The 143,536-nt window shown below is 43.8% G+C and overlaps 4 protein-coding genes across 11 annotated transcripts; all 4 read left to right on the top strand.

Moving 5' to 3' along the window:
- Nucleotides 1-32,212: 32,212 nt before the first annotated feature.
- mapk13 (mitogen-activated protein kinase 13) lies at nucleotides 32,213-42,498 on the top strand. Its single transcript, XM_021615842.3, has 12 exons — nucleotides 32,213-33,629; nucleotides 34,106-34,235; nucleotides 34,509-34,567; nucleotides 35,224-35,329; nucleotides 35,505-35,534; nucleotides 36,991-37,038; nucleotides 37,124-37,238; nucleotides 39,039-39,110; nucleotides 39,478-39,557; nucleotides 39,747-39,825; nucleotides 40,498-40,671; nucleotides 40,877-42,498. The coding sequence occupies exons 1-12, from the start codon at nucleotides 33,517-33,519 to the stop codon at nucleotides 40,960-40,962; spliced, it is 1,092 nt and encodes a 363-aa protein (XP_021471517.1). The 5' UTR covers nucleotides 32,213-33,516; the 3' UTR covers nucleotides 40,963-42,498.
- A 3,041-nt stretch (nucleotides 42,499-45,539) lies between these two features.
- brpf3b (bromodomain and PHD finger containing, 3b) lies at nucleotides 45,540-58,868 on the top strand. Of its 3 annotated transcripts, none has more exons than XR_016483291.1 (13): nucleotides 45,540-46,108; nucleotides 47,184-48,770; nucleotides 49,066-49,222; nucleotides 49,675-49,806; nucleotides 50,051-50,179; nucleotides 50,966-51,278; nucleotides 51,963-52,229; nucleotides 52,367-53,364; nucleotides 53,619-53,700; nucleotides 53,849-53,943; nucleotides 56,056-56,153; nucleotides 56,543-56,697; nucleotides 57,415-58,868. XR_016483291.1 is itself a non-coding variant. In XM_036988101.2 (13 exons), exons 2-13 carry the CDS (start codon nucleotides 47,218-47,220, stop codon nucleotides 57,596-57,598), a joined length of 3,714 nt encoding a protein of 1,237 aa, XP_036843996.2. In that variant the 5' UTR covers nucleotides 45,540-46,108; nucleotides 47,184-47,217; the 3' UTR covers nucleotides 57,599-58,868. The 3 variants fall into 3 exon arrangements, 2 of the variants coding, with proteins under 2 accessions (XP_036843996.2, XP_036843997.2); XM_036988101.2 differs by having other exon boundaries at nucleotides 52,816-53,364; XM_036988102.2 differs by having other exon boundaries at nucleotides 45,817-46,108; nucleotides 47,187-48,770; nucleotides 52,816-53,364.
- Nucleotides 58,869-70,199: 11,331 nt separating this feature from the next.
- On the top strand, nucleotides 70,200-86,167 carry plod1a (procollagen-lysine, 2-oxoglutarate 5-dioxygenase 1a). 3 transcript variants are annotated; one of them, XM_036988099.2, is made up of 20 exons: nucleotides 70,265-70,548; nucleotides 71,382-71,473; nucleotides 71,657-71,787; nucleotides 72,362-72,525; nucleotides 73,337-73,449; nucleotides 73,649-73,712; nucleotides 75,535-75,632; nucleotides 75,820-75,921; nucleotides 76,829-76,960; nucleotides 78,040-78,161; nucleotides 78,417-78,521; nucleotides 78,709-78,834; nucleotides 79,107-79,248; nucleotides 80,169-80,282; nucleotides 82,161-82,226; nucleotides 82,637-82,741; nucleotides 82,859-83,005; nucleotides 83,673-83,798; nucleotides 84,094-84,219; nucleotides 85,172-86,167. In XM_036988099.2, the coding sequence occupies exons 1-20, from the start codon at nucleotides 70,455-70,457 to the stop codon at nucleotides 85,325-85,327; spliced, it is 2,325 nt and encodes a 774-aa protein (XP_036843994.2). In that variant the 5' UTR covers nucleotides 70,265-70,454; the 3' UTR covers nucleotides 85,328-86,167. The 3 variants fall into 3 exon arrangements, with proteins under 3 accessions (XP_021471514.2, XP_021471515.2, XP_036843994.2); XM_021615839.3 differs by lacking the exon at nucleotides 84,094-84,219 and having other exon boundaries at nucleotides 70,200-70,548; XM_021615840.3 differs by lacking the exon at nucleotides 83,673-83,798 and having other exon boundaries at nucleotides 70,232-70,548.
- A 690-nt stretch (nucleotides 86,168-86,857) lies between these two features.
- Nucleotides 86,858-116,310, top strand: mfn2 (mitofusin 2). 4 transcript variants are annotated; one of them, XM_021615837.3, is made up of 18 exons: nucleotides 86,858-87,120; nucleotides 91,096-91,274; nucleotides 94,808-94,943; nucleotides 95,145-95,307; nucleotides 97,821-97,945; nucleotides 99,209-99,317; nucleotides 99,442-99,549; nucleotides 105,116-105,269; nucleotides 107,517-107,584; nucleotides 107,836-107,957; nucleotides 108,113-108,239; nucleotides 108,337-108,441; nucleotides 109,042-109,144; nucleotides 109,311-109,534; nucleotides 111,170-111,325; nucleotides 111,548-111,744; nucleotides 112,763-112,897; nucleotides 114,578-116,310. In XM_021615837.3, exons 2-18 carry the CDS (start codon nucleotides 91,100-91,102, stop codon nucleotides 114,645-114,647), a joined length of 2,277 nt encoding a protein of 758 aa, XP_021471512.1. In that variant the 5' UTR covers nucleotides 86,858-87,120; nucleotides 91,096-91,099; the 3' UTR covers nucleotides 114,648-116,310. The 4 variants fall into 4 exon arrangements, with proteins under 4 accessions (XP_021471512.1, XP_021471513.1, XP_090040529.1 ...); XM_021615838.3 differs by lacking the exon at nucleotides 86,858-87,120 and adding an exon at nucleotides 87,479-87,922; XM_090184403.1 differs by lacking the exon at nucleotides 86,858-87,120 and adding an exon at nucleotides 87,735-87,917.
- The last annotated feature ends 27,226 nt before the right edge of the window (nucleotides 116,311-143,536 follow it).

The following is a 143,536-nucleotide window of genomic DNA, read 5'->3' as shown; positions in this document are numbered from 1 at the left end:
CCTCATCTCCCCATAGACTCTCTCTGGCCCTGGGGGGAGAAGCCTCTCATCATAACTCTTGATGAGGAAGCTGGTAATAGGGTGTCTGGAGTCAAGGATAATTGGGTGGATAGCATCAGGATCCAAGACTTCTGCTTGGCGCAGCCTCCCTCCGACTCTGATCACTCTGAGAATTTGGTCATATTCTGGGGCAAGAGAGAGAAGACGGCTGTCCTTAGCCACTTCCTTACCAGCTTTCAGAGCTTTTATCTCCTCTGGGAAGCTAACTGCTTGTGCATGCTGGAGGAGTAGTGTCTCTGCCGCGAGGGAGGTGGGTATGGAAGCCACCACATCTGAGGTCTGGTTTGTGGCGGCGATCAGATTCGGCAGTGTTTGGGATTGTGCTAGGTCAGGGAGAGCTGTTGTTGGTTCCGTTGAGATGCTGTAGCATTGGGCAGACTTCCTTCCTCATGAGTCTGATGACTCATGAGCATCAGTTGGTTGCGGAGGGGCCGCACGCCCGGGGGCTGTCGGCCACTCATTCTCTGGTTGGGACAAGAATGGTGGTCCCAAGCCTCAGCGGTGGGGTTGAGCCAGTTCCTTAAGGGTTTTCCCACGAGTAATGTCATCAGCAGGATTGTTTACGCTGTCAACATACCTCCAGTCCTGGACTTCTGTTAGGTCTTGGATTTCCGCAATGCGAGTTCCGACGAACACCATATACCTGCAGGACTCCGACTTGAGCCAGGTCAATACAGTGGTCGAATAACTCCAGTAGATGACCCTTTGAATTGACAAGGTGAGCTCGGCTCGCAAGGTAGAGGCCAACTGGGCTCCGGAAAGGGCATCACTGAGTTCCAGCCTAGGCATTGACAACTGCTTCTTGGGTGCGACCCTGGACCTGGCCATGACAAAGGAGACACGGGTGTGGCCTGCCTTATCCTACACTCTTAGATAGGAAACCGCCCTATAAGCTCGCTCCGAAGCGTCACAGAACACATGCAGTTCCAGGTATGATACCAGTTGATCAGCACAGGGTGGTACATAATATATTGGCATTTGGACTTCAGAGAGCTCCGATAACTCTGTTTCCCAACAGATCCATCGTTTCACTAGGTCAGCCGGTTGGATCAGTTCATCCCAGTTCCTCTTGGTCTGCCACAGGCCCTGGACTAAGACTTTGGCCTGGGTTGTGTATGGCAGGATATACCCAAGGGGATCGTATTGACTGGCCAGGGTCCGATAGATGGTGCGCAGAGTGGGGGTTTCGGTACTCAGGGCTGAGCAGTGCTTGTACCCCAGGGTATCCGTTATGCAGCTCCATCTCAGTCCTAGAGTGGGCTCTTGTCTTTTTCTGTCCCTCCTGGCATTCAAACTCCTTCCTTCCCCCGGAAGCTATGGCTGAGATTGTGGCCTGGTGAACGATGCTCTTCGCCCTCGCCTTCACCTGCAACCATGCGTCCAGGTCTCTGAGAGCATAGGTGCTTCTCGAGCCCTCTTTCAGGATGCTCTTGTTCAAACAATGTTCAATGAAACTGTCTCTGAGGTACGCTGGAAGCTTGCTAAGAAGCCTGTCCACGTGGGAGCCACATTTCAGCTCTTTCCCGTCTTCTCCTTCAACGGATTGGAGCATCAAGGTTATGGATTGGACAGGCAGGGAGAACTCTTGGAAGGCAGCGTGATCTCCCATTTTAATTGGAGACGTGTTCAGGATGTTGTTTAGTTCATTCTGGACTAGCTGGCGTGGCTCACCATATCTCGCTTTCAGGGCCTGGAGAGTTGCAGTGTATGGTGTTGCGGAGTGCATAAAGGATTGAGCTAGCTTTTATACACTGGGAAACCGCAAGTACATCAGTACTTGGTACTTGGTACTTGTAGCGTTCTGACAGATGACTGTGAATACCCAGTAGGCTCTCCAATGCCATTTCCAAAAGAACAAATTCACTCTCCTTCCCGCTCTCAAAGTATGGCAGTTTGGGTCTGGGAATACCATAGGCTGAGGCTACTAGCAGTTTCATAATGTTGTCTCCCTCTTCTGGTTGTGCAAAGGATAACCCCGGGACTGCTGATGAGCGCACTGTGGCCTCATTGGGCCTGTCCCCTACTGTCCCAGACCCTCCATTGGTGGCAGCCGGAATTGGGTGAGAGCCCTCCCACCTGATGTTTGATGACTGGTCTGGCCCAGGCCCTGGACGAGAAGAATGATTTGCCGTGGTTGGTAATTGGCGGAAAGGCAAAGGAGTGATGCTTTGTCTTGATGAAGGAGGAATGCTAACTTGTGTCACTAGAATAGAGAGTGTTGGCGGAGCGGCCTATCACCCGTGCTCCATGTTGGCTGTTGACCTCGGAGCCTCTGGGGACTGTGTGCCATGCTGTACCAGAGGGGCAGATTGGGAAAGAAAGGCAGACAGGTCAGGTCCATGTGGAGGGGTGGTCAGGTCAACTCCCTGTTCGTTCCTCTACAGGAAGGATGAGACCATCTGTGCCTCCTCCAATTCCCTTCTTGCTTGACGGTGCCGTCGCTGCTCTGCCATGTCCTTGGCAATGAATTCCCGTTCCTGTAGAGCTCTACGGGTCTGCACATCCAATAAGTGACATCGTTCGTCACCTTGACGTTCTTCTTCAATCTGATGCTCAATTTCCTCCAATGCTAGTAGTTTCATCCTCTCTCGTAGGACAGCGGTCTGGGAATCGCTGAGGGCTAGTGAATGGTGGCTGCCATAGCCACTTCCAAAGGGGTATCCACTGGTCGAACTCTCACTCTGTCTAGAGTGCCTCGAAGATTACCCATTTGTTAAGGGGTGAGCGGAGCCTGCCTCAGGAAGCTCCTCCATGGGTTCTTCCTGTCAACTTCTTTCCCGTCCCAAAGCAGTTTCCGGTCCTTGGCTCAGAGGGGATGGTTGATGGCTGAAACGTACAGTTGATCCATCACCACTTTGAGATCTGGTGGGCTTGCACTTTGATGTGAGAATCTTGACCACATAATCCTTAAGATAACCAGGTGCTTGCCTGGTTCTTCTGGTGCTGCTGGTGGTTGAGGATGAAGCCTTCTTTGTTGCTTTAGGCTTAGCTCCTGGATCTTTTCTTTGTTCCAAAACCTTTCCCTCAGCTGCTCTCTCCTCCTCCCTTCTTCCTTCCAGTGTAGACAATTCTTCCTTCTCCTCCATTTCCTTTTCACCTGTCTTTGGTTCAGTCATCATCCGTCTCGAAGGACCATTGAAAAATTAGTGGAATCTGTGTGGGTAGCTGGACAGGTAGGATGACTGACAGTGAAGGTGAATAGGTGGTCACAGGTCAGGTGACAGAGGAATGCATGAGACTGAGTCAGGAATTCCTTTAACCATAAAGTGGTATATTTACTGAGTAGTCTGTGGTGGATTCATGGAAACACAGAACTTCTGGAATAGACGGAGTTAAGGAAGAGAAAGCAGCGAGATAGGACAATGGCGATTTCCTCCTTTTATGGAGTTGAGATCTGTCTGACATTTCCACCTGACCTAATTAAAGCCTCCCTGGCCCAGCTGAGCAAGTGGCCATGAATTAAAGGATTATTCCACCAACTCCATGGACCTTTTCTACAATGACAGTGAAGCCTGTTTAGCTGTTTATTACTGTGTTTGTGTGAAAAGTAGGAAATTAGCTAGGGAAATTGACAGATCAATAACGCTACATTGCTATACTGACTAATAAAAGCTCACATTGCACTAAAAAAAACATCAGATTGTTGTTATTCAATCCTTTTGCCGCTGGATTCATCATTTGATTCAGGTCTAGTGTGATTGAGGCAAAAATAAAAGCTAACGTTAGCCAACTTTTGGCCAGCTCTCTCTCTAACTATAAGGACAGATGCTGGGAAACAAGAAACAAGTACAGGGAGTGAACATTTAATAAATAACCTACATGAAACAAACAAGGACAGCATCTGGATAGGGGAAACATAACGACAATAATGCTGACACAGGGATCAAACTGAGGAACAGACAGATATAGAGTGGGCAATCAACAAAGAGAAGGAGTCCAGGTGAGTCCAATGATGCGCTAATGCGCGTAATGACGGTGACAGGTGTGAGTAATGATGGGCAGCCTGGCGCCCTCGAACGCCCTCGAACGTCAGTTGCTATTGCTCAGCACTGGGAATAAACAGTACAGTAGTTTCGTTTTTTTTTCTTAAGTTAAACAGCAGTTACCTTGCCATTTATATCAGTCAACTGAAGAGTAGCCAGTTTCTGCTTGCTTTCATAACTCAAAGAAATAGCGCAACACGCTGACAGCAGCTGCCTCTGTTCAACAAGCAGCCTGGTGACCTAGAGGACGGAGAGGGAGCACACATGAGTCCGGCCGCAGGACATCGGCCAAAATGACGATCCCGGGGATCAGGAGCGGAGCGGTCACCTCTACTGAGAAGCGGGAAACCTGTCGATCCAGCTGAGGCGTGGGAGCATGGTGACCTAGAGCACTGGAGAGAGAGCATACGTGACAGTACCCCCTCCCCAGCGCGTCCGGGTCCAGCTGTAGGACGCCAACCACAGGGAAGATCCCGGGGATCCGGAGCAGACCGGTCGCCTACGCTGAGGCGCAGAAACATGACGGACCGGCTGAGGCGTGAGAGCCTGATGAGCCGGCTGAGACCTCCCCAGATGCCTCGGTCAAGGCACAGGAACCTGTTCACCCTGCTGAGGCATGGGAGCCTATCGAGCCAGCTGAGGCATGGGAGCCTATCAAACCCACTGAGGCAAGGGAGCCTATCAAACCCACTGGGGCATGGGAGCCTATCAAACCCACTGAGGCATGGCAGCCTGTTGAGCCAGCTGAGGCATGGGAGCCTATCGATCCCGCTGAGGTATGGAAACCCATCAAGCCAGCTGAGGCAGGGGAACCCATCGAACACACCGAGGCATGGGAATCCGACAAACCGGCTGAGGCCTCCCAGGTAGCTCGGTTTTGACACCCGGACCTGACAACACCTCCAAAACAAAAACAACAAAAAACACTCCATGATGCTTCCCTTTGGTGAGGCGTCATTCTGTAATGTGTGCGCTGGGAGTCGGGAAGCAAGTTCAGGGAGATTGAATAATTTAATAAATAAATGAAAACATCATACAAAATGAGAAACACGAACAACGCACAGACATGAAACAGAAACAGTGACTACTGGGGAAGAAACCGAAGGGAGTGACATATAAAGGGCAGGTAATCAAGAGGGTGATGTAGTCCAGGTGAGTGTCATAATGCGCTGTTGCGTGTAACGATGGTGACAGGTGTGCGCCATAACGAGCAGCCTGGTGACCTAAAGGCCAGAGAGGGAGCACACGTGACAATGACCCCCCTCATCCCCAGTGAAAGTTGCACGCTTGCGAGGTACATAAGTCTTTCGTGTAATACCACAAAGTTTGAAAGCGGCCTGATTTTCAAAGAGACCCGGCTAATAGACCTATGCTAAAGAAAAGGACACATGTTAAAAAGAAAGATAATATATAAGAAATGAAATGTATTATAAGCGAAACAATAACAATGACCTAGAAGACGTTACATTTAATGCACACATTCTGTAGTACTCTCCAATGCCACCTATTCAAAGGGGTGCTAGAACGCATGCTCAATGGAAAATCTGTCAAGGACTAGACATTCCTATACTGGCACTGTGGCCCATAGGACCGCAGTGACATTTGGCCTGGTTATGGAGTATGGAAGTGATGATGTCTAAATCACTGTGTGACTATTGACTTTTGTATTGGATTTTAAAGGTTGAGTGGCACCATTTAACTCTTGGGTCAATTAATGATGGTTGTTCCCCTGTGTGTCTATCCATCTAAAATCTGTCAATCTCGCTCTCACAGATCGACTGAACTATTGTGATAGGCTGCTGCTTAAAACCAGGTGACAGGAAGTACCCTCTAACTGTGTTGACACTTAGGTTCAGAGAGTAAATTGCAAAGAATATGAATGTAATTGAGGTTGATCTCTTGTTCTTTTTGGCTAAACATAGTCTGCAATGTTCACTTGTCCATATGAGCTCATTTCTGGTGTAAGTTTATGTGATAGCTGTAAGTCGTATGCAACACAAATACCAGGAGAGCCAAAACACTGTCTCTCCTTTCCATCTCCCTTTATCTCTTTCTGTTCACTAACATCATATGGGTGATTGAACACATCACATGCTTCCCTGTGGGACAAACTTTCTTTCAGTGCTTCAAAACCAAACAAAATAGATATTCTCCACTGTAAAATGTCTGAAAAGTAAACAAAGTCGGCATTCCAGGAGATTTGTCATGCCAATCTCGATTAGCTCAACTCTCAGCTCCGTGCATTGTCCAAGCCGTCCCATTTTGATGCGCAGGTCCCTTGGTTTTCAACTGTGACAGATTGAGGGTGTCAGGAGTGCCTAAAGTGTGTGGAGGGGAGGGGGGGGGGGGGGGGGGGGGGGGTTGAGGCTCACTGAATACTGAGGCGGGAGCCTGTCTGCGAATCACAAGTCTCCCACTGCTCATATCAATACCCTAAGGGTCCCAACAGCCCCACAACTGACCGGGAGGGAGAGAGAGTGACAGAGAGATGGAGAGTGATAGAGAGAGATAGACATGGGGGATGTAACATCAAACAGATACTGTCAACGACTTGTTGCCAGTGAGTGGGAGATGCTTCCCAGTTAGGCTTTTTCTGTCTCGCATGGTAAGTGTTATGTGATGCAGCCTACCAGAGAGAGGGACAGAGAAAGGGAGCAAGAGAGGGACAGAGAAAGAGAGAGAGAGCGAGAGAGAAGTGGGGGGACGGACGGACGGACGAGAGAGACAAAGAAGTAGAAGGAGATATCCAAAATGCGTTGCCCTCTGTCCCCAGGGTGGGCTCTGTCCAGATGGCTCACTGGAAAGCTGTTCTTGTCTCATCCAACAGAACACTGCTCCCTATGCACCATTGAGGACTTTGACAGAGCTGTCTGCTAATTGGTCTGGAGATGTATGACACAGTCGTTGGTCTCTAAGTGGTTCTAATGGTGGTTGTGTGTTAGATGGCCAGGACAATATGGTTTGGAATGGGGTTTTCCCCTACTTGTAGTAGAATGATTATATTGGCATGACAAAAACACGATTTTTCTTCTCAACTTTGATTTCTTTTTTATAATGCAACAAAGGGCTGTGCTATTGAATGAATGTGGATGTTATGTCTCCAATAATATATTTGTATCACCTTATAGAGAGAAAACTATTCAGATCAATACATTATCAAGAAACAAAAAGAGCAGGTGCAAAATGACTAGTTGAAGGAATCAGAGTTAGACTTTTTAGTTCAGGATTATACACTGCAAACACTAAAATAACACATCCTAGATCTGAATGAAATATTCTTATTAAATACTTTTTTCTTTACATAGTTGAATGTGCTGACAACAAAATCACACAAAAATTATCAATGGAAATCAAATTTATCAACCCATGGAGGTCTGGATTTGGAGTCACACTCAAAATTAAAGTGGAAAACCACACTACAGGCTGATCCAACTTTGATGTAATGTCCTTAAAAAAAGTCAAAATGAGGCTCAGTAGTGTGTGTGGCCTCCACGTGCCTGTATGACCTCCCTACAACGTCTGGGCATGCTCCTGATGAGGTGGCGGATGGTCTCCTGAGGGATCTCCTCCCAGACCTGGACTAAAGCATCTGCCAACTCCTCGACAGTCTGTGGTGCAACGTGGCGTTGTTGGTGGATGGAGAGAGACATGATGTCCCAGATGTGCTCAATTGGATTCAGGTCTGGGGAACGGGCGGGCCAGTCCATAGCATCAATGCCTTCCTGTTGCAGGACCTGCTGACACACTCCAGTCATATGAGGTCTAGCATTGTCTTGCATTAGGAGGAACCCAGGGCCAACCACACCAGCATATGGTCTCACAAGGGGTCTGAGGATCTCATCTCGGTACCTAATGGCAGTCAGGCTACCTCTGGCGAGCACATGGGGGGCTGTGCGGCCCCCAAAGAAATGCCACCCCACACCATGACTGACCCACCGCCAAACTGGTCATGCTGGAGGATGTTGCAGGCAGCAGAACGTTCTCCACGGCGTCTCCAGACTCTGTCACGTCTGTCACGTACTCAGTGTGAACTTGCTTTCATCTGTGAAGAGCACAGGGCACCAGTGGCGAATTTGCAAATCTTGGTGTTCTCTGGCAAATGCCAAACGTCCTGCACGGTGTTGGGCTGTAAGCAAAACCCCCACCTGTGGACATCGGGCCCTCATACCACCCTCATGGAGTCTGTTTTTGACCGTTTGAGCAGACACATGCATATTTGTGGCCTGCTGGAGGTCATTTTGCAGGGCTCTGGCAGTGCTCCTCCTTGCACAAAGGCGGAGGTAGCGGTCCTGCTGCTGGGTTGTTGCCCTCCTACGGCCTCCTCCACGTCTCCTGATGTACTGGCCTGTCTCCTGGTAGCGCCTCCATGCTCTGGACACTACGCTGACAGACACAGAAAACCTTCTTGCCACAGCTCGCATTGATGTGCCATCCTGGATGAGCTGCACTACCTGAGCCACTTGTGTAGGTTGCAGACTGCGTCTCATGCTACCACTAGAGTGAAAGCACCGCCAGCATTCAAAAGTGACCAAAACATCAGCCAGGAAGCATAGGAACTGAGAAGTGGTCTGTGGTCCCCACCTGCAGAACCACTCCTTTATTGGGGGTGTCTTGCTAATTGCCTATAATTTCCACTTGTTGTCTATTCCATTTGCACAACAGCATGTGAAATTTATTGTCAATCAGTGTTGCTTCCTAAGTGGACAGTTTGATTTCACAGAAGTGTGATTGACTTGGAGTTACATTGTGTTGTTTAAGTGTTCCCTTTATTTTTTGGAGCAGTGTATTTTTCCTTGGAATATTTCCTCCCTGAGGAAGGCCTAAGGGTCAGAGAGAGATACACAGTTGAAGTCGGAAGTTTACATACACCTTAGCCAAATACATTTCAACTCAGTTTTTCACAATTTCTGACATTTAATCCTAGTAAAAAGTCCCTGTCTTAGGTCAGTTAGGATCACCACTTTATTTTAAGAATGTGTAATGTCAGAATAATAGCAGAGATAATTATTTAGTTCAGCTTTTATTTCTTTCATCACATTCCCAATGGGTCAGAAGTTTACATACACTCAATTAGTATTTGGTAGCATTGCCTTTAAACTGTTTAACTTGTGTCAAACGTTTTGGGTAGCCTTCCACAAGCTTCCCACAATAAGTTGTGTGAATTTTGGCCCATTCCTCCTGACAGAGCTGGTGTAACTGAGTCAGGTTTGTAGGCCTCCTCGCTCGCACACGCTTTTTCAGTTCTGCCCACACATTTTCTATAGGATTGAGGTCAGGGCTTTGTGATGGCCACTCCAATACCTTGACTTTGTTGTCCTTAAGCCATTTTGCCACAATTTTAGAAGTATGCTTGGGGTCATTGTCCATTTGGAAGACCCATTTGCGACCAAGCTTTAACTTCCTGACTGATGTCTTGAGATGTTGCTTCAATATGTCCACATCATGATGCCATCTATTTTGTGAAGTGCACCAGTCCCTCCTGCAGCAAAGCACCCCTACAACATGATGCTGCCACCCCCGCGCTTCACGGTTGGGATGGTGTTTTTCGGCTTGCAAGCCTCCCCCTTTCTCCTCCAAACATAACGATGGTCATTATGGCCAAACAGTTCAATTTTTGCTTCATCAGACCAGAGGACATTTCTCCATAAGGTATGATCTTTGTCCCCATGTGCAGTTGCAAACCATAGTCTGGCTTTTTTATGGTGGTTTTTGAGCAGTGGCTTCTTCCTTGCTGAGCGGCCTTTCAGGTTATGTCGATATAGGACTCGTTTTACTGTGGATATAGATAGTTTTGTATCTGTTTCCTCCAGCATCTTCACAAGGTCCTTTGCTGTTGTTCTGGGATTGATTTGCACTTTTTGCACCAATGTACGTTCTTCTCTAGGAGACACGTCTTCTTCCTGAGCGGTATGACGGCTGCGCGGTCCCGTGGTGTTTATACTTGCGTACTATTGTTTGTACAGATGAACATGGTACCTTCAGGCGTTTGGAAATTGCTCCCAAGAATGAACCCGACTTGTGGAGGTCTACAATTATTTTTCTGAGGTCTTGGCTGATTTCTTTTGATTTTCCCATGATGTCAAGCAAAGAGGCACTGAGTTTGAAGGTAGGCCTTGAAATACATCCACAGGTATACCTCCAATTGACTCAAATGATGTCAATTAGCCTATCAGAAGCTTCTAAAGCCATGACATAGTTTTCTGGAATTTTCCAAGCTGTTTAAAGGCACAGTCAACTTAGTGTATGTACACTTCTGACCCACTGGAATTGTGATACAGTGAATTACCAGGTACAACCCTAACTCTGTAAACAAGGGCACCCTCATTGACGTCATCCTGACCAACTGGCCCTCCAAATACACCTCCGCTGTCTACAACCAGGATCTCAGCGATCACTGCCTCATTGCCTGTATCCGCTACGGAGCCGCAGTCAAACGACCACCCCTCATCACTGTCAAACGCTCCCTAAAACACTTCTGTGAGCAGGCCTTTCTAATCGACCTGGCCCGGGTATCCTGGAAGGACATTGACCTCATCCCGTCAGTTGAGGATGCCTGGTCTTTCTTTAAAAGTAACTTCCTCACCATTTTAGATAAGCATGCTCCGTTCAAAAAATGCAGAACTAAGAACAGATATAGCCCCTGGTTCACTCCAGACCTGACTGCCCTCGACCAGCACAAAAACATCCTGTGGCGGACTGCGCTAACATCGAATAGTCCCCGCGATATGCAACTGTTCAGGGAAGTCAGGAACCAATACACACAGTCAGTCAGGAAAGCTAAAGCCAACTTCTTCAGGCAGAAGTTTGCATCCTGTAGCTCCAACTCCAAAAAGTTCTGGGACACTGTGAAGTCCATGGAGAACAAGAGCACCTCCTCCCAGCTGCCCACTGCACTGAGACTAGGTAACATGGTCACCACCGATAAATCCATGATTATCGAAAACTTCAACAAGCATTTCTCAACGGCTGGCCATGCCTTCCGCCTGGCTACTCCAACCTCGGACAACAGCTCCCCCCCCCCCGCAGCTACTCGCCCAAGCCTCTCCAGGTTCTCCTTTACCCAAATCCAGATAGCAGATGTCCTGAAAGAGCTGCAAAACCTGGACCCGTACAAATCAGCTGGGCTGGACAATCTGGACCCTCTATTCCTGAAACTATCCGCCGCCATTGTCGCAACCCCTATTACCAGCCTGTTCAACCTCTCTTTCATATCGTCTGAGATCCCCAAGGATTGGAAAGCTGCCGCAGTCATCCCCCTCTTCAAAGGGGGCGACACCCTGGACCCAAACTGTTACAGACCTATATCCATCCTGCCCTGCCTATCTAAGGTCTTCGAAAGCCAAGTCAACAAACAGGTCACTGACCATCTTGAATCCCACCGTACCTTCTCCGCTGTGCAATCTGGTTTCCGAGCCGGTCACGGGTGTACCTCAGCCACGCTCAAGGTACTAAACGATATCATAACCGCCATCGATAAAAGACAGTACTGTGCAGCCGTCTTCATAGACCTTGCCAAGGCTTTCGACTCTGTCAATCACCGTATTCTTATCGGCAGACTCAGTAGCCTCGGTTTTTCGGATGACTGCCTTGCCTGGTTCACCAATTACTTTGCAGACAGAGTTCAGTGTGTCAAATCGGAGGGCATGCTGTCCGGTCCTCTGGCAGTCTCTATGGGGGTGCCACAGGGTTCAATTCTCGGGCCGACTCTTTTCTCTGTATATATCAATGATGTTTCTCATGCTGCGGGCGATTCCCTGATCCACCTCTACGCAGACGACACCATTCTATATACTTCCGGCCCGTCCTTGGACACTGTGCTATCTAACCTCCAAACGAGCTTCAATGCCATACAGCACTCCTTCCGTGGCCTCCAACTGCTCTTAAACGCTAGTAAAACCAAATGCATGCTTTTCAACCGTTCGCTGCCTGCACCCGCACGCCTGACCAGCATCACCACCCTGGATGGTTCCGACCTTGAATATGTGGACATCTATAAGTACCTAGGTGTCTGGCTAGACTCTAAACTCTCCTTCCAGACCCATATCAAACATCTCCAATCGAAAATCAAATCAAGAGTCGGCTTTCTATTCCGCAACAAAGCCTCCTTCACTCACGCCGCCAAACTTACCCTAGTAAAACTGACTATACTACCGATCCTCGACTTCGGCGACGTCATCTACAAAATTGCTTCCAACACTCTACTCAGCAAACTGGATGCAGTTTATCACAGTGCCATCCGTTTTGTCACTAAAGCACCTTATACCACCCACCACTGCGACTTGTATGCTCTAGTCGGCTGGCCCTCGCTACATATTCGTCGCCAGACCCACTGGCTCCAGGTCATCTACAAGTCCATGCTAGGTAAAGCTCCGCCTTATCTCAGCTCACTGGTTACGATGGCAACACCCATCCGTAGCACGCGCTCCAGCAGGTGTATCTCACTGATCATCCCTAAAGCCAACACCTCATTTGGCCGCCTTTCGTTCCAGTTCTCTGCTGCCTGTGACTGGAACGAATTGCAAAAATCGCTGAAGTTGGAGACTTTTATCTCCCTCACCAACTTCAAACATCTGCTATCCGAGCAGCTAACCGATCGCTGCAGCTGTACATAGTCTATTGGTAAATAGCCCACCCATTTTCACCTACCTCATCCCCATACTGTTTTTATTTATTTATTTTTATTTTTCTGCTCTTTTGCACACCAATCTCTACCTGTACATCACCATCTGATCATTTATCACTCCAGTGTTAATCTGCATAATTGTAATTATTTGCCTACCTTCTCATGCCTTTTGCACACAATGTATATATAGACTCCCCTTTTTTTCTACTGTGTTATTGACTTGTTAATAGTTTACTCCATGTGTAACTCTGTGTTGTCTGTTCACACTGCTATGCCTTATCTTGGCCAGGTCGCAGTTGCAAATGAGAACTTGTTCTCAACTAGCCTACCTGGTTAAATAAAGGTGAAATAAAATAAATAAAAAATAAGTGAAATAATCTGTCTGTAAACAATTGTTGTAAAAATTACTTGTGTCATGCACAAAGTAGATGTCCTAACAGACTTGCCAAAACTATAGTTAGTTAACAAGAAATTTGTGGAGTGGTTGTTAAACGAGTTTTAATGACTCCAACCTAAGTGTATGTAAACTTCCGACTTGTAGAGTGTCCATACTTGTTACAGCATCATTTCATATTCTTTTCACTGAGAAAGTTAATTCAACATTACAGCCTTCTCGGAGTTCTCATGGGGCAGTTATTCAACATCCAAATTAATGCTACAAAAAAAATATGGTTCGCAATTTCTCATGTGTGAATATTTGATCAGAAATGCACAAAGATCCATGCCACAAGTCGATCAGGCTAATTCACTATGAAATATCCCCTTTACGCCTCAGTGGTCGCATCTGGCCCAGTGATTCATTTTGTTTAGCCACTCCAATGTAGCAATCAAAATGAATTAGCATGACAATTTTATCTCTGAAAAGCCTCACAGACCAAACTTGTATAAATTATTTTCAATAAGGACTAGACGGTGGTCTTTTTAAAATGGCTTCCCCACACTCTCACTTGACCTTCAAGTGTTCTCCGTGTAAGTACTCCTTTGAAAGTCCATATCTGCAATTATTTTATATCACATGGAGTTGGAGTAGAAAATAACCACTAAGCAGCAAAAAGAGATCATGAGAAATTTAAGTGTAGCAGATAACGTGTCATGGCTTGTAAGTTAGCTGTGTGTGCAGTCCAATAGGAGACATCACCAGCTCTGAGACTAAGAAGTAGTTGTTTCCCTTGCTCCGCGAAGGCCAAGTCTTTTGCTGTATGACAAGTAACGTTGATTAGAGTGCCGAGTTATTGTTAGGAACAGGAGATTTCTGGTTCGAGCCCAGTGAGGAATGGACAGAATCTACCCTGTTACACAAGTCGGTTGAGTTATCTAAACCCCAGTGTTGTCCAAAGCTATTAAAAACCCTGATATGTTTTGGTTGTTGGTCGTGTATGTTCTGTCAAAAAAACATCAAAACATTACTTTGATGGTATCTTCCTTCCAGGTTCTGGATAATTGTGATCAGTTGTTGCTTCTGATGCACCTCGGGTCAGTCGAAGTTATCTGGGCTGAGCAGTGAGACGATGATGAGCAGCATTATTAGTCATCACCAATTCCTTCAGGAGATCCACTATCATGAAATACTGAGTGTGTTTGATCTCTGTGGTATAGAGGCGGAGTCAATGAGTGAGCCTGAGCAGTCCTGGTGTTGCTGTAGCACGGTGGAGAGGAGAGTCAGCCATAATATCAATGGGTTGCTGGGTAATTGAGACCGCAGGGAGTCCATTTTGTGTCCGAGGAGATCCCACCATCCTCCCACACTATGGGATCAAAGCGTGTGCAGTACCTGACACTCTCTTTTGTCAGCTCACCCTCTCCCCGTTGAATCTAGACACCGACAGGGTCAGATCATTGCCATAGAGCTAGAAGAGATAGCAGATTTGGAATTTTGACGTGGCGGTGACAACTCATAAAACGGTATAGCTTCCGCTTCAATTGAACATCCGCTCTCACCCATGCGGACAAACTTTTCTGCCGACTTTCACGCATGTTGATTGTTTCATCAAAGGGTTCTGAAAGGGTTCTGCGTTGGGTGAAAAGGTTCTAGCTGGAACCAAAAAAAGGTTTTCCAAAAGTGCTACCTTTTCAGTTCGTCATCATCCATCTGTCCATCACTCTTGACTCAATTTCCAGTGAGTCATGATCATTGCAAGGTGGTGCACATAAAGGCCCCTGATCTTCATCTGTTCCATTGTCTTAGCTTTGTGTTTCATCACTTACAGCAGCCTGCCTCAAGTTGTTGACAGAAATATGCCGTTTAATCCCAACTACATTAGAATACTCTGTCAAAATCTAGCTGAAGCCCTTGGCATTTCCCTCTCTTCCTCTCTCTTGCTTTCTCTCTCTCTGATGATATCACAATGTGCAGAGGAAAGAGGGAAAGGATAGCACCATGTGGTTTTCCTGGTCTACAGCAGTCACCGATTAAGAGGTGCGTGCATGTGTCTGTGCATGCATGTGTCTGTGTGTGCGTGCACGTGTGTGTATGCGTGTCCGTGTGTGGGAACAAGCGAGCGAGAGACAGAGTATGTGATTGATTGACTGAGTTATACTGAAAGTGAGTTTAAAAGAGAGAGTGCCCACTTACAGATCCTAATAAAGTATTACGGGGACAAGCAATTTGCGACTTAGCCAAGCTCTCTGGCTTGAAATGGAGGACTTCTACATTAATGAGTGAATAAGAGAGTCCTTGTAGTAATGAACTCTTATCGCCAGTAAAACAGGAAGAGAGAGAGATTTAAATGGCTACATTCATCAGCTCAGGCGGCTTCAGATGGCTTCAAACAGAAATTGTATTATTGATCAAAAAATTACTCCGCCTGTATGGCACATATCTAATTAATTTTTTAAAGATAAAGATTTGGTGACAGATGGATAACAAACACACACGCCACACACATACACACACACACGTTATGGTCACTCACTATTCCACTAAGAGCAAACACAATCAACACACCCATTACCACCCACTCTTCATTACACTAGTCTTTCGGCCAGATTCTGTGACTACTCATCACTCACCTATATTTAGCATGAGATGGCTATATAGTATAACTTCTCTTTTAACAACCCGTTCCCAACTATACAGATAGCATTAACACTATATAGAGACAAAACATAATGCACTTCAAGTCTCAAAGGTATTTTGTTGGATGCTTATGTTGCGAAATGGCAGGCCCACACAACTAAAACTTTACTGTTCCATCCCATCTCTCTCTTCTTCTCTCCCCCTTTCTTTCTCACCCCTTCTCTCCACCACTCACTCTCGTCCTCATTCCTTCCCTCATCCCCCTCTCTTCTCTCTCCCTTTCTCTCCATCTTTTTTTCTGTCCTTCTCTCACTGCCCCTTTCCCTCCTCCCTCCCTCTCGTTCTCTCTCTCCCCCGTGTCTCGGTGTGAAGCATGTAGCTCATTAGTGTGCTCGCCGCGCTCCCGTCTCCTGTCAGTCCGTCCTTCACATCTCGCTGCACTCCTAAGAAGTCATTTACGCCGCCCAGTCTCCATATGGTTTCATCACGATTCCACAACAGCAGCCCTGGTGCTCATAAAATGAATTGTAAAACAAAAACAAAAGAGTCTGTCAGCTTTGTAAAAATGGCATTATCCCGCTTAATGATGCAACACTTTGATAGCAGGAGAAGAAGAGAAAGTGTGTAATAAAGCAAGGCACATCTGGAATGTAAATGTGAGATAATAAAACTACTATTTGTCATTCATGGGAGTGAATGGCATATCAGTGGATTATCTTGACTGGGTGCTGCCTGCTGTTCACATGTTATTGCAGGGATCTGTTTTTCTTTTCTTTTCTTGAGGCACACATCTTGATGGATATGTGGTGTTGTAACCTTTGATTTGGAGCAAGATGTGCTACATGTGTTTAATGTGCTGACGCACTATTGTTGCATATCATATGTATTATGTTGGATAAAGATTATTCATCATTAGCAAATCTAATGTTAACTATGATAAATGATGACAGTTGGCTCCCTCTCTATGCCATTCAAAACGTGTGTGTTTTGGGCCATTGGACAGGACCAGAGAGGGGGATGGAGAGGGGAAGGAGGGTGGAGTGGGACAGAAGGGAGAGCAACGGGATAGATGGGGAGAGAAAGATAGATGGGGAAGGGAGAGAGAGGGGGGGGGCAATAGTGAAAAAGCAAGGGAGGGTGAGAGAGAGAGAGGAAGGGAGAACAAGAGTCGAGTCTAATGTGAGTAGTAGAACTACCAGTGGTGGCTGGCTGTCCAGGGTGGTTAATGCCACTTCCTTCAGGTGACAGGGCTTCTGGGACAGGGAGCGGGACGCATTGCATCACTGTCTCCTCACGCCTGACAGCGGACGAGGGAGGATGACAAGCGGAAGTAACACGTTTTCTCCCTTGGATGCTAACACACTGTGACACATGCTCGCCAACACACACACACGATCACACACGAAACAAACAAACAGGAGACCATACACAGGAACACATTTCGGACCACACAACCAATTAGAATGTATTGATTTACTAGTGGGCATATAGCCCCCCCCCCCCCAAAAAAAAACAGTGGTATGCTAAAATCTCTCATGCACTACTCCACGACCAACATGAATGAGCAAATAAGACAAACGCTGGACCAGCTAAGTTAAGTACATGGCTGCAAGGCTGAGTAAAGCAGCACAGTAGGGCCTCCTCAAGAGTGAGCCATGATATTGGCTGGCCAGGTAGGCAATAGACTAGTGTAACGAAGAGTGGGTGATAACTCGTGTGTTGATAGTGTTGGTGTCGCCTGGTAACGAATAGCTTCCTTTTTCCATATGAATGGGAATGAATGGGAATTCATATGGGGAAACTGTGCTACCTATCTGACTCGGATACTTACAGTGGGTTTAGACCACCAGAGGCGAGGCCTCTTGACAACGCTTCGCATAAAATAGAGCAGAACTCAACTTTTTCTACTGCTCCGCTAGAATGTTTCTAGCCACAATCCCCAACACATTTCTCTGCGTGCCCTCATTGAAAACTAATGGGGTGGAACTTCTCCTGCTGAATTCTTTGTTGGTGAAAACCCAACGTTACACTGCCTTCTTCCAGAGTATGAATGAGTTGAGAAAAAGATTCAAAGGAGAAAGGGCCTCACCAAAAGTGGCGGAACAGTCGACAGAGGCGACATGTGGATGAGTATTGACTGTTGGAAATTGAATATTTATTTTGGGATTTTACGCAGTAGTTCATTTTTGGGGGGAGGAAATGCTCATTTTGATTTAAAAAAATATATATTTCAAAGAGACATTGCGCATTTTTGTACCACCATTTTTAAGAGCTGCTTCCTACATTTTACAAATAAAGTATTGTTAAACTTTCCTGTGTCGTTCATCCTTCCTGAAATTGCACTGGGCCACATAAGAACCAGCGTTTTCTTATCTCTGACACCGGTTCTTAGTGGAATTGTGAGTGACCTTAAAGTTTGTCTTCGTACAACGTGTGTTTTGTTATCCCTCTATAACCAAATATTTATCGATTAAAATTAAATATGTGCAAGACGGGGGAGTCATTTTTTCTAGATGGTACTCAACCATTCATGCCCAGTGCATATTATACCGATATGAGACGTGGAAATGGTCAAATTGTTCTACAGGGCCCTGTTGAATGCATGTTAAGTACTGTTTAACTAAAGTCTTCTTAGAAGCCCTACAAATAGCCTTTATATGTATCAACTTTAATCATCATCCCTTCGTAGACCGAGAAGTCATTTGAGTTGGTATAAGTGTCATTATAGCTTGTCTCGTATTATGTCCGTAGCTAGGTTTCCATTCCAATTGGCGAGCAGCTTTACATGCAAATATTCTAAAATCCGTATAAAACAATACGCACATTTTCCATCAAATTGACTTACTGCAGATAGGACTGTTCATTTGACGTAGTGCACATCCAAATAACTTTTGCGGTTAAATTCCTAAGTACCGAATAGAAAATACGACTTAAATGGGTTTCCATCACATGCTCAACTACACTGATGATTTTGTCTCAATGGTGTTATATAGTGAATGTGCCCACTCTGCAGGTAGGTTAGCATACATAATTACAGACAACAGACTGACTATTGGTAAAACGTCAGCCAAGCATATGTCACCAGAATATGAGCATCAAGCTCATCACCTTGCACTTTCACCACCCTGTGAAGTTTCATTTATTTAATCTGTAACCTAATAAACTGCATTCTTTCCCGAGTCGTAGTGGGAGGACCACACAACATATCACCTCGATTCCAAATTGACTTTGATAGGATGGTTATTTAATAAATATTTAGGCATCAAGTAATTTCCACTGCCATTTCTCGCATAATTCATTTTAGACGATCCCATCTTGTCTAGCGTGTTTTGTTGACATTTGGAAACTTGAATGACGTTAGCTGTTTCCATCAGGCATGTCAGATAAAAAAAAAAATCCAACGTACTTTACACACAAAATAAAACCTGATTAAAGAAAACAAGTACAAATAATTTGCTTCTGCAGCAAGACAACAATCATAGCTACCCGCTATGGAGGCGAATGTTTCGTGCATTTGGATGCTGAGTGCATAAACTGTTCCCTCGAACCCCGAGGTCACTTTGAAATGGGATAGATTTTCGGTGACACAGCGGAGGCTGTAGGGAAGTTCACTTCATTAATCAGATCTAAATGCCACTGTCTCCCTGTTTGTGTCCCAAATGACACTCTGTTATCTATACATAGTGCACTCCTCTGTTGGGCCTCGTTAAAAGTGGTGCACTAAGTAAATAGCCTGCCATTTGGGATTAACGCCTGTCTGCACCGCCTTAACCAAGAGGCACTGAGCGATAGAATCATTGATTTGATACCAATAATTAATTATCTTTAAGTAGCGAACGAGAGGAGCGCCTTTCAGAGGACACCTTTAATTTATTTGGGAAGCCTCATTAGGGGCCGTGGCCCCTTGGCATGTACTGTAGAGAATGAATGTCTTTCTATCATTGTGACCTTTCTTGAAAAGGTGGGCTACCTTCTCAATCAACCTCTATCTCTGTATCTCTCTCTCTCTTTCCATTTTGCTCTCAGCTTTTTAACAAAACCGTAGCAGGTGACCGCTTTGTAAAAGGGGCAACTGCAGATTGCCCCTTTAAGCTTCATATAGCAAAAGGATATTGGGATAGGGACTAATTAGTCTGGTGTGTGAACCAGAACCTCATACAACATGAGTGAAGCTGAGTAGTGAGAGTGAAAATGACAAGCGCAATCGAAAAGGATTATACTGTCATCAGAATATATAGAACGTAAGTCTAGCTGTATGTAAGTTATATTCTACTTTTCAGAATCTCTCACTGATTCTTTTACAGCAGCCAGTGCAGTCCAAATGAGGTGCCCAAGTGACCTGTAGTCATATGACCTGTAGTGCCAGAGAGACCATAATGTCAATGTTTCTGATTCTAAATACACAATTGCACACAAAAATAGCCTAAGCCTAATGTAGACTAAACATGTAATTAATTGATACACTTCAATTAATGTCTCCGGCCGGCTCTTACATTTCAAATGTGACCAGCAACCAATGTATCAGCAGGCCTCCTCTTTCAGAATCTCGGTTCGGCATGATTCATTGATCCTTGTTGGTCAGGTCATTAAGTTGTAAAAGATATGTTCTCTACAACTTACCTGGTTAAATAAAGGCAAACTCAAACTGCTTAAATGCTGTACTCTAAAGGCAAACTTAACAATATCCATGAATTCTCCACTTTCGGGTTATAGTTACATTCCAGCATTCCTCAGCCAGAAACAAAAGGGGAAGCTATATATGTATAAATACTGACAGTGTCACCAGCAAAGCACCATCACACCTTCTCCTCCATGCTTCATGGTGGGAACCACACATGCAGAGATCATCCGTTAACCTACTCTGCGTCTCACAAATACAAGGCGGGTGGAACCAAAAATCTAAAATTTGCACTCATCAGACCAAAGGACAGATTTCCACCGGTCTTGCTCATGTTTCTTGGCCCAAGCAAGTCTCTTCTTCTTATTGGTGTCCTTTAGTAGTGTTTTTTTGCAGCAATTTGACCATGAAGACCTGATTCACACCGTCTCCTCTGAACAGTTGATGTTGAGATGTGTCTGTTACTTGAACCCTGTGAAGCATTTATTTGGGCTGCAATCTGAGGTGCATTTAACTCTAATGAACTTGTCCTCTGCAGCAGGTAAATCTGGGTCTTCCTTTCCTGTGGCGGTCCTCATGAGAGCCAGTTTTTGCGTCTGCATTTGAAGAAACTTTCAAAGTTCTTGAAATGTTCCGTATTGACTGACCTTCATGTCTGAAAGTAATGATGGACTATCATTTCTCTTTGCTTATTTGAGCGGTTCTTGCCATAATATGGACTTGGGTCTTTTACCAAACAGGGCTATCTTCTGTATACCACCCATACCTTGTCACAATACAACTGAAGGGCTCAAACGCATTAATAAGGAAACAAATTCCCCAAAAATAATTTTGAACAAGGCACACCTGTTAATTGAAATGCATTCCAGGTGGCTACTGTGAAGATTCTTTAATATAAAATATATTTAGATTTGTTTAACACTTTTTTGGTTACTACATGATTCCATATGTGTTATTTCATAGTTTTTATGTCTTCACTATTATTCTATAATGTAGAAAATAGTAAAAATAAAGAAAAACCCTTGAATGAGTAGGTGTATTCAAACTTTTGACTGGTACTGTATATATTTCCTCTGTTTACATTACTGAATTATTGCTGAAACATCGCAGTTAAAGGCTAACTGAATTATTTAAACTGCTACAGGCTTACATGTATCTAGTTATAAAAGCAAGATAACTTAACTGGCTGTAAATGGGTATACCGTAAGTGTATATACAATTCTACATCAGAAAAATAATGTCTAAGTTTAACCTTCTAAATGGGTCATCCGATAATGATCTCTCTCCCTCACTGTCCCCCCCTTCTCTCTCACACACACACACACACACACACACACACACAGATAGAGAGATAGATAGATAGATATTTATTCAGAGTAAGAGACCACCCATAATGTTATTTAATGCTTTGTCTCCATCTTGTGTTCAATATCTGAACTATTTTAAGAGTAGACTGAATCCTCTTGGCAAACGCTCAGAATTGCTGCCTGTACACAGTGTTATTCATAACATGTCATAAAGTACCGCAGACTATATTGATGTATCTGTGTCATGGCGCAGGGGAGGATGGCTGACGTTTTACGTGCTCCTAACCAACTGTCTTATTTTGTTAATAGATTTTTTTAGTTGTTTGTAACTTATTTTTAACTTATTTTATACATAATGTTGGTGCTACCATCTATTATGACCGAAAATAACTTCTGGACATCAGAAGAGCGATTTCTCACCACGAACTGGTAGAAGCTTTTTGCTTTAACGAGTCCGACGTGAAGGATATACTGCTTTCCTGGGAACAGGCCCAAATCCCTGTCATTTGCGTGAAGAGAAGATGGAGAAAAAGGGGGCGGAGGTCGGGCTGCCTTCTGAAAATACGAAGGCGAGTGAGTAAACCCCCACTGCATCCGTTCTATTGGCAAACATGCAATCATATGAAAATAAAATCGATGACCTACGAGCAAGATTAAACTACCAACAGGAAATTAAAAACTATAATATTTTATGTTTCACCAAGTTGTAGCTGAACGACGACATGAACAGCATACATACAGCTTTTGGGTTTTACACTATCGGCAGGATAGAACAGCAGCCTCTGGTAAGACAAGGGGTGTCTGTCTATGTATATTTGTAAATAACAGCTGGTGCACACTATCTAAGGAAGTCTTGAGGTTTTGCTCGACTGAGGTAGAGTATCTCATGATAAGCTGTAGACCACACTATCTACCTAGAGAGTTTTCATCTGTATTTTTTTGGAGCTAAGACCGCACTCAATGTGTTGTATACCGCCATAAGCAAACAGGCAAATGCTCATCCAGAGGCGGCTCTCCTAGTGGCCGGTGATTTTAATGCAGGGAAACTTAAATCCGTTTTACCAAATTTCCAAATGTTGGAAATGTTACATTTACCAAATGTTAATTGTACAACCAGAGGGAAAAAAAACTCTAGACCACTTCACACCCAGAGACGCGTTCTCCCTGACCCAGAGACGCGTTCTCCCTGACCCTCCATTTGGCAAATCTGACCATAACTCTATCCTCCTGATTCCTGCTTACAAGCAAAAATTAAAATCTGGAAGCACCAGTGACTCAGTCAATAAAAAAGTGGTCAGAGGAAGCAGATACTAAGCTACAGGACTGTTTTTCTAGCACAGACTGGAATATGTTACAAGATTCTTCCAATGGCATTGAGGAGTACACCATATCAGTCACTGGCTTCATCAATAAGTGCATTGATGACGTCATCCCCACAGTGACCGTATGAACATACCCCAACCAGAAGCAATGGATTACAGGCAACATCTGCACTGAGCTTAAGGTTAGAGCTACCGCTTATAAGAAATACAGCTATGCCCCCTGACAAACCATCAAACAGGCAAAGCATCAATACAAGACTAAGATCGAATCGTACTACAACGGATCCGAAGCTCATCGGATGTGGCAGGGCTTGTAAACTATTAGGGACTACAAAGAAAAACCAAGACGTGAGCTGCTCAGTGACGCGAGCCTACAAGATGGGCTAAATGCCTTTTATGCTCACCTCGAGGCAAGCTACACTGAAGCATGCATGAGAGCACCAGCTGTTCTGGACGACTGTGTGATCACGCTATCCATACCCGATGTGAGCAAGATCTTAAAACAGGTCATAGGGCCAGACGGATTACCAGGATGTGTACTCCAAGAATGTGAGGACCTTCTGGCAAGTGTCTTCACCAACATTTTCAACCTCTCCCTGTCGGAGTCTGTAATACCAACATGTTTCAAGCAGACCACCATAGTCCCTGTGCCCAAGAACACCAAGGTAACCTGCCTAAATGACTACCGACCAGTAGCACTCACGTCTGTAGCCATGAAGTGCTTTGAAAGGCTGGTCATGGCTTATATCAACACCATTATCCCAGAAACCCTAGACCCACTCAAATGTGCATACCGCCCCAACAGATCCACAGATGATGCAATTTCTATTGCACTCCACACTGCCCTTTCCCACCTGGACAAAAGGAACACCTATGTGAGAATGCTATTCATTGACTACAGCTCAGCGTTCAACACCATAGTGCCCTCAAAGCTCAACACTAAGCTAAGGACCCTGGAACACCTCCCTCTGCAACTGGATTCTGTTCTTCCTGTCGGGCCGCCTCCAGGTGGTAAGGGTTGGTAACAACACATCCGCCACGCTGATGCTCAGTCCCCTCCTGTACTCCCTATTCACTCATGACTGCATGACTTCAACACCATCATTAAGTTTGCCGATGACACAACAGTGGTATGCCTGATCACCGACAACAACGAGGCAGCCTATAGGGAAGAGGTCAGAGACCTGGCTGTATGGTGCCAAGACAACAACCTCTCCCTCAACGTGATCAAGACAAAGGAGATGATCATGGACTACAGGAAAAGGAGGACCGAGCATGCCCCCATTCTCATCGACGGGGCTGTAGTGGAGCAGATTGAGAGCTTCAAGTTCCTTGGTGTCCACATCACCAACAAACTAACATGGTCCAAGCACACCAAGACAGCTGTGAAGAGGGTACGACAAAACCTATTACTCCTCAGAAGACTGAAAAGATTTGGCATGGGTCCTCAGATCCTCAAAAGGTTCTACAGCTGCACCATCAAGAGCATCCTGACTGGTATGGTAACTGCTCAGTTTCCGACCACAAGGTATTACAGAGGGTAGTGCGTAGGGCCCGGTACATCACTGGGGCCAAGCTTCCTGCCATCCAGGACCTCTATACCAGGTTGTGTCAGAGGAAGGCCCTAAAATTGTCAGACTCCAGCCACTCTAGTCAAAGACTGTTCTCTCTGCTACCACATAGCAAGCAGTACCAGAGCGCCAAGTCTAGGCCCAAGAGGCTTCAAAACAGCTTCTACCCCAAGCCATGAACATCTAATCAAATGGCTACCCAGACTATTTGCATTGCCCCCACCCCTCATTTACACTGCTGCTACTCTCTGTTATTATCTATGCATAGGCACATTAATAACTCTACCTGCATGTACACTACTGGTGAAAAGTTTTAGAACACCTACTCATTCAATGGTTTTTCTTAATTTTTTAAACTATTTTCTACATTGTAAAATATTAGTGAAGACATCAAAAATATGAAATAACACATGGAATCATTTGGTCACCAAAAAAGTGTTAAAACAAATCAAAATATATTTTATATTTGAGATTCTTCAAATAGCCACCATTTGCCTTGATTACATCTTTGCACACTCTTGGCATTCTCTCAACCAGCATCATGAGGTAGTCACCTGGAATGCATTTCAACAGGTGTGCCTTCTTAAAAGTTCATTTGTGGAATTTCTTTCCTTCTTAATGCGTTTCAGCCAATCAGTTGTGTTGTGACAAGGTAGGGGTAGAAAACAGAAGATAGCCCTATTTGGTAAAAGACCAAGTCCATATTATGGCAAGAACAGCTCAAATAAGTAAAGAGAAACAACAGACCATCATACTTTATGACGTGAAGATCACACAGATCACAGGAAAGGAAGACCCAGAGTTACCTCTGCTGCAGAGGATAAGTTCATTAGAGTTACCAGCCTCAGAAATTGCAGCCCAAATAAATGCTTCACAGAGTTCAAGTAACAGACACATCTCAACATCAACTGTTCAGAGGAGACTGTGTGAATCAGGCCTTCATGGTCAAACTTCTGCAAAGAAACCACTACTAAAGGACACCAATAATAAGAAGAGACTTGCCTGGGCCAAGAAACACGAGCAATGGACATTAGACCAGTGGAAATTTGCTTTGCTGGTGTCAATGTCTGTGATTTAATTAGAATTCAAGTCACACTTAACCAGCATGGCTACCACAGCAATACACCATCCCATCTGGTTTGGACTTGGGACAATCATTTGTTTTTCAACAGGACAATAACCCAACACAACTCCAGGCTGTGTAAGGGCTATTTGACCAAGAAGTAGAGTGATGGAGTGCTGCATCAGATGACCTCAACGCAACTGAGATGGTTTGGGATGAATTTGTCACGACTTCCGTCGAAGTCTGCTCCTCTCCTACTTCGGGTGGCGTTCGGTGGTCGACGTCAGCGGCTTTCTAGCCACCGCCGATCCACTTTTCATTTTCCATTTGTTCTGTCTTTGTCTTACACACCTGGCTTCACTCAACCAATGCTGCCTCGACTCCTCAGGGACTATCGTGTCAACCCAGGTGAGTCGGCACCAGGCTTACCCAGAGCCCACTGTTGCTCACATGTATGTGTTTATTTCATTTCCTGAGTTTTCCCCGCATTCCCAGCATAAGGTGCTAGTAGATTCAGGCGCATAGTTTAGGGATCCCCCTTGTTCCTGTGGATATGCCCTTCCCTGTGCATGCCCTAGATAGTCGACCATTAGGGTCAGGGCTGATTAGGGAGGCCCCCGCTCCACTAGACATGGTTACGCAGGAGGGTCATAAGGAGAGAATCAGTCTCTTCCTTATTGATTCTCCTGTGTTTCCCGTGGTGCTGGGTTTACCCTGGTTGACCTGTCATGACCCCACTATTTCGTGGCAACAGAGGGCTCTCAAGGGGTGGTCACGAGAGTGCTCAGGGAGGTGTGCGGGGTTTCCATCGGTGCGACTATGGTGGAAAGTCCAGACCAGGTCTCCACGTGTGCATCCCCTCAGAATATGCCAATTTGGCTCTTGCCTTCTGTAGGAAGAGGGCGACTAAATTACCACCTCATAGACGGGGGGATTGTGTGATAAATCTCCTGGTAGACACAGCACTTCCCAGGAGTCACGTGTATCCTCTGTCACAGGAGGAGACGGTGGCTATGGAAACATATGTCTCCGAATCCTTGGGGCAGGGATACATTCGGCCCTCCACTTCACCTGCCTCCTCAAGTTTATTTTTTTGTGAAGAAGGATGGGGGTCTGCGTCCGTGTATTGACTATCGAGGTATCAATCAGATCACTGTGAGGTACAGATTCCCGCTGCCTCTCATCGCCAGTGCGATCGAGTCAATGCACGGAGCGCGCTTCTTCACAAAATTGGATCTCAGGAGCGCTTACAACCTGGTGCGTATCCGAGAGGGGAACGAGTGGAAGACGGCATTTAGTACCACCTCAGGGCACTATGAGTACCTCGTCATGCCGAACGGGTTGATGAATGCTCCATCAGTCTTCCAGGCCTTTGTTGACAAGATTTTACAGGACCTGCATGGGCAGGGTGTAGTGGTGTATATCGACGACATTCTGATATACTCCACTACACGCGCCGAGCATGTGTCCCTGGTGCGCAGGGTTCTTGGTTGACTGTTGGAGCATGAACTGTACCTCAAGGCTGAGAAATGTCTGTTCTTCCAACAGTCCGTCTCTTTCCTAGGGTACCGCATTTCCACGTCAGGTGTGGTGATGGAGAGTGACCGCATTTCAGCCTTGTGTAATTGGCCGACTCCCACCACGGTAAAGGAAGTGCAGCAGTTTCTAGGGTTTGCCAACTACTACCGGAGGTTTATCCAGGGTTTTGGTCAGGTAGCAGCTCCCATTACCACACTGCTGAAGGGGGGACCGGTGCGGCTGCAGTGGTCGGCTGAGGCGGACAGGGCTTTTGGTCACCTGAAGGCTCGGTTTACCTCGGCTCCTGTGCTGGCTCATCCGGATCCGAAACTATGATGTGGAGGACCGGAAGCTGCTGGCTGTTGTCAAGGCTCTGAAGGCGTGGAGACATTGGCTTGAGGGTGCTAAACACCCTTTTCTCATCTGGACTGACCACCGCAATCTGGAGGTCATCCGGGCGGCGAGGAGACTCGCCAGGCAAGGTGGGCTATGTTCTTTAACAGTTTTGTTTTCACTCTATCCTACAGACCAGGTTCCCAGAACGCTAAGGCAGACGCACTGTCCCGGATGTATGACACAAAGGAGCGGTCAATGGATCACACTCCCATACTTCCGGCCTCTTGCCTGGTGGCGCCGGTGGTGTGGGAGCTGGACGCGGACATCGAGCGGGCGTTATGCACAGAGCCCACTTCCCCCCAGTGTCCGGCTGGGCACCTGTACGTTCTGTCTGCTGTCCGCGACCGTTTGATCTATTGGGCCCATACGTCACCCTCCTCTGGTCATCCTGGCATCGGTCGGACAGTGTGTTGCCTTAGTGGGAAGTACTGGTGGCCCACCTTGGCCAAGGATGTGAGGGTTTATGTTTCCTCCTGCTCGGTGTGCGCCCAGTGCAAGGCTCCCAGGCACCTGCCCAGAGGAAAATTACAACCCCTACCTGTTCCACAACGGCCGTGGTCGCACCTATCGGTGGACTTCCTGACGGATCTTCCTCCCTCACAGGGCAACACCACGATCCTGGTCGTTGTGGATCGGTTTTCTAAGTCCTGCCGTCTCCTCCCCTTGCCCGGTCTCCCTACGGCCCTACAGACTGCGGAGGCCCTGTTCACACATGTCTTCCTACGGGGTGCCTGAGGACATAGTTTCTGATCAGGGTCCCCAGTTCACGTCCAGGGTCTGGAAAGCGTTCATGGAACGTCTGGGGGTCTCGGTCAGCCTCACCTCAGGTTTTCACCCCGAGAGTAACGGGCAGGTGGAGAGAGTGAACCAGGATGTGGGTAGGTTTCTGTGGTCATATTGCCAGGACAGGCCGGGGGAGTGGGCGGCGTTCATCCCCTGGGCAGAGATGGCTCAAAACTCACTCCTCCACTAACCTCTCTCCTTTCCAGTATGTACTGGGGTATCAGCCGGTTCTGGCACCATGGCATCAGAGCCAGATTGAAGCTCCTGCGGTGGACAAATGGTTTAAGCTCTCGGAGGAGACCTGGGACACCGCCCATGTGCACCTACAACGGGCCGTGAGGCAGCAAAAAGCGACCTCCACTCATCACTGTCAAACGCTTCCTGAAACATTTCAGCGAGCAGGCTTTTCTAATCGACCTGGCCCGGGTATCCTGGAAGGATATTGATCTCATCCCGTCAGTAGAGGATGCCTGTTTTTTTTTAATTTAAATGCCTTCATCAACATCTTAAATAAGCATGTCCCATTCAAGACATTTAGAACCAGGAACAGATATAGCCCTTGGTTCTCTCCAGACCTGACTTCCCTTAACCAACACAAAAACATCCTATGGCGTTCTGCATTAGCATCGAACAGCCCCCGTGATATGTAACTTTTCAGGGAAGTTAGAAACCAATATACACAGGCAGTTAATAAAGCCAAGGCTAGCTTTTTCAAGCAGAAATGTGCTTCCTGCAACACTAACTCAAAAAAGTTCTGGGACACTGTTAAGTCCATGGAGAATAAGAACACCTCCTCCCAGCTGCCCACTGCACTGAGGATAGGAAACACTGTCACCACCGATAAATCCACTATAATCAAGAATTTCAATAAGCATTTTTCTACGGCTGGCCATGCTTTCCACCTGGCTATCCCTACTCCGGTCAACTGCACTGTACCCCCCACAACAACTCGCCCAAGCCTTCCCCATTTCTCCTTCTCCCAAATCCAGTCAGCTGATGTTCTGAAAGAGCTGCAAAATCTGCACCCCTACAAATCAGCAGGGCTAGACAAGCCGGACCCTTTCTTTTTAAAATTATCTGCAGAAATGGTTGCCACCCCTATTACTAGCCTGTTCAACCTCTCTTTCCTCTCGTCTGAGATTCCCAAAGATTGGAAAGCAGCTGCGGTCATCCCCCTCTTCAAAGGGGGAGACACTCTAGACCCAAACTGCTACCTATATCTATCCTACCCTGCCTTTCTAAGGTCTTCGAAAGCCAAGTCAACAAACAGATTACTGACCATTTCGAATCCCATCGCACCTTCTCCGCTATGCAATCTGGTTTCAGAGCTGGTCATGGGTGCACCTCAGCCATGCTCAAGGTCCTAAACGATATCTTAACTGCCATCATTAAGAAACAATACTGTGCAGCCGTATTCATTGACCTGGCCAAGGCTTTCGACTCTGTCAATCACCACATCCTCATCGGCAGACTCGATAGCCTTGGTTTCTCAAATGATTGCCTCGCCTGGTTCACCAACTACTTCTCTGATAGAGTTCTGTGTGTCAAATCGGAGGGCCTGTTGTCTGGGCCTCTGGCAGTCTCTATGGGGTGCCACAGGGTTCAATTCTTGGGCCGACTCTCTTCTCTGTATACATCATTTATGTTGCTCTTGCTGCTGGTGAGTCTCTGATCCACCTCTACGCAGGCGACACCATTGTGTGTACTTCTGGCACTTTTTTGTCACCAAAGCCCCATATACTACCCACCGTTGCGACCTGTACGCTCTCGTTGGCTGGCCCTCACTTCATACTCGTCGCCAAACCCACTGGCTCCAGGTCAACTACAAGACCCTGCTAGGTAAAGTCCCCCCTTATCTCACCATAGCAGCACCCACCTGTAGCACGCACTCCAGAAGGTATATCTCTCTGGTCACCCCCAAAACCAATACTTCCTTTGGCCGCCTCTCCTTCCAGGTCTCTGCTGCCAATGACTGCCAATGAATATTGTATTTACTTCGCCACCATGGCCTTTTTTTTGCCTTTACCTCCCTTATCTCACCTCATTTGCTCACATTGTATATAGACTTATTTTTCTACTGTATTATTGACTGTATGTTTGTTTTACTCCATGTGTAACTCTGTGTTGTTGTATGTGTCGAACTGCTTTGCTTTATCTTGGCCAGATCGCAATTGTAAATGAGAACTTGTTCTCAACTTGCCTACCTGGTTAAATAAAGGTGAAATAAAAAAATACAAAAATTCTACAATGTAGAAAATAGTCAAAATAAAGAAAAACCCTGGAATGAGTAGGTGTGTAGTTCTACAGTAGCAGAGAGTACAAAATGGTTGTTATAATTTAATATATCCACAATAACAGCCACACTGGTATTTCTTACAGTATGAAAGGCCATGGCCCTAAGACTGATTGGACTGTACCAGAGTAAGTGTCCCCCTTAGACTTCAGGCAAAACAGAATTATGTTTTACCTCCAGGTTTTCTTCAATTTTCTGCAATGTTGCAAACTAGTATACGTAACAACTCTGCAAAATGTGTCCTACCCAGTCAGAAAACAGTGACGAACATAAGACACAGCACCCCTTCTACAGCCATGTGGGGGAGGGTTCTTGAAAAGTAACAACCAATAAAAAAATATAGCTGCTGGAAGCCAGTGGATCATTGTAGAGATTTTGGCTAATAGCCTAGAAAATTCTCCAGACCGCCAAAGGTGTGACAACAATTTGATTTCTAGGTATGGCTACCCGAGATTAAGAGGCAATGTAACGTCAAGGCCTCCTCAGGTTGGGAGGCGTGGTTTCGTGGATGCGTGGCTTCAGTTGGTTATTTTTGGCCACTCATGATTGGAAGTGTTGAGACACTTCCGGATTTTGGCCCTTTATCTACTTCCCCATAGTTCAATGAACTTGTGGATGCCATTTTCATGTCTCGGGGTGCAATTGCTAACTAGCAATAGTGCAATGACTGGAAGTCTATGGTAACTGCAAGCAGATACCTTAAACTTCCAGTCATTGTACTAGATAAAGGGCTTCAATGCCAAAATCCAGGAATATCCCATTAAGTGCTCTAGTGTTGTTAATAAACGTTTGAGCATGTCCACTGCCAGTTCTGCAGTTTTAATAAGACTGACATATGAGCATGTGACAATAAAGAGCAAATATCCGCTGTTGTTTGAGTCGCCATTTTCACTACAGTATTATTAGCCTTTAATAAAAATGACTAAATTAAATCAAGCAAATAGGCCTAATTGATTCATCATTAATTAGACTTAATTTTCATAGGATGTTATTCATTTTTACTAGGCTACTATTGCAATAGCAATGTAATAATATGGAGGTTAATCATTCATAACAAGTAGGCCTACAGTAACACCCACCTACTGCCTATAGAGAGAAATAGTCATGGCATCTTTTTGTAGGCGATAACTCTGCCGTGGTTCGTTGGACAAAATCTATGGGGAAAACGAATGGCATTTTTGTAGGGTTTTTGGATGAACGCCGAAAAAAGGTCTGTGGCAAACACAGGCTTAGGAGATCTTATTAATTTTGTTCTATTCAGTGGTGGAAAAAGTCCCAATTGTCATACTTGAGTAAAAGTAAAGAAAACTTTGTAGAACATGACTGAAGTAAAAGTCACCCAGTAAAAGTCTAAAAGTATTTGGTTTAAAATATACTTAAGTATCAAAAGTAAATGTGATTGCTAAAATATACTTAAGTATCAAAAGTATAATTCCTTATATTAAGCAAACCATACAGCACCATTTTCTTGTTTTTTATTTATTTAAGGACAGCCAGGGGCACACTCCAACATTTAGACATAATTTACAAACTAAGCATGTTTGTTTAGTGAGTCCAGCAGATCAGAGGCAGTAGGGATGACTAGCGATGTTCTTTTGATAAGTGTGTGAATTAGACCATTTTGCTGTTCTGCTAGGCATTCAAAATAGTACTTTGGGTGTCAGGGAAAATGTATGGAGTAAAACATACATTTTCTTTAGCAATGTAGTAAAGTAAAAGTTATCCAAAATATAAATAGTAAAGTACAAATACAAATACCCCAAAAACAACTTAAGTACTTGAAAGTATTTTTACTTAAGTACTTTACACCAGTGGTTCTATAAGATCATCTTCATCAGCTAAAGTAACTTTGTGAATTTTGAAGAATTTATGTAATAAAAAAAGCACATAAAGGCTTCATAGTTCATAATGGTTATATTAACTGACTGCTATTAGGCTATTTTATAGAACAAATTTGATCAAATCTGTGTTAACCTCATACCTTATTTTCGGCGTTTATTCCAAAACCCTATTCTTTCCATAGGGATGACTGAACGAGAGAGGAAGCGGAAGAGGCCCCAATTTGGCGGAAAATCTGTCTCCCTCCAGCAGGTGGCGATTTTCGTTGTTTCGCCCACCAAGCAAGGAGTTTTTGTAAGGAGTTCAATGAGTGTCGAATTTGGCAAAACACCAAATTGAATGGCTTATTTGCTACGTGAGGTTTATTTGATTGAGTAGAAGTTTCGTAATGCTTAAATTGTTACGAGTGTACTGATACAAGTAGGACACGTGACATCTCGGCATCTTTGAGAAAATATCGGAGTTGTAGATATGGCTATGCATATTCATGACATGAGGCTAGTAGCATACCATTAAATACAGGTGGTTGATGTCAACAACCATCTTCGGATATTCAAATATTGATTAAAATAATGAGATATCCACCACTCCATAGAAAGGATATTCGGGAGCTAGACAGCCCGCCATGCCGCTTTGTAGACAACAACTCCCATTGTTAGGGCGGAGAGTAGCTTGCCAGTATATCCATAATCTTTGGCTGAACGAACCAGAGGTAACGCATATCCGGGTTTTATGACTACAAACTGGCGAGCTCAATGTGTATGGGTGTGAGCGGAAACCGGAGTCATAGCAGCTGACATGTTTTAGCAAGATCTCCTAGCAGGCAAACAGCACGATGATGATTACTATTACTGGGTCGTCATATGTGTTTTTGAGGATGGGATAGGCTGCTGCAAGGCTATAGTAAATAGTAGGATACGGTCACTCAATCCACAACTCTTGTAACACAAAGTATCATGGCAAACAGCACTGTTAAGTGAGCAACTGACAGAGTAGACAATTAGATCGACTGGTATATCGTGACCTTTTTAACAAGTGGTTGTAGAAAGAGCGCGTAGGAGGTGGGGAAAGGAGTCGTGCGCAAATTTCCTTTGCGGATCATATTTTCACCATATTGCAACAACATGGAGTCGCAGACACAGTACACCCGAGAGGAGATCAACAGCACGATATGGGAAGTGCCGGAGAAGTACACGCGATTGAAGCAAATTGGGACAGGGGCGTACGGTTCCGTATGGTAAGTTGTTGACGATGGGCGCTATCCAAAGCTGGGGTGTGTTGTCAAGTACTTGACAGGGCAATCATACAGAGGGGAAAAAGCGAGTTTATTGTGATCTGGAAATGTTGTATAACTTGCATCAATTCCTACAATGTTACAAAATCTGTCAACCTCGCTCACTACACTTATATGAATCACCAATTGGCACCAATACCAATAAATCAAATGCACTGTGTGTAGGCGGATATAGTGTAGTAGCAAATGCCTGGCTTTTCCTGCCAATACTTGTTTCAGTGAACATGTTGAGGCACAATGTTGAGCATAGTCTTTGTCTGAACAAATGAAAGCATGTGCTGTTAATGTGAATTTATTATTTGGATTCAGCAGGCTCGGCCTTATAATTGATCAGTATTTTTAAACTATCATTCTCCTAAGGGATGATGCCACATTTCCTGAGTATATTTTATGCAATAACAATATTTTCTCTGCCTCAGCTCGGTAATAAATGTGAAGACCACTGAGAAAGTGGCCATTAAGAAGCTTCACCGGCCCTTCCAGTCTGAGATTTTTGCAAAGAGGGCTTATCGGGAGCTTCGACTGCTCAAACACATGAAACATGAAAATGTGAGTATGGACTGTACACGTCCTGGCAATATCGTTGTCTTCTATCCCTCCAGTCTCCTTGACTCACATATCCCCACCCACGATGTGTTGCTCTTCACAGATTTTACATAACCTAATCAGCAAACTGATCCAAGACACTGGCACACAAAGCTGACATACAATATCAGTCTAATAGCGATAGCTGGCATAAGATGGCAGTAGCCATTTCCCTCTATCCCTCTCGTGGGATTTACAACTTGTTTTTCTTCTCTCATGTGCAAACTTCCTTCATAGGTGATAGGGCTTCTGGATGTGTTTACTCCTGCTGCTGGGCTTGATGAATTCACAGATTTGTGAGTATTTACCACAGTGATATCAGACACAGAGTAATGCCTATTGCAGTCAGAGGCAGAGAATGGCTTTGGTGATTTGGCGGGGCTCATATACAGTACCAGTCAAAAGTTTGGACACACCTACTTATTCAAATCACATTTATTTATAAAGCCCTTCTTACATCAGCTGATATCTCAATGTGCTATACAGAAACCCAGCCATTCAAGGTTTTTTTTTAAAAAAAATAAAATTTAAAAAAAACTTTTTTTACATTGTGGAATAGTGAAGACATCAAAACTATGAAATAGATTATTCAAAGTAGCCACCATTTGCCTTGATGACAGCTTTGCACACTCTTGGCATTCTCTCAACCAGCATGAGGCAGTCACCTGGAATGCATTTCTGTTAACAGGTGTGCCTTGTTAAAAGTTAATTCAACTCCCTATGACCTAGGCTCAACGTAGAGAAGGGAGCAGCATTCTGAATGTTGCAGATGCATATTGTGCTGAGCTGACGTGATTCCCTCTCTTATATGACAAAAGCATGTCTGTTCTAGTACTATTTATGTCGGGTGATTCTATAAAATTGTACACCACTGAATGCAACTCGGGTGTCATTTTTAAGTCCATATAGGTGTTGAGGAGTTCGATAGATGGAGTGATTTGTCTGTCCACAGCTACCTGGTGATGCCTTACATGTTCACCGACCTCTCCAAAGTCAAAGGACTTCTCACTGAAGACAGAGTGCAGTTCCTTGTCTATCAGATGCTGTGTGGACTAAGGGTGAGCTTGTTTGTGCACAAAAAAAGTAGTCTTAAAAGAAATGTGGATTCTGGTGCTGCAAATCTTTTGCAACACGATTCTGTTTATATTCAATTCAGTGTTACGCTTAGTTAATTACCATTGCAGTGCTTAATCATAGCGCTTAATAATGATGTCTTCTCTGTTTTCATGGCAGTACATTCACAAAGCTGGCATCATCCACAGGGTAAGTTGGCTGCGCCGTTGGTAACACCTCGCCACAGCATCTTATAACAGCTCTATTTCGTTTGTGGCTCATGATAATGTTATTTTAAAGGCTGTGGCAGTAGATCTTCGGTCCCGAAGATCCGGCGAATGTGTTTATTATCTACTTCATGCACAGTCTCTGCTCTACTCGTAGAGAACAAGCTAATCTGGCAAATGGTGCTCGTTTCATGAAGTTAGCACAAAGCTGAATCAATGTCTGCAAGATCGCATAATAATAGTATTCTAAATAACAGAACCAGCTGTAATTGCATAGTATATCTCCCATGTGACCATTATTTTTGTACTTTATACTCCTTTATCCAATTGGTAGTTACGATCTTGTCCCATCGCTGCAACACCCGTACGGACTCGGGAGAGGCGAAGGTTGAGAGCCAAGCGTCCTCCGAAACGCGTCCTCAGAAATGCGACCCCCGTCAAGCCGCACTGCTTCTTGACACACTGCTCACTTAACCCGGAATCCAGCCGCACCGATGTGTCGGAGTAAACACTGTTCAGCTGGCGAATGAAGTTGGCATGCGTGCTCCTGGCCGCCACCAGGAGTCGCTCGAGCGAAATGGCTGCGACACAGCCCAAAGATTGAACCCGGATATGTAGTGACGCCTCTAGCACTGCGATGCAGTGCCTTAGACCGCTGTGCCACTCGGGAGGCCATGTTTAATGTTTTTAAATGTATGGAAAAAAGTATTTTGTCTGTTATGTGTTTTTTGTTTTGTCTGACCCCAGTAAGACTAGCTGTCGGCTAATGGGGATCTTAAAAAATCAAATCCCTGTAAGACAAAAACACCACCGCATTTTTCTCTCATATAGCCAAAACTCAGTGTGCGCCACTAGGCAAAATACACAGGTAGGTTATGGTATAGTTTAACACCATCTGCTCTACGATTCGGCCACTGTACATCATTCAAAACAACACTGAAGGCTACTTTGAAACAACACTGTATAACTCAAGAAGATCTACATGCATATCCCCATGAAACTGATTGAGATCAAATGGAACGTTATCCGTACATGTGCAGAAGATACGGGAGGTTTAGTACAGGGGGAAAAAAGGTCTGGGAAAAGTCGGATCCGCAGCCACTCTGTATTTTAAAGAATCATAGACATTGAGTCATTATGGCTAACCCTGTCCTAACATGTAGGATGAGAAGGCCTTCTTTCTGATATGCCTCTGTCTCCATGCATGTCTAGAATTGTAAAGACACACCCATGTATGTACTAATGTGCGTATTCATTTGGAATTAATGGTGAATGGAAGCATTTGTTTGGGTATAAACGATAAGAGAAATAGGGCAGGCCCACAGTGGATATGGATATGCAATCAACATCTATGTATTGTGTCTGCCCTTAATGTCTTAATCTCAGGCACGCAAGGGCCACCCTCAATGTTTTTCGTTTGTCAAATTTTTATTTTGCAGGACCTGAAGCCTGGTAACTTGGCTGTCAATCAAGACTGTGAATTAAAGGTTTGTGACATGAATACAAGTTCATTAGAGAAATAATTCTATTGGGGAAGATTCCTAAGATAATGTGTAAAATTATGCTTTGCAGATCCTGGACTTTGGTCTTGCTCGCCATGCCGAGGCGGAGATGACGGGCTATGTTGTGACCCGCTGGTACCGGGCACCAGAGGTCATTCTAAACTGGATGCACTACACCCAGACTGGCAAGACAATCATATCTATTAAAAACTTTCACTCTCGGCCACATCCATCCCGAAGGCCTATGCTCAGCTTCGTAATAACCTGAAACGCTACAGAGCTGACAGACTTATGTAGAGCGTGAAACATTACAGAGCCGCCAGAATGTTTTACATGCAGCCTGATACACTATATGCAAAGGTATGTTGACACCCCTTCAAATTAGTGGATTCAGCTATTTCAGCCACACCCATTGCTGACAGGTGTGTAAAATCTAGCACACAGCCATGCAATCTCCATAGACAAACATTGGCAGTAGAATGGCCTTACTGAAGACCTCAGTGACTTTCAACGTGGCACCGTCATAGGATGCCTCTTTTCCAACAAGTCAGTTCGTCAAATTTCTGCCCTGCTAAAGCTGCCCCAGTCAACTGTAAGTGCTGTTATTGTGAAATGGAAACGTCTAGGAGCAACAACAGCTCAGCCGCAAAGTGGTAGGCTACACAAGCTCACAGAACGGGACTGCCTAGTGCTGAAGCGTGTAAAAATTGTCTGTCCTTGGTTGCAACACTCACTACTGAGATCCAAACTGCCTCTGGAAGCAACGGCAGCGTAATAACTGTTTGTCGGGAGATTCATGAAATTGGTTTCCATGGCCGAGCATCCGCACACAAGCCTAAGATCACCATGCGCAATGCCAAGCGTTGGCTGGAGTGCTTAAAAGCAGTGGAAACGCGTTCTCTGGAGAGATTAATCTTCACCATCTGGCAGTTTGACGGACAAATCTGCTTTTGGCGGATGCCAGGAGAATGCTGCCTGCCACTATACATAGAGCCAACTGTAAGGTTTGGAGGAGTAGGAATAATGGTTTTGGCTGTTTTTCACAGTTCGGGCTTGGTCCCTTAGTTCCAGTGAAGGGAAATCTTAATGCCACAGCATACAATGACATTCTGGACAATTCTGTGCTTCCGACTTTGTGGCAACAGTTTGGGGAAGGCCCTTTCCTGTTTCAGCATGACAATGCCCCCGTGCAAGTGAGGTTCATATAGAAATGGTTTGTCGAGATCAGTGTGGAAGGACTTGACTGGCCTGCACTGACCTCAACCCCATCGAACACCTTTGGGATGAATTGGAACACCGACTGCGAGCCAGGTCTAATCGCCCGACCTCACTAATGCTCTTGTGGCTGAATAGAAGCAAGTCCTCGCAGCAATGTTCCTTCCCAGAAGAGTGGAGGCTATTTTAGCAGCAAAGGGGGGACCAACTCCATATTAATGCCCATGATTTCTGAATGAGATGTTCGACAAGTTGGTGCCCACATACTTTTGGTTATGTTACGGCGCTGACATTGTGCTACGTACAGCCTCAAACATTACAGAGCTGACCGTCTACTTTCATTTCATTTGTGCAATATGTTTTGATTTGGGTAACACTTGACATTTACAATGGATTTTCTTGCCTTAGTGTGTTTATACACAACAGTGTACTTTGTTACTTAGTAGAGTGTAATTACAGTAGTCTTAACACAGTAACTATTGAGGTAAAAAGCCTCTGTGTAATATAAGGTTCTGTATGCACCCTTTTACAATATTTGCCACATTGTGCATGATAGTTGTTGACAATCAGTGCTGTGTTATCATTGTTATTGGTTAGTCCAAGCTGCCTGGCCCTGGAGTCAAGTTGTCTCATAATACTACCACACTCAATCCTTTACACAGGGTTGCTTTGAGATTGCAGTCCCTTGAGCAAACAGCAAGGTGTGGCTTTGTTGTGAATTTGTTTTCGATGCCACTATTTAATTGATTATGTCTGTTCCTCCATTTTAGTGGACATCTGGTCTGTGGGCTGTATCATGGGAGAGATGATCAATGGGAAGACGCTTTTCAAAGGGAAAGACTGTATCCTGTTACTATTCTACTTGTTTTTTTTTTTCAAATCCGTATCGTGTCTGTACCACAGTCTGTTACCTGACCCAAGCCAGCTATTTATCAAGGACGGCGAATGAAAGGATGACAAACCCATCTATGATTAGTGTCGTCCCATACTGTGTGCGCTGTAGCATAGCCGACACTTCTATCGCCCAGTAGAGTACAGTACAGGCATGAAAACAAATAATAAGAAGAGTTTGCTATGGCATGTGCAGTACAGTTATGGGAAAAGGGTCATCTATGACATGGCTTTTGTTGAAATTGTTTGGAGACACTACCGATATGAACATGAATGTGTTGGGCTTGAGTGACCTTGACTTTAACCCTTGACTCCCAGACATGGATCAGCTGACTCAGATCATGAAAGTAACTGGTGTACCCGGTCCTGACTTCATTCAGAAACTGGACAGTCAGGAGGTAGAGTTGGCACCTGGATATCACTGATCGTACACTTGATATTTTGAACTGTATATTTTGACAATTGTGCATAATTCCCTTCTTTTGAATTGGAAAGTGCCTGTCTTTTGAATTGGAGTATGAACAATAAACTCCTCAGTCAGGGTCCTTGAACTAATTATTTTCTTATCTCTTCCTGTCTTCTGATAGGCAAAAAGCTATGTGCGGTCCCTCCCTCACTTTCCCAGAAAAGACTTCTCTAAGTTGTTCCCCAGAGCAAGTGCACAGGGTGAGTTAAAATGCTATTGATTTGATGATGCTAGGCACATACGTTAGTTATTGTTACACATTAGAAATGCTGTGATTCAGACTTAAATGTACAATTTGTACAGTACCAGTTTAAATTTGACACACTTACTCATTTAAGGGTTTTTCTTTATTGTTACCATTTTCTACATTGTAGAATAATAGTGAAGACATCAAAACTATTAAATAACACATATGGAATCATGTAGTAACCAAAAAAGTGTTAAATAAATATGTATTTGATTCTTCAAAGTAGCCACCCTGTAGAAAATAGAAGAAAAAAATTAAGAAAGACCCTTTATTGAATAGGTGTGTCCAAACTTTTTACTGGTACTCTAAATGTGTAATACATTTAGTGGCCTTATACATTAGTTTGATTGCTATATATAGGCCCACACAGAGATATTGTGGGAAAATTGCAGCTTGAGAATGGTTTTCCGATGGGAGTCATCTGTTGAAAGATGATGGCAAACTGATATGATTGCGCAATATGTCCAGCTCTGTAAGGATTCAACTTGTATGGAAAAGTTGACATTTGTTTAACTGACAATTGATGAATGCGTATGCATTTTTATTTACATCTCTGTGTGGCCAATAAGTTCGCCAACTTGTGGCATATTTCTGGTTTTCATTCTCTATTTAACTGCTCTCCCAGCGATTGACCTTCTTGAGAAGATGCTGGTTTTAGATGGTGAGACTCGGCTTACTGCTGAGAGTGCTCTGACACACCCGTATTTTGATGGCTTGAGAGATCCAGAGGACTGCCCTGAGCCACAGCCATATGATGACAGTCACGACAATGCCACACTGCCTCTGGAGGATTGGAGGCGTAAGTGCAAAGTATTTTAATGTTTAATTTGAAGTAAAAAACATTTTTTTAATCACTTTCCGTTTTTTGTGTCTGTGATCTGTCAGTGTCACAATTATAAAGCTACTTTAGGTGTTTACCCACATAATTCTGTTGCAATGTATTGTATTTCATTGTCTACCCTTCAACCCTTTCATTGCCTTTCCATTGCCTGCCCTTCTCCTAGGGTTATCCTTCAAAGAGGTGAAGAGCTTTGTGCCATTCCCACGACGGGACTCCAAGAGGCGAAACACACTGACAATTTCTCCGTGATTCCATGCTTGTGATATCAGAAAACACTGCTACCACACACCAGCAAACGGCAGTAGGCCTTACACCATGTTGCCCCTGAAACAATCCTGTCATAATTATTTTCTAAATGAAGCCTGTGGTTGAATTTTGTATTGGGGAGTATTGAGCTACATTGTGCCGTATGTCTCTTTTGGCCTAATTTGTAATGGTCGATCAGTGTTTCAGCAGTCAGATTGTTTCAAATTTAACCCCACCTCCCCACCCATCAGTGAATTAGTACATTGTTCCCTCTACATATTACAATTGTTCATGTTTTATCATACCTGATGTTTAATGGTCTTACTGTATGGTTTTATTTTTCTAATAGTTGATATATTAAAGATGAGTTAAATGTAATGTACAGTTGAAATTGGAAGTTTACAGACACCTTTGCCAAATACATTTAAACTTAGTAAAAATTCCCTGTCTCAGGTCAGTTAGGATCACCACTTTATTTTAATAATGTGAAATGTCAGAATAATAGTAGAGTGATTTATTTCAGCTTTTACTTCTTTCATCACATCCCCAGTGGGTCAGAAGTTTACATATACTCAATTAGTATTTGGTAGCATTGCCTTTAAATTGTTTAACTTGGGTCAAACATTTCAGGTAGCCTTCCACAAGCTTCCCACAATAAGTTGTGTGAATTTTGGCCCATTCCTCCTGACAGAGCTGGTGTAACTGAGTCAGGTTTGTAGGCCTCCTCGCTCGCACACGCTTTTCCAGTTCTGCCCACATATTTTCTATGGTTTGAGGTCAGGGCTTTGTGATGGCCACTCCAATACCTTGACTTTATTGTCCTTCAGCCATTTTGCCACAATTTTAGAAGTATGCTTGGGGTCATTGTCCATTTGGAAGACCCATTTGAGACCAAGCTTTAACTTCCTGACTGATGTCTTGAGATGTTGCTTCAATATATCCACATAATTTTCCTCATGATGCCATCTATTTTGTGAAGCGCCCCAATCCCTCCTGCAGCCAAGCTACCCCACAACACGATGCTGCCACCCCCGTACTTCACGGTTGGGATGGTGTTCTTCAGCTTGCAAGCCTCCCCCTTTTTCCTCCAAACATAACGATGGTGATTATGACCAAATAGTTACATCAAGGTAGGCCTTGAAATACATCCACAGGTACACCTCCAATTGACTCAAATGATGTCAATTAGCCTATGAGAAGCTTCTAAAGCCATGACATCATTTTCTGGAATTTTCCAAGCTGTTTAAAGGCACAGTCAACTTATTGTTTGTAAACGTCTGACCCACTGGAATTGTGATAGAGTGAATATAAGTTAAATAATATCTGTAAACAATTGTTGGAAAAATGACTTGTGTCATGCACAAAGTAGATATCCTAACTGACTTGCCAAAACTATAGTTTGTTCACCAAAAAATTGTGGAGTGGTTGAAAAACGAGTTTTAATGACTCCATTCTAAGTGTATGTAAACGTTCGACTTCAACTGTATGTGATAGGAACTTTGTTTTCTCAATAAATGGCAAATTATTCATACATCCTTACTTCGGTCTCTGAATGCTACACTTTTCTCTAACCTAACTCATCTAAAAAAAAAACATGCAAAATCCTATACCTTGCCTTAAGTATTATTCTTAAATCAAATGTTATTAGTCACATGCGCCAAATAGAGCAGGTGTAGGTAGACCTTACAGTGAAATGCTTACTTACAAGCCTCTAACCAACAATGCAGTTTAAAAAATACAAATAAGTAATTAGTAATTAAAGAGCTAAAATAAGAATAACGAGACTATATACAGGGGGGGATACCGGTACAGAGTCAATGTGCGGGGGCACCGGTTAGTTGAGGTAATATGTACATGTAGGTAGAGTTATTAAAGTGACTATACATAGATGAAAACAAAAGAGAGTAGCAGCGGTGTAAAAGAGAGGGGGGGGGGGGGTGCAAATAGTCTGGGTAGCCATTTGATTAGATGTTCAGGAGTCTTATGGCTTGGGGGTAGAAGCTGTTTAGAAGCCTCTTGGACCTAGACTGGGCCCTACAGTACCGCTTGCCGTTGCTGTAGCATAGAGAACAGTCTATGACTAGGGTGGGTGGAGTCTTTGACAATTTTTAGGGCCTTCCTCTGACACCGCCTGGTATAGAGGTCCTGGATGGCAGGGAGCTTGGCCCCAGCGATGTCCTGGGCCATTCGCACTACCCTCTGTAGTGCCTACTGGTCGGAGGCCAAGCAGTTGCCATACTAGGCAGTGATGCAACCAGTCAGGATGCTCTTGATGGTGCAGCTGTAGAACCTTTTGAGGATCTGAGGACCCATGCCAAATCTTCCTGAGGGGAAATAGGTTTTGTCGTGCCCTCTTCATGACTATCTTGGTTTTGCTTGGACCATGATAGTTTGTTGGTGATGTGGACACCAAGGAACTTGCAGCACTCAATCTGCTCCACTGCAGCCTCATCGATGAGAATGGGGGCGTACTCAGTCCTCTTTTTCCTGTAGTCCACAATCATTCTCTTTATCTTGATCACTTTGAGGGAGAGGTTGTTGTCCTGGCACCACACGGCCAGGTCTCTGACGACCTATAGGCTGTCTCATCGTTGTCGGTGATCAGGCCTACCACTGTTGTGTCATCGACAAACTTAATGATGGCGTTGGAGTCGTGCCTGGCCGTGCAGTCATGAGTGAATAGGGAGTACAGGAGGGGACTGAGCACGCACCCCTGAGGGGCCCATGTGTTGAGGATCGGAGTGGCAGATGTGTTGCTACCCACCCTCACCACCTGGGGGCAGCCCGTCAGGAAGTCCAGGATCCAGTTGCAGAGGGAGGTGTTTAGTCCTAGGATCCTTAGCTTAGTGATGAGCTTTGAGGGTACTATGGGGTTGAATGCTGAGCTGTAGTCAATGAATAGCATTCTCACATAGGTGTTCCTTTTGTCCAGGTGGGAAAGGGCAGTATGGAGTGCAGTAGAGATTGCATCATCTGTGGATCTGTTGGGGCAGTATGCAAATTGGAGTGAGGCTAGGGTTTCTGGAAAAATGGAGTTGATGTGAGCCATGACCAGCCTTTCAAAGCACTTCATGGCTATAGACGTTAGTGCTACGGGTCGGTAGTCATTTAGGCAGGTTACCTTAGTGTTCTTGGGCACAGGCACTATGGTAGTCTGCTTAAAACATGTTGGTATTACAGACACGGACAGGGAGAGGTTGAAAATGTCAGTGAAGACACTTGCCAGGTGGTCACAGCATGCTCGCAGTACATGTCCTGGTAATCCGTCTGGACCTGCGGCCTTGTGAATGTTGACCTGTTTAAAGGTCTTACTCACATCGGCTGCAGAGAGCATGATGACACAGTTTTCCAGAACAGCTGGTGCTCTCATGCATGTTTCAGTGTTATTTGCCTCAAAGTGAGCATAGAAGTAGTTTAGCTCGTCTGGTAGAGTTGTGTCATTGGACAGCTCTCGGCTGTGCTTCCCTTTGTAGTCTGTAATGGTTTTGCAAGCCCTGCCACAGCCGATGAGTGCCAGAGCCGGTGTACTACGATTTTATCTAAGTCCTGTATTGATGCTTTGCCTGTTTGATGGTTCGTCGGAGGGCATAGCATGATTTCTTTTAAGCTTCCGAGTTAGAGTACCGCTCCTTGAAAGCAGCAGATCTAGCCTTTAGCTCAGTGCGGATGTTGCCTTGTAATCCATGGCATCTGGTTGGGGTGTGTATGATCACTGTGGGGACGACATCATCAATGCACTTATTGATGAAGCCAATGACTGATGTGGTGTATCCTCAATGGTAGGAATCCCGGAACATATTTCAGTCTGTGCTAGCAAAACAGTCCTGTAGCTTAGCATCTGCTTCATCTGACCACTTTTTTTTATTGATCTAATCACTGGTGCTTCCTGTTTTAGTTTTTGTTTGTAAGCAGGAATCAGGATGATAGAATTATGGTCAGATTTGCCAAATGGAGGGCGAGGGAGAGCTTTGTATGCGTCTCTGTGTGTGGAGTAAAGGTGGTCCAGAGTTTTTTTTTTTCACTCGGGTTGCACATTTAACATGCTGATATAAATTTGGTAAAAACGGATTTAAGTTTCCCTGCATTAATTAAAGTTCCCGGCTACTAGGAGCGCTGCCTCTGGGTGAGCGTTTTCTTGTTTGCTTATGGCGGAATACAGCTCATTCAATGCTGTCACAGCCTCAGTCTGTGGTGGTATGTAAACAGCTACGAGAAATACAGATGAAAACTCTAGGTAGATAGTATTCTCTAACTAAGAATCAGTTGAAATAGAGGTAGGCTAATTCAAAGAGGACTATTCAAACAGGCTAAAATTATTTATTTGCCCATTATTGTTTCTGTTTAAATTTAGGCAACCTAAACTGTGAGTTTTCCATTCCATGTTAATCGGATTGCGTGCTTGTTTGAAAAGCAAGCACACATTTAATTTACTAAACTTTAAACTCATTTGTTTGCACATCATGCTCATTGCCCTGTCATACTTTTTAGGCTCATTATTTTGCATAGGTTTTAGGCCTGGCTGCTACCGTATGTTATTTTGCGTCAAACTGCTCAAAGTGTTTCCGAGACTCTTTTGTGTAGTGCGCTGTTGCAACCTGATCTGCAATGATATATTTCTACCAGCTCTTTCGTACCATGTTGCACTTACCGAGCAAAGTTGAGGCATTGTAACGACTGTTTCAATTGTGTTGATACTCGTATGTGTACATATCAATACACATTGTTAGCCCAATCAAAAGCCGTAAGTGTCGCTTCAAAGTGTTCAATTCTTAAATGAAATGTGTAGCAGGCGCGCGAAACCGTAACCTCCGGATGGCCTGCTTTGGTCAAGGGGCGTGTTTTAGCCTCGCTTTCCTCAGTACTGCACATCCGAGGTTGCGGCTAGCTAGGAAATGCTATTCTCCTTGTCAAAACTGGGTCGACAACTTACTCGCTTCTATACTATGATAATAAATTAGCTAGCTATGTTTAATGTCAGTATTTGGAAACGATTGGGCGTGTATTTAAGGGAGGACTGAGGCAACAGACGTTTGATCAACGAAATATACTGTACTGGCTTTTGGTGTTGCAGGGTGAGCTAACGTTAGCTAGCTAATCTAGCCAACGATAAACCTGCGTTTCATTCCCGGTTGCCGAACTGCCAGTGAAGGTAAGATAACTCCGTTGTTACAGTTTTCAACGACGATGATTAGCTGGTTCATATCATACACTCCTATATGTTAGGGGCTGCATTTGACTTCACAGTAACGTTAGTTAGCTTGTAGTAGCAGCTACACATTAGTAGGTTGGTAAAAGAAGCGCGAGCTAAAGAAACTTAGCTAGCTATCCTGTTAGCCAAAGACAGCTCGTTTGGAGCAACTAGTTAGCTACCAGCGCTATCTAAAGTTGTTCAATTAGCTAGTTTCGTGTACTTAGCTAACTTAGTTAGCAAGTGTTGCACTTTTTGGGTCAGATCTTATATCGCTTCATTTTATTTGTCTGACAGTTGTAACTAGCTAGCTAACGTTAGATAGCATGTTGAATTTACGTTCGTCAGCTCTATAATGTTTAATGATTTGGGTTTGCGTGGTGTATTCAATGTGTTTAAAACAAATGGCGGACATTTTTATCTGGAAAATGGCACTTGTCATAAGTTCGCTGAGGCACACTAGGCACTTGATTGGCTTTGAGGTTGCTTGATCCAAATAACGGGGGAAATTATTGGCTGTAGCTATTGTAGGGTTGACTAAACGCTGCTGTTGGTAGTTTCTGTCTGTAATGACAACGCAAAGGATAATGTACAGAAACATCTATTCGTGATTTACTGGCTGTGGAGAGTACTGTAGTAGACTACAGCTAGTTTATTATGTGTTGACTGTGGTGTGCAATCCACTATTTGACAGTAGGGCGCCTTTCATCCCATTTGAGTATAGCCATAGCTCCTATACTATCAGTTAAGCCGTAACTCCTCCTCAATGACCTGCCAAAATAAAAAAGGTTGCATGGTTACTTTGTTCATATTCAGTCTGTGTGTCACTCACTCTCAATGATGGTTGAAATGTTGTGAACATGTGGTTAGATGGCTATCGTTGGCCAACTAAACATAATTTGTGCACACATTGATTGGCATAACATTTAGAAGGCAATGGTTGGCCTTTGCTGTCCATCTGTTAATAAAAATTATTAGCTAGCCATTTCCAGTTTTGAGTTTCTAACAGTATGTTCTCTCCTTCATCTGGTTGTAGCAGTGGGTGTCGGGCGCTGCGTGGTAGGAGGCCCATGAGGAAGCCACGGCGGAGGGGCCACCTGGCCGGGGGAGGGGATGCGGGTGGGAGAAAGGCTTACCAAGCTGGTAGGGGACGAGGTGGGGCCCGGCAGCGCTCCCCTTCACCCTACAGCCTCAAGGTGTCCCCAACCAGAGAGACACTGACTTATTCCCAGGCCCAGAAAGTGGTGGAAGTAGACTTGGATGGCAGGCTCCACCGGATCTCCATCGTGGACCCTCTGACGGTCATCACAGAGGACGAGATGACGGCCCAGGACATCACTGAGTGCAACAGCAACAAAGAGAACAGTGAACAGCCCGTAGCACCTGCCAGTGCCAACCCCGGACGCAAGCCGCCCGCCATGCCCAGAGGCCGCAAGAAAGACTCCAAACATTCCTCCTCCACACAATCGTCCTCTTCCTCCACACCTCAGAACCACTGCCCCAACTCTCACTCACAACCCCACAACAACAAGACTAACTCCTCACACCACCATCATCAGACGCCCCTTCCCGAGCCCACCTTCCGCATGCTGGAGGCCTTCATCCCCTGTGCGGCGCCTTCTCTGCCCACAGCCTACTACCGCTACATAGAGCGCTCGGCAGAGGAGCAGGAGGCAGAGGCAGAGTATGACATGGACGAGGAGGACGCGGCCTGGCTGGAGATGGTGAACGCCAGGCGGGCGTCAGACGGCCACGCCACAGTCTCCCCTGACACTTTCGAACTGCTGGTGGACCGCCTGGAGGAGGAGTCTTACCGGGAGGCTCGCAGCCGGGCGCCCTCTCAGAGCGCCATCGACGACGATGCCTTCTGCTGCGTGTGCCTGGACGACGAGTGCCTCAACAGCAACGTCATCCTCTTCTGTGACGCCTGCAACCTGGCTGTGCACCAGGAGTGCTACGGCGTGCCCTACATCCCAGAGGGCCAGTGGCTGTGCCGCTGCTGCCTGCAGTCGCCCCAGCGGCCTGTGGATTGTGTGCTATGCCCCAACCGGGGTGGCGCTTTCAAGCAGACCAGTGACGGGCGCTGGGCCCACGTGGTGTGTGCCATCTGGATCCCAGAGGTGTGCTTCGCCAACACTGTTTTCCTGGAACCTGTGGAAGGGGTGGACAACATCCCGCCCGCCCGCTGGAAGCTCACTTGCTACCTTTGCAAGCAGAAGGGTCGTGGCGCTGCCATCCAGTGCCACAAGGCCAACTGCTACACAGCCTTCCATGTCACGTGCGCCCAGCGTGCCGGGCTCTTCATGAAGATTGACCCCGTGCGGGAAACCAACGTCAACGGCACCACCTTCTCGGTGAAGAAGACAGCCTTCTGTGAGGTGCACTCGCCGCCGGGCCAGGAGGGGGGAGCGGGGGGGTCGGACGAGGAGGATCCCACAGGGAGGGCGGTGGGGGGCCGGGCCAGCCGGGGGCGCAGTGCATACACAGAGGCCCCACAGGTGCAGAAGCGGAGCAAGAAGGAGGGCAAGCACGGGAAGAGGAAGGGGAAGAAGGGTCTGGAGGTGGCTGCCAACCGCGCCGCCACTACACCGATGGTCGCAGTTCCACAGATCCCCACTCAAAGGTCTGTGTTCACCAGCCTCCTCTTGTTGTTAGTGGTGCTTTAGCCAGCAGGATTCTACCTATACTGTCATGCTGCATTTGGCTCATAGGTATATGTTAGTGTGTAAGATGCTTAAACGTCCATGGGGCTTCATCCTAACTCCAGATGCACGTTGACGTGCAAAGTTGTGCAAAGTTTCTTGTTGCCCATACGGAATCTTAAGTTAGGATTAGGCCCATTGTGTGAACGACAAGGATACCTTTCAAATGCTGTAGTAATGAACAGTATGCGTTTAACTCCTCCCGATGCCACACAGGTTGAACACCATCTGCAAAGGGATTCTGGTCCAGAGGAAGAACCAGTTCATGCAAAGGCTGCACAACTATTGGCTCCTGAAACGCCAGTCACGGAACGGGGTCGCACTCATTCGTCGTCTGCACTCCCATGTCCAATCACAGAGGCACATTGAACAGGTCAGAGGTCATTGGGCACTCTAAGGTCAAAGGGGCTGTTAACATCAGGGGGTTATTCTGTTGAATGCAACATAATTGAACACTGCAGATATCAGTAGAAATATACATTCTGAAGAAATATCATCGGTAGTGCTGGCTGGCTCAATTTAAAATTGTGCATGTTTTTGGAATTGTTTATAATATATTTCTATCTGATGATGATGATCAGTAAATTCAAATCCCTGGGTGCATCTCAACAATATTATGTAGAGTCCTCTTCTCCCTGAATCTTCACTAAATAAATAGTACAAAATGGACAGGTGAAAGCAAAATGGTGAATCTTTACCAGGAATTTCCCATCATGGCAGATGAAGGGAATGAGAAGACAAGTGGAAGCCACACCTCATACAAGTGAAGCACCCCCTACATTGTGTGTCGGGGAGTTGTTTGAATTAAAATCTGTGTGTTTGCAGCCGGAGCCTGATGAGAAGGTGTGTGCTGTGAGGGAGGAGCTGAAGTACTGGCAGAAGTTGCGACAGGACCTGGAAAGAGCCCGGCTATTGGTGGAGCTCATCCGCAAGCGGGAGAAACTGAAGAGAGAGCAGGTATGGAGACTAGACTGTCTGTTTATGCACTTGCTCTGTATCACGGTCTGTCCATGCTTTGACAATTCAGGTTGTTACTGAAAAAATTACTTATTCTGTGTTTTCCCCACTTAAATAAAAGGTTAAGATACTTCCTTAAAAATATCATACAGTACCTTAATTTAGTCTGAGAAATTTAGATTTATTTGTGAGTTGCTGGCCTCCCTTCCGAACTCCATCCATCTCTCTCTCACCCTCCCCAAAGGTCAAGGTTCACCAGGCGGCCCTGGAGCTACAGCTGACCCCAATGCAGGTGCTGCTGCGCTCCACACTGGACCAGCTGCAGGAGAAAGATGCAGGCCAGATCTTTGCACAGCCCGTCAACCTCAAGGAGGTCAGTCACCATGCTAATACTGTAGAACCTCAGGGATACGGCGTAACTGACCAGTCAACCGAATGGGAAATATCAAACCTGTTACTAAATGCAAAAAACTAAACTTGTGAATGCTACAGACACATGTAAATGTTGCTTACATGTGTTAAAAACATAGTTACAGTACCTGGCTAAATGGTTTGAAAATCCATGGTAATTTACTTTTTCAAATTTTTATGAAGGTTAGAAGCTGTTTTTACTTGAATTTCAAAGTCACTGACATTTTTTTCCTTCTCCGAATGACCTCCAGTACTGACGTGTCTGTGTCTCTGAGGATCAGGGAAAATGATGCACAGTCTGCACAGTACTGAGATCTGTTTTACCCAATACTGGGGATTTGATTCTTTCAAATGGTTTATGTAGTGGTGTAGGGACGTGTCCTGCTGCATCTGTCATGAGACTACCACGTGTTCTGTTCATCTTTGTTGTTTACTGCCGACAAGTCAATGTTAGACCCGTTGCCCGTTCATAGTCTGTTTCCCTCTGTCGCTTAACTTAGGGTGCTTATCTTTTTTAACCGTTCCCAAATCACCCTCATCCCAACTCCTTTGAGATCTACAACCAATTAATGTAATAAATATGATCATGGCGGCTTGGCATGGACTCAGAACATCCCATTTTGTTTCTCTATGAACAATTGTAACTTTGAGGGTGGAACAACTCTAAAACCAGGAAAGCATAATGATTTTATGTGTCCGTCTCCCTGACCGTCTTTCTGCTCTTCCTCCTCTGCCCCCCCCCCCCCAGGTCCCAGACTACCTGGAGTTCATCAGCCAGCCCATGGACTTCTCCACCATGCGCTCCAAGCTGGAAGCCCACAGCTACAACTCGCTGGCCCACCTGGAGGTAGACTTCAACCTGACTGTGGCCAACTGCCTGCTGTACAACGCCAAGGATACACTGTTCCACCGTGCTGCCCTACGTCTCCGTGACCTGGGGGGTGCAATCCTCCGTCACGCCCAGCGACAGGCCCACAACACTGGCCTAGACCCGGCCACGGGCATGCATCTTGCAGAGTCGCCCCAGAAACACGACTACTACCGCTGCACCTGGGAGGACGGTGAGTGACGCAATGGCACGAATGTTGGCTTGTTTCTGATTATGAATCTGGGGCCAAGCTCTGTAGGTCGAATGTTGTGGAGCGTCGTTATTAGAGCTGCCGTGATTCCTTATTCTACACATCAGAGCGGTACGTTTGTTCTTGTTCCATGTTGAACGTCGCCCAGGTCCCAAGTAAACCTCTAGCAACAAACATCTCTATGCTAGGCAAGTCTCTACTGCTGCTTCCTCCCCCCCCCCCCCCCTAAAAAAAACAAACAAGGGTCAAGCGAACATATCTAACCCAGTTCTTTGTCCTTTAAAGATGCACAAGAGATGGTTTCTATTTTGGGGGTGATTTTCACAACAAAGCCTGAAAATGGAAGTGGATATACATACTTAGTTGCTGGAATTCGAATGAGACGGGGGAAATAAAAGTGGAATGAAAGGAGACTCGAAGCAGTGTACTCAGAAACCGTGGCAGTTTTAAATTTAGATAGCCTACCTGTTCTGTCCTCTGTTTGTAGCTCAGATACTTTGTTCTCATTTCTTTTGGAGTGAGCTCCAGCCTGTGCTGAATGGTGATATTTAGGGTAACACTTTCCCTGAGCTATTTTGAGTTGCTTTATTGTGTTGAGGACTTTGCTGCATTGTGGGCTATGATATAGAGTGGTAAACCCATCTGTGGCGTTCCGTCCCTGTGTAGTGGACACCCTGCTGGACCCCGAGAACCGTCTGCACATGTCTCCTGAGGAGCAGCTGAAGGAGCTGCTGGACAAGCTGGACGTGGTGGCCACCATGCGCTCCAGCGGCGCCCGCACCCGCCGCATCCGCCTCCTGCGCCGCGAGATCAACAGCATCCGGTACCGACAGGGTCAGCACCACCGCAACTCGCTCCTCAACGGAGATGTCAAAGATGAAGAGGAGGAGGGGAAAGACGCAGAGGCTGACAACGGCCTGTCTTCAGATAAAGGTGAGTGATCAAAACGTAGGCAATGTGTCGTTGTATGATGGTGACGTTTAATTACCTTTAGAAACCGCCTATTTAATGATCTGCTCTGCTGAAACGAGACCGGTTGCAATCATGAGCTAACAGCAAATTATCCTCAGGTAATTGAGCCAGGGTCCCCCCACGCACCAACCCAAAGCACTTCACTGTCTGCAGTCTAGTAAGTAGGGTCCCACATAGTGGCCTCACAACCCTCTCCAGGCGCACTCTGCGTTTCTTCTCGTCCTCTGCACCGCCACCTCATGGACTCGCCTCCATTGGCCTCATACAGTCATGTCATCCCACCTCTGACACCAATGTAGTACATTTCAGGGGGGGAACCGAGAATACTAGGAAATCGAACCTTGGTCAAGCATGCTAGTGTTTTTTTTGCCATTTAATTAAGAAGTTGTGCTAATTCACCTATTCATTTGTTTTGCTGAGTTGTGTGAACTTTTGACTTTGTATTGGATGCCCTGACTAATCACAACATGATGAAAGCCAAGACTCAATCACCAAAGTATTATGTAAATTAACTGTCAGTTTGATCAGTCCCTTTCTCCGCTTTCAGAGGACCTCAAATGTACCCCTCCCCCAACGCTGGAGCCAACGTGCCTGGCACCTCCCCCTATGCAGGGAGATGCACCCCTGGAACCCCCCACGCTGCGCCCCATGACGGGGGAGCTAAGGACCCTGGGCCATCCCAAAAAGCGCCTGAAATTGGACAGCGAGAGCTCAGATAGTGGTTCTCCAACCCTTGACGCTACAAGAAACAAGAATTGCACTAAAGCAGAAGAGGCGCCCAGTTTATACTGTGGCGGGTTGGTGGTCAACGGCCTTTCCGACACCTTGTCCCCACGCCTTGCCACCGCGGGAGTAGGGCGCCGGACTTCTGTGCTTTTCAAAAAAGCAAAGAACGGAGCAAAGCTGATTAGAGAGAAAGACAGTCTTGGCGGTAGTGTCCCCCTGACCCCCAATTCCGCTTTAAGTACCCCTTTATCTACCCCGTCTAAGATCCCCCAGCAGACCTCATTCACCACACCTGAACGGGGGACCCCTAGTCAAGGTGCCATCTCAGAGGGGGAGCTGGACAAGACCCCTAACCATACACCGGAGACTAGTAAGTGGCTGAATATGAGCTTCTTTTGATTTAAGTCTAATTTATACATTTTGTAATTCAAGAATGCAATTAGCTATGCAAAATGGCTGTTGTACTTATTTGGGTAGCAGGAAAGCAAACGTGTGCAGCCCTGAAACTTGCAACTACTCAGGATTGCCATTTTGCGTAGTTAATTGTGTTGCGTACTTGCATAAGTTGTAAATGAGGCTTTACACTCAGCAAGTGTCTGACAATTGGTGTCTGTCTTCTTTCAGGACTCACCAATGGGTTCAAAAAGGACAACGATGGTGGTTCTGACTCAGACTGTAGCCCCCCACCAATCCTTCACAAAGAAATGTAAGACATACGGTAACTCCTGAGTGTTATGAATTTGTGTAGTATCGTGTAATTTGGGCTGATCTCAGGTTATCCAATTTTCACTGGCCGCATTAACATATCTGCCGTACAACAGCACAGCCTACTGAAATACTGTGTACACCTACAGCAGCGCACCACCCAAACGAAGCCTTGGAAAACCAGCACTTTCCAAAGTACCTTTCTTTGAGACTGTTACCGGGGATGCAGATTACACCGCTACAGGTATGAGAACCACAGTATCATCGTTGGACAATTTAAAATAATAGTCCACTTTATAAATGTATACATTTAAAACATGTGTCCTTAGGAAACTAACATTCAGTCATAAACGCTATGTTCACATTGGGCTTCTGAGTGGCGCAGAGGTCTAAGGCACTGCATCTCGTTTCAAGCGGCGTCACTGCAGTCCCTGATTCGAATCCAGGGACTGCAGGTATGAGACATTTAAAACATGTGTCTTTAGGAAACTAACATTCAGTCATAAACGCATCACATCCGGCCGTGTTTGAGAGTCCCATAGGGCGGCGCACAATTGGCCCAGCGTCGTCCGGGTTTGGCCAGGGTAGGCCGTCATTATAAATAAGAATTTGTTCTTAACTGACTTGGCTAGTTAAAAAAAAATATATATCTATATATATATATATATATTCAGACATGCAGTACCGGTCATAAGTTTGGATACCCTTACTCATTCAAAGGTTTTTCTTTGTTTTTACTATTTTCTACATTGTAGAATAATAGTGAAGACATCAACACTATGAAATAACAAATATGGAATCATGTAACCAAAAAAGTGTTAAATATATCAAAATATAGTTGATATTCTTCAAAGTAGCCAACCTTTGCCTTGACAGCTTTGCACACCCATGTCATTCTCTCAACCAGCTTCATGAGGAATGCTTTTCCAACAGTCTTGAAGGAGTTCCCACATATGCTGAGCACTTGTTGGCAGATTTTCCTTCACTCTGTGGTCCAACTCATCCCAAACCATCTCAATTGGGTTGAGGTCGGGTGATTGTGGAGGCTAGGTCATCTGATGCAGCACTCCATCACTCTTTCTTGGTCAAATAGCCCTTACAAAGCCTGGAGGTGTGTTTTGGGTCATTGTCCTGTTGAAAAACAAATGATAGTCCCACTAAGCGCAAACCAGATGGGATCGTGTATCACTGCAGAATGCTGTGGTAGCCATGCTGGTTAAGTGTGCCTTGAATTCTAAATAAATCAGTGTCACCAGCAAAGCACCACCATCTCCATGCCAAACATGTGGAGATCACTCGTTCACCTACTCTGTCTCACAAAGACACAGCGGTTGGAACCAAAAATCACACATTTGGACTCATCAGACCAAAGGACAGATTTCTACCGGTCTAATGTCCATTGCTCGTGTTTCTTAGCCCAAGCAAGTCTCTTCTTATTGGTATCCTTTAGTAGTGGTTTCTTTGCAGCAATTCAACCATGAAGGCCTGATTCACACAGTCTCCTCTGAACAGTAGTTGTTGAGATGTGCCTGTTACTTGAACTCTGTGAAGCATTTATTTGGGCTGCAATATGAGGTGCAGTTAACTCTAATGAACTTATCCTCTGCAGCAGAGGTAACTCTGGGTCTTCCTTTCCTGTGGCGGTCCTCATGAGAGGCAGTTTCATCATAGCGCTTGATGGTTTTTGCAACTACACTTGCAGAAACTTTCAAAGTTCTTAATTTTCCCGATTGACTGACCTTCATGTCTTAAAGTAATGAGGGACTTCTGTTTTTCTGCTTATTTGAGCTGTTCTTAACATAATATGGACTTGGTCTTTTACCAAATAGGGCTATCTTCTGTATTCTACTCCTACCTTGTCACAACTGACTGGCTCAAACGCATTAAGAAAAGAAAATCCACAAATGTAACTTTGAACAAGGCACACCTGTTAATTGAAATGCATTCTAGGTGACTACCTCATGAAGCTGGTTGAGAGAATGCCAGGAGTGTGCAAAGCTGTCATCAATGGCTGCTTTGAAAAATCTCTCACATAAAATATATTTAGATTTGTATAACACTTTTTTGGTTACAATATAGAGAACAGTAAAAAAGAGAGAAATCCTGGAATGGGTAAGTGTCAACATTTGACTGGTACTGTGTTCACACAGCTTTGAGAGACCTTGAAAAATAGTCAGCGTCTTGATTTGAACAATATGAAAATGGTCTGTCCTGTTGCAGCCTACTTTTTCTTGGGTGTTGATAACCGCTTTCCTTTTTGGATGACAGAACTTTACCGTGTCCAAGATAAACACCCCATTTACTGCATATTTGTATTTAGAATCGACATTTGTCTTTTCCTGTCTTGTCTCTGCAGGCAGTGGTATCCTGTTGCCTTTTGAAAATGTAGTGGCGCTGGAGCCTCTGGACTTGGTCTGGGCCAAGTGTCGGGGATACCCCTCCTACCCTGCATTGGTGAGAGAATGCATTGGACAATCTGCTTGCCTACACTGAAGAGATTAGTGGTTACCTGGGCTTAGTATCATAGGGTTAACACTTGGAAATTGACTTATGGTCTGAAATGGCAGGAGATCTAAAGTTAGGCCACTCTAAAATCCACTAACACAAAGCATATGGCATTTTAGTACATATTTGCTGTTCAGTAGGTTAGTTCAGAATCACAGAAACGTCCCGTACTGCTCAGCGTCTGCCTTTTTATTTTTTTTATTTTTATTTTTTACAAGTTTAAGCCACTCTAAAATCCAGTGTAACACTTAATTTGTCACATATTTGCTGTATCTAATGTTAAGGGGGTTTGAATTGTAAAAATTAAACCAATCCAATTAATCTTTTCCATTGGCCAGATCATTGACCCTGAGATGCCCCAGGAGGGTTTGTTTCACAACGGGGTCCCCATCCCTGTGCCCCCACTGGACGTCCTGCAGCTGGGGGAGCAGAGGACAGAGGAGGCTGGGGAGAAGCTCTTTCTGGTGCTCTTCTTTGACAACAAGAGGACATGGTGAGAGGAGGAGGGTGGTGTTTGGCTAGCACTTAAGTGACCACAAGCTGCTCTCTAACCTCACATTATAGGGCTGCTTAATATCTTTGGGTACCTAGCTTCCTTGTAGGGCAGGGGTGTCAAACTCATTTTGTCCGGGAGCCGCACTGGGAAATGTGTTATTTCCTCGCCGTCAACATTGGAACAAAATTGTCCTATATCCATCGTTTTGGGAATTTTCTATGCTCCCTGACTGGTTCGGTGATTATTAGTGAGCTGGACACTGTAGAAACTGTATGAATGTATGTCCATTATCATTTATACACCGTTTTGATTTGGTTTTAAAGTATAAACATTTTTTTTGTATGTTTGACACCTCTGTTGTAGGGTGTACTGAAGAACATGCCCAAAAGATTTTGCTTTTGCATTGTCGAATGGCAATTAAACATATGTATTTGAGCTCAAAAACGGTTAGACAGAAACATTCCTCTGTTTATAGTGCACCTGACTTTAAAAATAAGTAGGAAGTATGGTCTGTGAAGGGGGGGGGGGAAAGTGTTTCATATAAGAGGAAGAAGTTCACTGTATTAAAATGCGGGACTTCATTAGGGAAGTTAACCTTTATCCTGAACATACACTTTAATCTCCAGTGTCTGCTCATTGGATGTGCATGCATACGTCCCTCAGCTATAGATATATTCACTTCAACGGCCCTCCCCTCTCTTCTCCCCCCTGCAGGCAGTGGCTCCCGCAGGACAAAGTGACTCCTCTGGGTGTGGACGACACGGGTGACAAGCTGCGTATGATGGAGGGTAGGAAGACCACCATCCGCAAGTCTGTGCAGGTGGCCTACGACCGCGCCATGGTCCACCTGAGCCGCGTGCGCCGGGACCAAGCCTTTGTCCCGTCAAACTACCTGTAGCTGTGGGGACCCAAATCAGCCCCTAGCCTTAAAACAGCCGTCATTGGTCAGAAAGATCTGGATGGCTTTAAGCTTATCTGGACACTTCTCATAGGTCTGAACGGGTGTATTGCAAGCAGTATCCCTACTGGTTACACCTTTCTTTGTCCTTTCAGATCTATGCGGTGTCTGGGGGGGTCAATGCACCTCATTTTCCCCCTATACCAATCCGGCAGTATCTGATTTCGGGCTGTATAAGGCGATATGGGGAGAGGTATCTATCCCACTTGGGGGGGAGGAGAGCATAAGGCAGCAATCCTCAATCCTGTTTCTGGAGTGCTGTAGTTCTGCAGTTTCTTTTAAATCCAGATTAGTGCCACCGTGACACCCGAGTCATCTAATCAACTGATCTTCAAGCCCTTGGTGAGTTGAATCAGGTGTTGTTTCACTGCTGAGCATGGACCTGCAATACTGTATCCAGGAGCGGGATTGGAGGTATTTATTTGTGAGCCATCTTGATGCCACCGAGAACAGATGGAGCTGCAGTAGCTGGATCAAAGTTCAACGAACACCTCCCTTTTTGTATAATGCTACTGCCAATGAATCAAATGGTTGGAAAAGAGATTTATCATATTTATATGAACTTGAAACTGTATGAATGGATCACTGCCATTTCTTACAAACAATTTTTACATTTTAATGTTTTACAAACCACTTGTTATATATTGTAAAGACACATGTGTGTGTGTGTATATATGTGTGCATATCATACTAAGCCTAATTTTATGTTGCTACTTTTAAATGCGAATTCAATCACCAATGGGGATGAAGAAAGGCCGTACATACTTATTGACTTGCTACAGAGTGTATTCAGCTTCTCTTTGTGGATCTGCATAAAGACACACAATGCAATGGCCAGTTCTTTATCAATTCTTTTTGATACAAAGAAATGTAATTTATTTATGGAAATTGGAAAGTATTGAAATGAAGTTTATATATTGGTTATAGATGGAAAATGAAATCTGTTTAAGATTATAAGATTTGCAACCAAGGTGAGCTACTGATGCAGAGGTGTTCAGATATTGCATTCAGGGGCGGACCAATCCTTAGCCCACCGTGAAGAACAGAATGTTATATTTATTATAGAATATTCATAGTATTCCAGACCGGTTTATAAAATGCAGACAAACATTGTAAGCTTGTACAAATTGCAGATTTGACCTACTCACCAAATAACCTGTCTGAATCAGTATTTTCTCATGTGGGTAAATAAATTGTTCTATCCAACAAACTTTTGAAAATCTTTTTTTGATTGGTTGGAATCTAGGTGTGACAATATTACCAAATTACAATAAGGTCGACACTTGGGAAAGACATAATTTTGCATGTTATCTGGTTTAAAACAATATATATATAATAATCCACTGAATGATAAATAACATGCTTACTCAAATTCTTAAGTATTTAGGTGGACAGTAAAACCTGTGGACAGCAGACCAGGTTTATTTTATCATGTACAATAACGAGGAAAATGTAAATGAGGCGCTCCAGAACCTCAAAGCATCTGTATGGCCACAGTCAATGTACAGGGTATGTACGATACAGTTGATTTAAACTGAAAATATTGACAAATCTGAAAGGGAAAGTGTCATTTCAGTTAGTAATGGACATGGAGCAAAGAAGCCCTGCGCTTCCGGATAACCTCATTTTCTATATAGCTAATATCTTCTCCAGATTTGTTCACTTAATATAGCTCAACAACCCCATAATGCACAGCTCTACTGTAGTAATTTCAATGACACATTTGAAAAGTATATACAGTATACTAATCTTTTAAACCCATTATAATCCACTGAAATACCCTGTTAATTTAATACAAAAGGTTGTGGCAGGTGAACTGTCAGCAAATTATAAAATGCTAATTGAATTGTGTACCCTCTTCCAAAATTCATCTTTGAGTTTGGCTTGTTTAATGTTTGCATTTAGGCTCCTCCATTACCCCTGCTGCATCTTGCTCTTCATCTTCGCCACAGAGACCTAATATTGATCTTAATAATTCTGCAGGTAGCTTAGTGGTTAGTGTTGGCCCAGTAAACGAAAGGTTACTGGATCGAATCCCAGAGCTGACATGGTAAAAATCTGTCGTTCTGCTCCTGAGCAAGGCAGTTAACCCACTGTTCCCCGGGTGCCGAAGACGTGGATGTCGATTATGGCAGCCCCCTGCACCTCTCTGATTCAGAGGGGTTGGGTTAAATGTGGAAGACACATTTCAGTTGTACAACTGACTAGGTATCCCACTTTCCCTTTTTCTGCTTGTGCCAATGTCTTCCATTCATCAAATTCCTTCTGTTTTGCTTCTTGGTGTCTTTAATGAGGCTTCTGCCTCTTCCTGCTTGGCCATTGCCGCGTCCAGGACTTTAAGATGTTTTTGCTTCCCTTTCTCTTCTTGATTAGATTTGTATTGGTCTCTTTTCTTTTTCAGCTTGTCAAGTGTAGTTTCTGACTTACACTGCTAGTCAGTGCTCAGTTGTCAAAGTTGTAAAGCATGTCCTGACTGATAAAGAGCTCTAAATCGGTCTTCAGCATCTCCTCTTGGTCTTCTTGTCAGTCTCTTCTTTTACTTGTGTGTCTACCTTTTTTATCATATCCTCCTGCATTTAGTTTATTTTTATTTTCTTTCATGACTTCTTTGCTTGTCCCTTTTACTATCTGCTCCCTTATGCTTCATTCCCCCATCCATCCCACTTCCCAGTATCTCTAGCTCTTGCATGAACAAGTCCTCGTTGCACTCTTATTTTGCTTGTCTACAGTCGTGGCCAAAAGTTGAGAAAGATACAAATATTCATTTTCACAAAGTCTGCTGCCTCAGTTTGCATGATGGCAATTTGCATATACTCCAGAATGGTATGAAGAGTGATCAGATGACTTGCAATTAATTGCGAAGTCCCTCTTTGCCATGCAAATGAACTGAATCCCCCCAAAAAATTCCACTGCATTTCAGCCCTGCCACAAAAGGACCAGCTGACATGTTAGTGATTCTCTCGTTAACACAGGTTTGAGTGTTGACGAGGACCAGGCTGGAAATCACTCTGTCATGCTGATTGAGTTCGAATAACAGACTGGAAGCTTCAAAAGGAGGGTGGTGCTTGGAATCATTGTTCCTCCTCTGTCAACCATGGTTACCTGCAAGGAAACACGTGCCGTCATCATTGCTTTGCACAAAAAGGGTTTCACAGGCAAGGACATTGCTGCTAGTAAGATTGCACCTAAATCAACCATTTATTGGATCATCAAGAACTTCAAGGAGGGCGGTTCAATTGCTGTGAAGAAGGCTTTAGTGCGCCCAAGAAAGACCAGCAAGCACCAGGACCGTCTCCTAAAGTTGATGTGTGATCGGGGCACCATCAGTACAGAGCTTGCTCAGGAATGGTAGCAGGCAGGTGTGAGTGCATCTGCACGCACAGTGAGGTGAAGACTTTTGGAGGATGGCCTGGTGTCAAGAAGGGCAGCAAAGAAGCCACTTCTCTCCAGGAAAAACAAGGACAGACTGATATTCTGCAAAAGGTACAGGGATTGGACTGCTGAGGAATGGGGTAAAGTCCTTTTCTCTGATGAATCCCCTTTGCGATTGTTTGGGGCATCCGGAAAAAAGCTTGTCCGGAGAAGACAAGGTGAGCGCTATCATCAGTCCTGTGTCATGCCAACAGTAAAGCATCCTAAGATCATTCATGTGTGGGGTTGCTTCTCAGCCAAGGGAGTGGGCTCACTCACAATTTTGCCTAAGAACACAGCCATGAATAAAGAATGGTACCAACACATCCTCCGAGAGCAACTTCTCCCAACCATCCAGGAACAGTTTGGTTACGAACATGACCTTTTCCAGCATGACAGAGCACCTTGCCATAAGGCAAAAGTGATAACTAAGTGGCTCGAGGAACAAAACATCAATATTTTGGGTCCATGGCCAGGAAACTCCCCAGACCTTAATCCCATTGAAAATGTGTGGTCAAACCTCAAGAGGCGCTTGGACAAAAAAAAACCCACAAATTCTGACAAACTCCAAGCATTGATTTATGCAAGAATGGGCTGCCATCAGTCAGGATGTGGCCCAGAAGTTCATTGACAGCATGCCAGGGCGGGTTGCAGAGGTTTTAAAAAAAGAAGGGTCAACTCTGCAAATATTGACTCGTTGCATCAACTTCATGTAATTGTCAATAAAAGCCTTTGACACTTATGAAATGCTTGTAATTATACTTCAGTATTCCATAGTAACATCTGACAAAAATATCTAAAGACACTGAAGCAGCGAACTTTGTGGAAATTAATATTTGTTTCATTCTCAAAACTTTTGGCCATGACTGTACTTTAACAACGTCTACTTTGACATTCTGTTCCTTTGGACTTTCTTGTGTGATTTTATTTTGTTTGTCGTCTTTTTTTTTAACTCTCTCACGAATTCCTTGTTCAGATCTTCAGTGCCCCTTTTTCTTTTAGACATTTAAAATGTTTCATGCATCTTCCTCACCCTTTCCTGAAGGCTCTCTTCTCTCATTCTCTGCTTATACTCTCCATTTTCCTCTTCTCTCTCCCTCCCCCAAAGGCTCTCCCCTTGCATCCTCTGCTCATTTTCAATTGTTTCTCTATTTTTCTCCTGTCTCTTCCTCTCCCGAAGGCTCTTTCATTTTGTAATTTTCAATGGTGTTGCCTTTGTTCTCCATTTTCCTCCTCTCCTCTCCGTCTGTTTTTATTTTCCTTCTGAACTTCCTATTTTCTCAAGATTATTTCCTCTTCATTTCTCTCACCCATCACTTCCTTCTCTTTTTTTCATAACTTCACTGTCACTTGACAAGTCTGTCTCCTCCATTTTATTGCTCTCACTTTTCTATCCCATCTCTTCCTTGTGCCTTTCCAGATCTTCCATGACACTTTTCATGTCTTTTCCGGCCATGTGTTTTTTGGTCTTCCCTTTTCGTTTAGACATTTAGATCTCCCACTCCTGCTAGCTCTCCTTAGTCATCCTCGATGCATTCTTCATTTTCCTACTTTTTACCTTATTTTCCTTCTGAACATCCTTTTCTTTTCCCAAAATTATCTCCCGAATCTCAGAAAATGTCTCTCTCTCCCATTATCACTGATTATTATCCCTTCTGTTTGAGGTTTTTTGCTTTTCTGCACCGTTTCTCGCAATCAGTTCTCTTCCTTCCCCCCATTACTTTTGTAATCTATTGATTATTTTATCCAGTTCACTCATTACAAGAACCTGGAGGTTATCAATTCGCTCGTCAACCCAAATCCTCTCCTGGAAAAACATGACCTCCATTGCCTCCCTATCCAAATGCCTTCTCATTATGAATGTATTCCATGACTGAAAGATAAATATTAATCGACATCAATGATTTTTAAAGTCACTTGTCACTCATACTAGCATACTAGGCCTTTATTATCGATGATAGAGGGAAGCTCTAGTGATGTGCGGGTTAACTCATGACCCCGCAGGTCAAGTGGGTTAAGGTCAGAAAATATCATATTTAAGATCGGGTAGGTGGCCAGTAAAATCTTAGGTTAAAGGAAAGCAAATATATAGCCTATTCATTAAATCAAATGTTATTTGTCACATGCGTCGAATACAACAGGTGTGACCTTAACCAACTAACAAGCCCTTAACTAGCAATGCAGAGTTGTTTTAAGGTAATGAAAATATTTACTGAAAGAAGTTACAAATAATACACAAGTTTTTTTTTAAAGTAACACAATAAAATAATGAGGCTAAAAACAGGGGGTACCGAGTCAATATGGGTAAGTAAAGTCGAGATAATTGAGGTACAGAAACATGAAGTGTGGTAGGTAGGGGTAACGTGACTATTCATAGATAATAAACAGCGAGTAGCAGCAGCGTAAAAAAGGGGGTCAATGCAAATAGTCCAGGTAGCCATCTGATTAACTGTTTAGCAGTCTTACGGCTTGGGGGTAGAAGCTGTTAAGGAGCCTTTCGGACCTAAACTTCGTGTTCCGGTACCGCTTGCCGTGCGGTAGCAGAGAGAATAGTATGACTTGGGTGGCTGGAGTCTTTGATCATTTTTAGAGCCTTCCTCTGACCCCGCCTGGTATAGAGCTAATGGGTGGCAGGAAGCTTGTCCACAGTGATGTACTGGGCCGTACGCACTACCATCTGTAGCGCCTTTCGATCGGATGCCCAGCAGTTGCCATACCATGCTCTCGATGGCGCAGCTGTAGGACATTTTGAGGATCTAAGGACCCATGCCAAATCTTTTCAGTCTCTTGAGGGGGAATAGGCATTGTCAAGCCCTCTTCACAACTATCTTGGTGTGTTTGGACCATGATAGTTTGATAGTGATGTGGACATCAAGGCACTTGAAGCTCTCGACCCACTCCACTACAGTCGTGTCGATGTGAATGGGGGCATGCTCGGCCCTCCTTTTCCTGTAGTCCACGATCAGCTCCTTTGTCTTGCTCATATTAAGGGAGAGGTTATTTTCCTGGCCCCACACTGCCAGGTCTCTGACTTCATCCCTATAGGCTGTCTCATCGTTGTTGGTGATCAGGCCTACCACTGTTGTGTCGTCGGCAAACTTAATGATGGTGTTGGAGACTTGCGTGGCCACACAGTTGTGGGTGAACAGGGAGTACAGGAGGGGATCATGGAGCATGGAAGCCCTGGTGTGGCAGATGTGTTGTTTCCTACCCTTACCACCTGGGGGCGGCCTATCAGGTAGTCCAGGATCCAGTTGCAGAGGGAGGTGTAAGCTTAGCTTAGTGATGCGCTTTGAGGGCATTATGGTGTTGAACACTGAGCTGTAGTCAACAAACAGCATTCTTGCGTAGATGTTCCTTTTGTCCAGATGGGAAAGGGCTGTCAATTACCCATTGGATATTTTGACAGTATTATGATCGCAACCTTAAGTTGATTGTCTTTAGAATTCTACCTTACTGGCATATCAAAGAGGGAAAAAAGTCAAATATGAACAGCTATGAGAACTTACCAGTTTGTGAGTGTCCTCTGCCAGGTCTAATGGTCTGAATCAGCATCTGGTATCCAAACCACCCGTGGAATGTTTGATGGCATAGATCAACAACGCTCTACAATGCACCCGTATTTGTAATGTCATAGGCAAAGATCCCCAATTAAATGTCATCCTTTTATGACATGATGCCACCTCCATCTGTCCCTCTGTCATTATTTTCCACCCCTTTCCTCTGTTTATTTAAAAAACGTTTTTTGCTGTTCTTTAATTTCATCTGTATATACAGTGCCTTCAGAAATTATTCACACCCCTTGACTTTTTCCATATTATTTTGTGTTCCAGCCTGAATTTAAAATGGATTAAATTGAGATTTTGTGCCAATGATCTACACACAATACCCAACCATGTCAAAGTAGAATTACATTTTACATCTAATTTAAAAAATGTACCTGAAATGTATTGAGTCAATTCAAACCCTTTGTTATAGCAAGCCTAAACACATTCAGGAGTAAAAATGTGCTTAAAAAGTCACAAGTTGCAATAATAGTGGTTAACGTGGTTTTTGAATGATTACCCTATCTCTGTACCCCACGCATACAATGCCCTTACACAGCCTGAAGGTGTGTTTTGGGTCATTGTCCTGTTGAAAAACAAAGGATAGTCCCACTAAGCGCAAACCAGATGGTATGGCGTACCACTGCAGAATGCTGTGGTAGCCATGCTGGTTAAGTGTGCTTTGAATTCAAAATAAATTACATACAGTGTCACCAGCAAAGCACCCCAACACCATCACACCACCTCCTTCATGCTTCACAGTGGGAACCACATATGCGGAGATCATCCGTTCACCTATACTGCGTCTCACAAAGACACTGCGGTTGGAACCAAAAATCTCACATTTGGATTCATCAGACTAAAGGACAAATTTCCCCTGGTCTAATGTCCATTGCTCAGGTTTTTTGGCCGAAGCAAGTCTCTTCTTCTTATTGGTGTCCTTTAGTAGTGGTTTCTTTGCAGCAATTTGACCATCTGTACTGTTGATGTTGTAGGTTATTTGAACTCTGTGAAGACTTTATTTGGGCTGCAAGCTGAGGTACAGTTAACTCTAATGAACTTATACTCTGCAGCAGAGGTAACTCTAATGAACTTATCCTCTGCAGCAGAGGTAACTCTGGGTCTTCCTTTCCTGTGGGGGTCCTCATGAGAGGCAGTTTCATCATAGCGTTTGATGGTTTTTGCGACTACACTTGTAGAAACTTTCAAAGTTCTTAATTTTCCCGATTGACTGACCTTCATGTCTTGAAGTAATGATGGACTGTCATTTCTCTTTGCTTATTTGAGCTGTTCTTGCCATAATATGAACTTGTTTTTTTTACCAAATAGGGCTGTCTTCTGTATACCACCCCTACCTTCCACATTCCACAAATTAACAAGACACACCTGTCAATTGAAATGGATTCCAGGTGACTACCTCATGAAGCTGGTTGAGGGAATGCCAAGAGTGTGCAAAGCTGTCATCAAGGCAAAGGGTGGCTACTTTGAAGTATCTCAAATATGAAAGATATTTAGATTTGTTTAACACTTTTTTGGCTACGACATGATTCTTGATTCTTTCTGGTAAGAAGAAGGCCTTATGATTAACGAGACGTGGTGTGATCATAACAACACAGGAACTCAAGTCCTTCTGTTCACCTGATTTAGAATTCCTCACAATCAAATGCCGACCACATTATCTACCTAGAGAATTATCTTCGATTAGAATCACAGCCGCATATATCCCCCCCCCCCCCCCCCCCCCCCCCCCCAAGCAGACACGTCGATGGCCCTGAACGAACTTAATTTGACTCTATGTAAACTGGAAAGCACATATCCTGAGGCTGCATTTATTGTAGCTGGGGATTTTGACAAGGCTAATCTGAAAACAAGGCTCCCTAAATTCTATCAGCACATCGATTGTGCAACCAGGGCTGGCAAAACCCTAGATCATTGTTATTCTAACTTCCGCGATGCATATAAGGCCCTCCCCCGCCCTCCTTTCGGAAAAGCTGACCACGACTCCATTTTGTTGCTCCCAGCCTATAGACAGAAACTAAAGCAGGAAGCTCCCGCGCTCAGGTCTGTTCACCGCTGGTCCGACTAATCGGATTCCACGCTTCAAGATTGCTTCGATCACGTGGACTGGGATATGGTCTTCATTGCGGCGAACAACAACATTGATGTGAGCGGATTTATTAGCAAGTGCATCGGCTATGTCGTACCCACAGCGTCTATTAAAACATTCCCAAACCAGAAACCGTGGATTGATGGCAGCATTCGCGCAAAACTGAAAGCGCGAACCACTGCTTTTAATCAGGGCAAGGTGACTGGAAACATGACTGAATACAAACAGTGTAGCTATTCCCTCCGCAAGGCAATCAAACAAGCTAAGCATCAGTATAGAGACATAGAGTTGCAATTCAACTGCTCAGACACGAGAGGTAGGCAGGGTCTACAGTCAATCACGGACTATAAAAGGAAAACCAGCCCCGTCGCGGACCAGGATGTCTTGCTCCCAGACAAACTAAACAACTTCTTTGCTCGCTTTGAGGACACTACAGTGCCACTGACACGGCCCGCTACCAAAACCTGCGTGCTCTCCTTCACTGCAGCCGATGTGAGCAAAACATTTAAAGGTGTCAACCCTCGCAAGGCGGCAGGCCCAGACGGAATCCCCAGCCGCGTCCTCAGAGCATGCGCAGACCAGCTGGCTGGTGTGTTTACGGACATATTCAATCAATCCCTATCCCAGTCTGCTGTCCCTACATGCTTCAAGAGGGCCACCATTGTTCCTGTTCCCAAGAAAGCTAAGGTAACTGAGCTAAATGACTACCACCCCGTAGCCCTCACTTCCGTCATCATGAAGTGCTTTGAGAGACTAATCAAGGACCATATCACCTCCACCCTACCTGACACCCTAGACCCACTCCAATTTGCTTACCGCCCCAACAGGTCCACAGACGACGCTATCGCAATGACACTGCACACTGCCCTAACCCATCTGGACAAGAAGAATACCTATGTGAGAATGCTGTTCATCGACTACAGCTCAGCATTTAACACCATAGTACCCTCCAAACTCGTCATCAAGCTCGAGATCCTGGGTCTCGACCCCGCCCTGTGCAACTGGGTCCTGGACTTCCTACCCGCCCCCAGGTGGTGAGGGTAGGTAACAACATCTCCACCCCGCTGATCCTCAACACTGGGGCCCCACAAGGGTGCGTTCGCAGACCTCTCCTGTACTCCCTGTTCACCCACGACTGCATGGCCATGAACGCCTCAAACTCAATCCTCAAGTTTGCAGACGACACTACAGTAGTAGTAGTAGCCCACTAGGCTTGATTACCAACAACAACGAGACTGCCTACAGGGAGGATGTGAGGGCCCTCGAAGTGTGGTGTCAGGAAAATAACCTCACACTCAACGTCAACAAAACAAAGGAGATGATCGTGGACTTCAGGAAACAGCAGAGGGAGCACCCCCCTATCCACATCGACGAGACAGTAGTGGAGAGGGTAGAAAGTTTTAAGTTCCTTGGCGTACACATCACGGACAAACTGAAATGGTCCACCCACACAGACAGCGTGGTGAAGAAGGCACAGCAGTGTCTCTTCAACCTCAGGAGGCTGAAGAAATTTGGCTTGTCACCAAAAACATTCACAAACTTTTACAGATGCACAATCGAGAGCATCCTGTCGGGCTCTATCACCGCCTGGTACGGCAACTGCTCCTCCCAGAACCGCAAGGCTCTCCAGAGGGTAGTGAGGTCTGCACAACGCATCACCAGGGGCAAACTACCTGCCCTCCAGGACACCTACACCACCCGATGTCACAGGAAGGCCAAAAAGATCATCAAGGACAACAACCACCCGAGCCATTGCCTGTTCACCCTGCTATCATCCAGAAGGCGAGGTCAGTACAGGTGCATCAAAGCAGGGAGCGAGAGACTGAAAAACAGCTTCTGTCTCAAGGCCATCAGACTGTTAAACAGCCATCAATAACATTGGGTGGCTGCTGCCAACATACTGACTCAACTCCAGCCACTTTAATAATGGAAAAATTTATGTAAGAAATGTATCACTAGCCACTTTAAACAATGCCACTTCATATAATGTTTACATACCCTACATTACTCATCTCATATGTATATACTGTACTCTATACCATCCACTGCATCTTGCCTATGCCGTTCTATACCATCACTCATTCATATATTTTTTTATGTACATATTCTTATTCATTCCTTTACACTTGTGTGTATAAGGTAGTTGTTGTGAAATTGTTAGGTTAGATTACTCGTTGGATATTACTGCATTGTCGGAACTAGAAGCACAAGCATTTCGCTACACTTGCATTAACATATGCTAGCCATGTGTATGTGACAAATAACATTTGATTTGAAAATATCAAAACAAACTCTGAACCAATGACATTAATTTGGGGACAGGTCGAAAAGCATAAAACATGTATGGCAATTTAGCTAGCTAGCTTTCACTTGCTAGCTAATTTGTCCTATTTAGCTAGCTTGCTGTTGCTAGCTAATTTGTCCTGGGATATCAACATTGAGTTGTTATTTTATCTGAAATGCACAAGGTCCTCTACTCTGACAATTAATCCACACATAAAACGGCCAACCGAATCGTTTCTAGTCATCTCTCCTCCTTCCAGGCTTTTTCATCTTTGAACTTATATGGTGATCGGCATCTAAACTTTCATAGTATTACCAAGACTTCCGGCAAAACAGTTTGTCTTTCAATCACCCAAGTGGGAATAACCAATGAGGAGATGGCACGTGGGTACCTGCTTCTATAAACCAATGAGGAGATGGGAAAGGCAGGACTTTCAGCACGATCTGCGTCAGAAATAGAAAGGAGTTCTGTCTCGTTGGCGCGCGAGAGCAGTGTGTGTGCAATAATTGAATAACATGGATTTCTAAATTTATTTTGCGACGCTCGCGCACTCGACGAGTCCGTTCTGGTCAGCATGTAAGTAAGGTTGCCACTTCATATTTTCAAGCAGGTGGTGGCTGCATCATGTAATGGACTGCTCGTCATGTCATCAGCAAGAGAGTATTTTGGGGGGAATAAACATTTACGGAATAAGGCTAAACACTGGCAAAATCCTAGAGCAAATCCTGATTCAGTCTGCTTTCCAACATATATTGGGAGGCAAATGTACATTTCAGCAGGACAATAAGCTAAAACTCAAGGCCAAATATACACTGGAGTTGCATCCCAAGATGACATTGTATGTTCCTGAGTGGCCTGGTTAGTTTCGACTTAAATCGGCTTTAAAATCTATGGCAAGACATGAAAATGGTTGTCTAGCAATGTTCTACAACCAACTTGACAGAGCTTGAAAAATACAAAAAAGTACCAATATTGTACAATCCAGGTGTCCAAAGCTCTTAGTGACTTGCCCCTACAGACTCGCCGCTGTAAGGGCTGCCAAAGATGATTCTTAACATGTATTATTGACTCGGGGTTGAATACTTATCTCATCAAGATAGTGTTTTATTCTTACAGAATATTGTGAGTAGATATTTTTGCTTAGCCTATTTCTTTTATTTTCATGTTTGTCTGTGCCTGGTCGGCGGAGGTCTCACTTTAAAGACTAATGGTGCAGTAAAAATCGTGCACTTGATGCAGCAGTTGTGGCCTACCGGGTCAACTAAAAACCTAATCAAGCTTCTCCAAAGTGGGCTTATTTTACTGGGTTGGGCGGGTTTTTGTGTCTGATTGGTCTACTAAGTGTCAATCAAATCTGGAAACACTTTAAGTACACAACTGTTTGACTAAAATCATATGGTATCGCCAAGGAAGTGTTAGGCTGAGGATTGGTGAAGATTTAACCCGAAAATGAGAGCTTTTTCCTTATTAATATTGGCCTGGATGTCCTTGCTTGTGGTTTTACCAGTGATACGTTGTAAAGAACAGCGAGAACTATCCGAAGGTAGGACAGCTCAAATAGCAACTCAACTTGCATTCCAACGTTTTAAATGTTGCTGAGTATTTTGCAATCTCGCTAGATATAAAGATGGAGTCATGGAAGTCGCTATTCAAACGTTATTACATTGTAATTTGCATGTAACTCTCTCGGACTGATAAAAAGCAATTGCATTGCAGATACAAAGTTCCACCGGGTGTTCTCGAGAGTTCCATGCCGCTGACGTGGACTGGATCGCGTCTGATTTAATTCAGACTTGTGCCTAATGTTCTATTGAAAACAAATACATGTCAAGAAAGATGCAATATAGGCCTACAATGCTTGATAGCATATTATGGATTTCATCAGGGGTTGAAGTACGTTATGCGCAAGTGGCAGATATCAGTTAACATTAGGTTACTTACTTTTAGCCTAGTTTAATATATTTTTTTCTTGCAGGAATTTTCTAGCTACTGTACACATACTAATGTTTTTTTCTACTTCAGTTTAGCATAATGTTTACTGAGCTATAAATCAACATTGCATGTGTGCTGGAAATAATTTTTTTTATTGATAGAGATTGATGGAAAGTATCACTTCACAGTTTTAAGAAAACACTCATTAAACATACACTAATGACATACTACAGTATGCTATCATAAGAGAGAAGGGGAACATTTCAATGGTCAAGTAGACGCATCTATACATTCTCAGAGACCACCTCTGGATATATTATTCAATTGAACATGGTTGGTACAGACTGTTTACTTCAAGTTTTATGTGATTTTACATTGCACACACACTACACGGGCCAATTCTCGCATCAATTACATACTTCCATTGTTTTTCATTTCTTTCAGGCAACCTTTTAGTTGTGACTGTTGCGACCAAAGAGACAGATGGCTTCAGGCGTTTCATGAGATCTGCCCGACACTTTAACTACACTATCAAGGTATGGAAAGTTCTGACAAGATAAAACTGATCCAACATTTGTGTCCAGACAATGACTAGCAACCATTCACTCTCTCCCGCTGGAAAATATCAATACCGTAGTGAGGAAACAAGCCTTTTTGAAGAAGGTATATCTTTTTGTTGTGGAGAATGTGTTTTGCAGTTGTTCTCTTTGGGTTTGAAGGTGCTTGGCAGAGGGGAGCCATGGAAAGGTGGGGACTATATGACCGAGCCAGGAGGGGGTCAGAAAGTGCGCCTTCTTAAAGCTGGTTTGCAGGAGATAGAGGAAGACAAGGTTGTCCTCTTCATTGACAGGTAGCCTTCAATCTGCCTTCACTCTTACCAGCATTATTGAATATATTATTGAGTATATTCACACACAAAATTCAGTGTACATCAAAATTCAGCTTGCCCAACGACTGGTTCAGCACTGGTCTTACCCTACATGTCACCAGGAGTCTTTTCTCAGTCCCAAGGTCCAAAACAAATTCAAGAAAATGTACAGTATTATACAGAGCCATGATTGCATGGAACTCCCTTCCATCTCATATAGGTGGAAGTGAACAGCAAACTTGGTTTCAAAAAACAAATAAAGCAACACCACATGGCCTCTTCCCTATGTGACCTACTTGTTGTGTGTATGTACTGACATGTATGTGTAACTGATATCTGCGCACACACACACACACACACACACGCACACACTAAATGTTAATGTTTTTAAATGTACGTCAATTGTAAAGTATTTAGTCTGTAATGTCTTTTTTGTTATGTGTCGGACCCCAGGAAGACTAGCTGTCGCCATTGGCGTCGGCTATTGGGGATCCTAATAAATCCCCACCTGAACAATGAGGCTCATAAAGGTTCTCTTTTCTCTCACTCTGACCAGCTATGATGTTGTCTTCGCTTCCGGTCCCAAAGAGCTGCTGAAGAAGTTCCAGCAGACAAGACACAAGGTGGTCTTCTCTGCAGAGACCCTCATCTGGCCCGACAGACACTTGGAGGACAAGCACCCCCACTTCCGAGAGGGAAAGAGGTTCTTGGGCTCAGGGGGTATGTAAACACACTTCTCTTGATCACCTAGCAATGGAAGGCAGCCATTTTGTTAACTGTCAACAGCAAGTTGTTGTCAGTTAAACACTAATACTAACAAACCCAGCTTTGCTTTTTAAACGTTGACATGCAACAGTCCAGTTAGAAGTTGTCTCAGTCATTTTTATAGAAAGAAGGACATTGGGCCTAAGACATAGGAACTGGGCATGAATTCACCTGGCAGTTTATCCACTAAGGTTTGAGACTGAATGACAGTTTTATAATCTTAATGTTTAAGTCAGCTGCTGAAAACCAGAGCGACCGAAGTCCAAACACGAATATGAAATCACATAAATTGGACCTCTATTACATTGACCATTTGTTTTTGAAATTCCAGTTCTACTGTTCAAACTGCTTTGTCTTTGTCATATCAAATCAACTTTTTTTTGTCACATGTGCCGAATACAACAGGTGTAGAACGCACAAGCCCTTAACTAACAATGCAGTTTTAAGAAAAATAAGTGTTGAGTAAAAAATAGTTAAGTAAAAAATGTAAATAACAAATAATTGAAAAGCAGCAGTAAAATAACATTAGCGAGGCTATATACAGGGGGTACCGGTACAGAGTCAATGTGCAGGGGCACCGGTTAGTTGAGGTAATATGTACATGTAAGTGACTATGCATAGATAATAAACAGAGAGTAGCAACAGTGTAAAAGAGAGGGGGGAGGACAATGCAAATAGTCTGGGTAGCCATTTGATTAGCTGTTCAGGAGTCTTATGGCTTGGGGTTAGAACCCGTATCGTTCACACGTTCTATCTTTGTCCCTAGGATTCATTGGCTATGTTCCTAACCTCAAAGAGATGGTTGCTGACTGGACTGGGGAGGACAGTGACAGTGATCAACTTTTCTTCACCAAGATTTATATCAACCCAGAGAAAAGAGTAGGAATCTACCTCTATACTGATCTTGTTATGGTTCTTTAAGTGGTCTCTCTCAGAACTACCTTAGCACTTTACTATCTATGCATTTCTTCTTGGTATGAGTACTGTATGTGTATTATACTGTAACATTATATCTATGCAGTATGTTTCCTCATGCTGTTTTTGTTTTCTTAATAAGTGCTATGTTTTTTCTCTCCAGAAATCCATCAATATAACACTGGACAACAGATGCAGAATGTTTCATAATCTTCATGGATCCCTTGGTGAGTTTTTAACAAATGACACATCTCTTTATGTCTTAGAGCATGTCTCGCCATTGTCTCCCACTTCACCTCTAGCCAACAAGTATACACATGTACTTCAACATTTTCGAATGAAAAGGCCACTGCACCACTGAAACCTACTGACATCAGCTTTTAAATTGTTGATCCTCCCCCCTCCTGGGACATCAAAACGGCTGTTTCAGTTTACACTTTTCCCCGTTCTGTAAAGAAATGCTTGGAGAAGAAAAGAGGAAAGTGCGACCTCCCTCTGGTTTCACTTCCTGACTGTGTTAGTCGTGATTGGCTGATTGAGGCTTTGATGAAGGTGTATGAGTGTGATGCAGGTTGTCATATCCTTAGGCTTTCTGGTTCAGCCGACAGACTGCTTTGAGCCTTTCTTCCCTCTCTTTTACTCTCTTTCTCTCCTCCTCTTCCCCGCCCTCTCTTTTTCCTGTATGCCGCTGGCTGAAGCTGAGCCTGCGTTAGGAATTTATGAGTTTGCTGTGAGAGAGGGATGTGTCTGAGCTCACGTAGACCAGAGAGGGAAGGGGGAGGGGTCGGGCACAGCTCCTCCATGCTTTTTCCAGATGCTCCCAAAGCACAGGGCTGGATGTGTATAAACTTTTTAAGCGGCTGCAGTTAGGTGGGCGTGCTGAGTAAACGCTACATCCTACCAACTCCACAGCAACGGCTTCCTGTTAATAGCTATAGACTTCTCTATAATAGTCAGCTTCTTGAGAGGGAGAGCAAGATCATGCTTGTTTGTGTTCATGTCTTGAAACCTACTTGAGGTGAAAAGGAGAGAGCTGAAATTGTCACAGCATCGTTGTAGAACCCAGCCTCCCAGAGAGAGACATGCATTCATTCGCAAAATGTAGTGAGTGGTGACGTCTCTGGTGGTTTGCCAGTTTCAACTGCAACGCCCCACAGTTGCTACATGTTTTTTTGGTGCAGGTCAGCTTTGGGAAAAGTGTTTTATTTTTAACCTTAATTTACACAGGTAAATTACATTGAGACCTAGGCATTGTTTATAAGTGAGCCCTGAAGACATTAAATACAGAGTTTGTTAGTTTTGTAACAAAATCTGTTGAATTACTGTGTAATGAAATCCATCTCCAACACATGATGTCCTGAATGTATTGTATGTTTCAGTACTGTGGATTGATTAGCCACTGAGTGGCATGCTTCAAGTCTCTCTTGGAAGACACGTGGCCGGCCAACAATTGGCAGGCTTTACTGACTGTATTGTCCCCATGGGGAAAATTTGTTGCAGTGGCATGTACACGTTTATTTTTTTAAATTTCACCTTTATTTAACCAGTTAGGCCAGTTGAGAACAAGTTCTCATTTACAACTGCGACCTGGTCAAGATAAAGCAAAGCAGTGCGACAAAAACAACAACACAGAGTTACACATGGGATAGACAAACGTACAGTCAATAACACAATAGAAAAATCTATGTACAGTGTGTGCAAATGTAGTAAGATTAGGGAGGTAAGGTAATAAATAGGCCATAGTGGCGAAGTAATTACAATTTAGCATTAACACTGGAGTGATAGATGTGCAGATGATGATGTGCAAGTAGATTTACTGGGGTGCAAAAGAGCAAAATAAAAAATAACAATATGGGGATGAGGTAGTTGGGTGGGCTATTTACAGATGGGCTGTGTACAGGTACAGTGATCGGTAAGCTGCTCTGACAGCTGATGCTTAAAGTTAGAGAGGGAGATATAAGTCTCCAGCTTCAGTGATTTTTGCAATTCGTTCCAGTCATTTTGTCGCAGGACTGGTACTGATGTTACGGTTTGTGTGTTTGCGCCTAGATGAGGTGGTGTTGAAGTTTGAGGACGGGCAAGTGCGGGCCAGAAATGTGTTGTATGATACATTACCTGTCGTTATTCATGGCAACGGGCCCACCAAGGTAACCTTCCAACTTTTGACCCTTTGACCCCTATTGACCGTTGTAATTCTATTGACCATTGAAATTCAGACACAATAAATAGAATGTAAATAAATGTAAGACCAAAAGAATAATCCAAATATTTGGAAAAAGGTACATAAACAGTATCATGAAGTGGTAAAAATAAAATAAATGTTTCTTGTTTAAGCTCCAGATCAACTACTTGAGCAACTACATCCCCACAGTGTGGACGTTTGAGACGGGATGCAGTGTGTGTCTTGAGGACCTGCGGCCACTCTCAGGACTCAAGGTGGGTTGCCTGTCTGTTTATGTGAAATATTCTGGTAATACACTCTTAGGGCGTATTCTCATTGAAGAGAGTTGTAGCAGAGGTATCGTGATGAAATTTCAATTGACCTAATATGTACATAAACTTTTCAATTGACATGAGCAACGGAATTTCACGTGCCTAGAGAAGGTTCGGTGGATTGGCGATGGACATTCTTGCTTCGCAGCTTAAATTTACCGTAAATATCCCAGTATAGCCACCAGCCAGTAAGCATCCTTTTAACAAACTATTCAACTATGCAAGCAACTTCATCTTAACCAACTTTTCATCTTAAGCATATTACACTCTCTTGTATAATGCAACAATTCACAACCGTGTGCAGAGTATTAAAGGGTTTATTTTCTTATCTGTACACTCATTATATTTCAGGTTAAAAAGTCTTAAATATAAGGAACACATTTCAGCTGTTTCAAAAGCATTGCTCTGCCATTTCGATTTTTACTGTAGGAGCATTTAGCTTGAAGAGACCATTCTGTTTACTGTTGACTGCTCAGATAGGGGTGACTTTCGAGCAAGGCTCGCCTGCGACCTCCGTAGGAGAAGTGACAAGTTTACATTACACTAAAAGGTCTAGCCGAGGTTATTTTCTCTAAACTTCTAATGTAGCTCTTGTAGTGAGAATACACTCTTAAGATGAATTGTAATACACCTGCGTCGGAAACGACACGCACGGCCGACACGCAATGTATACCGGTGCGATTAATGGTCACCCGTGGTGTGTGCCAATGGAGCTTGATTGCAGGTTGGGTGACAAGATTCTCTGGGGGGGATTGGATGGAAAGGCATTTGATTTTTATATGCAAGGTTTTCAAGTCGACTGCAATGTACATGACAATGTCATTACATTATTATTTTTAATACTGTACAGGAGAGCGACTACCCACTGGTGGTTATTGGAATCTTCATCCAGCAGCCCACCCCCTTTGTCAGTGTGTTCTTTGAGACCTTGCTCAAACTGGAATACCCAAAGAACCGACTCAAACTCTTCATCTACAACCAGGTGAGAGAAACATATTTTATTACATAGTACCATCGATCTAACATTTAAAGGGATACTTTGGGGTTTTGTCAATGAGGCCTTTTATCTACTTCCCCAGAGTCAGGTGAACCCATGGATACCATTTTGATGTCTCTGCATCCAGTATACAGGTAGTTTATTGATTGTTAGCGCAGCTAGCTGTTACCATAGACTTCTAGTCATGGCGCTATCGCTAGTTACTAACTTCCTTCAAACTGCACGCAGAGAAATACAAATTGTATCCACGAGTTCATCAGGCTCTGGGGAAGTAGATCATTGTAAGTAGTAAGTAAGTATCCCTTTAATAAATGTGTATAATTAAATATTTTCCCTTTTGATTTGAGTAACCGTTTGGTCTTGTATGAATGGAACACCGTGTTAGTTACACCCAGTAACCTCTTGTGCATTTCTCCCTCCGAATTGTTGCCAATCCACACATGTGCTCACATGCCTCTTTGGATAGTATAACAATGACGAGGAATGTGTCAGATCTGTGCAAGTACCAGTCAAGGGTCAACCGACTTAACTTCAGGGTCCGTGCATGAGATATGTTGACATGAATCAAAGTTGTATTACAACACTTGAAATGTGTTGTTAAAAGTTGATGCTTTCATAAGTTCTAGTCTTCCAGAATTGAAGTAGAGAGTAGATTCAGCAACTCTTAGTGGACAATAGAAGTTTGGGAAAACCCTGAAGAAGGCCGAAAGCTGGAACGCACTGGTTTTCCTTTCATTAAAAAAAATAAGCGTTTCTATTCACTTCTAATTTCCATCAAGAGTTGCTGAATCTCTACTTCAGTTTTGCTCCTCAATTCATACACCTTGGTTGGAGAGCGAGGTAGCCATATTTATCAAGAATTGAAATGACAGATTTCATTGAACAGATTACCATATCCCACATTGTAGCTCAATGGCTTTGTTTAATATCAACCTCAAACATCTTGTGGGCTATAATGCTCTCATTGTAACTCTTTATTTTTCCTATGTGTGAATGTGAATAAGACTGTTACAGAAGCACAACAGCTCTTGTCTTTGCTACTGTCCCACAATGTCCTCTTACAGGAGCAGCACCACGAGGTAGCGGTCAGCTCTTTCCTGAAGGACCATGGGGAAGAGTACCAGGATGTTAAGGTCATCGGGCCTGAGGAGAACATCGACAGGGTGGCTTCGCGCAACCTCGGCCTGTGAGTTCACCTTGGCTTTCTCTCTCATACTAGCTTTGGATGCGCACATACAACCTAGCTTGACATTATTCCCAAGTTTTTCAAAGATGTTCAGCATGTGACAAGGGGTAGTTTACTGATTAGGGCCGCTGCCTTCAGCGCATACATGCACTGTATCAATCTGGGTTCGAATCTCCAATGAAGAAAAAAAAATGTTAGGTTTGGGACTGCCCCATAAATGTGTGTTTACTATGTTTCATATTTTTTGGTTCCCAGTGATATGTGCCGACAGGACAAGGACTGTGAGTATTTCTTCAGCATGGATATCGAAGTGGTTCTGAAGAACAAGGACACCCTAAAGATTCTCATCGAGCAAAATGAGTAAGCGGCAATAAAAATGAGCCTGTCGATTATGCCTGACCAGATTCCCGATCTCTGATGACGCATGCAATAACTGCTCTCCTAAAAATACTGGACACACACACACACGTGTATTTGGGTGGATACACTTTCAAAGCTCAGCTGGTTTTCAGTGGGACGTGATTAATCATCCCCTGTCACCCTTCAGGCCTATAATTGCACCCATGATAACCCGAGAAGGCCGCCTGTGGACCAACTTCTGGGGAGCACTCAGTGCTGATGGTTACTACGCTAGGTCGGAGGACTATGTGGACATTGTGCAAGGACGCAGAGTGTAAGTCACACACACATTATTTCCCATAACTGATTATAGCAATATGGTCATTATGGAACAATGTTATTTTATAGAGAGCTGAGGTCTGATGGGTTTTTGTTATGACTCTCCCCGGGGGGCAGAAATGCTTGTTTCCTGCTGTAGGATCATATTTTGCTAAACTCGGCAACACTACTACAGCTTCCATGCCAGTACCATAGTCTTGTTTAAGAGAGCGCTTCCAGCACAATGTATGGGAAGCCTGTTCTAAATATTGTTTATTGTCACTACAGTGGTGTGTGGAATGTCCCCTACCTGACCAAGGTGTACCTGGTGAAGGCCAGCCTCCTTCACGAGGAGCTCTCCAACAACGACCTCTTCAGCTCAGGCACTCTGGACCTCGACATGGCCTTCTGTCACAACGCCAGAAACAAAGTCAGTGTTGGAAAGCTATGATAGATTGATTGGTAAAATTCTCCATTTCATTTTGGGTATAAAATAATGCATGACAGGCCTCCAAGTGGTGCAGTGGTCTAAGGCACTGCATCGCAGTGCTAGCTGTGCCGCTTGAGATTCTGGGTTCGAATCCAGGTTCTATGGCAGCCGGCCGCGACTGGGAGACCCATGGGGCGGCGCACAATTGGCCCAGCATCGTCCGGGTTAGGGGAGGGTTTGGCCAGCAGGGATGTCCTTGTCCCATCGCGCACTAGCAACTCCTGTGGCGGGCCGGGCGCAGTGCACGCTGACATGGTGTTTCCTCCTACACATTGGTGCAGCTGGCTTCCAGGTTAAGTGGGCATTGTGTCAAGAAGCAGTGCGGCTTGGTTGGGTTTCAGAGGACGCACGGCTCTCGACCTTCGCCTCACCCGAGTCCATACGGGAGTTGCAGCGAAGAGACAAGACAGTAACTACAAATTGGATACCATGAAATTGGGCAGAAAAAGGGGTAAAATATAAAATAAAACATCAAATGTAAGAATACCTTGCAGAGAACTTAAATGTGTCTTTATGCTCACAACATAAAGCAATGGGTCAGCCGCAGTGCAGCACCCCTTGGAAAAATTTGAGGAATTAAGTGCCTTGCTCAAGGGCGCACCGGCAGGCAATGGCATGTAGGATTCCATCGTTATTTATTCTGAAGTCTCGTCTTGCTCTCAGTCCTTCAGTGTCCAGTATTAGTCACGGGTGCTTAGGTTTCAAAATATAGCAAAACTATGATTAGAAGTGAGACACCCAAACAGCGTCGAACCCGTAGAAGTCCCAAAACTTAAGCCAGGTAGCAAATATTTGAAAATTATAGCTTCAAACTAAATGATAAAAAAAAAAAGTTAACGCCCTTTGCTTCAATTTCTCAGGGAGTCTTTATGTATGTTACGAATATGCACACCTTCGGACGGATGCTGTCGACAGAAAACTACCAGATGAGCCATCTCCACAACGATCTGTGGCAGATCTTTGAAAACCCTAAGGTGAGAATTGGGTTGTTACGTAGTCATTGGGGGGGGGGGGGGACAAAGGCTCCCCTTGACTCAATTCAGGCCTAGACAGCATCATGTACCTCACAACTTTGTATTAGTTTGTTTGAAGACTAATTGCAGCACTCAGCTGCAGAAGAGCTTATTCCATGTCATTACATGCATGTGTATTTTCTGCAGTGCTTTGCAACAGTAAGAATGCCATTGTCTTATATAAATCTGCTTACGTGGACACTTTGTATCTATTCATGTGTTAACTTGTCTAATCACAATAAATATCGTAATGCATCTCTACACTGAGTATACCAAACATTAGGAGCACCTTCCTAATATTTAGTTGCACCCCCTTTTGCCCTCAGAACAGCCCCAATTCGTTGAGGCTTGGGCTCTACAAGGTGTCGAAAGCGTTCCACAGGGATGCTGGCCCATGCTGACTCCAGTCTGATCGCCTTGAGATAGAAGCTGTTTTTCAGTCTCTCGGTCCCAGCTTTGATGCACCTGTACTGACCTGGCTTTCTGGATGTTAGTGGGGTGTACAGGCCGTGGCTCGGGTGGTTGATGTCCTTAATGATCTTTTTGGCCTTCCTGTGACATCAGGTGCTGTAGGTGTCCTGGAGGGCAGGTAGTTTGCCCCCAGTGATGCATTGGGCAGACCTCACTACCCTCTGGAGAGCACTGCGGTTGCGGGCGGTGCAGTTGCCGTACATGGCAGTGATACAGCCCGACAGGATGCTTTCAATTGTGCATCTGTAAAAGTTTGAGGGTTTTAGGGGCCAAGCCAACCTTCTTCACCACGCTGTCTGTGTGGGTGGACCATTTCAGATCATCAGTGATGTGTACGCCGAGGAACTCGACGCTTTCCACCTTCTCCACTGCGGTCCCGTCAATGTGGATAGGGGGTACTTCCTCTGCTGTTTCCTGAAGTCCACGATCAGCTCCTTTGTTTTGTTGACATTGAGTAAGAGGTTATTTTCCTGACACCACACTTCGAGGGCCCTCACCTCCTCCCTGTAGGCTGTCTCGTCATTGTTGGTAATCAAGCCTACCACTGTAGTGTCGTCTGCAAACTTGATGATTGAGTAGGAGACGTGTGTGGCCTGCAGTTGTGGGTGAACAGGGAGTACAGGAGGGGGCTGAGCACGCACCCTTGTGGGGCCCCAGTGTTGAGGACCAGCGTAGTGGAGATGTTTCCTACCTTCACCACTTGGGGGTGACCCGTCGGGAAGTCCAGGAGCCAGTTGCACAGGGCGGGGTTCAGACCCATGGACCTGAGCTTAATGATGAGCTTGGAGGGTACTATGGTGTTGAATGCTGGGATAGGGTGAGATTGAATATGTCTGTAAACATTCCAGCCAGCTGGTCTGCACATGCTCTGATGACGTGGCTAGGGATGCCGTCTGGGCCGGCAGCCTTGCGAGGATTAACACGCTTAAATGTCTTACTCACGTCGGCCACGGAGGAGAGCCCACAGTCCTTGGTAGCGGGCTGCGTTGGCACTGTGTTATCCTCAAAGAGGGCGAAGAATATGTTTAGCTTGTCCAGAAGCAAGACGTCAGTGTCCGCTACGTGGCTGGCTTTCCCTTTGTAGTCTGTGATTGTAGACCCTGCCACATACGTCTCATGTCTGAGTTGTTGAATTGCGACTCCACTTTGTCTCTGTACTGACATTTTGCCTGTTGGATTGCCTTACGTGGGGAATAACTACACTATTGGTATTCTGCTATATTCCCAGTCACCTTGCCATGGTTAAATGCGGTGGTTCGCGCTTTCAGTTTAGCTTTCACCTGGTTTCAGCTGGTGAGTCCGTGTCATGGAAAGAGCAGGTGTTCTTAATGTTTTGTACACTCAGTGTATATTCTTCATTTTCCTCAGGATTGGGAGGAGCGTTACATCCATGAGAACTACACAAAGATAATGAGAGACAAACTGATTGAAACAGTGAGTACTTGTTTTTCTAGTATAATATTTCAAAGCTCACTCAAGATCACTGACATTGCCTATTGCTCTATATAAAATGATGATAATGGCTAATAAAGGTGATAACCGAAGTTTCTTAATATCTAATAATATATACCATGTAGCAGACCCTTTTATCCTAAGCGACTTACAAATCATGTGTGCATACATTTTACGTACTACGGGTGGCCTCGGAAATCGAACGCACTATTTCAAGCGTCATGCTCTACCAACTTAGCTACAGAAGACTATTTCCGGGTGGTCAAAGTCCAGTTGGCTACAAATGAAGACCACAAACTGCATGCTCAAAATATTTATAGAATTTACTGTTTATGGAGAGTTTATGAAAATGCAAGGTCACTCAATTGTACATTTTTTTTGCCCCCTTCCAGCCTTGCCCTGATGTATACTGGTTCCCGCTATTCTCTGATATTGGATGTGACCACATTGTTCAAGAAATGGAAAACTTTGGACAGTGGTCAGGTGGCCGAAATACGGTATGTATTTATACTCCTAAACCAATGTAGCCTACAATTATTATCTTACCTAACAAACCTGTAAATGTAGTAACTTGAGCATTGTGTCATGTTTTTACATGTTCTTATTTACTGAAGGACACAAGGATCCAGGGTGGCTATGAGAATGTCCCCACCATTGATATCCACATGACTCAAATCAATTATGAGAAAGAGTGGCAGAAGCTTCTGTTGGATTACATAGCCCCAATCACAGAGACAATGTATCCTGGATACTACACCAAGGTATGTTTTTTTTTTTTTTTTTTAAACACACATTTGTACTCATTTGTGATGGATTTATGCGCAGCTCAACAGAAATTCATATTTTCATTACTCTACACATTTTTCATGGATTTTAACTCCTGAATTATATCATGACAACGTGGAGAACAATAGAGAATGCATAAATGATCACAAAAGTTTCATTTTTACATTCCACTTTCAGCTGTGGGGTTGTTTGTGTGGTTATAATGGTACATCGTGGTTCTTGCTTTAGAAAGTCCCACAAAATGTAAATATTTCTGCACATTTGTGCACCGTTCTGTTACCTATCGCCACCTTGTGGCCTGATATCCGTTGATTTAGCCAAGTAGAGTTATGTTTGTTTATCTAAATATGTTTAAATGCATACCGCTCCTGTTATTTTGATTAACTTTTGAATATTACTTTGTTCACAGGTTAACAATATTAATATTCTTATTTATGTTTTCAAAATGTAGAATTATACTGTATGCTGCAGGATTTACAGTAGAATGGTCTACATTTATACAATGCATCATTCATTTAATTCAAATGCAACAGACGTGTTTAATTATATTGCAAATATATATTTTGAATAGAATCTTATGTATAGAACAGGGTCCCTCTGTGATACCATGTTGACCCTGACATGCGTCTCTTCTCTTATCAGTGTATCTCTTACCTCAACTTCGTAGTGAGGTACAAACCTGACGAGCAGCCCCTGCTCACCCCTCACCACGATGCATCTACTTTCACTATTAATGTAGCTCTCAACAGCAAAGAAATTGACTATGAGGTAAATGAGTATTAGGGGTCCAGTCCAGTAAGACACACTAAACTGGCAGGTAACCTAGACAAATAACCCTTAAACCCTTGTTTGAGGACAGGGTGCAGGTGTATTGTCCTCTTTCCTGTCTCTTCTCTGGGAATGTATGCTGGAATCGGGGAGCTCTTTCTTTTTCTTAGCTGAGGTTTCAACCAGGAGGTCAAGGGGCATGCGGCCTGTCCCGGCAGCCCTCCCGGCTCGTTTGTGAATGCTGCATGACTCTTTGCATCACTCTGGTATTTTCTGTCTGTCTCTCTCTTTGCAGGCTCAGTTTGACTTGGCGTTTGTAGTTAGATATAAGCCAGACGAGCAGCCCTTTTTAAGGCCACACCATGACGCGTCCACATTTACTATAAATATTGCACTCAATCAAAAAGTGCTTGATTACCAGGTGAGTGTGTTTGTGTGATGATTTACACATTGACTTGGGGAGTTGGCCTCTAAAGACTGGGTTGGACCAACTTTGATATGTGAACACTTGTAGGGCTACCCCCATGGTAATATTTGTAACACTTATGGATGTGCCCTGATTTGTTATACCCTCAGGCACCTCTGTAATTAAAACCCTGCGCCCCACTATTATTAACATCTATTACAATTGGTTAGGATAACCCGACTACTGTATACGGTCATTTAGTGTGAAATTGGAACAGAAAGATCAGTGAAGTTGTGTGTTTTCCTGAAATGTTGCAATCAAGTTTGCCAATCAACTTATTTCAAGTAGGAATGCAACTGTATGAATGTACAGTATGTCTTCTGAAATGTTCTAAGCATGCAGACCACTAGTTGCTTTGTATGTTTTCATCACTGTTTGTTTCTATGAATACAATTATTCCAGGGTGAGTTTCCCAGAAACATCAAGACCGTCTTTAGCATTAAGATACTCGTTCCTCCATTGCCCACCAATGGATTTAAGATGATCTTATTGCTAAAGAAACTCACCCCAGATTGCTTTCATCAGAATCATTTTGGTGACTCTCATTCTTTCTCCTTTGCACGTAAAAAAAACCCCAACCATCATTTGAAAGGCTTTTGAAGATGTGTTGTATTGCATCCGTGTCATTACCCTGCATCTTTCGAACTTGGACAAGAATAGGTGCATAATCTGGTTTGTTTGAGAAGAAAGTGCTTTCCGCACAGTTACTGTTTCTCCACTGTTCACAATGTGTTATTTGCACATAGTTATGTACCTATGATGAAAGCCTTCAGTGTTCTCCTGTGCAGTATGACCTTGAGTCTTAGACAAGTTGACGTTTCTCTATGTATAGAATGTGAAGCATGTGTGAATCTCCTGGCTGGATATACCTTTCCTGACTTCATCTCTGTTTGCTTTCCCATTGAAGGGTGGGGGATGCAGGTTCATACGGTATAACTGCTCCGTCGAGGCACCCCGCAAAGGCTGGGCCCTCATGCACCCTGGACGGCTCACCCACTATCACGAGGGCCTGCGAACCACTGCAGGCACTCGATACATCGCAGTGTCATTTGTGGACCCCTGAGTGCCAATGGCAATGTGCTGCCACTTCCAGGTGTCAGCTGTTGTTTCTATGGTGCCTTTACTGAACTTTTGTTAATTCAGGAAAACTCCATTAGCCAAATCCAAGTGGGCGTTGCGGGAGACCTTTTCTCTTGAAACCCCTTTCCACTGAAAGTCATTTGAAACTTTTGTGAGACAAATGTACTGTTTTAGTATTATTATTTTAACTGTCAAAATAACTTGTTTTGTTGAATCAAGACACTCCTACATACAGTATGAGGCAATAAGAATAACTTTATTTGTAAAGTGCCCTTCATTTCTAAATACACTCCTAATACAGTATGCAATGCACCATGGTCTTGGAGATTATTAAAACATCTGTCCTATTTATTATTTTGATATTTGTATAAAAGGAGTTTATTCCAAAGATTCCGTGTGGCTTTCGAATGTGTAATATCTAAAGAACACAGCTCGTAACACATTGTCAGTCCCCTTGTCATTTTCATGTTGAAAACAAGTCCATGTTCAGCACCCAAACATTGTCGATGCAATGAATAGAGCCGACATGAGTCCTTATTCTACATGTCAGACAGGCATGTTTGTTCTACATTGCCTACTTCTATCAGAATGTTCCAAAACATTGCATCCTGCTGAAAGCGCACCAGAATATATACTGTATGTTTCTCTTAAATAACTATACTTTTTTTTTTTTACATTCCATGACAAGTAATCATTGAGGACAAAGTTTGACTGAATTGATCTGATGCTGCCTGGGCATACTCTGAAAAATGTTGTAAACGCTAGTAGAGATAGTTGTGAGAATTTATATTTTGGTCATTTGTCAATAAAACACTGAACCAAACTATGATTCCATTGTGCAAACAATCCTTTGAGTAGTTGGTACTGTATCAAAAGCCAAAACACCGTTTTTATTGTGGCCCTAACAAAGATAGCGGAATGAATGAGACAATTACAAAATGGACTGTTCAGTCAGAGGTTATTCCAATGACATGTCCTAAATAAATGTATATTCATTGATTGGTCCCAACATAGTGTATACAATACCTGCTTCTCTACAAATCTCATGGCCAAATGCCTTTACTTTGATGAATATTTAGACAGTAGCTGCTGTTTAGGCTGGGGTAGGGTGAAGTTGCCCCTAGGCTTAGATTCTGATCTTGGGTCAGTTTAGCATTTTCCCCACTAATAGTTAAGGTTTGGATTGGTGGAGGGGGAAATAATCCTAGATCTGTATCTTGGGGAAACAGCTTTTAGGCTGTGACTTTTCAACTGATGTGTTGTTATAGTGATTACAGTTTGTTTATTGATTACTCTATTTCCATACATATTTTTTGAAATATTTATTTGATCTTACTAGTTAATTATTTTTTTACTCTAAAGCCACAAAGTATTGTCTCTCGAGATACAAGGCGTATATGGTTTCTTTATCTGGAATTATTTAAAAATGTGTTGATCTATCGATATTTTGTATTTATTTGCGTACTTTCTGAATACCCACGTTTACGTTAAATGATTAATTCATCTATTCACAGTGATTGTAGGTAGTTCCACTCCACTCCAATAGGTAGCGATAACGTGCCTTTGCTGTAGTTGTCAACCACCACAAAACTGATCAAGGACGTGAAAATTACCAAATTTACTCCTTTTCCATTCATTGGCTAGGTTATTTAATTGGATAGGTCGGAGAAAACAGCTAACTAACTAGATTTTGTAACATTTAAGTACATATTCATTGCTATAATCGAAGGACCAAGATGCAAGAAGACTGGTTATAAATCAGTCCACCCTTTCGTGGTAAGACTTCTCCAGTGATGCTAACGGTCGTTGGCTAATGTTAGCTAGCTGCTAACGTTGTTACATTCACGTGAGACAACGTGAAGCATCGGAGCCTTCTAGCTATCTACCTTTGTAGCTAACTCTTTAGCTAGTTATGTCATGTCCAAAGTCAGAGAGAAACTTGTAAAACCAGCGCAAATGTCACTTGTGGTTAGTTAACGGCAGCAAGCTACCCGCCATTAGCCAGTCTTTGGCAAATGACAGGAGTGGGATGTTCGCTAAAAGACCGGTAACCCAGACTAAACAAACTAGCTACCCCACAATAATACCAAAGTCAATATCAGCATGTGAGATATTTAGCTAGCTATACAATTTCACAATTGTCAACGTGATTCCAGTTTTCGCAAGGCCAACGGCCCTTTCACACAGAAACAAACCGGGCGAGTAGGACAAGACGAGAAGCGAAAATCACGGAAAACTGAGCTGATTAATTTGGTTCACTGTTTCGTTTTAGCACATGTCGGTGAAATATATACTCCGTCATGACGATATACAAGGTCTGTGGTCTATCTCTAGGCAAATTATCCCCTATCTCCAGTCATGAGAACGTTATCATGACGTCGCACGTTTCATTTTTAGGGTGGATTATCCCTTAGGTCACTGCGGTAACGTTAATGTAGTCTGTTTGACCACTGCAGCCTCAGCTGAGTCTCTTGCGAAATGTAGGTGAATGGTAACGATCAAGTTCTTGTCTAGCTAACTAGATAAAGTAGCATTAGCCTAATATTTTCCCTGACGGTTGATCTAACAAGTAGGTAAGGTAAGTGGCACCTACCCTCAGTTTTACTCAATGCTGATGGGAATTTTTCTACTCTTTACACAAACGGTCAAATAGGGTCCGCTTATAGTTGTCCTTTTTCACATATGTACAAGTGTGAAATGTAAATGGTTTTTTTGCATATCCAGCTCTCCCTGAGGCACCCTCTGACAGTTGGGTCAAGGGCCAGGGATCACAGGCAGTCATCCAGGGGGAGTGGTGCCTATGCACATAGTCAAGCAGTTAGCTACAGATTGTACATGCACCAGATAATGTGATTTAATGCTTTCAAGACAACTAGGAATCCATTAGTTAACATTTGCATACAGCTTCCTATTAGTTGATTCTGATATTTTTCAAGTGGGAAACTGAGCCATTTTTTTTTGTCTCAAAAGTGGGATTAAAGGGAAAATCTACCCAAACTATCTTTAAAAAAAAAATCATTAGTCAACTGTTGATACAGTCCCAAATTGTTTTGCATGTCAGCAGTCACATTTTCAAGATATTGCACGTTTGACTGCTTTAATGCAAAACACATTTGAGGTTGCAATCTCATGCAATTGAGAATTGACTGCAAAGTGTAGGCTGTGGCTGAAAAAGACATCTGAATTTTACATGGGCTACAATATGCTTGTGGCTTGAACTTTGTCATTACTGACAGGGCAGTAGTCCATGTGAACCACGGCTGTCTGACACTGGGAATGGGGACAGCTGCCAAAAGCAAATCATGCTTGTCCTTACAGTGTAGGCCTTACTGAAGGTGACTCAGAGCTGCTCTCTCTCTCTCACTCTCTCTCTGTTGAACACTTATTGGCTGAGTCACTAGGGTTGGGTAGGTTTAGGATCATATTGAACAATAATAAATTAAGATTCTGTACTTTGAGGTTTTTACTATCATTATTAAGCGTGCACTCTAAGATCCTGTTCGATATCATGATATCCTGTTCGATATCATGCATTGCTTGCTGATGTCAAGTCAACAATATGACAAAAATAAGGTTTCAGGAGTTGTAGTTAACTCACTCAGGCACTCTAATCACAGATTATCATGGAGTTTTGGTAGATTATCAGATGGCAATGTCTAAGGCTTCTGTTAGGTTGACACCTGACACTAGTAACCTGGTGCCAAGAGCTCCTGGTGACAGTCAATTGGCTGTGAAGTCTGGCACTCCTGCAGAGCACGTACCAGTGCATGTGCTTTTTGGCTTAGACCTGTAGGCCTATACTGTCTCTGTCTTTAGGACTACAAAAATGCTTTGATAGAAGACACATTATCTTTTTATATCTATCAGGAAGTCAAATGAACCCGGTTGAGATGTGTTTATGATGGTTGTGTGATTGACTAGGCTACTGCATGAGTAATATAGGCTATATGACGTTGTCATTAGTTTAGATTAAAACTAGGGCCGGGAATTTAACCTTTATTTAACTAGGCAAGTCAGTTAAGAACAAATTCTTATTTAAAATGACGGCCTAGGAACAGTGGGTTAACTACCTTGTTCTGTGGCAGAACAACAGATTTTTTTCCTTTATCAGCTCGGGGATTCGATCTAGTAACCTTTCGGTTACTGCCCCAATGCGCTAACCACTAGGCTACCTTCCGATACGACATTATCACCATACTTAGGTGCCGATACTATATGTAGGCCTATTGCGATTCTCAAGATTTATTGTGATTTTATGTTCCAAAAATATTGCTCACCATATATTGCTCACCACGTGGGCCAATTCCACGGTAACAAAGTGATGCTGAGACTCGCGTTATTCACTTTAAAATGTATGCCAAACAAAAAGCAATGATTTCAAAGTGAAAACAACAACTCTATGCACAAGGACTAATTCAAAAAGAAAATCCTCGGACTTTTGACAAACACATTTTACTTGAAGAACAGTGCAGATGCGAAGTTTGTTAAAATAATGACAGTTTGTGCTTTTGGTGCCGTCATTCTGTTACCAAACTATGCATCTGCACTGATAAACATTTGAAAGTTGAAAATGTGAGTCGCGGCATCACTCTATTAATGTGGAATTGCCCAGAGAGACATGAGAAAACAAGTTTTCATCCGTCATGGAAATAAAAGTGCTGAAAACAAATTCGCTCACTATTGAAAAAGATGGAGAACAAGGTATGTAGGAAAAATACTGGTGTTTTTTATGCAGTTACAGCCAACTAACACAAGTAATATTGCGTTATAGTGTTAAATAATATCCCGATATGTGACTTGACCCCCCCCCCCCCCCCCCCCAATCACAAGTTAAAAGTCAGCTGATTGACCATTAGCCTATTGTTTGTCAATGTTATTTATGGAAACTAAATTGATTCTATTCTAGCTGGTTTTCATTCTGAAGTTGATTTTTCTCCTGTGTAATTGTCATCTGATAATGAGGTGTCGTTCAGCTCAAAAAATATTCACAATCTATCTTGCTTGCATATGGTACCCAAATCTAAAGCAATCTCCTGAAAAAGTCAACTGTAAAACAAGTTTAGAGTGGATATTAGCCTATAGCGTAGGCTTACTAGCTGAAAAGGGATCTGGAAACATCCTGATTTCCTTTCTGTGGGATCCTAATAGGAGAGTGAATGTATTGTTTACATCCTCACCATTTTGAACAGAGCAGCATTTTTCCTATTAGCAGCTGGCATTCAAAGGATCGTTCTACTCTACATTTGACTCCCCAATGAACAATGTAGCCTATGTTTTAAATAGGGGTCAGTTAATGAAGTTTAGTTTTTCATTGAACGTAAGCCATTGTTCTGCTACTATTTGACTAGTAAGGTGTCTTGTAATTCCTTCTGTTTTCACTGTTGAAACATTTTGAATGCCTTTTACAATTTGTATTTTACCGCAGGCAGGCTAAGAAATGTAGCCTAATCACATAACATGGTTTTATCTTTTTCAACTGGAATATGATAAGGATTTGGTTGTTTTACTTTCTCCCTGGGTTTTGAACTTTCAGTTGGGATTAGTCGCTCGTTAAGCCTATCCTTCCAATGCCATCACCGTTTCAGAGGAAGCTAGGGCCTACATATTAGTGACAGCCTACATTTGTAAATGAGTTCATCCTTTTTTCCCCTCTTTTCTTCTTTTTTTAATTTATTATTTTTATATATTTTTTTTACCTAGGATGATTTGTTTTCAGTAATACACATTTTGTCTCTTTGCTCTCTTTTTCAGTGCAATGTCTCTGGTTTTCACACGACCTAACCCCAACGCTATTGGCAAGAAAGACAAAAGACTCATGGCGGAGGTGAACGCCAGCCCGCTCAAGCACTTTGTCACGGCCAAGAAGAAAATCAACGGCATCTTCGAGCAGCTGGCCGCGTACATCAAAGAAAGCTCCTACTTTCTGGAAGGTAGCTACCAGCCTTCCAACTTACCACAAGTTGTGATCGAGAGAGCTGGCTTTCTTTTACACGTTTACACCAATGAACAGCACAATGTTTTGTGGTGTGGAATTGATTGACACTTGCCTGTTTTATTGGCAGCTAGGTTTCAGTCCAAACAGTACAGTGTGTGGAGTACAACGGAAATATTATTCCGTCTGTCTTTGGCACTCAACACCCACACATGTCATTCACTAAGTGAATTATCCGGCTCAAGTTTGCGTCGTAGGGCTGATTTAAAATGTATTTATGCCAAATTCTCTGTATTGGTCCAGTTTAGAGGTGTATATATATATATATATATATATATAACACTTAAACAACACAATGTAACTCCAAGTCAATCACACTTCTGTGAAATCAAACTGTCCACTTAGGAAGCAACACTGATTGACAATAAATTTCACATGCTGTTGTGCAAATGGAATAGACAACAAGTGGAAATTATAGGCATTTAGCAAGACGCCCCACCTGCAGAACCCCAGGAGTGGTTCTGCAGGTGGGGACCACAGACCACTTCTCAGTTCCTATGCTTCCTGGCTGATGTTTTGGTCACTTTTGAATGTTGGCGGTGCTTTCACTCTAGTGGTAGCATGAGATGGAGTCTACAACCCACACAAGTGGCTCGGGTAGTGCAGCTCATCCAGGATGGCACATCAATGCGAGATGTGGCAAGGTTTGCTGTATCTGTCAGCGTGGTGTCCAGAGCATGGAGGCGCTACCAGGAGACAGGCCAGTACATCAGGAGACGTGGAGGAGGCCGTAGGAGGGCAACAACCCAGCAGCAGGACCGCTACCTCCACCTTTGTGCAAGGAGGAGCAAAATGACCTCCAGCAGGCCACAAATGTGCATGTGTCTGCTCAAACAGTCAGAAACAGACTCCATGAGGGTGGTATGAGGGCCCGACTTCCACAGGTGGGGGTTGGGCTTACAGCCCAACACAGTGCAGGATGTTTGGCATTTGCCAGAGAACACCAAGATTGGCAAATTCGCCACTGGCGCCCTGTGCTCTTCACAGATGAAAGCAGGTTCACACTGAGCATATGTGACAGTCTGGAGACGCCGTGGAGAACGTTCTGCTGCCTGCAACATCCTCCAGCATGACCGGTTTGGCGGTGGGTCAGTCATGGTGTGGGGTGGCATTTCTTTGTGGGGCCGCACAGCCCTCCATGTGCTCGCCAGAGGTAGCCTGACTGCCATTAGGTACCGAGATGAGATCCTCAGACCCCTTGTGAGACCATATGCTGGTGCGGTTGGCCCTGGGTTCCTCCTAATGCAAGACAATGCTAGACCTCATGTGGCTGGAGTGTGTCAGTAGTTCCTGCAAGAGGAAGGCATTGATGCTATGGACTAGCCCGCCCGTTCCCCAGACCTGAATCCAATTGAGCACATCTGGGACATCATGTCTCGCTCCATCCACGTTGCACCACAGACTGTCCAGGAGTTGGCGGATGCTTTAGTCCAGGTGTGGGAGGAGATCCCTCAGGAGACCATCCGCCACCTCATCAGGAGCATGCCCAGGCGTTGTAGGGAGGTCATACAGGCACGTGGAGGCCACACACACTACTGAGCCTCATTTTGACTTGTTTTAAGGACATTACATCAAAGTTGGATCAGCCTGTAGTGTGGTTTTCCACTTTAATTTTGAGTGTGACTCCAAATCCAGACCTCCATGGGTTGATCAATTTGATTTCCATTGATCATTTTTGTGTGATTTTGTTGTCAGCACATTCAACTATGTAAAGAAAAGTATTTAATAAGAATATTTCATTCATTCAGATCTAGGATGTGTTATTTTAGTGTTCCCTTTTATTTTTTTGATATATATATATATATTAGTAATAATTACAACAATACTGAATGAACACTTATTTTAACATAATATAATACATCAATAAAATCATTTTAGCCTCAAATAAATAATGAAACATGTTCAATTTGGTTTAAATAATGCAAAAAATAAGTGTTGGAGAAGAAAGTAAAAGTGCAATATGTGCCATGTAAAAAAGCTAACGTTTAAGTTCCTTGCTCAGAACATGAGAACATAGGAAAGCTGGTGGTTCCTTTTAACATGAGTCTTCAATATTCCCAGTTAAGAAGTTTTAGGTTGTAGGAATTATAGGACTATTTCTCTCTATATTTCACTTGTATTTCATATACATTTGACTATTGGATGTTCTTATAGGCATTTTAGTATTGCCAGTGTAACAGTATAGCGTCTATCCCTCTCCTCGCCCCTACCTGGGCTCGAACCAGGGACACATCGACAACAGCCACCCTCGAAGCATCGTTACCCATCGCTCCACAAAAGCCACGGCACTTGCAGAGCAAGGGCAACAACTACTTCAAGGTCTCAGAGCAAGTGACGTCACCGATTGAAACGCTATTACCGCGCACCCTGCTAACTAGCTAGCCATTTCACATCGGTTACACCAGCCTAATCTCGGGAGTTGCTAGGCTTGAAGTCATAAACAGCTCAATGCTTGAAACACAGCGAAGAGCTGCTGGCAAATGCATGAAAGTGCTGTTTGAATGAATGCTTACGAGCCTGCTGCTGCCTACCACCGCTCAGACTGCTATATCAAGTCATAGACTTAATTATAACATAATAACACACAGAAATACGAGCCGTAGGTCATTAATATGGTAAAATCTGGAAACTATCTTTTCGAAAACAAAACGTTTATTCTTTCAGTGAAATACGGAACCGTTCCCTATTTTATCGAACGGGTGGCATCCCTAAGTTTAAATATTGCAGTCACATTGCACAACCTTCAATGTTATGTCATAATTATGTACAATTCTGGCAAATGAATTACGGTCTTTGTTAGGAAGAAATGATCTTCACACAGTTGGCAACGAGCCAGGCGGCCCAAACTGCTGCATATACCCTGACTCTGCTTGCACGGAATGCAAGAAAAGTGACACAATTTCCCTAGTTAAAAGAAATTAATGTTAGCAGGCAATATTAACTAAATATGCAGGTTTAAAAAGATATACTTGTGTATTGATTTTAAGAAAGACGTTGATATTTATGGTTAGGTACATTGGTGCAACGACAGTGCTTTTTTTGCGTATGCACTTGTTAAATCATCACCCGTTTGGCGAAGTAGGCTGTGATTCGATGAGAAATTAACAGGCACCGCATTATATGCAACCTAGGACCAGTTAGATAAACTAGTAATATCATCAACCATGTGTAGTTAACTAGTGTTTTATGTTAAGATTGATTGTTTTGTATAAGATAAGTTTAATGCTAGCTAGCAACTTACCTTGGCTCCTTGCTGCACTCGCGTAACAGGTAGTCAGCCTGCCACGCAGTCTCCTCATGGAGTGCAATGTAATCGGCCACAATCGATGTCCAAAAATGCAGATTACCGATTGTTATAACTTCAAATCGGCCCTAATTAATCGGCCATTCCGATTTAAACGGTCGACCTCTCGTCTAGTTCCTAGGGGTTTGCAATGGTTGTGTGATTAATTTTTTTTCTACTGCTCACAGACACCTATAGGAATGAGGAGCTGGACCCGGTCACGACAGAGGAGCAGGTTCAGGAGGTGCACGGTTACCTGTCAAAGGTGGCAGGGATCGGAGAGGTGCTGGCACGCAGACACATGAAGTGTGTCTTCTTCGGAAGGTACATTCCCTCCACCGCGTAATGACCACTGGCGATGCCGTCATTGGAGTTCGGAAGCTGCACGTTTTCCCCGCTATTAATTTTTCAATGAATCACACAATTTTGTCTCTCTAAAAATGGGTTGGACTACTGCACATTTCTGGAAAATACTCTAGACCTGTGTTAAATGTTCCTCACTCATCAGTGTGTTCTGCTTTATAGGACAAGTAACGGGAAGAGCTCAGTGATCAACGCCATGCTGTGTGATAAGGTGCTCCCCTCTGGGATAGGACATACCACCAACTGTTTCCTGCAGGTGGAGGGGACAGACGGCAACGAGTCCTTCCTGCTCACAGAGGGGTCAGAGGAGAAGAAGAGCATCAAAGTCAGTACCTCCACACGAGGTTGTAGAGAAACTTTTTAAAATAGCAACAGGAACAAGTGTTTCCTTTTTGGAATAAAATTGATTGTTGGTTAAAAAAACAAACGAGACGTTACTTAAAGCTCTTTGAAGTTGGATACTGCACCCTGGAAGACTTCTCTGAACTCTTAGCACGCTAGCTAAGTGCACACACACACACAATACGTTTGTGAGGTGCTGACTAATGGGGGGGGGGGGGGACATACTTTATGAAAAATAAAGTCGCACACGTGTCCTCCCAAAAATGTATTGAAGATAACAAATGTTTCGGCCCTGCGACTTCCTCGGGGTTTGCTCAGCACAACACACATCTTTTTAGAGTAAGTTTAAGATTTAAATTGAATGTAGTTTGTTGAGACAAGAACATGCTCTCAACCTTTTGATGTGTTCAAATCTCCCAAGCCCATCTTAGTTTAGGCATTGTAATTACTGTGATGCAATGCAATGCCCATCTAAGTATAACAGCAGTAAAACAGGTGGCTTGTAATTGTCTGTACTGTATGAATACATTTCTGCTTGTCCTACAGCAGATGAAGTCAGATCTGTCACAGTGGCTTTCTGTTGAGCAGTTGTCTTATTTAGTAAACGGTGGGTGGCCCGGTAAACCAACAGTCCTCCCTCAAAACCATGACGCTCACTGGTTATCCAGCACCTATTTTTATTTGATTTTACATTGTACGCAAGCAAACCTCTCTTAGCCAGTTGCACCACAGTTTAACGAGTACCACACCTTGTCACTTGGAAAGTAGACATCTCTTAATGGAATATATATATATATATATATTTTTTTTTAATTTAAGCTACTTCTTATCAATGTTATTTTATTCTTTAAAATACCAGCATCCCGAAATGTTGGTGCAATGTATCACATAATCACCTAAAGGAGCCCAGAAATATCCCCTTCCCTGTTGACTGTAGTTTATGACCCAGAAATGGCCGTGTGCCTTTGATATGCATCCTGATCAAACCTGTTACTGACCCGCGTGTCCAAACATAGCAACAGAATCAACAAAACACCAGCAACCCTGAATGCTCTCAGCCGCTCTTATCATGTGTTCACATTCCAGCTGTGTAAGTCCTAACCAGATGGGATGGTGTACCGCTGTGATAGCCAGGCTGGTTAACTGTGCCTTGAATTCTAAATAAATCAGTGTCACCAGCAAAGCACCCCCCAAACCATAACACCACCTCCTCCATGCTTCACAGTGGGAACCACACATGCAAAGATCATCAGACCAAAGGACAGATTTCCCCTGGTCTAATGTCCATTGCTCGTATTTCTTTGTTCAAGCAAGTCTCTTCTTATTGGTGTCCTTTAGTAGTGGTTTCTTTGCAGCAATTCCACCATGAAGTCTTGATTTCACGCAGTCTCTGAACAGTTCATGTTGAGATCTGTTGTGTCTGTTACTTGAACTCTGAAGCATTTATTTGGGCTGTAATTTCTGAGGCTGGTAACTAATGAACTTATCCTCTGCAGCAAAGGTAACTCTGGGTCTTCCTTTCCTGTGGCGGTCCTCATGAGAGCCAATTTCATCATAGCACTTGATGGTTTTTGCGACTGCACTTTCAAAGTTCTTAAATTTCCGAATTGACAGACCTTGTCTTAAACTAATAATGGACTGTCGTTTCTCTTTGCTTATTTCAGCTGTTCTTTGCCATATGGACTTGGTCTTTTACCAAATAGGGCAATCTTCTGTATACCACCCCTACCTTGTCACAACACAACTGATTGGCTGAAACGCATTAAGAAGGAAAGAAATTCCACAAATGTAACTTTGAACAAGGCACACCTGTTAATTTAAACGCATTGCAGGGGACTACCTGCAATGAAGCTGGTTGAGAGAATGCCAAGCAAGTGCAAAGCTGTCAAGGCAAAGGGTAGCTACTTTGAAGAATCTCAAATATAAAATAAACAAATCATAAGTATAACACTTTTTTTTTGTTATTTCATAGTTTTAATGTCTTCACTGTTATTCTTCAATGTAAAAATACAAATCTTGAATGAGAAGGTGTATCCAAACTTTTGACTGTACTGTAGGTCTTTGTGAAGCATGTTGGCTGCTAACAGCTTCCCCAGGCCTCTCCTCTCTCCCCATGGGGACTAAACCCCGGAAAGCTGGTCATTTCCGCTGGCTAATGATCAACACAGACCTCCGCTCTGCTCATAGGAAAAATCTCTGCCTGTCTACTTTATTTGTTGGCACAGATGAGTAACCTTTTTGATGCAACCTTTTCCCTCGAATCCTTATCTCTATGGAAATATGTTATGTCATCGTGGTATTGTTGCTATGGGTTTAAATAGGGACACATGCCAATAGATTATGAATATATTTCCTTCCTAGTAATCCGTCCTTTTTATTACAATAACTCATACAATCAAATGTAGTCAAAGTTCAAATGTGAACACATGTTATTGCATGTTTTGTCTCTCTCTTGCACAATCACTTTCTATTTCTGTCTCGCTCACTGTTTCTCAGACGGTGAACCAGCTAGCCCATGCTCTACATCAGGATGAGGACCTGGATGCAGGAAGCCTGGTGTGTGTCATGTGGCCTAAAGTCAAGTGTGCCCTGCTTAGGGACGACCTGGTGCTGGTGGACAGGTGAGGGCAACACACACCACACATCTAAAAGGATCAGGTAGACCATTCCCTTCTGGCATTCAGTTATTTTAGCACAACCAGGGGTCCTCTGGATGTGCTCCGAGGTTGATGTTGGAATGGGTACCACTCTTCACTTCGCCCTTCAATTTTGTATGCCTACTCCTCCTCTACAAACTACATTATCCTCATATACACTGAAACGCAACATGTATAGTGTTGGTCCCACGAGCTGAAATAAAAGATTCCAGAATTGTTTGATACGCAGAAAGTGTATTTATCTCAAGTTTTGTGCACAAATTTGTTTACATCCCTGTTAGTGAGCATTTCTACTTTGCGGAGATAATCCATCCACCTGACGGGTGTGGCATATCAAGAAGCTGATTAAACAGCATGATCATTACACAGGTGCACCTTGTGCTGGGGGACAATAAAAGGCCACTCTAAAATGTGCAGTTGTGTCACACAACACAATGCCACAGATGTCTCCAGTTTTGAGGGAGCGTGCAATTGGCATGCTGACTGCAGGAATGTCCACCAGAGCTGTTACCAGAATTGAATGTTTGCTGATGTCAACATTGTGAACAGTGCCCCCTGGTGGCAGTGGGGTTATGGTATGGGCAAACAATCTACGGACCACAAACAGAATTGCATTTTGTTGATGGCAATTTGAATGCACAGAGATACCGTGACGAGATCCTGAGGCCCATTGTGCCATTCATCCACAGCCATCACCCCATGTTTCAGCTTGATAATGCATGTTGAAAGGATCTGAACACAATTCCTGGAAGCTGAAAATGTCCCAGTTCCTCCATGGCCTGCATACTCACCAGACATGTCACCCATTTGAGCATGTTTGGGATGCTCTGGATCGACGTGTACGACAACGTGTTCCAGTTCCCGCCAATATCCAGCAACTTCGCACAGCCAGTGACGAGGAGTGGGACAACATTCCACAGGCCACAATCAACAGCTTGATCAACTCTATGCGAAGGAGATGTCGTGCTGCATGAGGCAAATGGTGTTCACACCAGATACTGACTGGTTTTCTGATCCACGCGTCTACTTTTTGTTTTTGTTTAAAGGTGTCCGACTAAGAGATGCATATCTGAAATCCATAGATTAGGGCCTAAGTCATTTACTTAATTTGACTGATATGACCTGTAAAATCATTGACATTTTTACATGTTGCGTTTTATTTTAGTTCAGTATAGTTTCTACTGTGGCCTTGTGACCTGAAGTCATCCCATATTTCTGCTCCTACAGCCCCGGTATTGACGTCACGACAGAGCTGGACAGCTGGATCGACAAGTTCTGCCTGGACGCTGACGTCTTTGTCCTGGTGGCAAACTCTGAGTCCACTTTGATGCAGACGGTAAGAAACATGTTTCTACTCTAGAAAAACATCCACTCGGCCCGAACTTGCATGTTGACCAAATGCCAGTCAGGATGTCTGAGGGTATATTGGATTTTGAATAGACAAATGCTACTTTTTGCAGGAGAAGTCATTCTTCCACAAGGTCAACGAGCGTCTCTCCAGTCCAAACATCTTCATCTTAAACAACCGCTGGGATGCCTCTGCCTCGGAGCCGGAGTACATGGAGGAGGTGAGTTAGCGTTGGCAGTCATTGCCACGCTGAGGTTAGTTTTAGCGTTGGCAGTCATTGCCACGCTGAGGTTAGTTTTAGCGTTGGCAGCTTCAATGTTGCCCTAATGGAATGTCTAGAAACATACAAGATGCCATGTCAAAAAGTTGTGACGGTCCGGATAGAGAAATTGTACAAAGCGCACCATACGTGGCTTTAACAGATTGTTGGACGTCTATGAACACGCTGTTACATATATCACTGCAACAATCCATCACAATGATTAGAAGTGAGAACATGGAGAGGCACACAGCAGAGAATTGTTGCTGAATGGGTGGGGAACACTGGTAAGGGTTTGGACTAGATGGCACAACCACAGTCAATTGGCTATATTGTAAAGATTCATGAATTTTTGTTGCTTTTCGGTTTTAATCAAATAAAAATAGTTGTCACATACACATGGTTAGCAGATGTTAATGCGAGTGGAGAGATGCTTGTGCTTCTAGTTCCGACAATGCAGTAATATCCAACGAGTAATCTAGCCTAACAATTTCACAACAACTACCTTACACACACACACACACACACACAAGTGTAAAGGAATGAATAAGAATACGGACATAAAAAATGCAGTGGATGGTATAGAGTACAGTATATACATATGAGATGAGTAATGTAGGGTAAGTAAACATTATATGAAGTGTCATTGTTAAAAGTGGCTAGTGATATATTTATTACATACATTTTTCCATTATTAAAGTGGCTGGAGTTGAGTCAGTATGTTGGCAGCTGTTGGCTGTTTAAGTCTGATGGCTTTGAGATAGCTGTTTTTTAGTCTCTCGGTCCCTGCTTTGATGCACCTGTACTGACCTCGCCTTCTGGATGATAGCGGGGTGAACAGGCAGTGGCTCGGGTGGTTGTTGTCCTTGATGATCTTTTTGGCCTTCCTGAGACATCGAGTGGTGTAGGTGTCCTGGGGGGCGGATAGTTTGCCCCCGGTAATGCGTTGTACAGACCTTACTACCCTCTTGAGAGCCTTACGGTTATGGGCGGAGCAGTTGCCGTACCAGGCGGTGATACAGCCCGACAGGATGCTCTCGATTGTGCATCTGTAAAAGTTTGAGTGTTTTTGGTGACAAGCCGAATTTCTTCAGCCTCCTGATGTTGAAGAGACGCTGCTGCTCTTTCACCACGCTCTCTGTGTGGGTGGACCATTTCAGTTTGTCCGTGATGTGTACGCCGAGGAACTTAAAACTTTCTACCCTCTCTGTGGATAGGGGGGTGCTCCCTCTGCTGTTTCCTGAAGTCATTGTTGGTAATCAAGCCTACCACTGTAGTGTCGTCTGCAAACTTGATGATCGAGTTGGAGGCGTGCGTGGCCACGCAGTCGTGGGTGAACAGGTAGTACAGGAGAGGACTGAGAACGCACCCTTGTGGGGCCCCAGTGTTGAGGATCAGCAGGGTGGAGATGTTGTTACCTACCCTCACCACCTGGGGGTGGCCTGTCAGGCAGTCCAGGACCCAGTTGCACAGGGCGAGGTCGAGACCCAGGATCTCGAGTTTGAAGATGAGTTTGGAGGGTACCATTATGTTAAATGCTGAGCTGTCGTCGATGAACAGCATTCTCACATAGGTATTCCTCTTGTCCAGATGTGTTAGGGTAGTGTGACTGCGTCGTCTGTGGCCCTTTTGGGGCGGTAAGCAAATTTGAGTGGGTCTAGGGTGTCAGGTAGGGTGAAGGTGATATGGTCCTTGACTAGTCTGTCAAATCACTTCATGTTGACGGAAGTGCTACGGGGCGGTAGTCATTTAGCTCAGTTACCTTAGCTTTCTTGGGAACAGGAACAATGGTGGCCCTCTTGAAGCATGTGGGGACAGAAGACTGGGATAAGGATTGATTGAATATGTCCGTAAACACACCATCCAGGTTAGGCATAAAGTTATCAGTGTGGTTAGGTTTAAAATCAAATTTTTAAGACCATCAATTGTAGAAATAGACAGGGTTTATAACTTTGTGGCTGTGGTAACTAGTGACAATCCTATGGTAGGTTGACAGAACTGCGGTAGATTGATTTGCGTGATTAGCGGTCATACACAGGACCATATCTGAATTGTGAATTCACGTCATTTTTTTATTTTTATCGTTTGAACGAGAGAAGTTTGAAACATGAATATTTTTACATTTGTCACATACCCAGACCGGACCTTCTCAAATAGTATTTAAAATAGATGGTGAACAATCTATTCCTATTATTGACTGAATCTCTCTTACCAAATGAATCCGGTTGCGAATGGAGTTTGGCCGGTTTTAAAATTGTGTACATTGTGAACTGTGAACTCTCAGGTGAGTTAGAATTAGCCGTCAGGGTTACAATGAGAATTCTGAGCTGAATTAGCGTTAGCTTTGACCCTTAGATCACGGTTACACCAGAGAATTAGCTATATATTTTTGGGCTAATAATTGCACTATTAAATGGAAGAGGTGAAAGCTGTTCTGGGTAACATTATACAAGGAGAGGCTAGATGGGTTTGTGCCAGATTCTGGGTCGTGGTTGAGCCGAGTACATGGGGTAACTACTCCCTGCAAAAGTACAGTATTAGATTCAGCAATTAAGTTAATGGTGAGGTAGGCTTGGCACTAGGGTCTGCCAAAGTGTTGATTTCAAGTATAGGGTTGCACCTCACATGGCCGTATCATGCCGGTGGTTGAGCGAGACCTTGTGGGACTGCCTGCCTTTCGGGCTTGTGATACTCAACCCACCTCTCTCTGTGCCGTCTACTTCACCCAAAGAAGTTGGATGTTATCTTGAACGTCTTCTATGGGCCAGCAGAGGTTGTAATCCACCATAGTCTTGTTAATAACTAACACATTTACATTTGAGTCATTTTAGCAGATGCTCTTATCCAGAGAGACTATTAAGGTTAAATTTAGGTTAAAGTGCCTTTCTCAAGGGTTATGGACATTTTAGGTAACTTGGGTAAATTATCAATTTTTAAACGGTTATCTGAGTCGTCCAACAAGGGAAACACTTCAGATGTTTGATATAAAACAACACAACACGGACACCTGGAGATTAGCCAGGAGACTGAACTGAGACTGACTGCCCTCAGTCTGGCTTTATGCCCTTGAAATAAATGTCAGGTTGAACATGAGGGCTGTAACGATGCCAGTATCGCAAGACTTTTTCCATGGGGAGAAATAAAAACATAACTGACACTCTGGTCCTTTTTAAAAACAAGCTGTACGTAAATTGTTGTGTGCTATAGACTTGAAAGTAATAACTTGTGACTCTGGATGACAACATAATGATGTTTGTTTTCAACATTAGGTCCGTTTTCCTAAAGAAGTTAATACCGCTTGGCGTTTTTGTTTCCTTGGCACGACACTAACAAGTATCGCGATACTGGTAACTTCTCGGCCCTTTAGTGAACATCCCATATGTTGTGATCATTTCAGGTCTGCCAATACAACTTGTTGAAGGAAGAGCATGTGCCTGTAGGCTTGTGTTTACATGTATGTATGTATGTATGTATGTATGTACAGTGCCTTGCGAAAGTATTCGGCCCCCTTGAACTTTGCGACCTTTTTGCCACATTTCAGGCTTCAAACATAAAGATATAAAACTGTATTTTTTTGTGAAGAATCAACAAGTGGGACACAATCATGAAGTGGAACAACATTTATTGGATATTTCAAACTTTTTTTAACAAATCAAAAACTGAAAAACTGGGCGTGCAAAATTATTCAGCCCCCTTAAGTTAATACTTTGTAGCGCCACCTTTTGCTGCGATTACAGCTGTAAGTCGCTTGGGGTATGTCTATCAGTTTTGCACATCGAGAGACTGACATTTTTTCCCATTCCTCCTTGCAAAACAGCTCGAGCTCAGTGAGGTTGGATGGAGAGCATTTGTGAACAGCAGTTTTCAGTTCTTTCCACAGATTCTCGATTGGATTCAGGTCTGGACTTTGACTTGGCCATTCTAACACCTGGATATGTTTATTTTTGAACCATTCCATTGTAGATTTTGCTTTATGTTTTGGATCATTGTCTTGTTGGAAGACAAATCTCCGTCCCCGTCTCAGGTCTTTTGCAGACTCCATCAGGTTTTCTTCCAGAATGGTCCTGTATTTGGCTCCATCCATCTTCCCATCAATTTTAACCATCTTCCCTGTCCCTGCTGAAGAAAAGCAGGCCCAAACCATGATGCTGCCACCACCATGTTTGACAGTGGGGATGGTGTGTTCAGGGTGATGAGCTGTGTTGCTTTTACGCCAAACATAACGTTTTGCATTGTTGCCAAAGTTCAATTTTGGTTTCATCTGACCAGAGCACCTTCTTCCACATGTTTGGTGTGTCTCCCAGGTGGCTTGTGGCAAACTTTAAACAACACTTTTTATGGATATCTTTAAGAAATGGCTTTCTTCTTGCCACTCTTCCATAAAGGCCAGATTTGTGCAATATACGACTGATTGTTGTCCTATGGACAGAGTCTCCCACCTCAGCTGTAGATCTCTGCAGTTCATCCAGAGTGATCATGGGCCTCTTGGCAGCATCTCTGATCAGTCTTCTCCTTGTATGAGCTGAAAGTTTAGAGGGATGGCCAGGTCTTGGTAGATTTGCAGTGGTCTGAAACTCCTTCCATTTCAATATTATCGCTTGCACAGTGCTCCTTGGGATGTTTAAAGCTTGGGAAATATTTTTGTATCCAAATCCGGCTTTAAACTTCTTCACAACAGTATCTCGGACCTACCTGGTGTGTTCCTTGTTCTTCATGATGCTCTCTGCGCTTTTAACGGACCTCTGAGACTATCACAGTGCAGGTACATTTATACGGAGACTTGATTACACACAGGTGGATTGTATTTATCATCATTAGTCATTTAGGTCAACATTGGATCATTCAGAGATCCTCACTGAACTTCTGGAGAGAGTTTGCTGCACTGAAAGTAAAGGGGCTGAATAATTTTGCACGCCCAATTTTTAAGTTTTTGATTTGTTAAAAAAGTTTGAGAGATTCAATAAATGTCGTTCCACTTCATGATTGTGTCCCACTTGTTGTTGATTCTTCACAAAAAAAATACAGTTTTATATCTTTATGTTTGAAGCCTGAAATGTGGCAAAAGGTCGCAAAGTTCAAGGGGGCCGAATACTTTCGCAAGGCACTGTATATAACATTTTCCCTGCTGTGTGTGTTTGAAAAGTTGCGTGCGCATCAGAAAGCGGTTTGTTTACATGGAAGTTGATACGGCCACTTGCAACTTCAAATGGCGCTCGTGTGAGTTAACATGTAATCAGACTGTCGACATATGTTAGAGGTTTGATAACCTAGAAACCTGCTACATGCCAGTGAGGCAAGGTACAATATCCCAGATAAAGCAAGATGAATACTATTGTTGAACATAGCCATCAGTCTTACATGTCCTCATGATCCTCACTCACGCAGTGCAAATTTGTCAAGGTCCTGACGTCAGCTATCCAGCTACAGAGCGTTCTGACGTCGGGATGCGCACACATCACTCGAACGTGACGTTTGATGGTAAACACAAAATAGCTCTATTGAACCCGGTCACTCTGTGCCCCCCCAGGTGAGGAGGCAGCACATGGACCGCTGCAGCAGTTTCCTGGTGGACGAGCTGGGCGTGGTGGACCGGGCCCAGGCCAGCGACCGCATCTTCTTTGTGTCTGCAAAGGAGGTCCTACAGGCCCGCGTTCAGAAGGCCCAGGGGATGCCAGAAGCAGGTGTGTGTGTATATGTATATATATTTATACGTATACATATATGTATATATATTTATACGTATATATATTTATACATATATACGTATATATATGTATATATATTTATACGTATATATATATTTATACGTATATGTGTATATATATATATATATATTTATACGTATACATATATATGTATATATATTTATACGTGTATATATATATTTATACGTATATATATATTTATACGTATATGTGTATATATATATATATTTATACGTATACATATATATGTATATATATTTATATATGTATATATATTTATACGTGTATATATATATTTATACGTATATATATTTATACGTATATGTGTATATATATATTTATACGTATACATATATGTATATATATTTATACGTATATATATATTTATACGTATATATATTTATACGTATATGTGTATATATATATTTATACGTATACATATATGTATATATATTTATACGTATATATATATATATTTATACATATATATTTATACATATATACATATATATATATATTTATACGTATATATATTTATACGTATATATATTTATACGTATATATATTTATACGTATATATTTATACGTATATATATATACGTATATATATATACGTATATATATATACGTATATATATTTATACGTATATATATTTATACGTATATATATTTATACGTATATTTATACGTATATATATATATATTTATACGTATATATATTTATACGTATATATTTATACGTATATATATTTATACATATATATACACACACACACACACACACACACACACACACACACACACACACACACACACACACACACACACACACACACACACACACACACACACACACACACACACACACACACACACACACACACACACACATGGGTACGACAAGCTTGGCATACCTGTATTTGGGGAGTTTCTCCCATTCTTCTCTGCAGATCCTCTCAAGCTCTGTCAGGTTGGATGGGGAGCCTTGCTGCACAGCTATTTTCAGGTCTCTCCAGAGATGTTCGATCGGGTTGAAGTCCGGGCTCTGGCTGGGCCACTCGAACATTCAGAGACTTGTCCCGAAGCCACTCCTGCGTTGTCTTGGCTGTGCTTAGTGTTGTTGTCCTGCTGGAAGGTGAACCTTTTCCCCGGTCTGGGGTCCTGGAGCAGGTTTTCATCAAGGATCTCTACTTTGCTCCGTTCATCTTTACCTCGATCCCGACTATTTTCCCAGTCCCTGCCGCTGAAAACATCCCCACAGCATGATGCTGCCACCACCATGTTTCACCGTAGGCATGGTGCCAGGTTTCCTCCAGATGTGACTCTTGGCATTCTGGCAAAATAGTTCAATGTTGTTTCTCAAGTTCTGAGAGTACTTCAGGTGCCTTTTTGCAAACTCCAAATGGGCTGTCATGTGCCTTTTACTGAGGAGTGGCTTCTGTCTGGCCACTCTACCATAAGGGGCTGATTGGTGGAGTGCTGCAGAGATGGTTGTCCTTCTGGAAGGTTCTCCCATCTCCACAGAGGAATTCTGGAGCTCTGTCAGTGACCATCGGGTTCTTGGTCACCTCTCTGACCAAGGCTCTTCTCCGCCGATTGCTCAGTTTGACTGTCCGGCCAGCTCTAGTGGTTCCAAGCTTCTTCCATTTAAGAATGATGGAGGCCATTGTTCTTAGGGACCTTCAATGTTGCAGAAATGTTTTGGTACCCTTCCCCAGATCTGTGCCTCGACACAATCTCTACGGATTATTCCTTCGACCTCATGTTTTTTTTTTCTCTGACATGCACTGTCAACTGTGGGACCTTTATATAGACAGGTGTGCCTTTCCAAATCATGTCCAATCAATTGATTTTACCACAGGTGGATTTCAATAAAGATGTAGAAACATCTCAAGGATGATCAATGGAAATTGAAAGGGTCTGAATACTTATGTGAATAAGCCATTTCTGTTTTTTTAATACATTTTCAAAAATGTTTAAACCTGTTTTCGCTTTGTCATTGTGGGGTATTCTGTGTAGATTAAGATTTTAATCAATTTTAGAATAAGGCTGTAACATAATAAAATGTGGAAAAGGTCCAGGGGTCTGAATACTTCCCAAATGCACTGTAAGCCACACAGGTAGACATTCACAGAAAAACAATCATCTAATATCCAAGAAAATTTGATTCCCCCCCCCCCCCCCCCCCCCAAAACAAAATAAACACACTCCTTACTTGTTCAGGTGGTGCTCTGGCCGAGGGATTCCAGGCCAGGATGTTTGAGTTCCAGAACTTTGAGAGGCGCTTCGAGGTAAGGCTTTCTAATGAAAGAACCTCTCTGAGTGAATGGGGTTTTCAGTTTACAATACTTCGTCTCGGTTCCCATTAGAGATGTACCGAACTCTGCTCAAATGCCGGTGCAGTTCACTTCCACATCATGTCTGCATGCTCTAGTTAGGAGAGAGTGAGCTCGACAGTTGAAAGCCTTTGAATGTGTCAGGATATTTCTGCCCATTCACTAGGCCCTCTTGTGAAACGCTCTGTTTTTCCCTGTTCTTGTAGGAGTGTATCTCTCAGTCTGCGGTGAAGACCAAGTTTGAGCAGCACACTGTGAGGGCCAAGCAGATCTCGGAGACCCTACGGCTCATCATGGACTCTGTGCACGTGGCGGCTCAGGAGCAGAGGTGAGTTCTCGGGTCAAGCCAAGTACCCAGGCTGCCTCAATTGTTAATGTCTTCCTTGTCTCCTTTCCTCCATTTGAACCGATATGATAGAAGTGAACGGCTGCCGTGCGAGGCAACAGGTTGTGCTCCATGTTTTGTGAACCTTGTGTGTTCAGGATTCACTGCCTAGAAACCAGGGAGGAGCGCCAGGACCGCATGGAGTTCATCGACAAACAGCTGGACCTGCTGACGCTGGACTGCAAGAGCAAGATCAAGAAGATCACAGAGGAAGTAGAGCGACAAGTAGGTTTAAAATGGGCTCCCGCGCTACGATTGAATTCTAAGAATGGTCTAGTGAACGTTCTTCCTTCCCTGTGTGTGTGTGTTTACCTGTGTGTAGGTGTCCAACGCCATGGCAGAGGAGATCAGGCGACTCTTTGTGCTGGTGGATGACTTCCACATGGACTTCCATCCGTCTCAGGTGGTGCTCAAGGTGTACAAGAACGTGAGTGATTCCCTGGCCTCCAACACAAACGAGAGCTCGCACGAGTGCGCACACACACCTCCTCCTGCTCCTTTTGCTACCGGGTGTTTATGCTTGATTCTACTAATCGGCTGTCATCGGGACTTTGATTAGCTGAATCAGGTGTGTTTGAGCAGGGCTGGAACAAAAGCCTGTATACCCAGTAGGTCTCTAGGAGGAGGATGGGCCACTGTTTCCGTAGGCCTCAATCCTTTTCAGGGTGTTAGTGGAATTCTCTCTAGGGCCTGTTTTGTCCTGGTGTCTATCTTCTCTAAGAGAACAACCCGTTGCAGGGAATTACCTAAACACATCCTTTGACATTTTAAGGGTGTGTTCAGATTGGCAAACTTCCATGAACTTGGATTGTTTTATATTTTAGTGTGTGTTCAGAATGTCATACTGTGCAGTTTGTTTTCTCTCTGACCAAATGTGTTGCACTATGTACAGAATAGGGTGCACATTTTGGAAGTGGCTGTAGTGTAAGGGTCAGGCAGTGCATTACATAGGTAATAGAGTGTCCATTTTGGACTGAACCATTGAGATTGCGGTGGTGATGTTGTACTGTGTGCGTGTTCTTTCCAGGAGCTCCATAGGCACATTGAGGAGGGCCTGGGCAGGAACATGTCTGAGAGGTGTTCCACAGCCATCACCGCCGCCCTGCAGTCCACCCAGACAGAGATGATCGGTCAGTCCCGCAGCAGCGGCACTCACACAATTCCAAACCGCATCCCATTCTTAAAGGAACCGTTTGGTCCACCAGCCACACTGGCTGAAATATTCCCAGTAAATTAAATTGTTGTTCAATTGTGAAACCACGTGGAGATGTCCTCAACTAGCATCCCTCTTCTCAGATGGTCTGAAGCCCCTGCTGCCAGGGCCGGTCCAGGAGCAGGTGGACAAGCTGGTGCCGAGGCAGCAGATCTTCACCCTCAGCTACGACCTGGCCTGCGACAAGTTGTGCAGTGACTTCCAGGAGGACATTGGCTTCCACTTCTCCCTGGGCTGGACCATGCTGGTCAACCGCTTTCTGGGACCCAAGAACACACGACGTGCCCTCATGGGCTACAACGACCAGGTGTGTGTGTTATTTCCCTAAGAAAAGGGTTAGGTAGAGGTAGCTCTTCACCACACATCTAGGATCAGGTTTACGCCAGCCCCCAATCCTGACCCTAAAGGCGTCATTGTGATCGCTTCCTCAATTTTTCGACTTTTTAAATGTATTTATTCTTAAGGAATAGAATTTACAATGCCTCTAGTTTTATTTAAATTTTCTTACCCCATCAGAACCCCCAAAATAAATATAAGCTTGTTTTATGATGTAATTGTAAGCAAACACTGTATAGGCTCAAAACATGGTTAAAACTATCATTTTGATCTCATGGATGGTCATCCATAGCTCTTGTCTATTCATTTTGAGTGGTTCCATTTCTCCAGCACCATCCCTCAGCTATTTACCAAGTCATTGGCTGGGTGACCGCTTTGTTGTTGTTGTTTGAAAAGCATCTTGTCCCTGTAAAGAGAGAATATAAAATAATACCTTTCTCAGTGGAACAAGGGGCGAATCCTCTTTTGGAGCAGACAAGCATACTCCATTCTGGGTTGTTATTCCTGTGCTTTCTCAGTGCTTTGAGATCACGCTGATGTCAAGTTAATCCATCATGAAGGCAGTAAAAAGAGCCATGAATTACTATCAGTACAATAAACGTAGGAACTGGTTCACTCATGGATGGGTTGGTTGTTTAGCTACAAAACCGACGTGTGCGCAACTATGGGTCAGAACGGACTGTGTTGGCTGAGATTGTTGACATGTAAGCTATATTTCATCTATGTTTATTGAAAACAAATACATTTGCACAATGAGCACTTGTCTCTCAAATACATTTGTTACAGTTGTTGGTTAGCGAGTGAATTTTTGCCCAAATGACGTTGACATAAAATCCAGTCAAAACGCCTCAAAACAAGACATGGTGTCAAGAATGAAGTGAAATGAGCTGAAACGAGCCACTTCCGATTCTCCACATGGCAGTTTGTCATTGTTGCAAGCGATCTGGCCCTCCAGAATCGCAACAGCACTCCGACTTCTGCCCCATTTGAAGCGCGCACGTGGTTTTGTGACGTCAGCTAACCCACCTATAGACTGTAAACACGGAGTTCACTGGTGGCCTCTTTCCATACAGCATGTCACAGAGCAGCACCAGGCTGGCTGCTGACGTGAACTACATTCATTGTCAATGCACAATATTTGTTCAACCGCTGTGAAAGGACAATTAGAACATCCATAAGAATAGCAGTTTAATTCCACACACGTATCGCCACGTCATCCGTGCTTCGTATCGCTTTTTAAGCTAGCTAGCATACAGACATTGGCTTACGTGCGTTGCTATGGTTACACTGTACCACAAGCTGTCAGGAGCAGTCTCTCTTAAAATGGACCATAAAGTACTACATTCGATATTTGCATGTGAAATGTCTTCCCGCATCGCTTGAATTGGTGTTGGCTGCATCCATATTCCGCACATTGTGGCATTGCTGACAAGTTGGTTATTTTAATGTGGGGATATTGTTTTTTCCCCCCCCGATTCACTTCCGTTTATCAAATCTCAAAGGAGGAGTGATGATGGCGTAACGGTGGCTTTTGAAGGCTCTTATTGGTCAAGACGTAGCATCAGCTACGCAGGGTTTATTTACTTCATTGGTGTCTGTCCTGTAGGTTCCTCGGCCCATGGCCCTCACCCCGGTCAGCACCAGCATGCCCCCGTTCCCCCAGAACTCCATGACCCAGGAGGAGCTGATGGTCTCCATGGTGACCGGCCTGGCCTCCCTCACCTCCCGTACATCCATGGGCATCATAGTCGTCGGTGGCGTGGTAAGGATAGTGATGACACACTCCGTGAAGGCTTTAAAGAATGTTCAAATGGTTGTTGACAATGCCCTAAACCAAAAGTATCGTCTCTGAAAACAAGTAGGAAAGTAGATGACACTTTCAGTGTTTTTCCCCTGTTTAACCCAGGCATGAAATGTATGTTCTTCCTTTGCACTCAACAACGGTTCATTTGAAAATGTTAAGTATTGAAAATGTGTGTGTCAGATCTGGAAGGCAGTGGGCTGGCGTCTGATTGCCCTTTCGGTAGGGTTGTACGGCCTGCTGTACGTGTACGAGCGCCTCACTTGGACCACCAAGGCCAAGGAGAGGGCCTTCAAGCGCCAGTTTGTGGACTACGCCAGCGAGAAGCTGCAGCTCATCGTCAGCTACACCGGCTCCAACTGCAGCCACCAGGTTCAGCAGTGAGTAATGGACACCCCATCTACAGCGGTCTGTTTCATCTGACTCCCTCACTCCTTCTCTCACTACATCAACCTCTTTTTTTTCTCTTTTTAACATTTATTTCACCTTTATTGAACCCGGTAGGCAAGTTGAGAACAAGTTCTCGTTTACAATTGCATCCTGGCCAAGACGCAATTGCAGTGTGAACAGACAACAGAGTTACACATGGAGTAAAACAAACATACAGTCAATAATACAGTAGAAAAATAAGTCTATATGAGGTGAGATAAAAAAAAAACATCCCTTCCTATCTATCTCTCTTTCTCCCTCTATCCATTTGCTCTCTCCATCTATTTCTCTATCTGCCCGCTGCCCTCCTCCTCCACCACAACCGAGTCTTACAAGGCCAATATAATCCCCTCAACAAAGAGATGGGATGTTTGGCAGGGCTCCACACTGCCACTCTCCGTAGTTCAGTTCTGCATGTTTGACAGCTAGGATAGAATTTGCTAAAGCCTCTTCGTAGAACCACTGGCCAGTCAATCTGTCACACAACGTTATGTAAGCCTGCTTTATATAAATAGATTGTCTCCTGCAGTGTGGGAGTTGTTCTCTGAACATGCCTCATAGAGGCCCTCTGGTGGTGAGAGGGGACTGGCAGTGGGATCTGGTTTGCCTATAAGCTACAGAGTGAGCCTATTGCTCTTTGCAGTTGTAGGTCATTCTGGAAACAAAGCTGACTTAACAGTCGTAAGTAGGACCCAAGGACTCCTGATTTACGATCAGTTTTCGTTTTTTATATCACGAGGCCTAAAATGACACGGATAGGGGCTAACCGATCCTAGATGAGCACCTCTACTCAGAGATGCTTGGTACACATATGGCCCCTGAATCTCAGAGCGCTATTCCTCAAAATGCCTAAACGCTTGAGGACATGCTGAAGTTGACATGGCTCTACAGGAATTTTGTTCAGCGAGTTCACTAAGTAGAGTTGAGACTGCGTGGCCCTGAGCTGCTGGTGTGTGTCTGTCTGTGCAGGGAGCTGGCCGGCACCTTTGCTCAGCTGTGTCAGCAGGTGGACGTGACGCGGCAGAACTTGGAGGATGAGATCACCGACATGAACACGAAGATAGAGCTGCTGGATGCGCTGCAGAGCAAGGCCAAACTGCTCCGGTAAGACACTGGTTGCGTCTGAAATGGCACCCTATTCCCTATAAAACCAAGTGCCCAAAAGACTCTGGTCAGAAGTAGGGCACTGCATAGGGGATAGGGTACTATTTCGGACACTGCTCAGTCAACATTGCTCAGTGATCAAGGCTCCTTTGCATTCTCAATAACTACAACGGGCTCATAGTAAAGGGGGAAAAATAATTGGGCTTAACTGCACTGAACAAAAATAGAAACGCAACATGTAAAGTGTTGGTCCCATGTTTGATGACCTGAAATAAGAAATGTTCTGTGTGCTCAAATTGGTTTACTTCCCTGTTAGTGAGCAATTTATCCTTTTGTCAAGATAATCCATCCACCTGACAGGCATATCAAGAAGCTGATTAAACAGCATGAACATTAAACGGGTGCACCTTGTGCTGGGGTATATAAAAGGCCACTCTAAAATGTGCATTTTTGTCACGCCACAATATGCCACAGATGTCTCAAGTTTTGAGGGAGTGTGCAATTGGCATGCTGACTGCATGAATGTCCACCAGAGCTGTTACCACAGAGAAATGATCTACCATAAACCTCCAATGTTTTAGAGAATATGGCAATAGGTTGAATCGGCTTCACAACCGCAGACCACATGTAACTACACCAGCCAAGGACCTCTACATCCAGCTTCTTCACCTGTGTGATTGAGAGGGGTGAGGGGTGCTGAGGAGTATTTCTGTCTGTAATAAAGACCTTTTGTGGGGGAAAAACTGATAAGAGAATTATGTTCTCCAGGTACATCACCCAATTTAATTATTCTGCAAACCAGAATGTGTAAGATCCTGGTCAAATGAAACAGACGGAAGCCCAGCTAAATAGTCAAAGGTTTATTCACGGAACGTTCTAAAATCAAGAATACGATTCATTTTATACCGACTTCTCACGCCCACACATTCACACAGCCATGCTCGCACACACACACACACACAGACGCACATACACACATACCCACACACATGCACACACATATCCTGCTACGCACACAATGTCTGTCTCACTACCCAGCCGACAGAGATAGTGACCCTGTCCTGCTACACACAGTCTCACTACCCAGCCGACAGAGATAGTGACCCTGTCCTGCTACACACACTGTCTGTCTCACTACCCAGCCGACAGAGATAGTGACCCTGTCCTGCTACACACACTGTCTGTCTCACTACCCAGCCGACAGAGATAGTGACCCTGTCCTGCTACACACACTGTCTGTCTCACTACCCAGCCGACAGAGATAGTGACCTTGTCCTTGAGACATATTGTTTTACCCTAATTCTGACTAGGACTACACATTCTAATCAATTCCATACAATTCTATGTTTCAGGGCAGAATATTCTAATCATTCAATTAACAGACAATTCTCACCTATCAAAAACGCATTCTGATTGGCTGGGCCTGGCTCCCACACATGGCTGTGCCCCTGCCCAGTCATGTAAAGTCCATAGATTAGGGCTTAATTAATTTCAATTGACTGATTTTACTTAAATGAACTGTAACGCAATCTTTGAAATTGTTGCATGTTGCGATTTTATTTCTGTGCAGTGTGATATTAAAGTACCATCTGTTTTCATTGAAGACAAGGCACTACTACTATCTTGATGGTGTGTACCTATCTCTGTACCTGAGTATGGTGTTGCCTTGTCCCCTGGCAGGAATAAGGCTGGCTGGCTGGACAGTGAGTTGAACATGTTCACCCAGCAGTACTTGCAGCAGGGCCGGTAGAAGTGACCACTGACCGGCCGTGAGATGAACCATGGAGAGAACGTTGACCGCGAAAAGACCACGACTGTTCTGTGTTAACCCGAGGGAGTCCTCGCTACCTAGACAATGGGGTCGGGGTCAATTTGGTTTTCAATGTGGTCAAATCAGGAAGTGAACTGAAATTCAATGAATGAATTTGAAAATGCCATATCGTAACAAAATACAACAACAAAAAGTGGAATGGCTTGAAAATGAATTGACACCCAACCCTGCTAGACATGGACGACCCCTTCAAATCATTCACTCTCTCCTTTAGGACATTTTAGAATATTTTTTTTTTGCACTCTCACTAATTTAAAGATAACATCTTTTATCAGTACATTTTATGGAAGAGGAATTTATTTGATACCAAATACAGCCATATGATGTGTTGTCATGCGTTGCAAAAGAGGTTTCATATCGTTTGTGTACTTGATTTGACGTTACATGCCTTTGAACACAGAAGATGATTTAAGTGCCACCCTGAAATGATGGCAATCTGAAGGTGGTCACACACACAAAAAACTCAACCTTTTTGTTGTAAATACCAGGGAACATCCAAAAGTGCAGCAGAAATGCAAAGTGATTTATTCCTATAAGCTTACTGCACCACGGTGTGGTGGTAACTCTATATTCAGACTATGAAATGACACTGGCTATATGAAAGAGCGTAGACTAGCATACTAGGTGATGGAGGCGTTAGTCCGTTCTGAATGCACTTGCATGCCTTGGGGTCGTGCACTGTATTATGTCCTGCTTGCTTTCTTTGAGTTGTCTGCTGCTCCGTGTAAATCAGTGTTGGACAGAGTGGATCACGCTCTGTCCGCGCCGTTGCCTGTAGCAATTCAGCGATCATTGTTGAGAAGTTGTAGCTGTTTAGACTGCTTGTTTAGCGCTAAGACACTAAACAACCCTTTTTGGGCTTTATAATCATTTACAAACAGGCTTCTATTTAAAATGACAAATGCAAATAAACTACAAGTAAGGATCTTTTTAAAAAAGAACTTTCAGTGTGTGGTCATTGAGCCTGTGCTTTTTCATCATTAGTGACTCTAAAGGATCGTTATAGTGGAAACATCACCATTTATTTATCATGATCAAACCTCTGCACCCCAAAAAGCCTTGCTTCTTAGCAGGTGATATTTTAGATGGCGAAAGGTACATGTACTTGCTATGTTGGCATAATCCTTTTTTTTTTTCTTCTCTCTTTTAAATATGATATTCAGGCATTAGCACGATCATTGAAAGGCCTATTTATGACTTGTAAATGTCTCTCAACCTTAATGTCTGAATAGTGTCACTAATGGCAGTTGTCCTTCAGGTATATGTCTGGCTGTGCGTGCATTGGGTCGTGGTTGTGCCAAGGCAGTTGGAAAGTGGTCTGGAAAGTTCTGAATGAAAATGTGCACTTTATACTTTGCTGCTTCTGTTAAATTTTTTGTACTTGACAATTTGGCTTTTAGTTTATTCCCCCCCCCCCCCCCCCCCCCCCCCCCCTAGTTACAAAGCAAATACAATGTTGGATAGATGTTTGAAAGATTGTAATGTGTAAACTTGCATGCAGTGACTGTTGTAATTTCGTCATGTTAACCATTCATGTAAATAAGATAGTTAAGTGCATTAAAGAAGTGTTGATGAAGAAGAAGGACATGTGTATGGAGAAGGTGTTCATTGTATTTGGCTTAACCCTTGGAGTTGCAGGGATCTGCGTTATGGTGGAATCGGTGGCTTGTATTGATTAACATTAGTTTCAGCTCAGGGGAGCATAATTGAATACACAGGATAATGACATTTACAGTCCAATTAGCTCCTTTTCCTTTAAGATACATTTGTATTGGCTGTAAATCACAGTAATGAGTCCCCTTGCACCTGTCAGGAGCTGGATATGGAAATATAGTGCTTAATTAAAGAACTATAGGATTTAAAGTGATTAAAGATAACTTATTTAAATTGCTGTTGAATGTAATATAGAGAGAAAAGTTTAACCAAATGTATAATGTTACTATACCAGAGAGAATATTCTATGGTGCGAGTACTTCATATGTATACTGAACAAAAATATAAATGCAACATGTAAAGTGTTGGTCCCTAATTTTCATGAGCTGAAATAAAAGATCCCAGAAATGTTTCCTTATGCACAAAGATTTTCTCTCATTTTGTGCACAAATTTGTTTTCATCCCTGTTAGTGAGCATTTCTACTTGGCTACGATAATCCATCCTCCTGACAGGTGTGGCATATCAAAAAGCTTGTTAAACAGCATGATCATTACACAGGTGCACCTTGTGCTGGGAAGGGTAAAAGGCCACTAAAATGTGTAGTTATGTCACACAACACAATGCCACAGATGTCTCAAGTTTTGAGGGAGCGTGCAATTGGCATGCTCACTACAATAATGTCCCCCATAGCTGTTACCAGTGAATTGAATGTTCAATTCTCTACCATAAACCACCTCTAACATTGTTTTAGAGAATTTGGCAGTACATCCAACCTGCCTCGCAACCGTAGACCACATGTAACCATGCCAGCCCATGACCTCCACATCCGGCTGCTTCACCTGCGGGATTGTCCGAGAGCAGCCACCCAGACAGCTGATGAAACTTGAGTAGTATTTATGTTTGTAATGATGCCCTTTTGTGGAGAACACTAATTTTGATTGGCTGGGCCTGGCTCCCCTGCTCAGCCATGTGAAATCCATAGATTCAGGCCTAATTAATTTATTACAATTGACTGATTTCCTTATGAACTGTAACTCAGTAAAATCATTGCATGTTGCATTTATATTTTTCAGTATAAATTCTAGGACTGACTGGCCATTCACTTGAGCACCTAATAAATTAACATTAACTTTTGTCTCATCAAACATCAGTCCAGCTGTCACTTTGCAGAATCTCTTAATTGGTCTAATGATCAGTTCAAACAGTGTATTAACCACTGTCCACTTCACCTTTACAGTATATCAAGCCAAGTAAGTCATGTGCTCAATGGCTGTGGCATCAGTTCGCTGGGGCACCAACAACAGAGCATTTCTCTAGGTGTCATAACCCTAATTATTGTCCTGCCCATTACCTGAAACGCTCCCATTTATAACCATGGTATTCCACTGTTCAAACAGTAATTAAGTCAGTAATGAACAGAGAACCACTGTGCCTCCTTTACGATCCCCAGACTCATTTGCATGTTAATTATCATTAGTGGTGGGGGAAACAAGCCCTATCAGCCAAATTAGCAATTTAATAATTCTCTCCACCAACATTTCTCTCAGATTTGAAGTGTTGGCTGTAAACCCCGGGAATGTATTAAATGAGATTAGGGTTTTGCTACCTTTGTTGCCATTGTTTTGGATGGCTCTGAGGTCAACATTATTACATGTAATTTCCCCATAATTCATTCTCTATAAGCTATATCTCTCTTAATTGTGCTTTGATGCAAATCACATTTAATGTAATTTCAATGAAAAGACTCACAAATTTGCATTTAAGTAGTGGTAGTGTGAGAATAAAGAATACAGCATATACTGTCTCTATTATGTCGAAGCCAACAAAGTCTGTGTGGAAAGTCATAGAACATAGAACTATTTTTATTTTATTTTTATGTCTATATGTAAAAGTGTACAAAATAGTATGCATATTACTGTACAACCGTTCAGTTTCTGTCTTGATTTTTTACAATTTATTTGCTATGCTCTGTGGTGATGCGTGGCCCACACTTACCAGAGGAGGGCGACGAAATCTAGTTTTTGGCCACTACACTTCCTCCGTCTGAGAGAGGAGTAATATGTGTCCAACTGAAACAAACCTATATTTAAGAAGATGAGCGACTTACATTTTAATGTCATATACTAATGCTTTTTATCATGGTAAACATCAATATAACATTTTCGTAGAGCATGTTACTCTTTTTTTAGGATTAAAACCTAACTTTCAAAGTACATATATAACATGAGGGGCAAAATTGTTTATAAGATTAAATGTAATCTGTCAAATATGTTTATCGAATATTATATTAGTAGGCAATTAGTATTTTTATTTTATTTAAGGACGCATACCTGAATGAATGGTGCGTAATGACGTTAAACAGGTAATAAATAATATTTTAGTTAAACAGGCGAGCATTGAGGAGGAACCACCACAATAGCAACATTTATCAACGGGCTATTTGAACGATCCAAAACCATTAAATTACAAATGTCTGTTTACAACTCAGTGACCGTAGTAGTAGGTAATTTATTCAATCTCGGTGGATTTGTGGGGACTGGGGATAATTGAAGTTTCCAATTAATGAAAAGACTCTTAAATGACAACGAAAACCCTTTGCGCGAGACCGAATCGACAAGCACCAGACAGAGTGAGTAATGATTTTTATTTTATCATTAGATTGAATTTTGGTGTAATTTCGAAACCTAAATTGAAATAGTTTTTTTTGTTGTTAATTCCATTTTCTTAACTCTGCTTATATTGGATAGTTCAGTCAGGTCGTTATCCCTTCAATTGTATTAGGTCTAGTCAGGTTTTATGGGACCTTTTTAGGCCTATCCACCCTCCTGGATTATATATTAGAACAATTATGCTATCAATATGACAAATCACACAGATTGTAGAGGATGAGTTTCTCCCATTCACTTTTGTTGAGTGGGCCAGGTATATATTAGAACAATTATGCTATCAATATGACAATTCACACAGATTGTAGAGGATGAGTTTCTCCCATTCACTTTTGTTGAGTGGGCCAGGTATATATTAGAACAATTATGCTATCAATATGACAATTCACACAGATTGTAGAGGATGAGTTTCTCCCATTCACTTTTGTTGAGTGGGCCAGGTACAACCCCATAACACCTGGGGTCTAGACCTATTCATTAGTCAGATTCCGTTGCAAAACGTTTTATGTTTACCGTTTTCTCTAGGAATCATATTGAAGCAAACCGAGTAAGCGAAACGGGGCAGGACCTACCTGAATTTGTCCAATGTAAAATCGCGTTTTTGTGGCAAAGCGTTTTCTAAATGCACCTATTGTCCCTCCTCGTTTCGTCCGTTTGCTTCTGTTTAAGAGACGTTTTGCAACAGAATTGGTGTAATGAATACACCCCTGGTAGGTCTCGTTCAGTTTGATTCCGTTTGGTTCCTAGAGTAATGGTAAACAGTTTTTGCAACGGAAACCGTTTACTCCAAAGAGCAGAGTTTCTATTGTTTGGCTAAGTTTGTGTCCGCTTGGTTCCTAAAGTAAACGGTAAAGGATTTCCGTTGCAAAACGTTTTGCATCGGAATCCAATTAATGAATACACCCATATAAAACCTTGTTAATTTACTGTAGGCCTAGGCCCTACTTTAAAGGGACAATCTGTGGGTGCGACATGAATTTTTGGACTTATAAATGAATAATTTGTAGCAATTGATTCTTGAAGAATATAACTTGTAAAAATGCCACATAAGCTTAGTTCAACTGTTGTACCCCATCATAACTCAAAATATAAGCTTTGGTTACTCTGTGAACAAAGAAAATGTAAACAAACACTGCATGATTAAAACTATCATTTTGATATACTACATGGCCAAATGTATGTGGACACCCTTTCAAATGAGTGGATATGGCTATTTCAGCCATACCTGTTGCTGACAGGCATACAAAATTGAACATACAACCAAGCAATCTCCATAGACAAACATTGGGGCAGCGGGTAGCCTAGTGGTTAGTGTTGGATCAGTAACTGAAATATCGAATCCCCGAGCCGACAAGGTAAAAATCTGTCGTTCTGCCCCTGAACAAGGCAGTTAACGCATTGTTCCTTGGCCGCCATTGAAAATAAGAATTTGTTCTTAACTGACTTGCCTAGTTAAATAAAGGTTAAATAAAGGTTAAATAAAAAGATTGGCAGCAGAATGGTCCGTACTGAAGTGCTCAGTGACTTTCAATGTGGCACCATCATAGGATGCCACCTTTCCAACAAGTCAGTTTATGAAGTGTCTACTCTGCTGGAGCTGCCCCGGTCAACTGTAAGTATTGTTATTGTGAAGTGGAAATGTGTGCATGACAATGCCCCTGTGCACAAAGCGAGGTCCATACAGAAATGGTTTGTTGAGATCGGTGTGGAAGAACTTTGCTGGCCTGCACAGAGCCCTGACCTCAACCCCATCGAACACCTTGATGTATTGGAACGCTGACTGCAAGCCTGGCTTAATCGCCCAACATCAGTGCCCGACCTCACTAATGGTGTTGTGGCTGAATGGAAGCAAGTCCCTGCAGCAATGTTCCAACATCTAGTGGAAAGCCTTCCCAGAAGAGATGATTTTGGAATGAGACATTCAACGAACCGGTGTCCACATACTTTTGGCCCTGTAGTGTGTCTCGGATGCTCTCTCCTTGTATCCATTGAACTGTTTAGGAATGTAAGTAGTTCCATTTCCCCAGCCCCATCTCTCAACTTTTATACCGAAGCAGTGGGGGGGGAACACTATTGTTTCAGCTGCAGATTATCACTGTGAATCTGACTTTATAGTAGATTGCATGTTATGGCATGAAAGTGAAACCAATGTAATGACACATGTGAACTTGACACATGCACACTTATCACATCACAGACATTTCAGCTGCCTGTGTTCACATGTCAGCAGATAAGAAGCTTTGAGGGTGATGAAACAGAAACATTTCAATTTTTATTCACATTCAAGTTTGATTTGTGAGATCTGTCAAAGCTAAAGCAACTGCACAGATGTCAAGCTGAATACATGAACATCTAATGCCTTTACAGAAGCATTGAGGTCTGTGTTGATATTATGCGCTTTCCCTCGGAGGCGAAGTCTCAAGTGACAACAATGGCAGAGCTTTGGGCACCGGCAGGTGTGAGGATTCACCAGCCGGGCGCCAAACCTTACATGCGGTAATGTCGAACGAATGCCACCTTTCGGCTTCTCCCAAAGCTGAGCGGAGATGTTCTTTTGACCCACTCCTCTCTTCGTGCTGCAGAATTCCTGTGGCTCTGTTGCTCTACTCTGACCTGGCTCCGTCTGTTGGCGTGTTCAGGGGTTGGGAGGGCAGAGTGTGTGTCACATGTTTTTGGCCTGGTTAGATGATGACCTCCCATCACATGGAGAAAGTGATATGGACATGGTGAAGGAGTAGGTAGACATGTATGTCTACCCATCAACCAAGTTCAAGTGGTTTAACCTATACTCTGTGGGGTATCAAAGTACCAGCAAGGTTTATTTTATTGGTGTAAAATATTCCCTATCAATTGATACAATATCTGGATCATGGTGTGGTATCATAACCATGGACAGCAACTTTCAGTAAGAGGTGAAATCCCCGTCCCATAATGAGTATGCGCTGCAACTCGATGCAATAGCAGTAGCCTTACAGGTGTCACAGGGTGCTCTCGATTTGGACTGAACCCGAGTATCAGCCGTCATGTGAGCAGCAGGGATGCGGCTGAGAAATGGAGTTTGAATGTGATGCCGTTAGTAGTGGTGTGCGGGTCAGTTGTTTGTTCAACCGTACCTGCCCACGATGGCTAACAACCAACCCATCCGCAACCGCCCGACTATACGTGAAAATCTGAAGCTACAGTCAGACAGCGGAACAGTTTTTTGACAGGGGGTGCAGATTTTGGGGGAGTGATTTTAGATAAGAAATAGCAAAAATTCGATCTATTTTTAACTTCAATTTATTTGAGTAAATAATTTCTTATCACTTTTTTTTTTAACTGCATTGTTGGTTAATTAAGGGCTTGTAAGTGAAGCATTTCACAGTTAGGTCTAAACCTGTTGTATTCGGCGCATGTGACAAATCAAATTTGATTTGATGTTGCCCTAGAAGACAAAATAAACCCTTACTCACCAGAATATCATAAATCAGTAGAAGGAATGCTTCAATGAATGCTGGTTGAAATACTATCAGCTTTTATGATGTTGATGAAGATGGATACCATCTGTAGAGGTGCTAAAAAAACCTCAATTACATTCTAGATATAAATTGCACTAGAATGATAACTTTACCTTTAAAAAAAAAAAAATCCATAAATGTTTCTGTGTATTCAACCCGCCCGCCACCCACCCGCCCTTCATCCGCACAATATTTCATGGCCCTAAACCTGCCCTCCCCGCGTATATAACCGGGTGGACTGTGGGTTACGAGTCAACCCGTGCATCACTAGCCGTTACATACAGCAGCTGTGTCAATGCATGTGAATGAGCCATGGAGAGGTGCTGAGAAACAGGAGTGACGTCATGCCAGGCCTGGCCCCCTTTCCCCCTGCACCCCTGGGTGTACTAGTCACCTGCGCTCTCATCATCATCATCTCATTCACTTTACACCTTTTTGGATGAATGGAGCCACATTGGTCATGTTTTTGCTGGTCACATTGAATACTTGTCTCTTGAAGTTGTGCCGTTTTTCTCGCAGCATATTGGCTGTTGCGATCCCATTGTTATAATTTGGTAATTTGTCATTCCCTTTGTAGTTTTATTTGGCTTTTACATGCGCCTATGTAATTCAATTTTTTTGTAGTTCTTGTTTCATTATTTTTTTATACGACCCTACCGCTCAGTACGTCTGATCTTTATTCGTTTCAGTCCGGAGCACTTGGCTCTCTGCAGCATTCTGCTGTTCTCACTTTGATCCAATGATCCATCTGTCATAGAGCAGGGGTTTGGTAGCTTGTGCTCGGTCCTTTTTTTACAACCAGGACCTGGTGCAGCAGAGGCAGCAGCAGACACATTTCCCTTAACATCACCTCACTGCAAATGGACACATCAGCACACAGACGTCAGTCAGACAAAGGAAAAAGGGGAGGAATTATGGGAATACGAGGGGCACGGCACTAACACACTCGCTCTGATAGGCGGGTGAAAAAGGCTTTATCGTCGCGGGCCTCGCCAGCACGAGCTGCTGATGTCATCATGGCCCAGTGTGTGTGTGTGTGTGTGTGATGGGGTGGACTTCTTCCCGTGTGGGCACCAGGGACAAAGTGCCCTTTATGCGGTGTGCCGAGCTCCAAGGCAGACACATTGTTCAGCAGTAAAACATTCTGTAACCAAAAGCACATGTTCCAGAGTGGAGGACAGACGGACAGACGCAGGCAGGCCCCTGCAGTATGCACCACAGAGCAGGGGGGAGCTGTTGTCCTGTCTGGGACGGTGGGGCTCTCTGACTCCAGTGCCACACTCTTGTTAGACGTTGTTCATGAAGACCCGGTTGTCTCACCATCAATGATGTGCAGACAAAAAGCACATTTGGCTCAACGCATTTGAACCACAGTTGAACATGTGGTTTACCGCTGAATGTTTTGATGTTGTAAAATATATCTGATTTTTAACAGGAGCCTGGCATTTTTACCACGATGAGTTTGGATTTTTACCAGAATGGAACACTTCCTAGACTGTCATATTTTCTGATGCTTTAAGCGTCATTACAAGTGTTGCTGGTGCTGCAGATGCTTGTACATGAACACGTAATGTTATCTCCAGTGAAACCAATAATGATGCATGTAAACTTGGCAAGGCCATGCCCCTTGGTCTGGACAAATGTTGCAAATTAAAATCGTGTCGATTTACCAGCGACGATCTCAATGCCACATTACGTCTCGTAGTGCAAATGACCTTTTGACCTTTTTGTATTCTCTGATGCACTTCCCAGCTCAAGCCAAATCAAAACACTTCCTGTAATTCACCAAAATACCATTCGACAACAGTCCATTTGACCAACAGAAAGAATTGAAGTGGGCAAGATAATTTGGCTTCAATGTACAACTTTTTAAGCAAATCGTCAATGTCAGCTGGCATATTGATTTGACCAGAGCATAGAAGATCATGCATCAGTTAGCGGTTTTTAAAGTCAACGTTAACACAACAAAAGTGTATATAGGGCATCACCCATCACTTGTGACAGTTTCAAATGGCCTGGTTTGAGACTAGACAAAATTCCTAAATGCTTGGGATCAACAGGGCAAGGTATATTATGTAGAGGTAGTCATCTGTCCTCTGGGAACAAGCCTGCAGTTTCTGTTGAAGCACGAGCCTCACTGCTTGACATCCTCTGTTCCCGCTCACTTCCCCTGTTCAGATCTGAGGTCAGAGGCAATTAGCCTAAATGCTAATTTTCTGATTTTAAATTCCTACCTCTTTTTTTTTTTTTTCTGTCTTCTTACTGTTCACACAAAGTATATGTAGGCAATTTATGGAGGACGGAATATTTGACCTATTCAAGAATGTTGGATGTTAGTAGATTAAACTGGAATTTATTGATCAGAATCTTAATGTAAGTTCATTTTAAATGTCCTTCATTTAGTTCAGCTATTCCACCCATCTTCTCAAAGTTTCTCAGTGGTCATATCATCTTAGCTGTTGTAGGCTGTCTTGGCCTGAAGAGTGATCCCGATCTCCTCTCTCCCTGTCTCATAACCTGTGCCATTACCAGGTCACCAGAATTGCGGATTATTAGCAGAGCTGCTGCTTGTGCTTAACGGCCTCTGTCTTAACAACCAGCACAATTCTGCTTGTGCTTAACGGCCACTGTCTTAACAACCAGCACAATTCTGCTTGTGCTTAACGGCCGCTGTCTTAACAACCAGCACAATTCTGCTTGTGCTTAACGGCCGCTGTCTTAACAACCAGCACAATTCTGCTTGTGCTCTTTTTCCTCGTAAAACTGACGTGCTGAGAAATCCCTAAAAGCGAATGGTTAGCTGCTGTTCCATGATGCGCTAAAGGGTTTTTACAATGATTCCCCTCAGAGGGTTGCCTGACCAGGTAGATGCTCAATACGCAGATGAACAACTTAAATCCAAGTGTTGGGTAAATTCGAAGCGGCACCCGTTCTCAAGATGCCCGGCTGTAAAACGCCAGTGACTCTACAGGAGGTCAGCCCTAATTAAAGGGACAGCGCGCCACATTAGTCATGCATGGAGTTACAGTCAATCAGGTAACAGAATTTAGATCAGTCTGGCCCCGGGCGGCGGCTGAACCCCTGACCCCCTTTTTGCGGCCCACTTGTGTTTACCTTAGTTGAGCTGCCTGCCTGCCTGCTTTCGCTTGAGCAGGGGACTAAACAGTTTCTCATTTCCTCGTCCCCCCCCCACCCCTCTCTCTCTCCACAGTGAAACAGGCTCTCTGAGCTCTATCTGTTCTCAGAGGGCACCTCCACCCCAACAGGCCTGCCTGCAAAATAACGACGACAGAAATCACTGAGCTTCCTCTTCTTTGACATGGCAGTGCAGTGCACCTCGGAGGAGGAGGGGAGACAAGGGTAGGTCTTCCAGTGCATGTGTACACTGTGTTATGGGGAGAGAGGGAGTGTCTACCGGTATTTTTGTTTGGATGTCTGATTACTTTCTTGTGGATACTGGATAGTTACAGGATTGTTAATGACCCCCCCCCCCCCCTCCCTGGGGATTGGTGCAGGTGTTAATGAGAAAGGTATTGAGATTCTTGCAGTAGTGTAGGTGTCTGTACTCCAGCTTTGATAACAATCTAATTCCAGCCCTAAACCAATTCTGTGACACTTTAGCGTCTGGGAATGACAATGAAAATTCAGGTTTCACTTGAACTTGTGTTATGGAGTTCAGCAGTGTTTTGACAGAAGATGTGTGTGCAGTAAACATCTCTTTGTCTTGTGTGGTCTGAACGATAGTTCTACAGGTCTGGTCCACGTTTAGAATCAACCTCCAAATAAACACTCTTGGAAACCTTGGCTTGAGTTGTGTGATATCCTCATCACTGATATCCGTCTCGGAAGTACATGCAGGTCCACGAGTCTTATACTATATGTGCTGAAGCCAATTCAAAAATCCAATCAAATTGTATTCGTCACATGCGCAAATACAACAGGTGTTGTATTACCGTGAAATGCTTACTTAGGTAACACGAGAATTACATAACAATAACTAGGCTATTTACAGTGGGTACCGAGTCAATGTGCGGGGGGTACAGGTTAGTTGAGGTAATTTGTAAAGTGACTATGCATAGATAATAAACCGTGATTAGCAGCAGTGTAAAAACAAAGAGGGGGGGGAGGGGGTTTGTCAATGTAAATAGTCCGGGTGTCCATTTGAATAATTGTTCAGCAGTCATATGGCTTGGGGGTCCTAGACTTGGTGCTCCGGTACCACTCGCCGTGTGGCAGCAGAGAGAACAGTCTATGACTTGCGTGACTGGCGTCTTCCTCTGACACCGCCTAGTATATAGGTCCTAGATGTCAGGAAGCTTGGGCTCAGTGATGTACTGGGCCGTACGCACTGCCCTCTAGTGCCTTACTGTCAGATGCCGAGCAGTTTCCATACTAGGTGGTGATGCAACCGGTCTGGATGCTCTCGATGGTGCAGCTGTATAACTTTTTGAGGATCTGAGGACCCATGACAAATCTTTTTGTGTTGTTGTGCCCTCTTCACAACTGTCTTGGTGTGTTTGGACCATAACAGTTTGTTAGTAATATACAGTAGACACCAAGGAACTTGAAACTCTCGACCCGCTCCACTTCAGCCCCGTCTATGTTAATGGGGGCCTGTTCAGCCCTCCTTTTCCTATAGTCCACGATCAGCTCCTTTGTCATGCTCACATTGAGTGAGCGGTTGTTGTCCTGGCAGTCTGACCTCCTCCCTATAGGCTGTCTCATCGTTGTCATCTTTGTTTGCTGACAACCACTGTTGTCAGCAAACGTAATGATGGTGTTGGAGTCGTGCATGGCCACACAGTCATGGGTGAACAGGGAGTACAGGAGGGGACTAAGCACGCACCTCTGAGGGGCCCCAGTGTTGAGGATCAGAGTGGCAGATGTGTTGTTACCTACTCTTACCACCTGGGGGCGGCCCGTCAGGAAGTCCGGGATCCAGTTGCAGAGGGAGGTGTGGTGTGGTGTTGAACGCTGGGCTGTAGTCAATGAACAGCATTCTCACATAGTTGTTCCTTTTGTCCAAGTGGGAAAGTGTGTCATCTGTGGATCTGATGGGGCAGTATGCAAATTGGAGTGGGTCTAGGCTATCCGGGAGGATGCTGTTGATGTGAGCCATGACCAGCCTTTCAAAGCACTTCATGGCTACCGACGTGAGTGCTACGGGGTGGTAATCATTTAGGCAGGTTACCTTGGTGTTCTTGGGCACAGGGACTATGGTGGTCTGTTTGAAACATGTCGGTATTACACACTTGGTCAGGGAGAGGTTGAAAATGTCAGTAAAGACACTTGCCAGTTGGTCAGCGCATGCTTTGAGTACACATCCTGGTAATCCATCTGGCCCCGTGGCTTTGTGAATGTTGACCTGTTTTAAAGATCTTGCTCACATCGACCATGGAGAGCGTGATCACACAGTCATCCGGACCACCCGGTGCTCTCGTGCTTCAGTATTGCTTGTCTCGAAGTGAGCATAAAAGTCTTAAAGGTCCCCTGCTACCATGTTGTGCTGCTGCCATGTTGTGTTGCTACCATGTTGTCATGTTGTGTTGCTACCATGCTCTGTTGTCATGTGCTGCTGCCTTGCTATGTTGTTGTATTAGGTCTCTCTTTTATATAGTGTCATGTTGTCTCTTGTCGTGATGTGTGTTTTGTCCTTTATTATTTTTTGTTTTTTTACCTTTTGGTAGGCTGTCATTGTAAATAAGAATTTGTTCTTAACTGACTTGAATAGTTAAATAAAGGTTCATTCAAAAAAAATAAAAAACCTAGCCCATCTGGTAGGCTCGCATCACTGGGCAGCTTTCGGTTGGGTTTCCCTTTGTAGTCCGTAATAGATTGCAAGCCCAGCCACATCCGACGAGCTGTAGTAGGATTCAATCTTAGTCCGGTATTGACGCTTTGCCTGTTTGATGGTTCGTCTGAAGGCATAGCGGGATTTCTTATAAGCTTCCAGGTTAGTGTCCTACTCCTTGAAAGCGGCAGCTCTAGCCTTTAGCTCGGTGTGGATTTTTCCTCTCATCCATGCCTTCTGGTTTCAATATGTACATACGGTCACTGTCGGGAAGACGTCGTCGATGCACTTATTGATGAAGCCGGTGACTGAGGTGGTATACGTCCTCAATGCCATTGGATGAATCCCGGAAAATATTCCAGTCTGTGCTAGCAAAACAGTCCGCGTAGCATCTGCGTAATCTGAATCAGGAGGATAGAATTATGGTCAGCTTTGTATGCATCTCTGTGTGTGGAGTGAAGGTGGTCTAGAGTTTTTTGTGTGTTTTTTTTCCCCCCTCTGGTTGTACATGTGACATACTGGTAGAAATGAGGTGAAACAGTATGGGATGAGGCTAGGTCTAGGAACAGACTAGTTGAAAAAGGTAGGTGTGTGTGTGTGTTATCTGTGATCTAGTCTGACAGAATACTCTCCATCCCTAATGAATGTTTGGTTATCACTGTGCATTTTGAAACTCTTTGACTTAGACTGTCTGTTTGTGTCGTTCAGATCATCTGAGAGCCCATTGTTTGGAGACCTCACAGGTTCCTACTAATCCGATCTCAGATGGCTGTCTCAGCTCAGGACCTTTAGCCATGCTCTGGGGATTGACAGGGGCTGGCCGGGGGTTGAAAAGTCACAGCCTTGTTTCATTACAAGGGGAATGCACGGCTATCACCGGCGATATATCCCGATGTCCGACCCTTGCCCGCTTCGTCTTTGGAATCCAGATATTCAAATCCCCACCAGAAGGAATCTCTATCCAAATAGAAAATGAATTTGGGTCTCTTCTCCCTCTCGTCCCAAAGCCCTTAAGCGCTTTCTCCCTCTCGTGTGTTTCTCCTTCATTTTGCCAGTGACATACCTCCCAGCCGGTTCTCCGTCCAACCTAAACACGAGAGATCCTCTCCTGCTATTACTTACACCGCACTGCAGCCTCCCTCCTCAACACCAGCCCCCCTCCACCCCCGCTGCCCCAAACCCCACTTCCATATTCCGAATTGCCAATCCCAATCTAATTTATGGAATATTTTGGAGGTAACTGTATACGCTGGCGATAACATCTCCAGGCCCCCGTGACGGACAGGAACTAGGCAGCGTGCGGTTAATAACATAAACTGCTGAAAAAGGGCCCAGGCCGGTGCGCTAGCTGGCAGAGGAGCAGGCTGGAGCAGGAGGGGAGAGAGGGAGAGGGTACTGCGGAGGAGAACCAGTGTGCTGGGGTAATTGAGACCATGTGAGCCTCCCCCAGTGGAAGGATTAAAGAAGAAACGGAACTCTCTCAGCCCAGAGATGGCTTTCAATTAGATGCGCCCAGGGCAAGGGAGGTTTTTGGAGAAGGGGAAACCTGGCCTAAGATTGGAGAGAGGAGTGAGAGGTGAAAGAGGGAGGGCATGCCCCCCCCCCCCTTTATAAAAGGCTCTGTATGCTTTTGGAGCAGGTGGAGGGGGGGGCTGGGACTAATGGATACTAGCTTGTGTCAGTGTGGCTTCACATGGCCCACTTAAACATAATCAGTGATGGCACATTCACATTTGTGCTGGATTCCCATGCCAGCCTTATGATGCCATTTTCAATCTGGAAACCAGGAATAGAACGAACGTGGGTCGGAGGCAATGGAACATTTCACTGATGTCACTTAGGCATGTTCCAGGCAAGCTGACCAATGTACAATCTCTACCTCTAGTGCTAGGGAGACTCCTAAAGATCAGAGTGTCCTGTACATCTGTCGTACGTTCACACTTTAGGTGACTGCCAAATGGCCACCTTTTACGTTGACATTTGTACCACAATAGTTTACGTTCCTCATTAACTTCTGAATGGAACAGAACCATTTACTGAAGGAGTTGTACAAGACGGGTCATTCATTCAAAAAGTAAAAGAATTGGGTATGATGATGACCCCACCCTGGTCTAAACCAAAGCAGTTGGAACAACGTAGGTAGAGAATGCAGGCCCTGGGTAAACATTTGAATGTTGAATGTGGCCATGGGAAGTGATGCGTGGCCTTTTTTTTTTTTTTACACACACACACACAAAAAAAACATGGGACAAATGAAATCATGTGTTACCTAGCGAGTCAGTCGCAGCAACAGATCATCGGTTATAGAGTCTGACATGGATGATTGATATGTATGGAACCCTCCTATGGATGGCGTAAACCCAGCTTCACAAAGAATCACTTCATTCTGCCCCGACATATCCAGTGGGGGACCTTTTGTACATGCCACTATGCGGACCCCTCTGGTGTTTAGGTTCTTGTTGGTCAGCGAAGCAAAAGCCCTAATTGTTTAGACTTCACTGTTTTATTTTTACTTTAATTTTTTTTTTTTAAACCTATCCATTAAAAATAGAGAAATCTCACTGTTATGCTTTCAGCGTCATTTAGCTTAAACCGTGGGGTTATTGTATGCATGTGGCTTCATTCCTGTAGTGGAGCCCGAGTTTATAAACTGACACAGGTAGGCATTTTGTGTATTACCTCATTTTCTAAAGGTCATAAACTTACAAAAGCTCATTCTCTAAATATGGGTTTGGCTATTTAAAAGTCCATATTTAATGGTCATATTTGCCCGAAACCTATTTATTTAAAACGTAGATGACATGTTAATAAAGGCACAATCTGTCAGTTCAACAGCCTGACCCTGCCACTTTGTTTGGTTAGCTGAGGGATGGGGCTGGGGAAATGTAACCCCTCTCAAACTTGGGCAAATATGACAGTCTATGCACTACATAATAGTTGAAGTATTAAGCAATGATTGTGTTGTGAAACAACCGTGAATGCACGGACCTTAATGTAAGCTGCTCTGTACAAGAGAGTCTGCTAAATAACTTAAATGTACGTTTATAAGTTACGTTCTTCGAGAATCAATGGGTGTCTATCGTTACCTGGAAAGACCCACTGAACAGAAATGCTATCATCAAATTTGAATTGTCACATGCGCCGAATACAACAGGTGTGGACCTTACCGTGAAATGCTTACTTACAAGCCCTTATCCAACAATGCAGTTTTAAGAAATATAAGTGCTAAGTAAAAAATAGATAAGTAAAAAAATAATTAAAGAGCAGCAGTAAACCAACAGTAGCAAGGCTACATACAAGGGGTATAGAGTCAATGTGTGGGGGCACAGGTTAGTTGAGGTTAAATGTAGGTAGAGTTAATGCATAGATAATAAACAGAGTAGCAGCCACATAAAAAGGGGGGTACAATGAAAATAGTCTGGAGTCTTTGACAATTAATAGGGCCTTCCTCTGACACCGCATGGTATAGAGGTCCTGGATTGCAGGAGGCTTGACCCCAGTGATGTACTGAGCCATACGCCCTACCTTCTGTAGTGCCATGCGGTCGGAGGCTGAGCAGTTGCCATACCAGGCGGTGATGTACCCAGGACGCTCTCGATGGTGCAGCTGTAGAACCTTTTGAGGATCTGAGGACCCATGCCAAATCTTTTCAGTCTCCTGAGGGGGAATAGGCTTTGTCGTGCCCTCTTCACGACTGTCTTGGTGTGTTTGGACCATGATAGTTTGTTGGTGATGTGGACACCAAGGAACTTGAAGCTCTCAACCTGCTCCACTACAGCCCTGTCGATGAGAATGGGGGCGTGCTCGGACCTCAGTTTATTTTGTTAGATCAAAGTAAAGGCATGTACTATATTACACTCTGCAACACACTGACATCTGTCATATTGACACTGTATTACATTTTTACGCTACAGTTATCAGTACCAAGTGTAATTTACTGTATGTATGTTCAAGTCCCCCCCTACTCTCCCCGAGCTAAAATAAGAAGTATGGTGTTGTAAGTGTACTGGGTGAAAGGGCAGAGTCATTGCCAACCTCTATGAGGTAATTATGTCTTTGTGTTTATAGAATGTTGACTCCCTATACTTTCTCTCTCTTTCTTGCACTCCATCTCTCCCTCCCTCCCTCTCTACCACTCTCCCTCTCCCTCCTCCCTTTCCCCCTTCTGTTCTTCGCACCAGCCGTCTCCCTCTGGGAAGAGCTGCCTGAGATGTTGGCTTGGCCATACATCTCTGTCAAAATCTCTATGAATAAATTAACCTTTTAAAGATTAGTGCACCCTAATACCTCAGGGTTTTTGCACACAGAACAAACACGGAGAAAGGTTTTTTTTCCCTCTAAGCATCACCAAGTTGGTGTGTTCCATGAATTGAGAATTTAAGGCACAATCCCCTTTTATTTTTTGAATTTTGTTGTTGTGCATTTGTATGGTGCCTTCAGAAAGTAATTATACTCATTGACTTATTACATTTTATATTTGTTTCTCAACCATCTACACACAATACCCAATAATGACAAAGTGGGAACATATTTTTAGACATCTTTCCAAATGTATTGAGAATTGAATCCTGCTATCTCATTTACATAAGTATTCACACCCCTGAGTCAACTTTTTCAGAACACGTTTGGTGGCGATTGCAGCTTTGAGTTGTCTTTGTTACGTCTGTATCAGCTTTGCACCTCTGGATTTGGGGATGTTCTCCCATTCTTCCTTGCAGCTCTGTTGAGTTGGATGGGGAGCGGCGGTGAACAGCAATCTTCAAGTCTTTCCTCAGATTTTCAATGGGATTCAAGTCTGGGCTTTCAAGTCAAGGACTTTCACATTCTTGTTCTGAAGCCATCCCAGTGTTGCTTTGGCTGTATGTTTGGAGTCATTGTCCTTTTGGAACATAACTCTCCGGCCCAGTCTAAGGCCGTTTGTACTCTGAAACAGGTTCTCATCAAGCATTTGGCTCCATTCATTGTTCAATCTATCCTTACCAGTCGCTCAATCCCTGCCTTTGAAAAGCATACCCATAGCATGATGCTGCCACCACCATGCTTCACAGTAGGGATGGTGTTAGATGGGTGATGAGCTGTGCCTGGTTTTCTCCAGACATAGCACTTTGCATTCAGGCCAAAGAGTACATTTTTTGTCTCATCAGACCACAGAATATTTTTGCCTTATGTTCTGTCTTTCACATGTGTTTTTGCAAACTCCAGGCGTGCTGTCGTGTCTTTTTCTCTGGAGTGACTTCTGTGTGGCCCCTCTCCCATAAAGGCCAGATTGGTGAAGTGCTGTAAATACTGTTGTCCTTCTGGCAGGTTCTCTAATCTTAGCCAAGGAACTCTGTAGTTCTGTCAGTGGTCATTGGGTTCTTGGTCACCTCCCTGACCAAGGTCCTTCTTGCCCGGTTGCTCAGTTTGGTTGGATAGCCAGCTCTAGGCAAAGTCTGGGTAGTTCCATATTTTTTCCATTTCCCAATGATGGATAACACTGTGCTCTTGGAATCACTCTAGAAATTGTTACATACACTTCCCCAGATATCACAATTCTCTGAGATCTACAGACAGTTCCTTGGACTTCATTGTATAGTTTCTGCTCTGACATGCACTGTCAACTGTGGGACCTTTATAAAGACGTGTGTTTCTTTCAAAATCATGTCCAAACAATTGAATTGTCTACAGGTGGACTCCCAAGTTGTGGTGACATCTCAAGGATGGTCAAAGGAAATTGGATGCACCTGAGCTCAAGTTGGAGTGTCATAGCAAAGGGGTGTGAATACTTATGTAAATTAGATTTCTGAATTTAATTTTCAATATATTTCTGTTGCGTTGCATGGGTAAAATCACTGAGGGAGCCAAGCCAGGAATAAAAGCAATATTACAACCTATGTGTTGTTGCCGACATTTTCGGACTACTTAACATCAAATCACCTATGCTTAGTCTAATACAGTGACAACTATGATAACAATTTAGTCCAATCAACGTAAGATTAATATGATATGGCTGTCCATGGTACTGATTTCTGTTTGTGGATGCGTGCAAGTATATATTTTTGGGGGGAACTTACCCAGAAATGCAAATGCCATCATTTGCTCTTTCATAGGCTACCTGGCTAAAATGCTTGCTAGCATAACTTCCTTTCATGGGCAATGATGCTCCAGGCCAGCTACTGTAGTTAACATTATCCTACTACATCTAGCTAGTCCATCCTTTCAGGCCAGGGGCACAATGTATGAATTAATGGTTGGATCAGAAATGCCGTTACAATCACTTGCCAGTACGGAGAATTAAGTAAAAACCACAAGTCCAAATCCCTATCGCCATCCATGGCTAATTTAGGAAAGGGACGATTTTAGCTAGCTAGCGAGCCAGTGGAGGACAACGACATAATGAGATGCAACAATTAATTTTTTTCTGTGAATGATGTTTGGCTTGTGATTGGTGTGAAGCCAAAACCCAACCGTGACTTTTTTTTATTGGTGCGCCAGGACCATTCACAGTTGAGCTTACTCAACCAATCAGCGTTGAGCTAAGCTATTATTCTATTTGTTTCTATCAAAGGAAGCCGAGTGCTCGCTGGCTTCCCTTGCATTCAATGCCAGGTGTGTCAGTAGTGTCATACTCTTTTTGACCAAACAGCATCAGATAGATGACCTGAACCTACCGAGACAGAGGAGAGCTGTTTCGCTCGCTCGGATGCTTCCTCTGGTGAGATACGTTCAGCCTCTTGCGACTTGAAGGAAAATGATAAAACACAAAGATAATTGTAGTTTTTCTGGGGGAGGGGGGAGTCTGACTTCCCTTGGCACCCATGAATACTGGTTCATTTGCTAACAATTTTCAAACATGTTTTCACTTTGTCATTATGGGGTATTGTGTGTGAGGTGAGGAAAATAAATCTATTTAATCCATTTTGAATTCAGGCTGTAACACAACAAAATGTGGAGTAAGTCGAGGGATATTAATATTTTCTTATGGCACTGTATATTGACATAGTTGTTTACGTTCACACTTCAGACAATTAAACATATGATGAGGTTGGTAAATTACGGCTAAACTGAATGTTAGAGTTGTGTACCTTTAAAAAAATATATATATATGGTTTAATGCTTTTGCGTTGTACATTTTTAAATATAATAGTGGAAGAAAATGGCTAATTATGCTTAATATTTAACGAAACAAAGTAAATAATGTTTCTGTAGAAATATTGCCTTTCTGTGAGGGTTCACTGTAAAGTTAAAGCATTTTTACATCTAACAGCAGTGTATTTATTGCCTTTCTGTGAGGGTTCACTGTAAAGTTAAAGCATTTTTACATCTAACAGCAGTGTATTGCCTTTCTGTGAGGGTTCACTGTAAAGTTAAAGCATTTTTACATCTAACAGCAGTGACAACGATTAAATGCATTGCATCATTTCAATCTGTGACCCTCAATCCCCCTCCTTTGCATAATTTGACCCTATACCACTACCTTCCATTTTCCAATTTCCATTCCTTCTTGAAATAGGCCAAAAAACCTAACCATTCATTCTAGTGATGTGCAGGTTATTCATAACCTGCAGTCCTCCCGGTTATATCTATGGGGCGGACGGTTTTAGGGTCATTAAATATTATGTGGATGAAGGGTGTGGTGTTGGCGGGTGGGTGGGTTGACTAAAGAGAAAATTATACTTTTAAAAATGTATAATTCTAGTGCAATTTATATCTATATCTCTCTATATCTATTGAGGTTTTTCTTTCATTGTTTTAGGCTACCTGCATTAGTGCTTAAGCCTAGACTTTAGGGTCTAACAGCTGATTCAAATAATCAAAGCTTGGTGATTAGTTGATTATGTGAATCAGCTGTGTGGTGCTAGGGCAATAACCAAAACGTGCACTCCTTGGGGTCCCCAGGACCGAGTTTGGAGAAGCCCTGGCCTAAATGTACCCTACTCTCGCCAAATAGCCTTACACGCCAATCGCCAAATGCTTTTGGGAACAGGCAGAAGTTTACGTTGATCCACAGAGGCAAAAAGGGCAACATCAGAGTTGAATTCAATAAGAGAAAAGCTGTGAAGTGTAGAGTTGAGTTGAAGGAAGGGCCAGGAAAGTAATGTTTGGGAAAGAGTTCATGAAGTGGTAACATGGGATTAAAGCAGTGCTGGCTATGTTATGTGTGATTGTGAGGATGCTGTCCAAATTCAACAGTCACAAGACGGGGGCTTCAATTAGACCTATGGCACGTCAAGGGAACTGTAGCCTACTGTTCAGATGGCTTAAATGGAAACTGAAATCTGGACACTGACTGTAGGTATATAACCTCTCACATAGCCTTAATATTAACTCCTGCAGAATTAAGCACTTCTTGCAGTAAAATGATACACCAATTGTAGGCTAATAATCCTTTTCAGCATCTTGAGAGAATGTGAATGCGCAGTTAGATACCATCTGTAGAGGTGCTATCTTCATCAACACCATGAAAGATGATAGTATTTCAACCACGTGCAATACGCATCCAAGTGACATTTTACGGGAAACATGTTGGGTCGTTTTCACAGCTTTCTATTTCCTTATAGACATGTTGACTAACAAATAGCCTATCAAAATGTCCGAAATGATAAACCGAAACATATCTAAATGAGGCCAAAGCAAATCCTCCACCCCCTGTCAATTTGTTTTGGCTGTCTCTGACAACAGTGCATTTTCTTTAATAGCGGGTTAGGGTCTGGTGCGGGCCTCATTTTCACTTTATCACATATAGTCAAGCGGTTGTGGATGTGTTATTAGCAATTGCGGGCGGGTGCTGGTGAACAAACAGTTGACCCGCGCCACTAATTCATGAATCGAAAGGATTATGCAACAACAACAAAAATGACATAGCTAAAGCCACGTCTTTTCAATGAGTTTTTTTTAATGAAAAGCCGTATCTAGGCCGACTCACTGTTGCACTGTTTTGGGTCTTGGGTTTACAATGGGCTACACAATCTATGTGAAAAATTTGAATCAAGCTGGTCTGGGTATTCCTTTTACTTACTTATGCATTCCATTTACACCATACAAAGCAGGTAATTATTGGCAGCTTGACAAAGTATCAGTGATTCTTTGGCAGAAAAAAAGGCCACTTTTTGCTTGTGTGTTAAAAACAAAATCTGAATAAAGGGAGGAATCAGATTTTATAGACAATTTAAACCTTTCAGTTGTACCAGTTTAAACATGTTTCCTACAATCTGTTTCAACACAGCTCTGGGAGATTGTCCAGTTTTAAGACGGAGAGTTTCTTGTTGTTCCTTTTATAAAAACCTGCCTAAAGCAGGGAGCATTTGGACTCACCGAAGACTTTTCCAATGACTGCACCTGGAGCTTCTCCAAGCACCCTTAGGAGCAAAGACGGAATATACTGTATGTGACTGTGTCTGCTTTTATGGCATGCTCGGTGCCGAAGATGGACTAGATAGGTTTTTCGTCATTGTTTTAGGAACGTGAAGAAGTCTTGTTGAACACTTTTTTTTTGTGTGTGTGTGTGTGTGTGTGTGTGTATATATATATATATATTTTTTTTTTTTCTTCCCCCAGACAACAGTGCTCTCTTGTTGGTGATTGGACCAGGACTATCCACCTTGTTTTTTCAAACAAATCAGGATAATTATGAAGAGCAGGTTTTAGGTTGAAATTCCTTCTTGAAAAATAAACTGTTCATGACTGGGAGAATATGACATGTATTGGCTATGTCACTGGTTTTGGGTTTCACTCTTAGAGCAGGCAGAGGCGTCTCCTGGACTTCCTGACTCCTAGCTGGTGCCAACTCATGTACTGGAGGTTTTTCCCCTTACATTTTTTTTGTTTGGGGGGGGGGGGGTGGTTCAGAGGAGGGGGTTGGGATTTAAACGAGAGGTTTTCACTCCCGCCAGTCCCCCTGGTCCCGATTCTCCCCTGTTCGACCTCATCGCTCAATCTTCGTTTAGCCCTGACATGTTTTAGCCAAGAACTCCCGGGCTAATTTATGTCTGTAAAGACACGTTTGGCAAAGGGGAGCTTCCAGTAAAGGCCACTGCCTGAGCCACTGACCCATCCTGCGGGGGAGAGTGGCTAATTTGATTTATTTTAGAAGACTGGGGAAGCAGCGCTGTTTGCATTACTGCAGAACTCTCTACTGTGCTGTGCCATCTTGGAGAAAGTGGGATTTTCAAAATGTTTTTGGGGATGTTTTTCAGAAGCTGTTGAACTTTCGAGGGCGGCAGTTTGGTAGTTTTTGACCTTTTATAATAAACATAATCCCTGACGGCAGACCAAAATGTGGCTCCGTTGTATAGTGGAACATCCTCTTATGTCATAAAGCCTGACACTGCGGTGCACTGTGCAATTATCAGAGCTGGCCCCCAGACAAGCTCTCGGTGCCCTTATAGATTTATGTGAAGAATTCACATGCATAATGGTGAAGTCGAAGTCATTAAACTGTCAAAGTTCAGCAGCAGAGAGTTAGTCGGTCTCACACACCACAGTCCCCCTTGCTCCCTGGGTCTGCAGAAGCTTAGCTGAGATACCTTATTAACTGTGGCCGCCCCAGTGCTGGTGAGAGCAGAGGGTAGAGGCTGGGAGGGGTTAGCTGGCCCTGTAGAGCCACAGTCACCACTTGTGTACAATGTACACAAGTGGTGACTGTAGTACAGTAATACAATGTTCTGGATCAAGACAATAATTAGTCATACTATGTATGTAGCTCTTGCTGTAGTTGTTGTTTAAAGATTTCTGACCCTGCCTGAGACCTCCATGCAGTGTCCTCTTCCAGATAGTCAGGACTGAGGCACTTACCCTTCTGTCTCAACAGGAGGCTCCAGAGCCCACTGAATGCCCTCTCCTCGCCCCAAACGGTGACTGTTGCTCGCCTGTCGGACAACCCAGTGCAGCAGCAGCAGCCAACACATGGAAATGCTTGATTTGATATAGTGTCATTTTACATTGTAGAAATGAGTGCATGTATTCCTCCACCCTGACCCACGGAGTGTGAAATGCGATGCAGGGTTACTACCAGGGTTACTACCAGGGTTTAAAAAAAAAAAAAAAAAAAGACTTTTTATTAAACTGTTATCTACTGACACAAGGAGGTTGTGGAGGTCTGGAGTATGTGGTCTTAAACCATAAGTGCCCCCCCCCCTGTCTCGGTGAACATGTTGCCACACTGATAAGACAGCTGGAGTGCTCTCATGTCTTGTATGTTTTAACATAGAGCAGAGGTAAAGGATGTGTCCTGCCCGTTCTCTGTACATTGTGTGTAGTGTCTCCAAGACTCTTACTAGCACAGGATGTATGTTGACACTGGAGAGATGTGGTATTTGTTGTCAGTTAGAGGAAGTCAGAAAACCATTTACACCCACACTGTTACGTCGCTGACTTAACATTTAACGTTTTTTGAATGGTCTAATCTAACTAGTTAAACATTTTTAACTCAACTTAATTCTCAGAGTAGATAAACTTAACAGAAGTTAAAAATTGAGTCAATTGAAATAAATGTTTTAATTGTAATCTATAGCCTATTGAAACTCCAAATTAGATTCTCCTTCCTTGTTTTTTTTTCTCTCCTAGCATTCATCCCCTGACTCTCCATGTGATGTGTAGGGGAGCAGAGCTGAAAAGCTAACAACTACAAGGCTTTGACAGATTGTGAAAAGGGCTGATGTGTGTTACTGTTCTGGGTTGTAAAGGAAATGCTGCAGGCAGAGGGACTGCTTGGGAGTGATCCAGGACCGTCGAGCCCCCAAGCCAAAGACCAGAGGAGAGGAGGTCCACTGTTATGATGTAGGTCATCAAAGCTTCAAAATAACAGTGCCAGTTGTGATTTCCTGAAGTTTAGCAGGGATTTTTTTTGTTCTCCTTGTGCAGAGGAGAAAGTGCTGGGAGTATGCAGCGCTGAATGTGAGTGTATGTACAGTGCCTCTGCAGAAATATTGTCATCGTTCGGGCCTACAGCTGCTGCCGAAGCCTGTGTGGAAAAAGCTCCCCAGCCAAGTGGTCAAACAGCTCCAGCTCTGAGCTTCTGTTCACCGCCTGGCCTCCAGGCAGCCCACAGAGATTTAAGCAAACAAAACACCACCAAGCCCAAGAACCAAACCAGCAGACCCAATCCCCCATACAACGCTTATTTCTATCCCAAATGACTTTTCCCTTTAGGACAAGACTTGGAGTTACAGTACATTTAGTTGAAGAATAATGGAGAGAAATACTCTAAATGTTCGAAAGAACTTAAGATAGAAGTTTGATATTTTTTTTTCTTTTAAAAGGAATGAATAATTTGTAGTAGTAGTTATAATGGGATTATTTAATATTTAAAAAACTGGTTAATCATATCTGAGGCCTGTGTCCACTGAGAGGATTGTCAGTATAAGATGTCGGTGGGAAAGTGAACAGAACCCATATGTGTTCCCCGTTACAAAGAGACCAGAGTCTCTCTTAACTGAACAAATGAACCTGTTTGTGCAGGGGGGGACAAAGCGTTCTCACTTTCACACCTACACACCGCTGCCGCCCTAGCTCTGCTCTCAACTACCGCCTGAAGAACAGTAAAACTGTTCAAATGCTTCCTTGGCCCCGAAGTCTGCACTAGTTCCACTAATCTCTCCGCTAGTCAAGAACCTGGAGAGGGCTGTCACCTTTCCTGTCACGCTCTGCTGCCCGCAGCCCATTGGCCAGCGGCAGATTTATTTCTCCCTGTCACAGCCAATAGTGTGGCGGCGTGGCTCAGCCCACTGTTTAGTTACAGTGACAAACATGCTGATTAGAGAGGCCCAGATGATGGATGGCCCCTCGCCAGAGAGCAGCAAGAGTTTTTATCGGGTCATAATGGACCTGACACTGCACAGCCCTCTCTCTCCGTCCTCGACGGTGGAGCCCCGCCCCCACGGGTCACGCTCAAAAGGTCACGAGTTAACAGGCCAGCCTTTACTGAGCCCGCCATCTCCAAAATGACTTGTTTTGAGTCATATTTGCAGTCACTCCATCATCATCACCGCTACAGACTCCTCTGTTCCCCATTTCACCCGTGGCCCCTTTCTCTCCAATGACCGGCTCCCATCGTTGGTCAAATGGGAGAGTATGAAACCCTGTTTTGTTATTTAAGCAGTGCACTGGCCCTCTCTTTCACTCTCCCTCTCTTCTTCTTGCTGCATGGTAGTGGAATCGTTTCAGCCAATCAGAGAATGAGGCTCGTGGACTGTGTCGGGTTTTGTGTTGAGTCATGCTTGAGAAGCTGCCCAATCTGAAAACTATAGCTGTTAATCCACTCTTGAGCTGTGCAGTATGTAGACCTTTGCCGATGGCACTCAAGCCCGGTGGGATTTTTTTCTACGGCTGAATTGATCAGCTGACCTTGACAGTTTTAGTTTGTGTCGCTGTGCTTTTCTTGATTCATGTTCATTGATTAATCATAATGCAATGACAGACCTCTGACATTTTCAGAACGGCTGTTAAGATGAGCACGCACAACGTACCGATTCCTGTGATTAAAAAAAAAAAAACTTCAAGTCAGTAGGAGCTCATAAGTGCAATTCTTGAAGGACCAGACTTGAGCCCGAGTGGTGTCCACACCACCTCTGCGTCTATATGCCTTGGTTCAGATGGAGATTGTGGAGATTGATGAGGCTTAGCACTGCGGCCCTTAGTCCTGGGGGCCACAGCTCTCGCAACACACCAGGACATGGATGCCTGGAGGCAGAGCGCGAGAGAGAGTGGGAGGAAAGGAGCAGGGAACAGCATTTCATTTTGTATTCTTTTGGAAACGGATGCTTGGCTGCATTAATGACTCCTAACTAAAACATTCATAAAGTGTTATTGGATTTTAAATACCGGGGTTAAGAACTGTGACCTTGGAGGTCTCAAGGTTACCATTTTCTTCACCTCCATACCCAAACCTCTTTTCCCCGCTCGCTCTCCTTTTCCCTCTCTTTCTTTCTGTCTTTCCTGGCCCCCATTCTTCCTTTTGGTTCTGGACGGTCTGCTGACATCACGGGGGCGCTGCTCCAAATTGGATGCAGAGAGTGAGAAGTTCACCAGTAGCCCGGGGCAGCGAATATTTTTCCATTTATTTAGAAGAGTGGGGAGAAAAGGGGAGAGGGGGGGGGAGCAGGACATGCAGACACAGGGGCCCAACACATTACAGGTTAAGTAATGAGTAATCAACAACGGTTCCTTCTGTGTACACCCCTCCTCTCAATCTCATGGTTAAGTGAGCCACGGCAGGGAACTAGGACAGAGTCCCCCTTGGACACCTTATTGTAGGGGAGAAAAGAGAGACAGACATGGGGTCGAATTCAATCAATCCCACACTGCATTAAATCCACAGTAAGGATTCACGCAATCCCACGGCCACTTGCTGCTGAAACAACATGCTTTTGTTCGATAATGATTTTTCTTCTTCTCAAGTGTAAGTTTCTCAGGGTTGATTTAAATTCCAGTTATACACATACTGTGCTTGTCAGTGAGAAACTGGCGCGAGGCCACTCTTCTCTGTGGTGCAGTACAGGAAATAGACCAGTCAGAGTATCACCTCATCCCTCTGCCTGTCCCCGTGCTGAGTACGTGTGCTAGTGTGTGTGGGGGATAGAGGGGCTCGGAGAGAAATCCAGGAAATCCTGGGCTCAGGTCCTAGTGTGTGTTGAGTGTGTGTGTGCGTGTGTGTGTGTGTGTGTGTGTGTGAGCGAGCTGCAGCCCAGGCCTGTAGGAAAGCCTACACACACTTGCACAGTCACACACACAATGTATATCACATTTCGTAGTCGACGCTCCCAGAGTCAAACTCGCACTCGTGTCGCACTTATGGTTCTAATCATCAGATCATTCTCTGCATTAACGCCGCACCTTCCAAATGAATTGCAGTCGCGTTAAGTTAAATTTAAAAAAGTATCTGGCTGACTGAGCCACCTGGTCCACGGTGACGATAATGACGTTGATTCCCGCGTTCTCTCATACCGGTTCGTATTCTGACCCAGTGAAATCTGGCCAAACGGATTGGACGTTGACTTGGTAAATCAGTATGAAGGACAAGGCCCTTAAAGCACTGCAACTGTAATCTGGTGAAAGAGCAAGTGCTAAGCCACCATGAAATAGACGTTGGGAGTTTGGTGCCGGGCCCAGTTTGTTTTGTCACCCTGCCAAACCATGTGTATGGACCAGAGGGAACCTCGAGACGTTTTTACAGTGCAGCCGTACAATTCCAATCCATTTTACGCTAATGTTGTGGAGGCGGT

The sequence above is a fragment of the Oncorhynchus mykiss genome, chromosome 9 (genome assembly GCF_057628025.1).
Source record: "Oncorhynchus mykiss isolate SJ-2025 chromosome 9, ASM5762802v1, whole genome shotgun sequence".
NCBI classification, from domain to species: domain Eukaryota; kingdom Metazoa; phylum Chordata; class Actinopteri; order Salmoniformes; family Salmonidae; genus Oncorhynchus; species Oncorhynchus mykiss.
This window is presented reverse-complemented; position numbering and strand designations above follow the sequence as displayed.

Coding starts and splice junctions, on each gene's coding strand:
- mfn2 (XM_021615837.3), top strand. CDS start 91,100: ATGTCTCTGGTTTTCACACGACCTAACCCCAACGCTATTGGCAAGAAA. Junction 108,240..108,336: donor CAGAGGAAGTAGAGCGACAA/GTAGGTTTAAAA, acceptor ACCTGTGTGTAG/GTGTCCAACGCCATGGCAGA. Junction 111,745..112,762: donor TGCAGCCACCAGGTTCAGCA/GTGAGTAATGGA, acceptor CTGTCTGTGCAG/GGAGCTGGCCGGCACCTTTG.
- brpf3b (XM_036988101.2), top strand. CDS start 47,218: ATGAGGAAGCCACGGCGGAGGGGCCACCTGGCCGGGGGAGGGGATGCG. Junction 50,180..50,965: donor AGCCCGTCAACCTCAAGGAG/GTCAGTCACCAT, acceptor CCCCCCCCCCAG/GTCCCAGACTACCTGGAGTT. Junction 53,701..53,848: donor CCAATCCTTCACAAAGAAAT/GTAAGACATACG, acceptor GTACACCTACAG/CAGCGCACCACCCAAACGAA.
- mapk13 (XM_021615842.3), top strand. CDS start 33,517: ATGGAGTCGCAGACACAGTACACCCGAGAGGAGATCAACAGCACGATA. Junction 39,111..39,477: donor GCTTTTCAAAGGGAAAGACT/GTATCCTGTTAC, acceptor CTTGACTCCCAG/ACATGGATCAGCTGACTCAG. Junction 39,558..39,746: donor AGAAACTGGACAGTCAGGAG/GTAGAGTTGGCA, acceptor GTCTTCTGATAG/GCAAAAAGCTATGTGCGGTC.
- plod1a (XM_036988099.2), top strand. CDS start 70,455: ATGAGAGCTTTTTCCTTATTAATATTGGCCTGGATGTCCTTGCTTGTG. Junction 78,835..79,106: donor ATTGTGCAAGGACGCAGAGT/GTAAGTCACACA, acceptor TTGTCACTACAG/TGGTGTGTGGAATGTCCCCT. Junction 79,249..80,168: donor GTCACAACGCCAGAAACAAA/GTCAGTGTTGGA, acceptor TCAATTTCTCAG/GGAGTCTTTATGTATGTTAC.